This window comes from Mesoplodon mirus (assembly GCF_964341445.2).
Source record: "Mesoplodon mirus genome assembly, chromosome: 3".
Taxonomy (NCBI): Eukaryota; Metazoa; Chordata; class Mammalia; order Artiodactyla; family Ziphiidae; genus Mesoplodon; species Mesoplodon mirus.
This window is the reverse complement of record NC_138978.1, coordinates 101982206-102126384: the sequence shown is the minus strand read 5'-3', so window position 1 is coordinate 102126384 and position 144179 is coordinate 101982206. Positions and strand designations below refer to the sequence as shown.

Below are 144179 nucleotides of genomic sequence, written 5' to 3'. Positions count from 1 at the left end.
CCACATCTTCTTTGTATATTCATCTGTTGATGAGCATTTAGCTTGTTTCCATATCTTGGCTATTGTCAATAGTGCTACAATAAACATAGAAGTGCATATATCTCTTTGAAATCCTGTTTTCATTTCCTTTGGGCATTATACCCAGAAGTGGAAGTGCTGGATCATAGGATAGATCTACTTTTAATTTTCTGAGGAACCTCCAACTTGTTTTCCAAAGTGGTTGCATCAATTCTCTTTTGGGTTCCTTATCTGAGTCATAGCACAATAGCTGTGGCTACACTATTATGTAATTTGGACAAAAAGAAGACAGAGCTGGACTCAGATACTCTCTCTTCCTGCAAAGTTAAATTCAGAAATTTGGTAAAAGCATTTAAGCACTGTATTTGTAACATACTAGTATGCAAAAGTAAAATATTCCAGGGAACAGTAGGAAAATGACAGTAGGTATACTGTCATTGAAAAATCAGTTTGACCTAAGATTGTTTTCTCCTTTTAACTCTGTAACAATGGATGAGTTCTGTAGCTCACAATTTATGGAACTGCCTTGGGTTGGATAAGCTGATCAATGACCCTATAACATTCTTTCATATTCAGGTTTTAAAAACTAATTTGGCTGTAAGTAAAACTGGACAGTATTCTGGGTTATTGGATTGTGCCAGGAAGATCTGGAAGCTTGAAAAGGTAACAGGCTTTTACAAAGGCTATATTCCTAGTCTTCTGTCATACTGTATGCAGGCGTAGATACCACTCTCTATGAGGTGAGTTTGTTTCCATGATGGGCTTACAACAGATTTATTAGATCTGAAAATATAATACAACTGAAAAAATTTTAAATAAAAGATATATTTAAAACTGAGTGAATAGAAAACACTTTTTTTTTTTAAAGCAGTCTGTTTTGCTGGCTTCTCTTCCTCAGGATTGCAAGCTCATTTCCTATAAATATTGACCTCGACCTTCCCTCTTCTCTCCCTGCATACAGCCCACTCTCGCTTGGTGACTCCATCTGTTGCTGGGTTTCATTATAGCTGGTATATCAGTAACTTGGAGATCTGTTTTTAAAACCTCTTTCCTGATCTTCAGACCACCAAGAAGACTGAATGATATTCTTTTGCTTCCCATTTTTTCCCTAGTGTCAGAAGTCTGATTTGGCTCATGTTACTTTTGTTCTGGGGTTTCTTGTGAATAATCCCTGGTTATAATAATGATCTACTCCAAATCAATTATAGTCACTTGATTCAGAAAAAAGGAAGGGAAAATTATAAGTTTTTTGGGGGATGGGGTGAGAGTGCAAAATAATAATGACCTATTTTCTGTGTTAGTAGTGTCCAGTTTTACTTTGGTCATTCTCTGCAGCTGATTCTGACAGACCATCAAGCATGACATTCCTTGTCCAACTCCCTTCCTTTTTGGTAATCCTGAGCACCTTCCACCCCAGAAGACTTCTTAATTCTTGTCAATGGTTAGAATGGCAGTTAGGATCATGGACTCAGACTGCTTGAGTACAAACTATGGCTTCACAATTTGTTTTACCTCTCTGTGCCTGAATCCTCTCACCTTAAAAATGGGCATTTACTCATTTAATAAATAATTATTGAGTTGCATGTACCAGGCTCTGTTCTTGGTGCACCAAACAAAAGAGACAGAAAGTCCCATCTTTAGGGAGTTCAACGTTCTTTCACTGGGAGATAAACAATAAACAATTGAAGTGTTAATGATAGGGTTGTGGAGAAAAACAAAGCAGGGGAGGAGAGTAGATAGTGTTAGGGACTGGAAGGCCTTCCTGAAAAGATACCTTTTGAGTAAAGACAAGAGGAAGTGAGGGCTTGAGCCATGCATACAGCTACAGGGAGAACATTTAGGGTAGATGCATGCCTGTGCAGCTGGAGCAGGGTGAGCCAGAAGAGATTAGTAGGAGATGAGGTCAGAGAGCGAGTGGGGGGCCAGTTTTTTAGGGCCTTGCAGATCATAGAAGGGACTTTAATTTTTGCTCTGCGTGAAATGGGAAACTCTTGGAGGGCTCTGAGCAGAGGAATGCCATATCTGACAAGATTTTTTTATCATAAAAATTTTTGTTGAGATATAATTCATATACCATATAATTTACCATTTTAAAGTGTACAGTTCAGTATATTCACAGGGTTGTACAACCATCTCTACTGTGTGATTCAAGAACATTTTCACCACTCCAAAAACAAGCCCTGTACTCATTAGCAGTCACTCCCCATTCCCAACTCCTCCACTTCCTGGAAACCACTAATTTACTTTCTGTCTCTATAGATTTGTCTAGTCAGGACATTTCATATAAATGTAATTATACAGTATGTGGTCTTTTATGACTGGCTTCTTTTCACTGAGCAAAATTGTTTCAAGTTTCATCCATCTTGTAGCATGTATCAGTATTTCATTCTTTTTTTTCCTGAATATTGTTCCATTATATGGATATACAATCTTTTGTTTGCCCATTCGCCAGTTAATGGACAATTGGGCTGTTTCCATCTTTTGACTATTATTAATAATGCTACTATGAAACTGAGTATAAGTTTTTTTAAAACATCTTTATTGGAGTATAATTGCTTTACAATGGTGTGTTAGTTTCTGCTTTATAACAAAGTGAATCAGCTATACATATAGAGTATAAGTTTTTGTGTGGACATATGTTTTCATTCTCTTGGGTATATATGTAGGAGTGGAATTGCTGGGTCATTAGATAACTCTATGTTTAACCTCTTGAAGAACTGCCAAACTGTTTTCCAAAGTGGCTACACCATTTTATTTCCACCAGCAGTGAATGAGGGTTCTGAGTTCTCCACATCCTTGCCAATACTTGTTAGCACCTGTCTTCTCGATCTTGTCATCCTTGTAGATAGAAAGTGGTACTATTGTTTATTATTAATTGGTTTATTTGCCTTTTTATTGTCGGGTTGTAGGAGTTCTTTGCATATAATAGATACAAGTCCCTTAGATATTTGATTTGCAAATATTTTCTCACATTTCATGGGTTGTCTTTTACACAAGTTTTAAATTTTGAGGAAGTACAATATATTTATTTTTTCTTTTGTTACTATTGTATTTGGTGTCATATATAAGAAACCATTGCCTAATCCAAGAACATAGAAGGTTTACATCTATGCTTTCTACTAAGGGTTTTATAGTTTTAGCTCTTATTTTAGGTCTACTATGCATTTTGAATTAATTCTTGAATATGGTGTTAGGCAGGGGTTTAACTTCATTCTTTTGCATGTGGATATCCAGTTGTATCAATACCATTTGTTGAAAAGACTGTTTTCTCCACTGGATGGTCTTGACACCATTGTTGAAATTAACCATACATGTTAAGAGTTTATTTCTGGACTCTCAAATTCTATTTCATTGATCAGTATGTCTGTCCTTATGCCAGTACCACAACTGTCTTGATTGTTGTGGTTCTGTAATAAGCTTGAAATTAGAAAATGTGACTCCTCTGGCTTTTTTCTTTTTTTCCTCTCAGCATTGTTTTGCCTATCCTGAGTCCCTTGCATTTCCATATGAATTTTAGGATCATCTAGTGTTAGAAGTTTTAGGACAGTGGACAAAGTATGAAAAAATGGTCTTTGGTATGTTGGGAGAGTAAATGGTCATGGGAAATACGGTATTCTAGGGGATAATTAAAGGCCCACTTAAGATTTTATGATCATGAATTTAAAATGAGACGAGTCAGTATGGGTGTGTTCTCTTCAGCCATGTTTAGCTGCATGGCAGCAGACATGGAGTAGGCCGAGTTGGCTTTAGGAAGGTTGGTTCTGTCATACTAACATGATGAAGGGAGAAAAAATAAACATCAGAATTGTAAGATAATAGTAGGACCTACCTCATGGGGTTTTAATGAGTATTAAATTAATATATGTGAAATAGTTAGATCTGCCCCAGCACATGGAAAGTGCTATATAAGTGTGAGATATCATCATTATTATCATTTATGTCCCAGAGATAGTGTCTTTCTTTCTTACTGTGGCTGAGTGTTCTACCTTGGCTCTTGATCCAGGTCCTTAATCTATCAGTACTCCTCTTGGACATTGGAATCACTTTCAAGTCTCTTTTTCAAAATAGAACAAACACCTAAACCAAAAAAATACAAATTTTCTCTCTAACTCTTCCTCCTTCACTATGACTGCTATCAATTTCTCATTCCTTTACTTCCAAAGGATGTGAAGTCTCATCTATACTTTATTTCCTCATTGTTTATTTTTTCCTTAACCTACTGTAATTTGCTTTCTGACCCTTGATCTGCAGTTGAAAAATTAAGTAAAAATCTTAAGTGAATATATTCTGAGAATTATAAAACATTAATAAAGGAAATTAAAGATAATTCAAAGAAATGGAACAATATCCCATGCTCTTCAACTGGAAGAATTAATGTTGTTAAAATGGCAGTACTATCCAAAGCAATCTATAGATTTCATGTGATTCCTATCAAATTACCCATGACATTTTTCACAGAACTAGAACAAATAATCCTAAATTTTATATGGAGACATAAGAGACCCAGAATTGCCAAAGCGATCCTTAGAATAAAGAAAAAAGCAGGAGGATAACCGTCCCAGACTTCAGACAATACTACAAAGCTGCAGTAATCAAAACAGTGTGGTGTTGGCACAAAAACAGACAAACAGATCAATGGAACAGAATAGAGAGCCCAGAAATAAACCCATACAACTACAGTCAATTAATTTTCAACAAAGGAGACAAGCATATAAAATGGGAAAAAGACAGTCTCTTCAGCAAGTGGTGCTGGGAAAGTTGGACAGCTGTATGCAAATCAGTGAAGTTAGAACACACCTTCACACCATGCACAAAAATAAACTCAGAATGGCTTAAATAATTAAGCATAAGATATGACACCATAAAACTCCTAGAAGAGATCATAGGCAAAACATTCTCTGACATAAATCGTACCAATGTTTTCTTAGGTCAGTCTCCCAAGGCAATAGAAATAAAAGCAAAACAAATGGGACCTAATCAGAGTTACAAGTTTTGCACAGCAAAGGAAACCATAAACAAAGCGAAAAGACAACTTACAGAATGGGAGAAAGTATTTGCAAATGATGCGACTGACAAGTGCTTAATTTCCAAAATATACAAACAGCTCATACAACTGAACAACAAAAAAACCAAACAATCCAATCAAAAAATGAGTAGAAGACCTAAATAGACATTTCTCCAAAGAAGACATACAGATGGCCAAGAAGCACATGAAAAGATGCTCAATATCACTAATTATTAGAGAAATGCAAATCAAAATGATGAGGTATCACCTCACACCAGTCAGAATGGCCATCATTAAAAAGTCTACAAATAATAAATGCAGGAAAGTGTGTGGACAAAAGGGAATCCACCTACACTGTTGGTGGGAATGTAAGCTGGTGCAGCCACTATGGAGAACAGTAGGGAGGTTCCTCAGAAAACTAAAAACAGAATGACCATATGATCTAGCAATCCCACTCCTGGGCATATATCTGGACAAAATTATAACTAAAAATATACATACACCCCTATGTTCATAGCAGCACTATTTACAATAGCCAAGACATGCAAACAACCTCAATGTCCATCAACAGATGAGTAGATAAAGAAGATGTGGTACATATATACAATGGAATACTACTCAGCCATAAAAAAGAATGATTTGCAGCCATTTGTAGCAACATGGATGCAACTAGAGATTATCATACTAAGTGAAGTAAGCCAGAAAGAGAAAGACAAATACCATATGATATCACTTATATGTGGAATCTAAAATATGGCACAAATGAACCTATCTATGAAACAGAAACAGACTCACAGACATAGAGAATAGACCTGTGGTTGCCAAGGGGGAGGGAGGATGGGGGAGAGTTGGACTGGGAATTTGGGGTTAGTATATGCAAACTATTACATATAGAATGGATAAACAACAAGGTCCTACTGTATAGTACTGGAAACTATATTCAATATCCTGGGATAAACCATAGTGGAAAAGAATATAAAAAAGAATGTATATATGTGTATAACTGAGTCACTTTGCTGTACAGCAGAAATTAACACAACATTGTAAATCAACTATACTTCAATAAAAAAATTTTTTTTAAATCCTAAGTAAACCTGATAATTAGTCAAGTTTGGGAATCATTAAATGAGGAAAGGCCTTAAAAGCAGTGCACTAGTTTGTTAGGGTTGCCATAACAAAATAACACAGACTAGGTGGCTTAAACAAGAGAAGTTACTTTCTTGTAGTTCTGGAGGCTAGAAATCCAAGTCAAGGTGTCAGCAGTTTGGTTTCTCTGAGACCTCTCTCCTTGGCTTGTAGATGGCTACCTTCTCCTTCTGCCCTCACATGGTTTCCTCTGTGCACAGGCACAACTGTATCCAAACTTCTTTTACTTACAAGAACACCAGACTTATTGGAATAGGGTCCACTCTGAATACCTCATTAAGTTAACTTAATTACCTCTTTAGAGACCTTATCCAAATATGGTTACATTCTGAAGTCCTGGCGGTTAGGGCTTTAGCAAAAGAATTTTGGTGGTGGTGGGACACAATTCAGCCCATTACAAGAAGTCAGTGGCATTGTCTATTATCTTTAGATTAAAATAATTATTTTGATATTTAAAAACCATTTAATCATTCATCTAAAGCATGATCTGGAGACTCTGGGGGTGGGTTCCTGAGACCCTTTCTGAGGGTCCTTGAGGTCTAAATGATTTTCATAATATGAAGATGTTATTTACCTTTGTCACTTGCATTCTCATGATGAAAGTTTTTCAGATTTGTGATGACATCATTGCTCTGCTGGTTAATAAGAACGTATTCTTGTTTTAAAAATTTTTCTGCTTTAATGTCTAATATTATAGAAAATATTGATAGATATTTATAACCCACATAAACAAGAGCTTTCTGGTGTCCTCAAGAATATTTAAGAGTGTGAAGAAGTGCTGAAATAAAAATATTGCTGTTAGAAGAAATGCAATTTGACATAATAAGCTTCCTGAAAGATTAGGCAATCAGGGCTCTTCTACTTAAAGAACTTCCTTTAGAAGGTCTTTTAGACCTTTTAGAAGGTCTTTTAGTGGAGGTCTGCTAGCAACAGATTCTTTCAGCTTTTGTTTTGTCTCTTTTTATGGCACATTAAAAGAATATTATTCTAGGGCTTCCCTGGTGGCGCAGTGGTTGAGAGTCCACCTGCTGATGCAGGGGACACGGGTTCGTGCCCTGGTCCGGGAGGATCCCACGTGCCGTGGAGCGGCTAGGCCCATGAGCCACAGCCGCTGAGCCTGTGCGTCTGGGGCCTGTGCTCCGCAACGGGAGAGGCCACAACAGTGATAGGCCTGCGTACCACAAAAAAAAAAAAAAAAAAAAGTAAAAGAATATTATTCCAATGTCTTGTGAGCTCCGTAATTTTTGTTGAAAAGTTAGCCATCAGTTTTATTGTTGCTCTTTTAAGATACTGTATTTTCTTTCTCTTTTTTCCTCTAGATGCTTTTTAAGATTTTTCTCTGCCTCTGGTCTTCAACAGTTCGACTATTATGTGCCTAAAATGTCATTTGCTTTATATTTACCCTCCCCTTGGTTTTAAAATATGTGTTTTGATGGCTTTTGTCAGTTTGGGGAAAATTCTGAGCCAAAATTGCTTCAAATATTGCTCTATCCCATTGTCTTTTTCTGACATTCCAATTACATGTATGTTAGATTTTGTTCCCCATGTCCCATATATCTATTATGTTCTTTTCTGTATTTTCTGTTCTTTATTTCCCCCTCTCTGTGCTTCAATCTGCATTTTTTTCTCTTACTGAACCTATCTTCTAGAGTTCACTAACCCTATGTTTTGCTGTGTCTAATCTGCTATTAAATTCATACATTGAAGTCTTTAGTATTTGTTTTCAATTTTAGACTTTCCATTTTTTATTCTTAAAAAAATAGATTCCAGTTTTCTTGTGAACTCCTCCATCTTTTTAAAAAATTTCTTAAACATATTAATCACAATTATTTTAAATTTAACATATGAATATTTTTTAGTGTCTGTTTTTCTTTCTGGGTTTTCAGTTATTTGATCTTTTTTTTTTTAAATATCATGTCTCATTATTTTGAATTGAATGATGGGCATTTTGTATGAAAAATCGTAGACTCTGGATGATATTTTTCTCCTAACAGGGTTAAGCTTACTTCTGGTAGGTAGCTACAGTATAGGTGGATCATCTAAAACCTGTTTAGACTTGGTGAGGAATGACCTATTTCAGCTTTGCCTTTTCTCCAAGGAACTCTCAGAGTATGGTCCTTACCCCTAGACAGTGACTCTTCCTGGGCATTATCTGAAAGACTAGAGTGGTTACCACAGCCCCCCACCTTGTTGGGCTTGAAATCCAACCTCTGTTATCTAGCACTGTGTTACTGCTAAAATCTTTTCCTACACCTTTAGCCTTCCAAATGCTCTTTTCTGCTGGCTTTATTGAAACCTCATTTTGCACAGCTTTAGAGTTGGCAATGCTCCAAGGGAAAATTGCACAGAGATTTTTGGACTCACTTCACTAGTACTAACTCTGTTTCATGATTTTGCTCCTCAAGTATCTGGCACTTCTGTCCTCAGTTCAGTAACATTGCTGTTTTTGCTTGAACACTGTGCTGTAATGCTGAAAATGGCCAAATGGGCTAAGGGAAAACATCAGATTGAATGTAATGCTTACTTGTATACTTTCCTTCTCTCAGTGATCTTGTCTTGCTTGCACTGATTGCTCTCAAACAGTGATTTTGTGTATTTGGTTCATCTTTTAATAGTTATTTTTATTTGGAGGGTTAGTGGACACAAACTACTCTTACAATTGGAACTGAAAATCTGCCTTTGTTTTTTGGACATGTCCACATTCATTTCTGGGCTCTTCTGTGTTTTTTTTGGAAAATTACGCTTCCTGATCACTTGTATTGATACTTTCCCTGCCCTCAAACCTGTAATCAACTATTTTTCTTTTTAGTATACAGAGTAATGATATTTCAAAATCAATATATGAATCATAGGATCATCAAGGAATGTTAAAACTATTAAGTTAAATGGTATTGGGGAATAGTATAGTCACATAATGCCTAAGTATCATCCATTAGATTTCTTGCTAATTGCAAAAAGGAGAACATACCTTGACAATGGAGAGAATGGGTAGTCATCACCCTAACCAAGTGATCAAACTTGGCATTGGTAACAGTAAAACAACCTGACATATATGCCTCCTGATGTAATATGAAGTTCATGACTTCTGCTGTGAAGTACCCTTGCCAAAGAATGCTTTACTGGCATTTGGGTATGCTTTCAGACCTAAAGTACATACAGGGGATTGAGAACTAACTTAAATGATACTATTAAGAATCAATCAGGGCCTCCCTGGTGGCGCAGTGGTTGAGAGTCCGCCTGCCGATGCAGGGGATATGGGTTCGTGCCCCGGTCTGGGAGGATCCCATATGCCGCGGAGCGGCTGGGCCCGTGAGCCATGGCCGCTGGGCCTGCGCATCCGGAGCCTGTGCTCCGCAACGGGAGAGGCCACAACAGTGAGAGGCCCACATACCGCAAAAAAAAGAAAAAAAAAAAAAGAATCAATCAGACAAATCTAGAATGTGAAATATTCTACAAGACAATTGGCTTGGGCTCTTCAGAAAGTCATTGTCATAGAAAAAATGGTGGTGGTGGGAGACTGGTACTAGTCTCGATTAAGAAACTAAAGAAGCATAACAACCAAGTGCGATGAGTGAATTTTGTTTAGATTTTAGTTTGGAGAAAAAAACAACCTATAAGTGACATTTTTGGGATAATTGGGAAAATTTGAATAAGGAGGTATTTGGTAACACAGGGAATTATTTTTAATTTTCTAAGGCATAATCATGGTATTGTGGTTACGTGGACTAATGTCCTTGTTTTTAGGAGATGTTGCAGTATTTAAGGAAGAAGTGTCATAGTGTCTGTAACTTACTTTCAAATGGCATACACTCATACACACACACATATTTATACCTATGTACAGAGAAAAGAAAAAAGAGAGGCAAAAAATAAATATGGCAAAATGTCAAATTTTGAAACTAGGTGGTGAGCATACAAATGTTCATCGTACTACTCTTTTTGTAGTTTACAATTTTTACAATAATCAGTTGGGGGAAAATCAATGGGGAAAATAGGCTTAACATTGGGAAAAAAAACTAAGCATGTTCTACAAATGGATAACAGGCACATGAAAAGATGCTCAACATCGCTAATTATTAGAGAAATGCAAATCAAAACTACAGTGAGATACCACCTCACACTGGTCAGAATGGCCATCATTAAAAAGTCTACAGGGGCTTCCCTGGTGGTGCAGTGGTTAGGAATCCGCCTGCCAATGCAGGGGACACGGGTTCAAGCCCTGGTCCGGGAAGATCCCACATACCGCGGAGCAACTAAGCCTGTGCGCCACAACTACTGAAGCTCGCATGCCTAGAGCCCATGCTCTGCAACAAAAGAAGCCACTGCAATGAGAAGCCAGCACACCACAACCAAGAGTAGCCCCCGCTCACTGCAACTAGAGAAAGCCCGCGCGCAGCAACGAAGACCCAACGCAGCCAAAAATAAATAAATAAACAAATTTAAAAAAAAGTCTACAAATAACAAATTCTGGAGAGGGTGTAGAGAAAAGGGAACCCTCCTACACTGCTGGTGGGAATGTAAGTTGGTGCAGCAACTATGGAGGTTCCTCAAAAAACTAAAAATAGAGTTGCCATATGATCCAGCAATTTGACTCCTGGGCATACATCTGGACAAAACTATAATTCAAAAAGATACATGTGGCATTATTCACAATAGCCAAGACATAGAAACAACCTAAATGTCCATCAACAGATGAATGGATAAAGAAGATGTGGTACATATATACAATGGTATACTACTCAGCCATAAAAAGGAATGAAATAATGCCATTTTAAGCAACATGGATCAACCTAGAGATGATCATACTAAGTCAGAAAGAGAAAGACAAATACCGTATGATATCACTTACATGTGGAATCTAAAATATGACACAATGAACTTATCTACAAAACAGAAACAGACTCACAGACATAGAGAACAGACTTGTGGTTGTCAAGGAGCGGGTGGGGGCGAGATGGAGTGGGAGTTTGGGGTTGGCAGATGCAAACTAGTATATATAGAATGGATAAACAACAAGGTCCTACTGTATAGCACATGGAACTATATTCAATATCCTGTGATAAACCATAATGGAAAAGAATATAAAAAGAATTTATACATATGTGTAACTGAATCACCTTGCTGTACAGCAGAAATTAACACAACATTGTAAATCAGCTATACTTCAATTAAAAAAAATAAAGTATAAAACCACAGATGGAAAAAAAGTAAGCATGTTTTCCATATTCCTTTATAAAATTATATAAACTGGGAGAAATGTTGTTAGCTTCTATTAAAAAAAAACACACATACACAAAATGCTTCTAGTAATAGAACATTCTCCAAGAATTCCATGGCGAGTAAATATTTTCTAAAAGTTCAAGGGACTTTCTCTAGATTTCAAAGGAATTATATTTTGGGGGGTGGGTGGAGAGAGGAAATGCTTAGACTAAAACAAATAGAGAAAGACATACTTTTCTCTACTGCTTTTTAAAACTCAATTCAGCTATGCCAATGTTGGGAAAATGATATAATGATTAGGGAGAAAAATGCTAGCTAAGGAGTTTGAGAATGTTGCCAGGTACTGTGCAATGTGCCAGGCACATGGGGTTTGAGAAGAAAAAAATATATTGGTCCCTGCTCTCATGGAATTGATAGCCTCGTAGGGAAGATACTATTAATTACAAATTTACACAAATATGTAAACTTTGATAAGAGCTACAAAAGAAAAGTGAAGTTCTCTAAAGACTATAATGGGGGGAATCTAAAGGCAGTTCTGGAAAACTTTCTTTGGGAAGTGTTGCCTGGATCGTGAACTGAAGGCTGAGGAGGGGTTAAATAGATAAAAGTAGGGGGAGTTACTTTCAATCAAAGGGAAAAGCCTGTGCAACTAGCTTGAAGAGGGAGGAAGCAAAAAGACATTGGAGAAACTGAAAAGTAGGGTGTAAGGCTGGAGTGCAGAAAGCAAGGGAGTGGTACAAGTTAGGTGGGAGGAGGAAACAGAGGCCAGAACATACTGTATATAAGCATAATGGAAAATTACTGAAGCAGGACAGTAACATAATCAGACTTGCATAATTAAAAGTTCTCTCTGGTTAAAGTATGGAGAAAAAAATGACAGAGGTGATAATATGGTAAAAGGCTGTTAGAATAGTCTAGGCAAGAAATGATGGTAGTTTGAAGGCTGGAGGCATGGCAGTGGACATGGAAGTAAATGGATGTACCTGAGAGATATTTAGAGGGTAGCACTGATGGGCATGGTTTGGATATGTAAGATGAGGGAAATGCCATGGATGCCTTTCAGGTTTCCAGTTTCAACAGCTAGATGAGTGGTGGAGCCATTCCCTGAGAAAAGAAATATCGAATGAGAAACACATTTGAGTTTGTTTCTGAGTTTGAGATGTTGATTACGGTATCACTATATGTCTGGATAGTCTTTTAAAATTATAAGTCTACAATAATTATAAGTAAATTTCACCATCAGTGCACAGAATTTGTTCCTAAAATGAAAGAAAGTTAAATAGAGATGAGCATCAAATCGTTCCATTAGAGTCCCTGATTATGTACATAATATGATCAATCACAGATGTTCCCTTGGGGCTGCTTGTAAAATAATTTAATTAATTGTATTTTATTATCTGTTTTAGCATATGTTTTACCTTAGTCGATGTTTGAAAGAAAGCTAAAATATCAAATTAACTTGAATTTTCCCTTCCCTTTCATTTTCTAGGAGTTCCACATCTAAATATGATTAGTGTCTTCTGCAAAATTTATAAAAGAGGTGGAGTGACAGGATTTTTCAGAGGCAGGACTCCGAATTTCTTAAAGTTGTTTCCTTCAGTATTCATAAGCCATATGGTTTGAGTCAGTAAAACCACCCTTGGGAATAGCATAAAAAGGAAATCTTGAACTATCATTTTATGTACCTTTATAAGCATGAGAATGTCTTGGCTTTCTCGCTAAATTTCAAGAGGTCTGTATGAAAATATGCTATAGCCATTCTCTATAAAGATAAACATATAAATTAGACTTAAATATTGAATTTTAATTTTACGTAAGCCAGAATTACAGTTTATTAAGATATTTATGAATTAAGATTTTAATATTCATAAAATCTATTTAAGCTTCTCTACATTTTAATGAACACTCAGAAATTTGCATTTAAATGGATTAAAATGCAGTTTATGTTACCAAATATAACCTAATTATATAATTAATATAATTTTATGTTATAGAACAAAATTGGAATATTTTGGAGTTTTGCAGCATTTTCTACTTTATAGTTTAAAAAGCTAACATTGCTTTACATATATATTTTAAATCTGAGAGCATTAGAGAAAACCAATGCATTAAAAATTATAATTAATAGGAAAACAGTGGTGTTTGAGCTTCATTTCTTTCTTTAGACTGAATAAAACAAAATAGAAAGTCCTAAACAGAATTACATGGCATCAGAATGCCTCAGTGTTCTAATGGAATACTTGTGACCTATTGCTCCCTTACTGAGCACTCTTACTTGTGGATACAGACATTTTTAGTTTACTCTTGGTTCTTAGCATTGCCAAATATTACAGGAAAGTTACCAGTGTGAACAAAGTAAATCAGAAAAACTTGAGAGCTCTCGTACTTAAATCTGTATTTTTTAAAAAAGGCAAGAGGATCCCGGAATGAGTTAATATATATTTACTATCCTTTATACTGCGTTTTTAAATTCATATCAAGAATAAAGAAAGCTTGGTGCAGTATGAAGGTTTCTTAAAAAAGTAAAAATGGAGTTGCCATATGATCCAGCAATCCCACTCCTGGGCATATATTCGGAGAAAACTCTAATTCGAAAAGATACGTGCACTCCAATGTTCACAGCAGCACTATTTACGGTAGCCAAGACATGGAAGCAACCTAAATGTCCATCGACAGATGAATGGATAAAGATGATGTGGTATATATATATATATATATATATATACATATATACACACACACACACACAGTGGAATAAAAAAGAATGCAATAATGAAAAAAGAATGAAAAAATGCCATTTGCAGCAACATGGATGGACCTAGAGATTATCATGCTAAGTGAAGTAAATCAGACAAATATCATATGATATCACTTATATGTGGAATCTAAAAAAATGATACAAATGAACTTATTTACAAAATAGAAACAGACTCACAGACATAGAAAACAAATTTATGATTACCAAAGGGGTGGAGGGATAAATTAGGAGTTTGGGATTAACAGAAACACACTACTATATAGAAAACAGATAAAAAAGGACCTACTGTATAGCACAGGGAACTACATTCAATATCCTGTAATAACCCATAAAGGAAAAGAATATGAAAGACTATATATATATATATATATATATATATATATATATATATATATATATAACTGAATCACTTTGCTGTACACCAGAAACTAATCCAACATTGTAAATCAACTATACTTTAATTGAAAAAAAAAAGAAAAAAGAATAAAGGAAGGCTGACTGGAACCCCCCCCTTTGAAATTTTAAACTTATGTGAAAGATGAATAGTATTCTTATTTTCCCTTTGGTTCTTTTGTATTTTGCTTCTTTTTAATTTCTACTGAAAGAGTATAGTATATATATATATATGAGTATATATATATATAAAAGAGTATATATATGAGTATATATATATATATATATATGAGTATATATATAATAAGTATATACATGAGTATATATATAAGTATATATATATGAGTATATATATATAAGTATATATATATGAGTATATATATATGAGTATATATATAATTTCTACTGAAAGATATTTCAAGATTTGTATATATATTTTAAAGACAGTATTGACTCTAAAATTGTGATTTAATGAGATATAATTATAAATTATAAATTTAATGAGATATAATTATAAATTACACAGTATAATTTATATTACAGCCAGTAACTAGTAACTGTATTGGACCAATTCTCAAGTGTTCTTTAGGACAAAGATATTTCTGCCATTTTATAGCAGATTTTATTACAGATTTCCAGTTACTCTAATCTTTGAAGTTGTGTCTTATTTCTCAAGGTTATTAAAATTTAGTTAAAATTTGCTCTTAGTGGGAAGAGTGTTAAAATTCAAAAGAATGATTGATACAGTTTTTTCTCTCTTGTTAAATGGCGTGATTTAATTTTCTGTGAAATTAGAGCAATTTTATTTCCTTATTATAGGAGAAGGATGGGATCCTTGAGACAGGGAACTAATAAACTAGTAATGATTGAATTAAACTGTTAAGTTAAATTTCCTAAAAATTAAAATTAATATAAATACACAATGAACATAAGTTTAAGAAAAGCAAGCCAGTTTTTTAGTCATATTCTCATTTTTTCTTAATAGAATTTATTAATAGGATTCTAATCAATAATTCAGCTTCTAAAGTTCACATAAATAAGATTAAAATAAAGCAAGTGCCTCATGTGAAACTAATATGGTACCATGCTTTATAATTAAAAACTATTAGAAATTAAGTTTTTTTGGTGAACTTTTAAAATATAAGGGAAAAAATAAATGGCAAGTTGGATCCCTCAGTAACACTACAGATTATAAAGATCAGGTATTGATTTAAAATAATGGCATATGGCAAAATACTTTAAATGCTTCAGTGGATCAGATCCACTGAAGCATTTAAAGTATTTTGCCATTTATTTTTTCCTCTATTTTAGAATAAGATTTATGAATAGCAACATAGCATATAAATTGGAACTGTTGTTATGTGCATTCTATATTCCTGGATTTGGAGAAATGTTCTGATTTTAACCTGTGAGTTTATGTATCTTCCCTTTATTTTATTGATACAGCCAGAAGTATTTCTATATACAACCCAATTAATATATATTGGGTTGGCCAAAAAGTGCCTTCGGTTTTTAAGTAAAAATAAAAGACACATTTTTTATTTTCACCAAGAACTTTATTGAACAATGTATTCACCATTTTGTTCCACTACATTCTGCCATTTTTTCAGGCAACTTCATAATTCCATCTTCCCAAAACTTTTTATCTTTTTGAGCAAAGAACTGTTCCAGGTACTTTTTACAGTCTTCCAGGGAATTGAAATTTGTTCCATTTAGAGAATTTTGTAAAGACCGAAATAATGGAAATCTGAAGGTGCAATGCCTGGTGAATATGGCGGATGAATCAGAACTTCCCAGCCAAGCTGTAACAGTTTTTGCCTGGTCATCAAAGAAACATGTGGTCTTGCATTATCCTGATGGAAGATTATGCATTTTCTGTTGACTAATTCTGGATGCTTTTCATTGAGTGCTGCTTTCAGTTGGTCTAATTGGGAGCAGTACTTGTTGGAATTAATTGTTTGGTTTTCCAGAAGGAGCTCATAATAGAGGACTCCCTTGCAATCACACCATATACACAACATCACCTTCTTTGGATGAAGACCGGTCTTTGGTGTGGTTGGTGGTTCATTTTGCTTGCCCCATTTTGCTTGCCCCATTACACATTATTGTACAGTATCCACTATTCATTACCCATCACAATTTGTTTTAAAAATGGAATGTTTTCGTTACATTTAAGTAGAGGATCTCATGCAGAAATACAGTCAAGAAGGTTTTTTTCGCTTAACTTATGCGGAACCCAAACATCAAAGCAATTAATATAACCAAGCTGGTGCAAATTATTTTCAATGCTTGATTTGGATATTTTGAGTATGTCAAAATATCTCCCATGTGGTATAACGTTGATTGTTTTCAATTAATGTCTTGATTTGATTTTATCAACGTAAACTGGTCTACCCAACCGTGGAGCATAGTCCAGTGAGAAGTCTCCAGCACGAAACTTTGCAAACCACTTTTGACATATTCAATCAGTCACAGCACCTTCTCCATACACTACACAAATCTTTTTTGTGTGTTTCAGTTGTGTTTTTACCTTTCTTGAAGTAACAAAGCATAAAATGCCAAAAATGTTGCTTTTTTCTTCCATCTTCTATATTAAAATAGCTACACAAAAATTCATCAGGTTATTGTCTTTTTTTTAATGCACACTGATATGATAGCTGTCACATACAATCTAACAAAATTGTTTCGAATGAAGTTAAAGACAACTAAGTGCTACTAGAGTATCTTACAGAAAAAAATGAAGGAACATTTTGGCCAAACTAATAAAAGATTATATATGACTATAGCCAACATTTTAATAACTATAAATGGAATATAACTTTAAAAATGTGAATCACTCTGTTGTACACCTGAAACTAATATAATGTTGTGAATTAACTATACCTCAATTTTTAAAAAAAGGCTACATATGGACATGAAAAGTCTAATCCCAGGCTGGCCAAAGTAGGTTTAATCCCACTAGGTTGCCTATAAAGGACAAGGAACAAAAGGAGAAGAGTGCCTGCGAATTAGATGTGTGGATCTACTCTTCCAAGGATTCAACAAATCATTGAATTGGCTTCTGAAGAGCTTTCGGAGTAAAGGAAAAAAATGTAATAAATGCTCTATAGGCAGTCATGTGTTTTATTCCACTTAACCATAAAGTAAGACAATAAATATTTACATGTATGTATACATATGGATGCCAATATGTTATATATATATACACACACATACATGCATAAATATGATGCACACAATATATACACATATGTATACAAAGTCACAATTTTTTCATGCATCAAAGTTGAAGGAGAGGGATAGATAGAGATGTAAAATGTTGATAGTAGTTAAACATTTGGGTACCCACAATGTGATAGGTGTTATACGCTGTCTTCCTATTTAATATACAGAAGACAAAGAACTCCTCCTTCTCTTGTTACTAATAAAATAAATTAGAAACATTTCCAAAACTGCCATTTAATTCAAGATTGCCACAGCTACAAATTCCCTCAGAAATCTTGACTTGTGTCTCTGAATTTCCTTGATTATCAGGACTAGGTCTTTGTTAAATAGTAGAAATTTTGTTTATGTTCTCTGTCCTGGATACAAATAGTCAAACATCATTTAAAATTGTGGGCTATTTGTGAAAGTAACATTATTGAAACATGACTATCTGAGATGGGAACAATTATTATTCAATTAATATCTTTCATTTATTGAATGCTTTCATGATCAGTTTTCGCCAGTCTGAGTAAAAAAAGAGTAAATTGGTTCCACCTTTAAGCATGTGTGTGTGTGTGTGTGTGTGTGTGTGTGTGTGCTTAAAAATTAAATATGTAGCATTTCATGAAGAAAATAATCAATGTCAAGTAATCACCATACTATTATATTTGACTTTCTCTCATTTCTGCTTCAAACACCACCTTTCCTTTTCTCCTCTCCTGAGAAGTAATCCTTATCCTCAAGTTGGTGTGTTTCATTCCCATGCACATTTTAATATTTTTTCTATATATGAATGTATCCATAAATATATATCATAATATTTTATACATCTTCTAAAACTTGCTTTTTCACTGAACATTGTTAGATTTATCTATGCTGATACATGTAACTTTATTTCATTCATTTCTACACCTACATGGCATTCCATCATATACATAAATGTGAGTATATTTATCTAATCTTCTACTGATGGGCAGTTGTGTTAATTCAAATGAAAAACAGATTCTCAAACTATTTTAATAAAAATTCAACCACGTTAGAGGTTTTTATACCTTTATGAACAAAGGATGGAGGAAATTCCAAAGGTCTCTTCTGAATTACTGAAGAAACAAAGAAACTTGAACAAGTACTTTTACATTTCAGAAAACAGAGAAGTCAATTTAAATATTATTACCAGAGCGATAAATTACTGTTTAAGACTTATAATTGCAGACTTTGAGGGCTTAAAAACATAGTGTAGCCTCTGGAATTCACCTTTGATTATCTTTAAAAAAACACCTTTGTTTAGAAGCCATTGGAATATGGTTACCAAGGGGGAAAGGGGGGGGAGGGATAAATTGGGAAATTGGGATTGACATATACACACTACTATATATAAAATAGATAACTAATAAGAGCCTACTGTATAGCACAGGGAACTCTGCTCAATACTCTGTAATGACCTATATGGGAATAGAATCTAAAAAAGAGTGGATATATGTATAACTGATTCACTTTGCTGTACAACAGAAACTGACACAACACTGTAAATCAACTATACTCCAATAAAAATTAATTAAAAATAAAATAAAATCATAGAAAAGAAACCATTGGATAGTCTTTCTTTGAAGTGCCTGTACACGTTTTAAAATTTTTTTTCTAGATATTTAATTGGATTGTTTGCCTTTTTCTTACTGCCTTATAGTTCTTCAAACTTCTGCATAGGAGTCATTTGTTAGCAATATGTATTGTGAATAACTCTTTTTCAGTTTGTGACTTGAATATCAACTTTTTTTTTGCTGCGTCAGTTCTTAGTTGCGGCACGCGGGGTCTTCGTTGAGGTGTGTGGGATCTTTCATTGTGGTGCGGGCTCTTTGTTGTAGCGTGTGGGCTTCTATTTGTGGCATGTGGGTTTTCTCTCTCTAGTTGTGGCACGTGGGCTCTGTAGTTGTGGTATGTGGGGTCCAGAGCGCGTGGGCTCTGTAGTTTGCAGCACGTGGGCTCTCTCGTTGAGGCACGCGAACTCAGTAGTTCTGACACGTGGGCTTATTTGCCCCGCGGCATGTGGAATCTTAGTTCCATGACCAGGGATCGAACCCATGTCCCCTGCATTGGAAGGCAGATTCTTTACCACTGGTCCACCAGGGAAGTCCCGAATATCAACTTTCTTAATTGTGTCTTTTGATGAACAGATATTCTAAATGTTGATGAAGTCTAATTTCTCAATTTTCCTTTCATGGTTTGTAGTAAAAACAAAGAATAATGAGACTGTATGTGGCCTACAGAGCCTAAAGTATTTACTATCTAGTTCTTTTTTTTTTTTTTTTTGCGGTACGTGGGCCTCTCACTGTTGTGGCCTCTTCCGTTGCGGAGCACAGGCTCTGGATGTGCAGGCTCAGAGGCCATGGCTCACGGGCCGAGTCGCTCCACGTAATGTGGGATCTTCCCGGACCGGGGCACGAACCCGTGTCCCCTGCATCGGCAGGCGGACTCTCAACCACTGCGCCACCAGGGAAGCCCTACTATCTAGTTCTTTATAGAAAAAAATAAAGATAATCCCTGAACTACACTGAGTTGAACATAGCTGCAATTCAGAGGTCAGAAATTTGTTGTAGCTGCCATCACCACTGTCAGATCTGCTTCAAGATATCCATGAAATTGGTGAATAAACATTGGAATGCTGAGTCCTGGCAGCAAAACTTATCTAAACTCTAATATTCATGACCTTGCTTGCGTGCTGAAACAACAGGAGGAAGCAGTCTTACTTACTCTTTCCAAATTCTGTGTAAGGTTTTTGGAGGAATCTAATTTTCATACAGAACCCTCTCTTCAAAGGAGTTTAGAAATGCAGTTTTGAGCATGCCACAGTCTCCAAAGAGCAATGCAGAATGAAGGTTGGATTGGAAGAGCCAGTCCAAAGTATCTGCCATAGCCCTAGGAATTTTTTAAACAACTGATACTATTACACCAAAATAGCCCACTGAGAAAATTTTCATACTGCTTGTTGTAAGGATATGGTTTCTAACAACGAAAGTAGTAACAGCAAACTTTTAAATGCTCACCATGGGCCAGTTGTAAACACTCTATATCATTTTTTTCACTTTGATAATGATCTTATGAGTCAAGTATAATTGTTACAGATGAGAAAATGGAGTCTTTGAGGATTTAAGTAGTTTGCCTAAGGGTGCATAAGTGGTAAGCGGTAGAGGTGGGATTCAAGCTCAAGTGTGTCTTCTAGTGCTTTTAATCTTATGGTTGAAAGAAGTTAATAAAGGAATAGAGAGATGGGAAAGAAAACAACAACAACAAACTATGGAGAGATTTTAAGTCCCACGCCAAACACTAGATACTAGAAAAAGTTAGGTTTACAGGTCAATGGAATTAAAACCCCTCTGGAGAGTCTAACCTTGTTTACAGATTTAATAATTCCATACTTTAAACAAATATGGAAGTCTTTTTCTGTGTAGAACTCTGTTACATTCTGGGGAGATTGAGTAAGACTGTTCCTGTCATCAGATAGAAACATAACTAGCCATAATATGATAAATGTAATTTTTTTCCTGGTGAGCAGTTTGATTACATTCCTACTATAGTTTCCTACTATAGTGGATGGAGGAGAAGTGGGAGGTGAGGAGGAGACGGGTTCTTGGAAACAACCCCAGGTTCCCAGGGAAGGGAAGACAGAGACCGAGACTGACGGCTGGGGCACTGGACGCTCTCGTTAGAAGTGCTCGTCAGGGCAAGTCACTTGCCTGCTGCCGCAGGCCCGCTGCGTTTGCCCGGAGAGATCCTCGACGCCCGAGCGCTCTCTCGACGCTGGGGTAGGCGTTCCTCTCCCCAAACTCCCCTCAGCTCCCGGGTCCACCGTAGGCTGGAACGGTCCTGGCCGTCGCGTTTGGAGCCACAGCTTCCAACTTCCGGGAGGGCCGACTCCAGCGCGGCGCCTGGGCCACGGCCTCCCACGTGGCGGGCCTCCCGAGGCTCCCCTGGTTCCGCCCCACAGGCGCGGGGCCCCTCGCCTTAGGCGGCTCGAAACCGCGGCGGCTCGCGTCCAGCCGCGGCCGCATTCACGCTGACTGCGCGGACCCGCCGCCCTGCGCGAGCGCGGCGTCGAGAAGGCAGCAGGTGGCGCGGCCGCCGGCGGGACGCCCTCGCTGGGACCAGAAGGAGAGGCGGCCTGCGATCCCCGCCGCCGCGGCCCAGCGCCGGCAGGGCCATGCTGCGCTGGCTGCGGGGCTTCGTGCTGCCCGCGGCGACCTGCCATACCGACGACGACGACTACTTCCGCTACAGGATTCTCTTCCAAGACCTGGACCACAATGGCGACGGGCTGGTGTACATCGTGGAGCTCCAAGAGGGCCTGAAAAACTGGAGCTCCTCTTTTGGCCTGCACTCAGAGAAGGTGAGTGGCCGGGAGAATGTGGCCCCGCCAGCCCAGAGAGATTCCCCACCAGGGTTCTTGGCCTTCCTTAATCGATAAAAATTGACAGGAGGCCAGACAAGAAATTCAGGAAAGGCTTTCTTGGGGCCCTTGCTGCAACAGGAGGTAGTGAAAACAAGCAACAGCTTCCCTTGCTTGCTCCCTGGGGGTGGGAGGGGAGCTGGCTCCTAATATGGGATGAGGGCAGGGGTGTGTCCAGACATGAGGCGGGAGGCGTGGCTTAGGTGATTTGCCCACCCCTTGGGAGGTGTTGCGTTCTGGGGGCATGCGCAGTACCCTGCTTTTGCTCCCAACCTCCTGCTTTTGCTCTGGGCTCTTTAGAAGTGGCAGTTGGGTTCTTGGTCTTTTTGTACCTTGTTGTTCATAATTTGCCCCAACTGTGCATGTAAGCAGTTAGTTTTAGTCCCTTATAGTTTTTTTGTATTTTGTTGCTGGAGGAGATGATTGTCCAGGTGCAAGCACTGCAGCAAAGTGTCCCAGGTCCCAGCCTGTCTCAAATCCAGACTCACCCTTTCCAGAGCTGCTCCCAAGGACCCTGAGTGGGCTTCTCTTCCATGAACCCCTCACGAGGGATAAGGCAGCCCAGCAAAACACCTTCTCCAGCTTTTCAAAACGGTCACTTTCCACAAACACCGCAGCCTTCTCTCGGGCTTTTTGGGAGATGCTGAGTAGGTTTCTGGTGACTCGTTCACCATTTACTGAACTGGCACAGAATTTCAGGGGCTGCATTAGCCTTTGTGAATGCAGGGGTCAAATACCTTATCTTTTCTCTAAAGGTTCACGGCCCAGGAGTCACACTTCAGGGCCTTCTTCAAACGACAGGCACACATGTGTACCCAGAGCTGCTCTCCCACATGAAAGACGGAGGGGGAGTCACACCTTGATCCATGTGTTTACACTTTAGCTGATTGTTTTAGTACCTTGCCTAAATTAGGGATGTCTTTCTTCTTAGATGAGTCTTGATTATTTAAAAACTGTTTAGATGGAAGTTTCAGAATACCAAGAGAAAACAATTATTCTATTTCCACTTTATCAGTGCAAAACAGTCTTCTGATATTATTATACTTGTTCAGCTGTATCAGTGAGGGTGTGTGTGTGTTAGAGATCCAAACGGTTCCCATGGCTCAGGAAATTCCTTAAGAGTTCTGTGCTCCAAAATGTATTGCTCTGATTTGATTTTTATCTCATTATCTCAAATCCTATATCCTCCCACTCTGCTTAGTACCTTCAGATTGATGACTTAATGAAACCATCTGCATGGCTTTATTTTTCTTTTGTCCCTGTCCCGTCTCTTAGGACAGTCTCTGGTTATACATCCTTCTTTTAGGTCAGAATTCCAGGACACTACACCTCAGTGTGTATCTTAGGCTTCTGCTTACGTGAGAAGGAATATCAGAGAATAAACCTGACAGAGAGGTAGGAATCAGAGAGGAATGGTAGGGATATAGGAACATTAGCATGAATACTGATTTAGCGTGTATACTGTGTCTTCGAGAATGGTATTCCATTCATGAAGGGTATTATCTTTAAGCTGTCACTTGGAAGAAAACCACTTGTTTGTTCTGTCACTATGGCAAACCAGCAGCTTCTGGGTAGTGCTTTATGTGATAGGACTGGTGGGTCCTGTCGTCATTATATGGCCCATTTGCAGTATAATAGGACTTTTGGTCCAATACAATGTACTGTATATACACATGTTGTAAGATCAAACACTCTTTTGGATTGTTCTGCTAGCTGAGGCTCTGCAGGCAAATAAGGCAAACACATGCTTAGAATATGTGTCAGTTCCAGTCAAGATGAAACACTGTATCTTTCAGAGTAGAGTAGCTTCAGAGTAATCAACTTGCTGCTCAGTGGCTGGTAAATTCCCTGAAAGGATGGTGTTGTGTCAGTGGCTCAGTATTAGTCTCTGATGGTACTAGGTTGGGCATTTGGTAGCAGCAGTAGCTATATTAGGCTTGGTAAGTGGGACCCATACTGGTTGGTCCATGGATAGCATCTATCTCCACTACCATGGCTGCTCCATTCCAGAGCCCGTTGTGTCAGCACTGCTGTTCATTATGTCAGCTGATGAGACAGTCTGGCTGACTTCAGCTGGCTGGGTCACTCTGTCTACTTGGTTGTTTTGTACCTCTTCCATGGTACCAGCTATACAATATGAAAATATTTTTACTTTGTGTTCACTCCCATATATCCATCCTCATGCATATTCCCCAGACCTCTGTGTCTCTGATCTTCTAATCTTTTTCTTTCCAGGCTACTGATCATCCAACCAAACTACTCACCACTGCCCATGAGTCTCTATATATTGTTATTTCTGGTCACTTCTCTTCCTACATAAAGTGAATGATCAGGTACACCACTTGACATTCTTCTCTCCCCTTATTGCTGTCTTTCTGGACTATTCCTGAGTGGTGTTGTAGTGCATATCAGGCTGTTTTCAGTTTGCATTCACATACTCAGAAACCCATCCATGGACCAAGCTTATCCTTCTTCCTTTTTCCTCCTGTGTTGGCTGGTCATAATGAACTTCCAAATCGTTGTAGGAGTGAGTTTAAGGAGAGGTGATGGTATAACAGTGGTGGGGCCTGGAGATCTGAGCCATTCTTTGTTTTGTTTGTTTGTGCTCTGATTCTGCTTGTGCTTGATCTCAGATGTACTCTTCCATCATATGGATTGCTGCTTGGCTCACCAAAACTTATGACTTGGTGGGTCTGACAGAACCCAATTCATGATAGTCAACCCTGGCTGTAAGGTCATTTGATGTCCCATACTTAAGCAATCTGTTTCTACCAGGGCCCCATAGCATGTCAGGAACTGTTACAGTTTTCTGCTGCAGACTCTCCTTTTGGGGCTTGTTATAAACTCCACACAATATCTTTTCATACCTCTGATACTTCCAGTACCATAGAGTTTGCTGAGTTAGGTGGCCCAAGAGGCAGGGCTGCTTGCTCTATGACTAGGACATGTCGAAGAGCACTTTCCCACTGTGGTCCCCATTGAAGGCTATCAGCCTTGCCTGTTTCTCAGAAATGGGTCAGAGCAGTGTACATATAAAGTGCTTAGAAGTAAGTGATCAATAAATATTAGCTGTTATTATTATCATTATTATTGTTTTTTCTAACTAACATATGTTCTGCCTGCTTACAGATACTGTCACATATTCTTGGAATGCCCTGTCCCATTTGTCTGCCCAGCTAACGCCAGTTTTTCTCTGCAATTCTCAATTCAAGTCCTCTCCCTCTGTGAAGACTTTCCTGAATCCCCCCAAACTCCACTGTACCTTGAATACATTCCCATCACATCACCTAACAAATTCTCTTTGGTTATGTGAATGGTCTCTACTAGTCTGTAACTTCCTTCAGGGCAGGGACTGCATCTGCTTTTCTTTTAATCCCTACCACCTAGTCCATTGCCCAGTTCACAGTATTTATTAATTCAACAAATACAGATTAAGGACCTTTGAATGTCATACTTTATGCTAGCCATTGATGGTACAAGGATGAACAAGACATGGTCTCTGCCTTTGAGGTAGGAGTCTGCTAGAAATATATATGATGTGCATCTAAAAGTTATGATTTTTAATTTTTTATTTAAAAAAGCAGACCACCCCAGTGAGTTACTTCATAAGGCTAGGTCTCAAATCATTGATTGTGGGTCATACTAGAATTTCACATATTTTCTATCATTTAGTTAATAGAGTGTGAGGTCTCTGATGGCAAAGACTATGTACCTTCATATCTTTATTCCCTCAAGCTACTTGGCATTCATTGTTTACCTCAGGTAAATACTTACTTACATATAAGACTCATAATTATTTGGAATGACATGATGCCTTTTGACTCCAGTATTCCACAAATTAAAAATCACCTAATGTGCTTAGCTTTGTAGCTGTGATTGAAAAACTAGGACAATGGATGCTGGTAGAAATCATAATCAGCATGAGTGAAATGTGCCAATGTTAGCATGGTATAGTAGCTTTACTTGCAATACATCTCTGTAATGAGTTTCTTCTTTCTTGTAGGATATTTTTAAAGCTGTAGATGCCAATGCTGATTCTGGATTGGACTTTGAAGAATTTATGCCTTAAAGGCCATGAGAGAAAAATGAGGCTGGCATTTAATAGTCTGAACAAAAATAATGGTGGTGTGTGTGTGTGTTTTAGTTTCTAATTTATCCACAATTAGATGAATATGAATAATAACTATGAGTACTAAAGGATATTTTTACTGGCTTTTAACTTACTCCTACTATCAAAGATTCAATTATGTCTATTGTCTAGCAGTAATTTTTTAATTTCTAAGAATAATATATAAACTATACTTATTAGTATTAAAATTTCTGTGTGTTTAACCACATTTTTTAACATCTTTATTGGAGTATAATTGCTTTACAATGGTGTGTTAGTTTCTGCTTTATAGCAAAGTGAATCAGTTATACATATACATATATCCCCATATCTCTCCCCTCTTGCGTCTTCCTCCCTCCCACCCTCCCAATCCCACCCCTCTAGGTGGTCACAAAGAACCAAGCTGATCTCCCCGTGCTACGTGGCTGCTTCCCACTAGCTATCTATTTTACATTTGGTAGTGTATATATGTCCATGCCACTTTCTCACTTTGTCCCAGCTTACCCTTCCCCCTCCCCATATCCTCAAGTCCATTCTCTAGTAGGTCTGCATCTTTATTCCTGTCTTGCCCCTACGTTCTTCATAACCATTTTTGTTTTGTTTTTTAGATTCCATATATATGTGTTAGCATACGGTATTTGTTTTTCTCTTTCTCACTTACTTCACTCTGTATGACAGACTCTAGGTCCATCCACCTCAATACAAATAACTCAATTTTGTTTCTTTTTATGGCTGAGTAATATTCCATTGTATATATGTGCCACATCTTTATCCATTCATTGGATGATGGACACTTAGGTTGCTACCATGTCCTGGCTATTGTAAATAGAGCTGCAATGAACATTGTGGTACATGACTCTTTTTGAATTATGGTTTTCTCAGGGTATATGCCCAGTAGTGGGATTGCTGGGTCATGTGGTAGTTCTATTTTTAGTTTTTTAAGGAATCTCCATACTGTTCTCCATAGTGACTGTATCAATTTACATTCCCACCAACAATGCATGATGGTTTCCTTTTCTCCACACTCTCTCCAGCATTTATTGTTTGTAGACTTTTTGATGATGGCCATTCTGACTGGTGTGAGGTGATACCTCATTGTGGTTTTGATTTGCATTTCTCTAATAATTAGTGATGTTGAGCATCTTTTCATGTGAGTTTTGGCCATCTGTTTGTCTACTTAGATCTTCTGCCCATTTTTTGATTAGGTTGTTTGTTTTTTTTGACATTGAGCTGCCTGAGCTGTTTGTATATTTTGGAGATTAATCCCTTGTCGGTTGCTTTGTTTGCAAATATTATCTCCCATTCTGTGGGTTGTCTTTTTGTTTTGTTTATGGTTTCCTTTGTTGTGCAAAAGCTTTTAAGTTTAATTAGGTCCCATTTGTTTATTTTTGTTCTTATTTTCATTACTCTAGTAGGTGGATCAAGAAAGATATCGCTGCAGTTTATGTCAGAGAATGTTCTGCCTGTGTTTTCCTCTAAGAGTTTTATAATATCCAGTCTTATATTTAGGTCTTTAATCCATTTTGAGTATATTTTTGTGTATGGTGTCAGAAAATGTTCTAATTTCATTCTTTTTACAGGTAGCTGTCCAGTTTTCCCAGCACCACTTATTGAAGGGAATATCTTTGGTTCCTTGTATATTCTTGCCTCCTTTGTCATAGATAAATGGACCATAGGTGCATGGGTTTATATCTGGGTTTCTATCCTGTTCCATTGATCTATATTTTTGTTTTTGTTCCACTACCATACTGTTTTGATGCCGGTAGCTTTGTAGTATAGTTTGAAGTCAGGGAGCCTAATTCCTCCAGCTCCATTTTTCTTTCTCAGAATTGCTTTGGCTATTTGCGGTCTTTCTTGTTTCCATACAAATTAAATTTTTTTTTTACTCTACTTTTGTGAAAAATGTCATTGGTAATTTGATAGGGATTGCATTGAATCTGTAGATTGCCTTGGATAGTACAGTCATTTTGACAACATGGATTCTTCCAACCCAAGAACATGGTATATCTTTCCAACTGTTTCTGTCATCTTCAGTTTCTTTCATCAGTGTCTTGTAGTTTTCAGAGTACAGGTCTTTTGTCTCCTTAGGTAGGTTTATTCCTAGGTATTTTATTTTTTTTGTTGAGATGGTAAATGGGATTGTTTCTTTAATTGCTCTTTCTGATCTTTTGTCGTTAGTGTAGAGAAATGCAAGGGATTTCTGGATATTAATTTTGTATCCTACAACCTTACTGAATTCATTGATGAGCTCTAGTAGTTTTCTGGTGGCATCTTTAGGATTTTCTATGTATAGTATCATGTCATCACAAACAGTGACAGTTTTGCTTCTTCTTTTCCAATTTGGATTCCTTTTATTTCTTGTTCTTCTCTGATTACCATGACTAGGACTTCCAAAACTATGTTGAATAAAAGTGGCAAGAGTGGACATCGTTGTCTTATAGCTGATCTTTCAGCTTTTCACTGTTGAGTATGATGTTAGATGTGGGTTTGTCATATATGGCCTTTATTATGTTGAGGTAGGTTCCCGCTATAAACTTCCTGGAGAGTTTTTATCATAAATCATTGTTGAATTTTGTCAAAAGCTTTTTCTACATCTATTGACATGATCATATGGTTTTTATTCTTCAGTTTGTTAATGTGGTGTATCACATGATTGGTTTGTGGATATTGAAAAGTCCTTGCATCCCTGGGATAAATCCCACTTGATCATGGTGTATGATCCTTTTGGATTCAGTTTGCTAGTATTTTATTGAGTATTTTTACGTCTAAGTTCATCAGTGCTATTGGCCTGTAATTTTCCTTTTTTGGGGTATCTTCTTCTGGTTTTGGTATCAGGGTGATGGTGGCCTCATAGCATGAGCTTGGGGATATTCCTTCTTCTGCAATTTTGTGGAAAAGTTTCAGGAGGATAGGTGTTAACTCTTCTCTAAATGTTTGCTAGAATTCACCTGTGAAGCCATCTAGTCCTGAACTTCTGTTTATTGGGAGGTTTTTAATCACAGTTTCAATTTTAATACTTGTGATTGGTCTGTTCATATTTTCTATTTCTTCCTGGTTCAGTCTTGGAAGATTGCACCTTTCTAAGAATTTGTCCATTTCTTCTAGGTGGTCCATTTTATTGGCCTATAGTTGTTTGTAGTAGTCTCTTATGACCCTTTGTGTTTCTCTGGTGTCAGTTGTAATTTCTCCTTTTTCATTTCTAATTTTATTGATTTGAGTCCTCTCCCTTTTTTTCTTGATGAGTCTGACTAAAGGTTTATCAATTTTGTTTATCTTTTCAAAGAACCAGCTTTTAGTTTCACTGATCTTTTCCATTGTTTTCTTTGTCTCTATTCCACTTATTTCTGCTCTGATCTTTATGATTTCTTTCCTTCTACTTACTTTGGGTTTTGTTCATTCTTCTTCCTCTAGTTGCTTCAGGTGTAAGGTTAGATTGTTTAATTGTGATGTTTGTTGTTTCTTGAGGTAGGATTGTATTCCTATAAAATTCCCTCTTAGAACTGCTTTTGATGCATCCCAAAGGTTTTGGATCATTGTGTTTTTGTTTTCCTTTGTCTCTAGGTAGTTTTGATTTCCTCTGTGATTTCTTTGGTGATCCATTGGTTATTTAGTAGCATATTGTTTAGCCTCCACATATTTGTGTTTTTTACACTTTTTTTCTTGTAGTTGATTTATAATCTCATAGTTTTGTGGTAGGAAAAGATGCTTGATATGATTTCAGTTTTATTAAATTTACCAAGGTTTGCTGTGTGGCCCAGCATGTGATCTATTCTGGAGAATGTTCCATGTGCACTTGAGAAGAATGTATATTTTATTGCTTTTGGATGGAATTTTCTGTAAATATCAATTAAGCCCATCTGTATAATGTGTCATTTAAGGCCTGTGTTTTCTTATTGATTTTCTGTCTGGATATCTGTCCATTGATGTAAGTGGGGTGTTAAAGTCCCCCACTATTATTGTGCTACTGTCAATTTATCCTTTTATTTAGCATTTGCCTTATATATTGAGGTACTCCTATGTTGGATGCATGTATATTTATGATTGTTATATCTTCTTCTTGGATTGATTCCTTGATCAATGTGTAGTGTTCTTCTTTGTCTCTTGTAACAAAGAGACAAAAATAAATAGACTTTATTTTAAAGTCTATTTTGTCTGACAGGAGTATTGCTACTCCAGCTTTCTTTTGATTTCCATTTTCATGGAATACCCTTTTCCATCTTCTCACTTTCGGTCTGTATGTGTCCCTAGGTCTGAACTGGGTCTCTTGTAGACAGCATATAAACACATTTTGTTTTTGTTTCCATTCAGCCAGTCTATGTCTTTTGGTTGGAGCCTTTAATCCATTTACATTTAAAGTAATTATTGATATGTATGTTCTTATTGCCATTTTGTTAATTGTTTTAGACTTGTTTTGTAAGTCTTTTTTCCTCCCTTCCTCTTTTTTTCTTTTCTCGTGATTTGATGATTAGCTTTAGTGTTGTGTTTTGGATTGCTTTTTCTCTTTTGTGTGTGTGTCTATTGTAGATTTTCAGTTTGAAGTTACCATGAGATTTTGATATGGCAGTCTATATATGTACAAGATGGTTTTAAGTTGCTGGTTTTTTAATTGCAAATGCATTTCCAATATCTTGCATTTGTACTCTCCTCTTCTCATGATTGCTGGTTTTGAGATCATATTTGTGTGTGGATGATTTCCTACCTTTACTGTATGTTTGCCTTTACCAGTGAGCTTCCCCATTCATAATTTTCTTGTTTCTAGTTTTGGCCTTTTCTTTTCCTCCTAGAGAAGTTCCCATAGCATTTGTTGTAAAGTGGTTTGGTGGCACTGAATTCTCTTAGCTTTTGTTTATCTGTAAAGCTTTTGATTTCTCCATCAACTCTGAATGAGAGCCTTGCTGGGTGGAGTTGTAGGTTTTTCCATTTCATTACTTTAAATATATCATGCCCCTCTCTTCTGGCCTGCAGAGTTTCTGCTGAGAAATCAGCTGATAACCTTATGGAGATTCCCTTGTATGTTATTTTTTGCTCTTCCCTTGTTGCTTTTCATTTTTTCTCTTTGTCTTTAATTTTTGTTAATTTGATTAATATGTGTCTCAGTGTTTTCCTCCTTGCATTTATCCAGTTTGGGACTCTCTGTGCTTCCTGGACGTGAGTGTTTCCTTTCCTGTGTTAGGGAAGTTTTTGGCTATTATCTCTTCAAATATTTTCTCAGGCCCTTTCTCTCTTCTCCTTCTGGGACCCCTATAATGTGAATTGTTCCATTTAGTGTTGTCCAAGAGGTTTCTGAGGCTGTCCTCATTTCTTTTCATTCTTTTTTTCTTTATTCTGTACCACAGCAGTGATTTCCACCATTCTGTCTTCCAGCTCAGTTATTCGTTCTTCTGCCTCATTTATTCCGCTATTGATTTCTTTTAGTGTATTTTTCATTTCAGTTATTGTATTGTCCATCTCTGTTTGTTCGTTATATCTTCTAGCTCTTTGTTGACCATTTCTTGTATCTTCTTGGTCTGTGCCTCCATTCTTTTTCTGAGATCTTGTGTCATTGTTACTATCATTACTATGAATTCTTTTTCAGGCATATTTCCTATCTCCACTTCACCTAGTTGTTCTTCTGGGGTTTTATCTCGTTTCTTTGTCTGAAACATATTTCTCTGTCAACTCATTTTGTCTAACTTTCTGTGTTTGTGATTTCCTTTCCACAGGCTGCAGGATCATTGTTCCTCTCGCTTCTGGTGTCTGCTCCCGGGTGGGTGAGATTCGTCCAGGGGTTTGTGCAGGCTTCTTGCTTGGAGGGACTTGTGCTTGCCCACTGGTGGGTGGAGCTGGTCTTGTCCCTCTGGTGCTCAGAGATGTGTCAAAGTGTGTGTTTAGAGGCAGCTGTACATTCAGGACTTTAGGCAGCCTGTCTGCTGATGGGTGGGCCTGTGTTCCCACCCTGTTGGTTGTTTGGCCTGAGGTGTCCCAGCACTGGAGCTCACAGGCTGTTGGGTGGGGCCAGGTCTCAGTGCCAAAATGGTGACCTCTAGGAGAGCTCACGCCAATGAATATTCCCAGGGGACTCCACCACCAGGGTGTTTGCCCCCACAGTGAGCCACAGCTAACACATGCCTCCCCAGGAGACCCTCCAAGGCCCATGGGTAGGTCTGGCCCGGGTTCCTATAGAGTCACTTCTTTTCCCTGAGCTCCAGTGCACGTGAAACCTTGTGTGCACCCTCCGAGAGTGGAGTCTCTGTTTCCCTGAGTCCTCTGGAGGAGCTCATGCACTCAAGCCCCACTGGCCTTCAAAGCCAGATGCTCTGCAAGCTCCTCCTCCTGATGCCAGACTCCCAGGCTGGGGAGCCTGATATGGGGCTCAGAACTCTCATTCCTGTGGGAGAACCTCTGTGATATAATTATTTTCTAGTTTGTGGCTTGCCCAACTGGTGGGTATGGTATCTGATTATATTGTGAAGGCTTCTTGTTTGTCTTTAGATGTAGAATATCTTTTTTGGTAGGTCCACTCTTTTCCATCAATGGTTTTTCAGCAGTCGGCTGAGATTTTGATGTTTTTATGAGAGGAGGTGAGCTCAAGCCCTTCTACTCTGCCATCTTGTCTCCTCCGGCCCTCAAGTTTTATTCTTTAAGAGGTACATTTCATAAAGTTATAGCTGCCATAGATGGTGATTCCTCTGATGGATCTGAGAAAAGTAAATTGAAAACCTTCTGGAAAGTATTCACCATTCTAGATGCCATTAAGAACATTTGTGATTCATGGAAAGAGGGCAAAATATCAATATTAAGGAGAATTTGGAAGAAGTTCATTCCAATACTCATGGATAACTTTGAGAGGTCCAAAACTTCAGTGGAGGAAATGACTGCAGATGTGGTGGAAATAGCAAGAGAACTAGAATTAGAAATGGACCCTGAAGGTGTGACTGAACTGCTGCAATCTCATGATAAAACTTGAACAGATGAGGAGTTGCTTCCTATGGATGAGCAAAGAAAGTGGTTTCTTGAGAAGGAATCTACTCCTGGTGAAGATGCTGTGAAGATTGTTGAAGTGACAACAAAGGATTTAGAATATTATATAAATTTAGTTGTTAAAACAGCAACAGGGGGCCTCCCTGGTGGCGCAGTGGTTGAGAGTTCGCCTGCCGATGCAGGGGATACGGGTTCGTGCCCCGGTCTGGGAGGACCCCATATGCCGCGGAGCGGCTGGGCCCGTGAGCCATGGCCGCTGGGCCTGCGCGTCCGGAGCCTGTGCTCCGCAACGGGAGAGGCCACAACAGTGAGAGGCCCGCGTACCGCAAAAAGAAAAAAAAAAAAAAAAAAAAAAAAAAAAAACAGCAACAGGTATGAGAGGATTGACTCCAATTTTGAAAAAAGTCCTATTGTGGGTAAGATGGTATCAAACAGGCTTGCATGCTACAGAGTAATTGTTCATGAAAGGTGGAGTCAATCTATGTGGCAAACTTCTTTGTTGTCTTATTTTAAGAAATTGTGACAGCCACCTCAGCCTTCAACAAACACCACCCTGATAAGTCAGAAGCCATTAAGATAGAGGCAAGACCATCCACCAGCAAAAATATTATGACTTGCTGAAGGCACAGACGATGGTTAACATTTTTTTAAGCAGTAAAGTAGTTTTAATTAAGATCTGTACATTTTTAAAGAAATAATGCTACTGCATACTTAATAGACTACAGTATAGTGTAAACATAACTTTTATATGCACTGGAAAACCAAAAGACTTCTGTGACTTGCTTTATTTCAATACTTGTTTTATCATGGTTGTCTGGAACTGAACCCACAATATCTCCAAGGTATGCCTGTAATACCTTAGTCTAAATGCTGAGCATATTCATCTTTGTTAACCATAGTTGAAGGAGATGGAAATTTCTGGATTAGAAGTCCCAGTGGGGTTGGTAGGGGAGGCCAAGGTAACTTTCCAAGCTTCATAGCTCAGGGGAACAACTTAAAATACCTGCCTTTGTATAGGCATATCTCCTCTTGCTCTCAGAAGCCAGCTTAGTTTAGGACCCCTGGGCTTCCACACATTCTTTATAGGTTTCCATCACCAGGAAACAAAGTAATCACCTTCCAAGATGCTGCACTCACTTTTAGAAATTTTGGTGTGTGGGAACTTTGTGAGATCTGCCCCTTCAGAGCCTCAGTCCACCAGCATTTCCTGAGCATTCTCTCTTCGCCTCTCCCCCTGGTGTCCTATCTAGTTTCAGTCTTGCTCACAATAGTTTCTTCTACACATAGGGCCCTCTCTTAGAATACAACATTTTGTGGAGATTTCTGATATCTCCTACTGCTGAGTCCTCTCTTCTTCCCTAGGACATGTGTTACAAACACCTACGCCAACTTCTTAGGGAGCTTAAGGCAGCACTCATGCCCGTTTTTGAGTTTTCAGATTTTTGCTGTCTCCTATTTCACTGAAATGTATTTAAGGGATTTTATTTCCTCTTCCTTCTCCTCGGGTTTCTAGGAGAAGTAGGACAACTAAAAACTTAGTATCTACCTCATTCCAATGGAACCCAGAACTCCAAGTAAGACAAAATATATTCAGTTGAACATTTAGACAAATTTTCCTTGTATTTGGCATTTGAAATAAAGGAAAAATAAGCATATTTGTATACATACATAGAATCCCTCTCCCTCCTGTGCAAATGTGATAACAACAGATGCACAGTAACACAGAGATGTTGCTTTGGCAGCTCAAATACCACAAGCAGTGCTACCATCAGTGACATTATTTTCCAAAATGGTAAACATTGCTTGGTAACATTCTGAACAAAAGAAGTATAATTTTTCCTTAATTTACATGATAGTTACATTCTTGAAATGTTTAATGAAAATTATAACTGTAAAAATAGATAATAAACAGGTTTTACTTGAATAGATGGTCAGTGGGACATTTAAAAGTCATATATGCAATATTTTGTGAGAATTGTGCATTGCATTTCAGGACATTTAGCATTCCTGAGTCCTTCCTTGTAAATGTCAGAGCCACCCTTACAAACATTATGACAATCAAAAGTGCCACCACAAGTCTGTTAAGACTAAAGGAAAAAGGAACTGCACATGAGCACAATATTATAGTTGATGACAGTTGCTTCCCACAGGGGTACAGTTTAACAATTCTGAAACCACTATACCTGTATACTGAAATTTAACAGTTAAGTAAATGATGGCAGATGGTGGGAGCCATCTTTGTCACTGTTGGAGTGAGAGGTTACAGATAAACAAGGGCAGAAGGCCTTGTACTGTGCAGTAAGGACTACTGCTGGAGACATCAGTAAGAACTCATGTTTATCTTAATATAGATAGAGATAGTTACATATAGGGAACATTTGTAGTTAGGTGTATTTACACAGGTCAGCATACACATGTATATTTCTTTGCATTGTCAGCTGAAATGGCCTCAAAGAAACAACACCTCAGTAGCAATCAGCACACCTTATGCCCAAATCTTGGTTTCTAATACCATTCTCCAATAAAGGAAGCAGGACTCCTTGTGGAATTAACTGATACTAGGACTGGAGAAGTAAATACCTATGATGAGCCTGAAGTGTCTTGTAGTGCCAGAAAGTAAAGTGCCCACAAATCCAAATAAAACAACCCCCCCCACACACGCACATTGAACGAGATACGTCAAAGGGGCACAAGAGCCCATAGAAAGTGTTCCAAATCACCAAAGCTGGAAAAATTTGAGCAACAAAATGAAGTAGTATTGGATTCTAACCCAATATAAGATATTCATGAGTCCATACTAATGTAAATTAATGATTGAATAAATCAATAAATGGAGGAGAATAGACAAATCTCCTTTGCAGAAGAATTCCACATAATTTATGTAGATACTTCTCCCTCAACTCCCCACTCATTAAGTGTGGGCTATGCATAGTGTGTTCCAAGGAGAGTAATATGGAAAGGGGGAAAAAGTTACTTAGCTTTTATTGGAGAACTCTGACAAACATTGCCTCAGCCAGGTAATCAAAGTCAACATAGACTAAGTTATATTAATACGATGTACTACTGATACCATGTGATGAGAATGGCACTTTACCTCTGTGTCTTCCTTCCAAAAATCCCATAATTATGAGAAAAACATCAGAGAAATCCCAATTGAGAGGCAGTTTGCAAAATTCTTGTTTAGTACTCCACAAAACTGTCAAGGTCATCAAAAACATGGAAAGTCTGAGAACTCTCACAGCTAAGCCAAGAGAAAGTTAAGGAGACATGATGACTGAATAGAATGTGGTATCTTGGCTGGGATCCTGGAAACTAAAAAGGACAGCAGGTTAAAAACTAAAGAAATGTGAATAAAGTATGGGTTTTAGTTGATAGTAATTTATCAGTATTTCTTCTCTGTGACACATGTACCTTACTAATTGCAAATGCTAATAATAGGGGGAAACTGGGCATGGGGTACCTGGGTATTCTCTGTATTATCTTCACAACTTTCCTGTAAATGAAATACTATTCTAAAGTTAATATTTTATTAAAAAATAATTTAAAAATTATCTCACAAATTTCCAAGTTGCTTCCTAGGAGCTGGTATTACTCTTATTGAACACCTACTGAGTTAGTCCCATACTTTAAGCTCTGATGTCTTCCCTCTCTGTGCTCACTTAGAAAAATTGAAGGTAAGATGGAATGCATACACATTTTTTAAAGGAATATCTAAGGACACTGTTTCACTTGCCATGGGGTTTGTGTGAAATATTTTTACTAGATAATTTGATTTTCTGCCCAGTACATAATTGTAGTGATGATGATACTAATTATATTAATAATATTGATGATGGGATATTAATAACAAACTACAGAGTGAGGTAGGGAGCAACTCCTGAATAGTTGAGAGTAATACACTTGGGGTAGGATTCTCAGACCTATTACTGGAAAGACAAGGGAAAACTGTCATTGGTGTGATTTTCCTGTAAGCAATTAGTGTAGTTGACTTTCCTTGCTGTCTAGAGTAGAAACTGAGCTTTAAGAAAAGTAAAATTGTTCTGTTAGAGTACATACTGATGCCAGCCCCAGCAGAGTTTTTTTTCTTAGCAAAGGTAGTTGATCTATAATCAGAGAGGAAAAGCCTTAAGAGGAAGGAATGAATTTCTGACCTGACATCTGCTATATCTCCTTTAAAATAACTATAATCACTGAAAATATCAGGAAGGAAAGGATAGAAGAAAGTCCCTTCTATAAAAGCTATAGGTTCTGTGAATGACTTAAAAAAGTCTGGTTAAGGAAGACACAGGGCTGTTTGAAAATGTCAAATTTCACCTTATCACTGGAAAAGTCAAACCAATAGAACACTGGCATAAGAAAGTAGAAGATTATGTCAAGGGAAGGACCATATGAGTGTGATAACCTCATAGTACAGTAGCCACACCAGGGAAGGATAGAATAAGCATACCAAGAAGTAGTGGTGCAGCAGGCTCATACAGGTGATCCTAGAAAGAAAAGCTTACTCTAAATTTTGTGGGTCTCTAAAGTTTTTTTCTTTTTTTTTGCTTTACGCGGGCCTCTCACTGTTGTGGCCTCTCCCGTTGTGGAGCACAGGCTCTGGACGCGCAGGCTCAGCGGCCATGGCTCACGGGCCCAGCCGCTCCACGGTATGTGGGATCTTCCCGGACCAGGGCACGAACCCGTGTCCCCTGCATCGGCAGGCGGACTCTCAACCACTGCGCCACCAGGGAAGCTCATTCTTGCCTTTTTGATAATAGCCATTCTAACAGGTGTGAGGTGATATTGTAGCTGAGTAGTTTATGTATGGAAACAAGCATAACTTGTGGGATGTAATTACTAGGGCTTTGTAACTGTTTCCCAGAGTCACTCTGAACTCATTTTGTGAGGCTGGTTCTTCCCTTGTTCTAGATGAAATTCAGGGCAGATTGCACAACTTATCACTTTCAGTTAATGAAAGGTTCTTCAAGGAAGTAATTAGTATGTTTGGCCCAGTGTAGTCATCAAAACTTCAATCTCTATTTAAAGCTAAAATTTCTTCCTCCACCTCTGCTCAGGCCTGTTGCAGACAAAAGGCCTGTGAGGAAAGAGATGGGCATTTTTGGCTTTTCTTTTTTTCCTTCTAGGATTCATTTTCTCTAGTTTGCTAATCCCATCAGAGTCACAATAGAATAGAAAGGAGAGGAAAGGGCCAGTGGGCCAGTTCTTACCTAATACCGTTGTGAGCAACACTGAGTTTTCTGCCTTGACATCTTGTGAAACTCTTTCTTTCTCTTATCAGGTCTTTTGCAGGTTCTTTGGAGACCCAGCCAGTTACTAGGAAACTCTTTTCTGTAGTTTCTTGGTGGGTATCATGTATTCTCCCTGGTTGGTCACTTATGTCTCCTTCTTCAATCTCTAGACATCTGTTGGTGCCTCCACCATTTTTTCTGCTGAAGTTCATTTATCTCTTCAGACAGCCCTTTAACCCTTTTAGACAGGATCTAAGACAACTCCACCTTGGCATTTTTTTCACAGCCCACATCTTTTCACAGGGGAAATATTCACATATTCTTTGTTTCAACAAACTCTGAGAGTGTAACTTGCCTAAGGCAGCAGCTTCTCTTTCACTTTACTGTGAGAATGGTTAGCACACATTTCCTAAGCATGAATCAGATACCAGTTCACTGTGTCTTCAAAACTGATGAGATTTATATCAAACTTTTCAGGTAGTCTCACTAAAGTTCCTTGCCCTAGGCTGCAGGTGAGGGACAGGTACCCTTTTCCCTGGGTGGGATGTGGGGCTGAGTCGAAGGGGCACTCAGTACAGCAGCAGCTGTCTCTAAAAATCCTCTTCTAATTGAACCCCTTTTACCCTCAATGTGCGTGAGAGGGGTTCAAGGGCCACAAAACTGACTTCTACTACTACTTCCTTTGAAAATTCTGCTTTATGGCCTTGCATTTCATTTTGTCTTAGGATATATGCTGTCTTGGTATCTTAGTTAAATTTCTATTTAACAGCCTGTTAATTCTGCATTACTTTATATAAAATGTATGTTCCTACAAAGTTGCTTATAAATTTGGTTTTTAATTGAATCCCATTTTGCCATTGACTTAAATAAGTCAGTTTCAGAGATGCTTTATTTTTCTGATTTGTTTTCAAGTGGAACTGAATTTTTTTTTTTTTTTTTTTTTTTGCTGTACACGGGCGTCTCACTGTTGTGGCCTCTCCCGTTGCGGAGCACAGGCTCCGGACGTGCAGGCTCAGAGGCCATGGCTCACGGGCCCAGCCACTCTGCGGCATGTGGGATCTTCCCAGACCGGGGCACGAACCCGTATCCCCTGCATTGGCAGGCGGACTCTCAACCACTGCGCCACCAGGGAAGCCCTGGAACTGACTTTTGAACATTTGACAAATTATATATAATCTGATACACTGAAACCTAAGTCAATTAAATTTAATAAGACAAATCTATTTGTACATCTAGATCCTCTTCCAGAAAATGCACTTCTCTACTTTCTTATTTGTATTCACTGGGAACTGCAATGCATTGACATAATCCTGGGCCCACGGACATTGTTAATTTCTCCAGTGGTGAGCACCTAACCTAACATAAGTCAAGGAGTCCCTCATGAGGATTTAGAGAACTTAGTACCAGAAAGAGCATTACAAAAGGCTGTCTCTGGTGCCTGAGGTAGTAAGATATAAAACTGGGAGCTGTTAGTTACAATCATGTTTCCTACTATGTGAGGAAAACTGATCTGCATTGTGGGAGAAGACAGAAGCAGGAGCACAGATGGGAGCAGAGACACAACATTCAGAATCTTGAGGCTGTTCCAGTTCATGCTTCTTGTTTTACCTGAGTTCTAGCTGTAGTCCTTCTCTTCTTGCATAAGTTAGCTCAGACTGGGCTTCTGGTAGTTGGAGTCTCCAAACACTTTCTCTTTAGAGCCTACTGAGTTTCCTCAAAAAAATTTTTTTGAAAATAGAAAATATGAAATTAGGGTATAATATGACTAAATTCATGTACACACACATAATATAATGACTTATACAGAGTCAACATCTAGAAGACATTTGAAGACATTAAAGGGGAAGGTTAATTAAAATGAACAACAATAACAAAGAAGAATCAACACTACAACAACTTTAAAAAGCAGTACATTTTGACAACAGAAGGTTTCAAGGTTTACAAAATGAACTTTAACCATCACTTGCCCTTTTTTTTTTGTAGTACCAAGTTACATTATATACTTCAGGGCTTAGATAGATGATTGAGTCACTGAGAAATCATTCACAGGGATTATAAAGTTCCTGACTCCATATGAAACTTTGATTTTGTTATTGATAGTAGGTTGCTGATGCAATAGATTGTGTGTGCAACATATAAAATAATTTTTAAGATAAATATATTACATTTTTTCTGTTGATTTACTTTAGTTTTATTGGAGAGCATAGTGAGTGAATATGGACAGAGAATATTTTTTAAAAAGGAAAAAATATGCTGCGTTATACCCAGGTTTTAAATAATACTTTAGTTCTGTATTTTTTTGTGAGTATATTTTAGGAATCCATAACTATTATATTGATTACTAAAAAAATAAAGACCCACTAATCTTCCTTCTTTCCTTTGATCTCCTCCTGCCTACATTTCCCTCTCCGTTTTTACTAGTATTTATCCTAAAGCTATTCTTCATCTTTAAGTTGCAGCACCCTCTACTGAGTTGGTAGCAACATTACATTGTGGCTATTTTTCCAATAGTGGATCCTTTTCCTTCGAAAGGAAAAATAACACTTTGAAAATGTACTAAAAAGATGGACTTTCTGCAAATTGAATTTCTTGCAGACTATTTCAAACTTATTAAAAAGATACAAGTACAGTCACATTACTACAAAGAAACAAGTGATCATGAGTTTGAAGGTATTATGAAGACACAAGGAAACAATGTAAAAGACATTTAATTTTTGAGTATATATAGCAATAAGGTATGAATGAAATAAAAAAAGCAAAAAATTCCCCCCCATTTTAAATATGAGTTATGAACACTTTAAAATGAAAAATGTGCATTTGAAATTTCTCTCTGCACAGTAAAACTGTTAAAATGAATGTTAGAGGAGCAAATTTTTATTGTTCTATAGATTCTTAGTTTTATTGTTATTTACATGGCCCAAATTTCTTCCAGTTACAGTATCCTGGAGGTATAGTTAAGTTATTTTGTCTCCTCTGACTAAATTGTACGCTCCATGAGTACAGACACCCCTCTATATTTCTGTATCTAAAAATATTTAAAACCATGAATTCACACCAATACCACTAATTCAAATCCGACACTATAGGGTTCATTCTAGCTTTCCTCTTGGCATATTTGTAACTCACTTCCCTGACAACAAGAAGCCTAGCTGTCATTATCCTCAGTATATTTATTTATTTGCTCTATCCTCTTGTATGTAACTAGTCTCCCAACCATTAGACTGCTGCCCTGCTCAGCTTCCTTTTTTCCTTAAGCTTTGATCCATGCTGGGCAGCTTTCCTCAAGCCTGCCTAATAGCTTTTAACTGGTGATTCCAGGAGGAAGAGAGGGAGGGAGGGAGGGAAGTAGGGAGGGAGATGGAGGCTTTACATACAAAAACATAAGTATAGAATATTGATACAATTTCCATGATTATTGATTCTTCAATAGATGTGCAATTTTTTTTCCCTGCACTTTCAATCTATTTGTCTTTAGGACAAAATTTACACAAATGTTCACAAACTGAAGATGGTGTGAACACAGTCTTTCACATAATTATTTTCAAAGTGATGAGGTATGTGGTTTTGAATCCAGTTTGAATTTGACACAACTGGTTTGAAATGGGAATTATTTACATGATTCAATAATAATGGCAGTTTTTCAGTAATTAAGTGCCATGTTTTGTGATTGAGAGTTGTCTGCATTTACCTTTTGGTGGATTGGAGATAGTGGATAGGCTGAGCAAGAGACAGAATTCACCTTCTTATCTGGATTTCTGTCTCCTAAATGCCTTGGAAAACCTGGGGAGAATATCCACTTATCTTAATGTTATAAATGAGTCAAAACTTAAAATGATTATTGTTCCCCTAAAGACTACAAGAACATTCAAATTTAAAACTCATTGTATGATAAAATTGTCTTTCCAGTGATGGTTTTACAGTGAGCCAATCAAACTCTTAGCCCACTTTGTGGTCACTTAAATTTGAGACAGCAATGACCAGGATTTTGAAATAGGATCAGGTCTTTGTGGACCAGCTGAGACTTTGGTCTTATTGGAACTAAGTGTTCCAGTAAATAAAAAGGGTAAACTTGTTTACCAGCTAAAACTCTGAAAATCTAGAACGATTATTCAAGCAGATCCCCCTAACTATATGGTATTCAAAGTAGGTGTTTGAAAGAGGTCTTTGAAGACCAAAGTAGATGAAATTAAGCTCAAAAGTTGTTCCAGTGGAAGACTTCTCAAGTAGTACTTGAGAAGGCTAGATGCTGGGAAAAATGGAAGCAAGCTGAACCCCAGACTTCTCTCCTGACATGGAAATAAATTGGGCTAAGGAAGAGAATGAGTTCAGGGTTTCTGCCCTTGACCTCTGTAGGAACACTGGTCTTTGAGAATTACCAGCATACAAGTGGGTAGGGATGCCCTCTCTCATGCAGATGTTTAAATATCTATGTAACATTTTCTTTTCTCATGCTTGAAGTTGCTATTGTTAATTATACCTTTATTAGGTGTGGTAACAGTGTTTTCTTAACTCATTGCAGACAGATACTTTTATTTGAAAAATTAAAAATGAATTATTCGAAAATTGGAATAAAAAGACAAGCCTTGAGGTTTTCTTTTTAGGTACTAGATTCAACAAATAGGAAATTACTCTATCACACTGCTGTAAAGTTTCTAAATGCTTCCTCTTAATCTCTGATTTACCTTGTTGTGAACAGGTAACAGCCTACAGTCTGGCACCAGTGTGCAAATTACACTTTGAGTGGTAGCAGAGCTTCTTAAACCTGAATGTGTGAAAGATCACCTGAGGCTCTTGTGTAAGTGCAACTCTTATTTAGTAGACCTGGGGTGGTGGTGCTGAGATTCTGTATTCCTAAGAAGCTCTCAAGTGATACTGATGCTGCTGGTCTGCAACCACGATTTTCTGTAGCTAGTCTTGAAGTTTAGGTACTTCATAAGCTACTTTGATTTTCACAGTGATCTTTTGAGCTAAGAATTCTTATTCCATTTTACTTATGTTTAAGTCAGATTTATTGAGGTATATTTCCAGAGAGTGCACAGTGCTGTGCATTTTAACAAGCTCATACAGTTGCATAAACACCACCATAATCAAAACACAGAACAGCTCCAACACTCCCTCCCTGTCCCTCAGCACCTGACAACCACTGATCTGTTTTCTGTCTCTATAGTTTTGCCTTTTCTAGAATGTCATGTATTGTATGGTTGCATGCATCAGTTCATTCCTTTTTATTGCTGAGTAGTATTCCACTGTATGAATGTAACACAGGTTGCTTATCTGTTCACCCATTCAAGAAATTTTGCTTATTCCTGGATTTTGGCAACTATGAAGAAAACTGCTGTAAACACTCTTGTACAAGTTTTTGTGTGAACATAAGTTTTCTCAGTCAAAATTTTGATAGATAATTCCTCTATTTACTCCAAAGAAAGAAAAGAAAGAAAAGACAAAGAAGAAGAAAAACATTTAAGTCTGAGGTGACCATTTCAAGCAGCTTCTCTTCAAGTACCGAGTGTTCATCACAGGGATTGAAAGAGGTTTTTAAAGACGGATAGAAAATTTGATGATGTTTGAAAGCCTTTCCAAAGGAAGAGGATAATTCTTAACAAAACTGGAAATTGTAAGTAAAATAAGCAAACAAATTGGTTTCAAAATGATTTTACTAAACAAGCAGTCCTCAGTTTACAAACTGTAGATTTGCATATGTCTTAAATATATAAAATAGTATGAGGGGAAATAAATTCAAGGTCTGAGTTCCTGGATTTTGTTGGAACTAGTTTTTGTTTAGTGTTTCAGAAAACGTGGGCAGATCCTTATTTATAGTAGAAATACAGATCTGTATCTCCTGCAGGTAACAGGAACACTGTGATAGTTTCTATAAGCAGCTGTGGATGAACAGAGAATTATTACAATTAATGTCTCATCTGATTGGCACTTGAGAGTGTTAAGATCTTTCACATACAATATACAACCTTGTTGTTATGAGGCAGATATTCATACTCTCATTTTACTGAGGAGAGAGGCTACCCAGGGAGGTTATGCCACATCTCCACGTTTACACAGCTGAAGGATTAGGACCCTGTCTGGTATTTTCTTTGGAGATCCACTGTTCTTTGCTTATCCCATGTTATGCAGTAAGAAGTTCTGTCTTTCCTGGGCAGTAAACCCCAAGCCTTGTAACTGCATCCGTCTTGAGAGGGAGGGGCCTGAGGTTTTCCTAATAAGTGCTGATGGCAGATGCTCCCTTAGATTTATCGGGGCAGATCACACTAACTAAGCTGTAGAGCAAAGTAATCCCTCTTTTTACTGCCGCCCACCTGGATGGATGTTGACAGTTTCTGCAAAAGACCCTTGAGTGCCCCCCAACCCCGTGCCCAGTTTTGTGGAGCTATAATTATATGATACCGTATTAGTTTTAAGTGTTCCTTTTTGTTTCTTAATTGCTTTCAGATTTAACTCCTCTGCTTCTTAAAGCTTAATTCCCATCCCAGGTGAGCAGCCACCCAACTCTCTCATTTTTTGTGAATAGAAAACAGTCCCACATATACACACTACCAAACGTAAAATAGATAGCTAGTGGGAAGCAGCCATATAGCACCGGGAGATCAGCTCGGTGCTTTGTGACCACCTAGAGGGGTGGGAATAGGGAGGGTGGGAGGGAAGGAGACGCAAGAGGGAAGAGATATGGGAACATGTGTATATGTAAAACTGATTCACTTTGTTATAAAGCAGAAAATAACACACCATTGTAAAGCAATTATACTCCAATAAAGCTGTTAAAAAAAAAAAGAAAAGAAAACAGTCCCAGAGATGTGTAGTGTCCGTGGAGTTGCACGAAAAAGTGCGAGATCTGTGCGAGACAAAGCCCGAGAAGGCCCAGTGTCCCTGCAGAGAGGACTGTTTCTGGGCAGTTCGCCAGGGTTCCAAGCCCGAAGGGAAGGGAGCTTGAAGTTAAGTAACCTGAGCTTCCAGCTGCTCCCTCAGTCCTCCAGTTCACAGCACCCACCCCCCCACCTCCGTCCCCCGCTCCACCTTTAATACGCTGATGCAGAATCCCACAACCTCCCGGGACTGGCTCCTCGGGCCGCACCCCTGACAGCTCCACTAGGGACGCCGCAGAGCTCACCCACCAGGTCCCACAGCCCCTCCCGGGCCGCACCCTGCAGCCCTTTCACTTCCTGCCCGCTCCAGGCAGCGTCTGGCCCGTCCCCCGCGCCTCTCGGGGAGGCCGGCGCCGGGCGAGCTCCTCCCCAGGCAGCAGCGGGAGCGGCCACTCCCCGTGCACCGAGCCGAGCTCGGGTGGAGACTTGGCTCTTTTCAGCTTGTGCGCCGCGGTCCCCTTACAGCCAGGCCTCGCGCCCGAGCAGCCCTCGGCCCCCGTGACCTCCCTCGGCTGGGCCGGCCCGCGCCTCGGGGACCATGCTGCGCTGGCTGCGGGGCGTCGTGCTGCCCGCGGCGGCCTGCCAGGACGCGGAGCCGCCGACGCGCTACGAGACCCTCTTCCGCAAGCTGGACCGCAACGAGGACGGCGTAGTGGACATCTGCGAGCTGCAGGAGGGGCTCAAGAGCCTGGGCATCCCCCTGGGCCAGGACGCCGAGGAGGTGGGTCGCTGCGGGGCCCGAGGGCCGGGAAGGCTGCGGGGACTCCGGGCGCTGCCAGGACGGAGGGCGGCTGCCTGCGGCTCTGCAGGAAGTAGCTGGAACTGTGGCTTCCAGCCCGCGAGTGGGTTCAGAAGCTCGGAAATGGGGCCAGGTAACCCGGAACGGATGCGCGTCAGGATCTGAAAGGCTACCGGTACTTTTTCAGAAAAATTAGTGCAGTGGACCCTCTGACTCACTCTAAGAATTTAAAATCCTGTCCCCAGTACTTTTGGTCTGAATACATCCAGGCCTTTTTAAGCCTATGCAAAAATTTAGCCACTTTTGGTTTTTTTTTTTTTTTTTTTTTTTAGCTCTCACACTTCAGTGGGCCCCAAGTTCTGTAAAAAGTCTCACATTTTGTATCTCTTCGAAGCTGCTTTCTTACACCAGCTAGTTTGTCTACTGTTTCAAAACTGTTTGAAAACCAGTGGTATGTTTCCCCCAACCTCCCGTTGAGGAGGAGAGGCGACATTCCATTGTTTAAGACATTCTTAATGCCCTAAGTACATAAGTTGATCTGAAGGGTTGGCCCATCGTATGAGCAATTTCAGCTTCTCTGAGTCATTTTTATTGTGTCCCTGAAGTGCAGCCCCTATCAGCAGAGATATTTAGAACCTCTCCAACCCTACTGAAACGTAGGAGGACACTTTGGCATTCCCTATCCCAAGAGGGAAAGTGATTAATCTATAAGAGCCAAAAACTGTTTTATAGTAGTTATATTTTAAGCTACTCATTCAATGTCTTTAGTAGTTACAGGCCTCTTCAGGTTACTATTTCTTCTTGAGTCAGATTTAGTAAGTTACAACTTTTAGGAAACTGCCCTTTCTGTCCAAGGCTCATAATATTTATATTCACCTGTGATTTTTTAAAAGTTCTGACTGTATCTGTAGTTATGTTCTCTGTTTTATTCCTGATATCTCCCCGCCACCCCTGCTTCCTCTTCAATCTTGCCAAATCTTTTTTTCTTGCCAATCTTTTTTTTTTCCCCTTCAACCTTTGTCCTTTTTCTTCATACACTGAAAGAACCAACTTTTGGTACTTTTTGAAGATTGTCTCCGTTTTTAAAATTTTCTTCCATTAACTTTTGTTTATTTCCTTTTACTTCCTTTGGGTTTACTCATTTGTCCCTTTTCTAATTTCTTGAGTTATTAATAATTGCTTGATTTATTAATTTTGAGCCACAATATCACTTTAATCACTTCTTTAGTTGCATCCCATAAGTTTGTACTTTTGTTGTAACTTAGTTCTAAGTATTTTCTAATTTCCAATATGATTTCATCTTTGACCCATGAATTATTTAAATGTGTGCTTTAAATTTACAACTATATGCTTTTTTGGTTGGTTCTTTGAAAATATGAACAAAATAGACAAATCTCTGGCAAGACTGATTAATAAAAAGAGAGAGGAACTCAGGAATAAAAAATGTCTTTAATTTTCCAAAATTTATATAAGAACAAATTATAAAATAAGTTGTATAAAACTGTGTGTATGCAAACATATAGAAAAGGATGGCGTATATCTGTCACACACACAATATATGTATTCTATACATATACATAAAATATATTTTATACCTACATACATATACATATACATAGTATCACTCTGTGCTCATGCCAGATATTATTAACTGTTCCCAGCACTCTTTTTTGATGGGTATATTCTTCAGTTAAAGGTTAATAATGATTACTTGTGGATGGTAGGAGTTAAATTACCTTGTTACTTTTTCACAATTTTTGTATTTCAGTTTTTTTAAATGATCATACATTATTATTTTTATGATTAGGAAAAAATAGAGTTTTTTTTTTTTAAATAAATATCACCTCCTCTGTGATGAGCTTTTCTGGATCACCCTCTATAGGAGAGTTGGTCTCACCCTACTATTTGTAGATCTTTGGCTCCTATATCACTACTGCTATAATTTTCAAAAGGTACTATTTTTATTTATTGACTGTGCCCTCCACTAAGACCAAACATCTTGAAGATGAGGGTCATTGTCTCAGTGATCTAAGCACAGTGGTACAAAAAGATTTAAGGCTGTGATTTGAAATACCCTAAACAAGACAGTAGATCATTTGAAATAATTAAAAGAAAAAAAAATTAACTGTAAAGCAGTTGTTAGTGCTTTTAATTCCAGCATATGTAGGACAAGAAAACCAAAAATTCTCCTGTTGCTAGATACCTAGAAATGTTGGTTAAAATAAGATAAATATATAAAAGACTATTTTTTAGAGCAGTTTTTTGTTTACAACAAAATTGAGGGGAAGGTACAGAGATTTCTCATACACCCTCTGCCTCTAAACATCACGTACATAGCCTCCCCCATTGTCAACATCACTCATCAGAATGGTACATTTTTTTACCAAAGGTGAACCTACATTGACACCTCATTATCACTTTAAGTCCATAGTTTACCTTAGGGTTAACTCTTGGTGTTGTATGTTCTATGGGTTTGGACAAATGTATAATGACATGTATCCATTATTATAATATCATATAGAGTATTATTACTGCCCTAAAAGTCCTCTGTGCTCTGCCTATTCATTCCCACACCCCCGACCACTGATCTTTTTATTGATTCTATAGTTTTTACAGATAAACATCTTTTTACATACATAGATGAGCTTGTAAGAAAATAAGAAATATCTAGTCAAACCACCTGGGTTTAGATCTTGGTTCTGCTACTTACTAGTTAACTTTGGGCCATTAAAAATATCTTTTTAGCTTCAGTTTCCTCATCTGTGACAGAGTAACATGAGTACTTATCTCATAGGGTTATTGTGAAGAATAGATGAAGTAAAATATGTAAAGTATTTAGAATAATTCATGGTACCTAATAAGCAATCAATTAGCCTTTAAATTATCTAAAACTGTTACTACCATCACTTTTGAAAAAGGGGTGTCAAAATTTCCTCTATGATTGTACATTTGCTAACTTTCCTTTATAATTCTCTTGATTTTCCCTTTTATTTTAAAAACAGACTATATAATGGACTATACTGCTGGTGTATTCAAATTTAGCATCGTTTTAGCTTCCTGGTGAATTGCTCCTTTCATCATTATGCTTTCTTGCCTACCCTTATAACATGGTTCCCCCCATATTTTACAAATGCCTGAGTCATTGTACTAGCCAGGGTGTTCCCCTCAAACAGGTTGTTTTTCCAGGTCACCGCTGGGAAATCTTCAGCTTTGGGCTCCCACCTTGTACAAGGCATCATCCTTGCCCCATGTTCCACTCAGGGCTCTTTGCCTGCTGGGCAGTGAATGAGCCAGTTCCCAAATCCCATGTTCTCATCTCTTGTCTTGGGCTACTGCTGGTGCTAACTGCGTCATTTCTGGTTCTCCTAGGAGCAGAAACCAAGATGGGATTGGGTGTGCAAAAGAAGGGTAAGGGAGAGGAAACAGGAGTGTTCGCCTTTAGAGCGATCTGACCTGGCCTCCACAGGCCACTCCATGGCACCCACAGATGTGCTTCTCAGCATAGGTTTGGGAAGTGCTCCCTTATTGTTCTCAGCCTCTCTTCCTCAGGGAGGACAGTGGGACAAACTACCGTCCCCATTGCTTCACTTGGTCACAACTGGTACTCATGATTTCCCTTCTTGACTGTCTATTTTAAATTCCACTCACATTCAGCTAGACTCTCTGCAGGTCTTTGTGACTTACCTGGTGGTGTGACCCAAACTCTCCTTTCTGCAGTGTCTGAGCTTCTCAGGCCAATGTTGCTGCATGTGCCCATTCACAGTTATAACTGGGCATCCCTGGAGTCCACATGGATCATCTGAGTTCCGTAAGTATTCCTCTCTGTTTCGGTGGTGTAGAAGCAGCCCTGCTTCCTGCTGATTGGGGCCAATTTACACCTACTAAGAGGGTGACTTCTTTTCTTGCCTGTTGGTCCCTGGACACAAGGAGTTACAAATGTCCAGGTGGAAGCTATAGCTTGTAATTCAATGGGACCCTCATTGTGTTCCCTGACAAGAGTATATCTATCCTGCTTGGGGACCAGAAGCTAGCCCCGCAGAACCCAGAGTTGTGGGGACGGGAAGCAAAAAGTCCCCATTGGGTCATTGGGAGTGATAGTAAGTGTATTCTTCCTTTTGGGGGCACAGAGCTACATGGTAGGTCTCTGATTTAGTGAATATAACGGCATCCCGAAGGGTGGCAACCCATTTTTGCCAAATATCGTCTCCTAGGTGGTTCTTCGGCTGTGCTTTCAGTAGGACATTCCAGCATTCTGTGAGGTTGGCTGCTTCCCGATGGTGTGGGGTGTGAAATGGCCAGTGGATCCAGTGGTCTTGGGCCCATGTCCACACCTCTTACACTATGAAGGGATTCCCTGGTCAGATGCTGTGTTCTGTAGGGATTTCATGCCTGTGGATCAGGCATTCCACAAGCCCCCAGATAGTGGTGCTATCTGAACCTTTGTGGACAGGAAAGGGAAGCCCCTACCTTCCTTTGAGGAAGACCCAGTGCCCCTTACACCACAGGAGGCACCCAATATAACTGACTTTCCACCGAGTGACCAGTTGGCCTTCTTGAGGAATAGTGTCATGTCAGGGCCAGGCAAGGGCCAGATCATGAAAGGCATTGAGGACCTGCCAGGTGGTTTGGACTTTTATCATTTGAGTGATGGGAGCACTTGGGAGATTTTAAGCAAGAGGGGACACAGACAGACTTATGACTTAGGAAGATCACTCTGGTGGTTGTGCAAAAACAGGAGGAAGAGAGGGTGTGGAGGGGAGCCTGAGTGACAGTAGCCAATCACATACTTGGAATTAGGGTTACATGGTCAGTCTTTATGGGGGAGAATTTCAGAGGCATAGGTCAAGGGTTTGTATAATGTCAAGGATTGGGGAGATTACCCACTTGAGTATCTAGAAATGAGAACTATGGGGTGATTCTTCAAGAGAAGGTTTCAAGATAATTTGCATCTAAAACAAATACTCAACCTAAAGTGAAATCTCTATAAATTTCCGTCTGACTTGATCTCATCTCCACGTTGCCAAGCTTTTGTAACGAATTTAGCATGTAGAAGAGAGCAGATTTCTGTTTAAGTTCCTTTAGGCCTTAAATGGAAAGAATGTGGAACATAATAAGGAATACAATAACTACTAAGTGTTCCAAAAGTATACATGGAAGGGAAAAGACATCAAGGCAAGTCCTGAGACAAAATTAAGAACTAGCTAGAGACGAACTCACTCTGGTTTCTTCTGATATGAGTGACCCTGCTTTTCTATGTGTTTCCAAATCTCCTCATTATGAAATTAGTGTTTTAGGAGAGATAAAATTCACATTAAGTTCTCCTATGACTCAGGAATTGAGAGTAGAAGGTAGTATGAGGGACAAGGAGATACAGTAGTTATTACTAATTTTCCCACAAGAATCTAGTAATTCTGTCTGCTTTTTGGAGTATTTTCCATCGTTTCCTCCCTCCTCCCTCTTTGCCTACCCCTCCTCCTCCTCCTTGTTTTTCATCAAAGACCACGTTAGAACATTTTTAAAAAGCAATCCCAATGTTTGGATGTCATTTGAGGTACTCTGAGGAAAAAAATTTCAGAACATCAAAGAGCAGAAGAAATAATCTGAATTTTAATTTACTGAAATGGAAATCAGAAAAATAAACTGATGATGAAGAGTCAGCAGTTTTAGCTGGAAGTATGCTTATTTTGGTTCAATTTAGGCTTGGAAGACTTCAGAATAGTATAGAACCAAAAAAAAAAAAATCTGGATTTAGAGTTAAGGCAATAAAATGATGAGATGATCAAGTCTATGTTTTGCTCTATTCTATCAGTTGTATAAAATGCTGTTAGTCTGTTTTCTTTATTCAGAAGTCTGGCTGTGACTTCTATCTTTTCTACTTGGTCTTTAGATTCTTGCGCCTTCCTGGATGTCTGTCTTCTATGACTCTTTGTGACTACTTGCATTCTCTGCAATGCCCAGGGAAGGATCATTCCCTGTGGACTGTAAAATTCTCTTTTGTTGGAGAATTCCTTGTTGATTGGGCCACAGCACATCTTGTGAAACAACATTAGATGTTTGTCACTGCTCAACAGCTCTGGGGAGAAACGTTTATTGCGAAGCTTGCAGTAGTACTTATGACTAACCATGGCATAATCTCTTCCTGGCAAACCCGTGGGTAGTTCAAGGACATGGGATGGTCCTCTTTGTGTTTTCGGTACTTGACATGATGAGTAAATAGAGCAAAAACTGACAGATAATGGCTTGATTAGATTATCTTTATGAATTAAAAAAAATTTATTTTGGGGGAGCAGTTTTATGTTCACAGCAAAATTAAGAGGAAGGTCTAGAGATTTCCCATATCTCACCTGCCCCCACGCATGCATAGCCTCCCCCTTGATCAACATCTGACACCGAGTGGTAACATTTGTTACAGTTGATGAACCTACATTGACATATCACCCCAAGTCCATAGTTTACCTTAGGTGTTGTATATTCTATCGGTTTGGACAAATGTATGATGATGTGTATCCATCTTTACAGAATCATACAGGGTATTTTTCACTGCACTAAAAATCCTCTCTGCTCTGCCTATTCATCCTTCCACCCATTTCTCCAACCGTCTGGCAACCACTGATCTTTTTAATGTCTCTGTAGTTTTGCCTTTTCCGGAATATGATATTGCTAGAATCATACAGTATGTAACCTTTTCAGATTGGCTTCTTTCACTTAGTAATATGCACTTAAGATTTCTCCATGTCTTTTCATGGCTTGATAGCTTTTTTCTTTCTAGCACTGAATAATGGTCCATTGTCTGGATGTACCACAGTTTACTTACCCGTTCACCTACATCTTGGTTGATTCCAATTTTGGCAATTATGAATAAAGCTGCTACAAACATTTGTGTTTAGATTTTCACGTGGACATACATTTTCAGCTCCTTTGGGTAGATACCAAGGAGCATGATTGCTGGATTATATGGTAAAAGTGTGTTTAGTTTTGTAAGAAATTGCCAAACTGTCTTCTAAAGTGTACCATTTTGCATTCCCACCAGCATGAGAGTTCTTGTTACTCCATCTGAATTTTAACATTCAAGTTTTTAAAGAGTACTCCATATTTTTATAAGTAACTTATGTAAAAAGTGGAATTTTGACTGTGAAGCTACACTTCCACACTTCCAGTGGCGCCAGATGAGGGACCACAGGTATGTGTACAGGGAAGCCAGAGCTCTCAGTGGTTACGGAAAGTGGCGATTAAGAAGATGCCATAAACGTTGTTTATGAGTATCTCCTGGACCCCAGTTGACTTAACTTCTGCCCATTTTGAGATTATCCTCCCAAGTGTGCTGCCACAATCTGTGTAGATGGAGATGGGACTCCTTCTGTTCAGCAGCCTTGCTCTGGAGCCACTGCAGATACTGAGTGAAGATAAGGAACTGGGGGAGAGGATCACAGAAGGAAAGGCCCACATAATCAGATTTTCATTCTGGTCCCAAGCTTCATTACAATAATTCCCAAGTGCCTTAACCTTAGAAGAAGAAGTCTTAGGTGTGACCAGACAACTTAAAAAAAAAATGTTGGACCAACACCACCAGTCATTATGGCCTCATAGTCCATGTCTCAAAACTCCCCTACCCACTTTTCTCTAAAAAGAAGTTCTACCTTTAGAGAAAGACCTGTGCGGAGGTCTCTCAGGAAGCTTCTGGAGAAAAGGCTCTTCCTGGAGTGAGGTGGGAAACAGGGAGTCTGATTGGCTGATCTGGGAGTGAGGCCAGAACTCCATGGCCTCACACTCCAGGCCTGGCCTCAAGCACCAACCGCTCCGAGGCTCCCAGCGCATCTCGTGCTTCTGCTCTGGAGCTGTGGCGATGAACCGTCCCCTTTCCGTTCTGTACCTGGCCCAGGGGCTTTGGCTTTGGTAGCAGAGAGGCGGCTGCTACCTTAGGTCTTTTCCAACTCGGCCTGTGGTGGGCAGAGATCATCATCCTCCCTCTCACTTCCACCTCGGAGAGACTAACGGGGGTCACAGTGTGGACCACCCGAAGCACTTCTGCTGCCAGAGACACCCCAGGTGGACACCTTCTATGAAGAACTGTTTTCGTACCTAGACCATAATGAAGATGGGACCCTGGACATCCTTGAACTTCAGGAAGGCCTGCAGGATATAGGGGTCATTCAGGATGAAAGGATGAAAGGAAGGTGGGCTTCAGTGGGGCTGTGGTCGGAGAGATGTTGGGTCTGAGAATTCTGGAGGGGCCTTGGGCAGAGAAGGGTAAAGCCAAATTTACACGTTCCCAAGCTTGATGCTGGGCCCCACTATAGTTTTCAGGTCTATTACCAACGTTACTGTATGAAGAATAACAACGTTACTAATACTCCTCTCAGGCATTTTTCTCAATTTTCTCCCTGGCTTTAATAACACTTCTAAATTCAAATTGCTGTCAAGATGTTGGCTGAAACCTTGTTTTTGGAGTCACCTTGTTCAGTGTACTCATCTGTTATTAGTAGCCTAGATGTGCATTTAGGCCAAAGATGCTCTCTTCCCACTTTGGGGAACTGGCATAATCACTGTGTGTTTTGGGAGTTGTGTGGTAGTTGGAAATTCTCTAATAGTGTATTTTGGTTTCTGTTCTTGGAAGGAGGGCAATCAGTCTGAGTGGCTTGTACTCTTGGGGTTTCTCCCATGCTAATGTTTCCTCATAAGGTGCCTTTATCATCAGACTTCGGAAGAATGAGCTTGGGCATTGTTTCCTTTGCAAATCTTTTCCCCAGCAACCTAGATGAGAGGATCCTTCTCAGTATGCAGTGCCTAATGCATATTTCTATCAGTGTATTTCCAAGTTATCTTCTGTTCAGAAGTTATTATTGAGTATAATTATTACTTTCCAATGATCTTTGCTCTTTGGATGTTTAACCCAATAGATGGAGAGCCATGAGAGTTAAAGACTGGCAAATTCATTTAAGATAATTGGCACTTCATGCTCAGAAAACTGTCAAATGAGTTCTGTCATGTTAAGATTTGGTAAAACTCTTCCTATTAGCCATGTGAACTTTGGGAGTCTTTATTTTGATCATTCACTTAGTCATTGATCAGTTGTATTTTGAGCACATTCTATATGCCAAGCACTGTATCCTGGTTTCCTCATTTGTAACACCAGAGGCCTGGACTGGATGTTGTCCATGGACCAGACCAGTCCAAAATATTATCTCTGTAAAGTTTACTTGGATTTTTAAATTGTGTTTTTCCTTTTAAACCTAAATGTCCTCCATGCTTTTTTAAACCTACTCTTGTACTTAGATTTTCACATGTGACTTGTATTGATATTTGTTTATTTGATACAAACTAACCTTTCATAAGAAATTCAGGATTATGCCATAAACAAGTTTAACCCTTTAAAACATATTTCTTCTTTATCAAAACAAATTTTTTTGCATATTTGTCTTTTGTTTTTGGTAAGAGGTGGTGTGAGCCATATAAAGGCTTTTTATGACTGATGATGTCTCACATATCAAAACTCTGGGAGTCTCTGCACCAGCCGCATAAAACCTTATATTTCAGGGAAACTGATGTGGCTTTTCCTCAGGTGATGGTGACATCTCTAGGAATTTTTTTTTTTTTTTTTTTTTTTTTGCGGTACGCGGGCCTCTCACTGTTGTGGCCTCTCCCGTTGTGGAGCACAGGCTCTAGACGCACAGGCTCAGCGGCCATGGCTCACGGGCCTAGCCGCTCTGCGGCATGTGGGATCTTCCCAGACCGGGGCACGAACCCATGTCCCTTGCATCGGCAGGCGGACTCTCAATCACTGCGCCACCAGGGAAGCCCTCTAGAAAGTTTTAATGTGAGTTTTCTTCCCCATGTCTCCAGCTTCTGTAGTAGAAGTTTATTTATATAGATTGAGAATTCAATTGATTTTTTAAATATAGAAATGGTACTTACATACTGCTAAGAAAGAAAAGATACAACTTTTTATTCTGATAACAGATTTTTTGAATGATGTTTGATTTGGTTTGGTTTTTTGCTGTGAAAGGTGAGAGACTGAATATGCAAATAGACAGTTGTTAGACCATATTTAAAATTGAACTTTGAATTTCATAATGTGTGCAAATGTCAAATCACTATGTAGTACACCTGAAACTAACTTAATACTGTATGTCAACTATATTTCAATTTAAAAAAAATTGAACTTTGACCTAAGACCTACCCAGAAAACTACCCCTTGTCTATAATAAACAATCCAGGAAGCCAACCCGCTGTAAATCAGACTTACTGGAAGCCAGAATGCTATCTCTAGTGACAGTCCAGGAAGCTAAACAATAACTTGTGTAACCATCAGCCCCAGATGGCCAGAAATTAATTGATAACTGACATTTTCCCCAATTTTTGTCCCTGCTTCCAACTTAGGACCAACCAGAAAGAGCCAAATGTGCCCCCCTAACCAATCACACAGGATGCCCCACTTTTGCTTTAGCCCGCCTACAGTTTTCCCAGGCCAACAGTCTCCAATCAGGGCGCACCCCAAAACTCCTTTTTTTCCTACTATAAAGCTTTCCCACTCTTCTTCCTGCCTTTGAGCCAAAATACAAGTGACAGTGGTTGACTTCCTTGCTATAGTAATCTCAGAATAAACAGCCTTTCCTTTTCTCCTTTGACTGGTCTTTATTTCCACAGAGGAATAGTCAAGAAAGCTCAAAAGTCAGAGTCGTTAGGGCTTCCCTGGTGGCGCAGTGGTTGAGAGTCTGCCTGCCGATGCAGGGGACACGGGTTCGTGCCCCGGTCCGGGAAAATCCCACATGCCGCGGAGCGGCTGGGCCTGTGAGCCATGGCCGCTGGGCCTGCACGTCTGGAGCCTGTGCTCCGCAACGGGAGAGGCCACAACAGTGAGAGGCCCGCGTACCGCAAAAAAAAAAAAAAAAAAAAAGTCAGAGTCATTAGACAGTTGTAACTCTGGGAATCTTTATTTACCGTAACAAAGGCTAATGAAATATGGATAAAAAAATCAGGCTGTTCAAAGATAGCGTTAGAGATGTCCTTTAACTTGTAATTTCTAAAAGGATAGTTGTTCACTGTTACTTTCATTGACCAAAATATAAACTTCTTAAATGAAACTTCAGTACGTAAGTGGGGCCCCAGAACGCTGTGACATTTTCTCTTGGATTATACAAATCTCAGTGTATGTGTTGAGTAATCAGAAAATAATTTCCAGATGAAAATCATCCTCAATCTAATTTGTAAAAGTAATTAAATAGCAATAATTATTTTTCAGTGACACTACAAATGTATTTGCTTTTAAAACTGTAAGTAATAATTGATGGCATTTAGGTTGCAGATAAGAGAATCCTAGTCATACTAGTTTAAACAAAAAAGGCTAGAATTCTTTGTAGATACCCTTTATTAGTTTGAGGAAGCACCATTCCTAGTTTGCTCAGAGTTTTTAGTCACAAATGATATTTAATCCATCAAATGTTTTTCCGCATTTATTAAGGTAACCACATGACTTTTCTTTTTTATTCTGTTACTGTGGTAAATTACAAGTTAAAAAAAAATATGTTAACCTAACCTGGGATTACTGTAATACATTTATCTTGTGTATGTATGTGTGTCCATATATAGTGTTATGTATATACGTATTATGTACATAGGTATATATAATATATAGTATTATACATGTACATATGTGTATGTATAATACATATAGTATTATATGTGTATATATATAGTATCCGTTTATATATTGTTGTATTCATATAATTATATATATAGTATTATCAATTTTATATATTGTATCCATATATATTATGTATATATATATTATGTGTGTGTATATATTAATACATATATTTGTGTGAAATAATATTATTTCTTTCTCAAAAGGAATGATTTTTCTTAATAGAGATAGTTTGATATGACAGCTTTTTATAAGAATCATCTTTAGGAAAAGATTATTTAATTTTGGAAATTAAAGGGAAAAATACTCTTTTAAACATTTAAATTTAGGTCAAGATTTTGTCTTATATCTTGGGATTTATAAAATACAAGTCTTAATAGGAAAACAGCCAATCTGCTTGACGTGTTTGTACAAAAAAATCTAGTATTTTTAACCCATATAAAAATATCTCTAATATTTTTCTTTTTTGTAGAAAATTTTTACTACTGGTGATGTCAACAGAGACGGAAAGCTGGATTTTGAAGAATTTATGAAGTACCTTAAAGACCATGAGAAACAAATGAAATTGGCATTTAAGAGTTTGGACAAAAATAATGATGGTGTGTCTTTCTTTTCTATTTATCACCAGCTATGAAGAAGCACATTTCATGCTTCCAAAAGTCTAAAACAATGTATATTTAGTCAGTCTATTTTTAGATGATAATTATTACTTGTGTTAATACTTGTTTTTCTTAGTAATGTGATTTTTGTATAGAATGTTTTTAGTGAAGAAAAGTTATATGTAGCTTTGCCCAATGAATCATAAATTGTGAGTAGGGCCTTTGTAAAATATTAATTATGGAACCTTATACTGATTTGACTTAAAGCTATGGGTTAAAAATAATAATTATGTTTTTTTGCTCTCTGGGCAAGAGAGTTATTTTTATTCATACTAAGCATGAGTATTATATATTCTAAAATTTAAACAACTTTCAGATTATCTTATATTTGATAGTTTTTTTGAAAGAATTACATGTGATCAAAGAAGATGCTCTGATTCTGAAAGTTAGAAAAGAAAATAGCAGATAGACCTTTAAATATATACCTTCTGATTGGGATTATAGTTTTTCTATTTAGATTAATAGCTTGGAGTTAGAGTCCCAGTCATGTGGAGCAAGAAGTAAGGGCCACCGTAAGAGAAAGGGAAGAGCTATCAAACCCTTATCACCAGAGGCAACCTTTGATAGGAAGAGGGCATTTATTTAAAAAATGTATAATGCAGCCTCAGACCCCTCCCCACGCATGAGTGGTCAAGGCCATTTCATTCAAGATTTGTTATTCAAGAAACAAGTTAAACAAATAAACTGAGAGAAAATATGGTTCATATCAAGGATAGGCAAACTTTTTTTTTTGGTAAAAGTCCAGATAGTATTTTAGCTTAGTGGGCCGTGTAATCTCAGTTGCAGGTACTCATTTCTGCTGTCACAGTGCAGAAACAGTCATAGATAATATGTAAATGAGTAGGCATGGCTGTGTTCCAATAAAACTTTATTTACAAAAGCAGGCAACTGGCCTTATTCGGCCAGAGGGTTATAGTTTGCTGATCCCTGATTTTTACTGAACATTAACTTCAGTTAGACTCAAGGCAAGTTCAAGAAACAACTAAACCCTTTGAACGGTTTTGATGATCGTTCAAATCTGAGACTTGGCTAGGAAGAGCTGAGTTTGTGGTGGAAAGTAGTACTGTTAGAATATTTGTTACCACCCATAAACCTTACATTGTATGTTTCAAGTCTACCTTAGTCCAACCCTGTAGCAAAATTCAATTCTTACAATCAAATTTATTTCTTCCCACAAACTTTCATCCCACCTGAACCCTCTAAAGTTCAGCTGCAGAGAAGGGACTGTCTATATAGTGTTAGGGCAGGCAGTAGCGGGAGATGAAGCTACCTCAGTACCATAAGTAGAGGCTAAGTAGATAAGTAGAGGCTGATCGTTCAGTACGTCCAGTATGCACGTATCAATGGTCCATTTCAGAAAATTCTAAATGAACCAGAAGAAATAATTAAAGGTGAAATATTTTTATTTTTTATTGAGGTATAGTTGATTTATAATGTGTTAAAGATGAAATTTGTAGTAAATACAAACAGTTTCCCCTCAGTTTATCTTGTTTTTGTATTTAAAAACACTTTTTCATTATAGGTTCATACTTTTGTTTATTAGACTTTCTTAAAGCAAAGCATATACAGTCTATCCTCATTATTCATGAATTCTGTATTTGAGAATTTTTCTACTTGCTAAAATTTAACTCCATAAATAACCCCCAGATCAATACTCACAGTGCTTTTGCAGTCATTCATGGATTTACACTGAGCAGCCACAAATTTCATTTTCTTGGTGAGCACATTTCTAAAGCTGAGATAGAAAGAGGCGATGCGCTGCATTCTTGTTTTAGCTTTTTTATTGTAAACAAGTCCTTCTGCAGTCTACTTGGTGCTATGTTTTTTGCATTTTTGTGTTTTATTGGTGATTTCACTATTTGCAATGGCTCCCAAGAACAGTGCTGAAATGCTGTCGAGTGTTCTTAAATGTGGGAAGGCTGTGATGTGCCTTTGGAAGAAAATACGTGTGTCAGAAAAGCTTCACTCAGGCATGAGTTATAGTGCTGTTGACCATGAGTTCAATGTTTATGAGTCAATAATATATATTAAGCAAGGTGTCTTTAAACAGAAACACACAGAAAACAAGGTTTTGTATTGATTGGTTGATGAGAATATTGTGACCAGAGGCACAGGAGCCTAACCCTGTATTTCCCTTAGGAACAGTGGTTCGGTTCTTTAGTTCTGTGTTCATGGTGACCTTATAGAAAGTAACTACAGTGAATAATGAGAATCAACTGTACTTCTTTGAGAGTGCAATCATAAAGGAGATTATTCAGAGCGATATTTGAAAAATTTCATCGTTAACAGGGTGACACCTCCAACTGCTCTTACATTGTCCAGATTCTCATGCTGCTCTTTTCTTCCCCCTGGGAGAAGTCTCTCCAAATCCTGTCATTCCTTCAAAGTCCTTCCCTTAAAGGGAGTCTTTCCTTTCACCACTAACAGTAATTTTTGTCTTCCCCTTTTCCTGGAGAACTTTGCTGTTAATCCTGGTTTGGCATCAGACCCTTTGGTTTGTTTACCTGTTCCATGCATCTTAGTCTTAGAATCCTCATGGGTCTGTGGGATGCTTGAGGGAAATGCAATCTTACATTTATTGCTTATGTTTTCTCTTTCTTCTTCTCTTCTGATTCTTCTCCTTTCTACAACATGCTCTAATTGCTCTTATAATAATAATTTTCCTACTTCCATCATCCTACTATCCCGCTTTATTTTTATTGCCAGATTTCTCAAAAGAATATTCCAGACTCTTTGGCTTCATTTAGTCATTTTCTACTTTCTTTTAACTCAGTGCCTTACATCTTTATGTATAATAAATGCTTAATCATTTATTAAAATGTAGAAATGCATGCTTTAAAATTAATAGATCCTAGCTTAATTGAATTTACCTCAAAGTCAGAGTATCTTGATTTGAATCTCAGTTCTGCTGCTTCTTAATGTCATTTCTTGGTAAGGCCATGTAAGCTCTCAGTCTTTTCTTTAGATGGAATGTCATTATTTACCTACAAGGCTGTTATGATTTTTGAATGAAGTAATGTGTGTATATTTGTTTAATGTATTTGTTGAAATTTGAGTTGGTGTTGCAATATGTACTTAAGCAAATCTATAGCTCATCTAAATTCACAATTTTTTTAGTTTTTATTTATTTTTTTACATCTTTATTAGAGTATAATTGCTTAACAATGGTGTGTTAGTTTCTGCTTTATAACAAAATGAATCAGTTATACATATACATATGTTCCCATATCCCCTCCCTCTTGCGTCTCCCTCCCACCCTCCCTATCCCACCCCTCCAGGCGGTCACAAAGCACCGAGCTGATCTCCCTGTGCTATGCGGCTGCTTGCCACTAGCTATCTACCTTACGTTTGGTAGTGTATATATGTCCATGCCTCTCTTTCGCTTTGTCACAGCTTACCCTTCCCCCTCCCCATATCCTCAAGTCCATTCTCTAGTAGGTCTGTGTCTTTATTCCTGTCTTACCCCTAGGTTCTTCATGACATTTTTTTTTTCTTCTTAAGTTCCATATATATGTGTTAGCATACGGTATTAGTCTGTCTCTTTCTGACTTACTTCACTCTGTATGACAGACTCTAGGTCTATCCACCTCATGACAAATAGCTCAGTTTCGTTTCTTTTTATGGCTGAGTAATATTCCATTGTATATATGTGCCACATCTTCTTTATCCATTCATCTGATGATGGACACTTAGGTTGTTTCCATCTCCGGACTATTGTAAATAGGGCTGCTATGAACATTTTGGTACATGACTCTTTTTGAATTATGGTTTTGTCAGGGTATATGCCCAGTAGTGGGATTGCTGGGTCATATGGTAGTTCTATTTTTAGTTTTTTAAGGAACCTCCATACTGTTCTCCATAGTGGCTGTACCAATTCACATTCCCACCAGCAGTGTAAGAGTGTTCTCTTTTTTCCATACCCTCTCCAGCATTTATTGTTTCTAGATTTTTTGATGATGGCCATTCTGACTGGTGTGAGATGATATCTCATTGTAGTTTTGATTTGTATTTCTCTAATGATTAAAGATTAAATTCACAATTTTACCTTAATCAGTTCAAGGCTCTCCCTTATAAAGTGAGGGATTTGAAATTCATGATTTCTAAGGTCCTTATCAGTTCTGAGTTTATAATTTTTATTTTAATTATTTTTATTTTAATTTTTTTTAATTTTATTTTTTAAAGGAAAAATTGAGGCTTCTGAAATTGTCCAGTCTCTCCAGATACTAGGTCTAACTATTTCTAAACAACAAGCAGAGTTGATTCTTCAAAGGTAAGCTCTTCCTCTATTGACAGTTTTTTTTGGTTTTTTTTTTTACTTTTAGTATCCTGTATTAGAGATCTGCCTTTGTAAGTGTGGCTTAGAACAAATCCTTGTACCTTACCATTCCTCACTATGTGCTTTCAATATCTTTCTCCCCTTTTTCTCGCTTTTCATTTTGTGTGTACACGTATACCTAAAGTGTAGGAATGGGAAGACTCTTTCAAGGCCTCCAGGGCTGGTGCAGTAGAAGAAGCTCTGTTTTCCCTTTTACATGACTCCTTTACCACTCACACAAAACACTTCACTTCTGAAACTTCTGGTCACTGAATATGTGGGGGTTTTTCCCCACAACAAGCAATTCTAGCTGACACTAGCTGGGTGTCCTACAATGTAACTCAGTTCTAACATTGTCTACCTGGAGGTAGTGTCAGATCCCAAAGGTTAAGGACTCAGTTTCACAAGACTGCTCTCCACTTCAGATGCCAATCTCAAGTAGTAGGTACCCAGATTACCCACATCTGCCTGACTTGACTATACATCAGAGGTTCCCGTGACGTTCTCCCCCTTGGGTTCAGTTACTTGCTAGAGGAGCTCACAGAACTCAGGGAAACATTTACTTATGCTTACCAGTTTATTACAGGATATTATAAAGGATACAGATGAACAGGCAGACAAAAAGATACGTAAGGAGAGGCCTGGGAGGGTCCTGAGCACAGGTGTCTTTGTGGAGTTAGGTGTTTCACTCTGCCAGTGTATGGATGTGTTTGCTAACCAGAAGCTCCCTAAATCCCATGCTATTGAGATTTTTATGGAGGCTTCTTCATGTAGGCATGCTCAATTATTAACTCCATTTTCAGTCCCTCTCCCCCTCTGGAGAATTGGGGTGGGATGGGGGTGGGAAGGGGGCTGAAAATTCCAAGCTTCTAATCATGGCTTGGTTTTTCTGGTGACCAGCCCTCATCCAGGAGCCATCCAGGAGCCCACCCAGAGTTGCCTCATTAGAACAAAAGATGCCCTAGTGCTCTTATCACTTAGGAAATTACAAGGGCTTTAGGGGCTCTTGCCAGGAATAGGGAACAGAGACCAAATTATATATTTTCTATTATCTCACAGTGTTTTAAAAGGCAGAATCTGATTGTGTTTTCAGTAGTGGAAATCACAGACCTTCCCTTGAGTGCTCGGCCGTCAGTGTGACTCATAATATCTCCAAATGTCAGCTTCATTTCTGCCATTTCACTGTCTCTTAGTATACTCAAAACTGAATTCATGGGAGAGAAGTCTGAAAGGTGCTGATTGAAACAGCTGAGGCTGAGTCATCAGAGTATGAGAATAGGAATCAGTTGGTTGAAATAAAGCCTCCTAGTTCTACTTTTTCAGTAGAAGATATGGGTGGGGAGTAGCTGAAATAGGTAAGCAGTTGCTCCCAAACATGTGTGTTTCATTTATCTTTATCTTCCGCTCTCAAGTAAAATCCATTTTCCATTTAGGCTTTCATCTCCACCCCTCTTTCCTCTAATTTTCTTATCTCTAGTTCCCTCTCCACATTTATTGAGGACCTTGGCACTTGTCAAATAGTCATTTTCTCTTTAAGTCCTAGGAAACTTCAGTATTCATGCTGGTGACTCCTCTTTATAGCGTCAGTGTTTCCTGCCTTCCTCAACACACCTGAGACTTTTATTCCATTTTGCTTCAGCAGCCCACTCCCTCTCAGGATTGTATCATAACTTGAAGCCACTCCTCATCTGAAGTCTTAAAAACCTGTATCCTACCTTTTGACCCTTCTTCCTCCAGATTCTACACTGTCTTGCTCCTATGGTACTTGCATTTTGACTTACAGATCTCTGGCCCCTTCATTTCCACCAGTCCGTCAATCTCCTCTTGATCGATTCCTTCCACCACTCCTACTTACTTTCCCCCAATCCTGAACCACCCTCTCAGTTGTTCTCTTTTCCCCAGCATTTGGGCTATGAAACATTTCTAGAGAAAAATGAAACCATACAGGCCCAAGAATAACCAAGACATTCTCGGAGGACCCTAAGGAGCTGGGGGCCTGCCCTATCAGATATCAAAGAGTTGTTATAAGCTATAATTAAGACTTAGTGGTATTGCCACACAGATAGACAAGTTGACAAGTGGAACATACCATCCCAGAAACAGACCCATCCATATTTGGGATTTGTCACATGAGAGAAGTAGCTTTGCAAATCCCTGGGAAAAGGAGAGACTATGCAATAAATGGTTCTGCTGCACCTGGTTATCCATGCAGACGGAAATACAGTTGGGTACCTGCCTCACGCCATGCACAGAAATCACAGACATAGAAAACAAACTTATGGTTACCAAAAGGGAAAGGGAGGGTAGGAAGGATAAATTAGGAGTATAGGATTAACAGATACAAACTACTATACATAAAATAGATAAGCAACAAGGATTTACTGTATAGCACAGGGAAGTATATTCAATATCTTGTAATAACCTATAATGGAAAATAATCTGAAAAAATTATACATATAACTGAGTCACTTTGCTGTACATCTGAAACTAACATAATATTGTAAGTCAACCTTACTTCAATTTTAAAAAATCAAACTAAATGTGAAAGTTACACTGCAGTACCTTTAGAGGGAAAAGAAGCAAATGTCTGTATCTCAGTATAGGGAAGAATTTATTTAAAAAAAATACAGAAGTCAGTAACCATATATGAAAAGATTGATAAATTCAGCTGTATTATAATTAAGAGCATCTATTCATGGACACTATAAATAAAATGAAAAGACAAAGAGAAGGTACTTGCTAATTTATAACTTGAAGGATTAAATCAACTATATAAAGAACTATACATATTTAAGAAAAAGACACAACCCATTAGAAAAATGGGCAAAATATATGAACAAGCATTTCACAAGGGAAAAAACATGAATAGCAGATGAATATGATGAGATGCTCAACTTCGTTAGTAAGTTGAAGAGAAACGCAATTTAAACCCACAGTGAGACTATCTTATTTAAGAAGTTTGTCAGCACTAAGTGTTCTGTGGCTTTAAGCTGCAGAGTTTGTAATTCATTTATTCATTCAACAAATATTTGCTCTGCGCCAGGCACTGTTCTAGACACTTTGGTCATATCAGTGAATAAAATAAAAAATCCTTGCCTTGTGGAGGATGCTTGCATGCGTGGGGGGGGGGTTGAGGGGTAGGGTCAGACAATAAACAGTTGCATTAAAATAGAAAATAGTGATTAAAATATAGAGCTATAGGGCTTCCCTGGTGGCGCAGTGGTTGAGAGTCCGCCTGCCGATGCAGGGGACATGGGTTTGTGCCCTGGTCCGGGAAGATCCCACCGCGGCTGGGCCCGTGAGCCATGGCCGCTGAGCCTGCGCGTCCGGAGCCTGTGCTCCGCAATGGGAGAGGCCACAACAGTGAGAGGGCTGCGTACTGCAAAAAAAAAAAAAAAAAATAGAGCTCTAAATATTTTAATCCAGAAGAATAGTGTCATAAACATCAGTAGTAACTAGGACTCTTATGCAAATATGGAATGTTAACACCTGTGTGCTGGGACAATTGAAAGTTTAAGTGTAATTTCATGTATGCAATCAAAGTTAAAAGTGGCACTGGAAAATATAATCATAAATATCTGAAAATAGCATTTTATCTGACTGCCATCTTTATGCATCACTTTCGCACAAGTCATAGAATAAATATAAAATTCAGAGGAGACACCAAAACTTTTTTTTCAGATATATTCATTAATTCAATAAATAAATGAGCACTTTCTTTGTACTGCCCACTTTAGATGCTGGGTCTACAGTAGTGAACAAAACTATCAAAATCCTGGGCAGTTTAAAGTTGCTTTTAGGAAAATAAACAGGTACAAATGACATTATTGCCAAGAACCTACTACAATAAGCAAAAAGTTAATGAAAAATATCCAAGGCTACAATATGTTAATTTTAAATGTTGAAGATAAGGTACCAGGATTTCTTAAGACTCAGAAGGCCAATCACCAAGTTTGATTTTATTTTTTACAATCATTGGTAATTTTCTTAGCTTAGAGAAAATTGGAGAAGGAAATTGATAGTGTATTTTGAGTATATTCTGAAGTCACATCCAAATGTTACAATAGAACATTAAGAACTATCTTTTTGAGCCAGTGTGAGAAAAAATGGATCATAAATTCATTCATTGCTACCCCCCAATTTTATCTTCCAGCATTAGTGTTTGATAGCTCATTGACTTGGAGTTTGACAGAGCACCAAAAGTAGCCTTTAGTGAGACCTGTAATTTGGGGGTCTATTTTTATCTAAACGATTAAAACAGATCATCAAATGCTTGTTGCCATTTCCAAAAACCTTTTAAGAATATTAAGTTGGAAGAGAAAGTTGTTGTTCTGCAACATGGCCAATAATGTTAGTTTTATTTACACATTTTATTTTGTTCTTTAATTAGCTTCTTTTTATTTTCAGCATCGATGCTGATGGGACGATGACAGTGGACTGGAATGAATGGAGAGACTACTTCTTATTTAACCCTGTTACAGACATTGAGGAAATTATCCGTTTCTGGAAACATTCTACTGTGAGTATGCTTTATGTATTAATTTATACTTATTTGGAGCTGTAAGCAATTAGTATGGTTATCATCCAAGAGCACTCTATAACACTTATGGGCCATGGTACCCATCTCAATAGCTCTTTAACTTGTAGAGTTCTACGTAGTCTGTTAGGTGTATACTCGGAGTATAATAAAGCTTTTTTTAAAAAATTAATTAATTTAATTTTATTTATTTTTGGCTGCGTTGGGTCTTCGTTGCTGTGGGTGGGCTTTCTCTAGTTGCAGCGAGCGGGGGCTACTCTTTGTTGAGGTGCGTGGGCTTCTCATTGCAGTGGCTTCTCTCGTTGTGGAGCATGGGCTCCAGGCACGTGGGCTTCAGTAGTTGTGGCACATGGGCTCAGTAGTTGTGGCTTGTGGGCTCTAGAGCACAGGCTCAGTAGTTGTGGTGCACGGGCTTAGTTGCTCCGCTGCATGTGGGATCTTCGCAGACCAGGGATCAAACCCATGTCCCCTGCATTGGCGGGAGGATTCTTAACCACTGTGCCACCAGAGAAGTCCCGGGGCTTTTACTTGTATAGATAATATATTGCCTAAATAATCTCAGTACCTCGTGGTTGATAATGACCAAAGATCCCTTCTGAAACTTGCTTGTTCAGTCAACCACCTACATTTATCTCTGGCTTAAGGCACCTATAATAATAGTCATGGAAGGTTAAAAAATCTTTGGCTCGGGCATCCCTGGTGGCACAGTGGTTGAGAGTCTGCCTGTTGATGCAGGGGACACGGGTTCGTGCCCCGGTCTGGGAGGTCCCACATGCCGCGGAGTGGCTGGGCCTGTGGGCCATGGCCACTGAACCTGCGTGTCCGGAGCCTGTGCTCCGCAATGGGAAAGGCCACGGCAGTGAGAGGCCCACATACCACAAAAAAAAAAAAAAAATCTTTGGCTCATCTGCTTAGTATTGCACACCTATCCATCTGTATTCTTCTAAACTTTCAAATTTTAATTAAATTTCATTAATATCCTACTGAAATATCCTGGGGTAAATGAAATTCATTTCATTCTGCAATCTGTTCCTGAAAACAATGGGAACTCTTTGAGGGAATTTTTATTTTTCTAATGGGCTTGACTTCTATACGTATTCCTGGATTTCAGTACATTTTATATGCACTAAATGAAGCCTGGGGTTCACATTGTTACTAGTAACAATGCCTAAACTTACCTAGAGCATTGTAGAATTATTGGTGACTAATGCCTTTTCAACTATGAGTATAAAATAATACTATATTTGTAGTTCAGTTGCCTTGATAAATTTTATACTTATGTAAAATCATATTTACATAATCAAATTCTTATTGTATCTTTGGAGATAGTAATAGTTGAGGCTACAATCATGTATCCATTTTATTGATAGTAAAATGAAGAAATAGAGGGTTACTACTATAGCAAAGCTCCTTACCCTGACACTCTTACCTATAAAATCTTTTACATTAGAATCATTTAGATAATAAAGTTGTAAAAATACTACTATAGAATTTTGTTTCTGTCAAGCTATGTTTGTAACCTATAGTAATATTTAGAGAAGATTGGAAGGTAGATCATTTTAAACAATACCTCTCTGTAAGCTAAATTTTATATAGAATCTGTTGCATGTTTTAAATGACAAGTCAGATTTATAAAAATATTTACAGACAATCTATATAGGAAATGAGTTTAGGGGTACTCAAATTACAGTTTTAATTTAATTTTTATTTACATATTTAGAGCACATATCATGTTATAAAGTATAATGTGGATATAATTTTGAGATAAAGTGTGTATCTTTGAAGAACTGACAAATTATTTTCTTTCTGTAGCTAAGGATTCACTACCTCTGATCAAATGCTGCTCTTTCATTCTGACTTAGGCCTAGAAGAGAAAAGTTATTCTGAATCTATTAAGAAAAATGTTGTAATTGTTGGTTTTGTAAATTTGTAATTACTGTTAATTTTCATTTCTTGCGGACTGATACTGTACTTCATTTAGCGTGAATAGGCTACTTATAATTGCCTATATGCTCAGATTGGTTCAGTATAGTACTTTCTAAGGATTGAAGCTGATCTTAATTATAAAATAATATGTAATTCTTCTTTCAAAGAAGCAAACCTTCTGGAATGATCTGCCTTTAATTGATGGAGCCTGGGGCTCTTTCTTCCATTTTAACAGGGTATTGACATAGGAGATAGTTTAACTATTCCAGATGAATTCACGGAAGATGAAAAGAAGTCGGGGCAGTGGTGGAGGCAGCTTTTGGCAGGAGGTGTTGCTGGTGCCGTCTCTCGAACAAGCACTGCCCCTTTGGATCGTCTGAAAGTCATGATGCAGGTGAGCTTTGCGATCTTCTAAGTTTGTCCAAAATATTCTGAAACAATGAGAAATACGGTGCTTTGAAAAAAGTTTTAAAATTTCGCAGTGATAGTCATACCTTTAAAAAGAAATCTCTCAATTTTATTGCTATTAATCCTAAATTCAGTCCGTGTTAAGTATATCAGTGTTTGACCAAACCTTAAATTGTTGGCACATGTGTGTGGTGAACTTTTAATCTTGGCTTTCTGTGACTATTCAAATGTTTAATTAGAAAAGGAAATCTCTAGCCATTATTGTAGGGTTCTCTTTAAATTACTTATATTTTCCTTATATTTTATGTTCTTTCTCAAAAGAAGGTTTTTCTGAAATCTAGAATCTTGGAACAAGGATGTAACTTAAAAAATTATTCTAAAGCTGAGGTTGGCAGGCAAGACCTGGGTTTATAAGCTGACTTTCCTATTTACTAGCAGTGTAGGCTTGGCTGGTCACAGTGAAAAGAAAGAGGGAAAGGAATGGATTAATATTTATTTGGTGCTCATTATGGTAACCCATTTAATCTTCTAGTAACCCAGCATGAGAGGATTTTATCCTCATATTATCTGTGGGGAACACAGGGCTCAGAGAGTTAAATAACTTTTCCTTTACAACAAATTAGACAAGGAATGGAGTATTTCTGCCTCTAAAGCTCATGGTTCTCACACTGCATGAAACCCCTGAGGCCTCATTTTCCTTCATTCTAGAATGGGAATAGGAATATCTAACAAGGGTGGTTGTAAGAATTAAATAGTGTAAGGTATGTGAAAATGCTTGGTAGGCTGGAGCACCCTGCTAGAATATACTAGCTGCTTAAAAAAGGTTTTTAAAAGTTGTGTTGTTATACCTGTGGTCAGCACTTTTTATATTTGCCATTAGATTTCTGTACAAAATGATTTCTGACAATATTTTAAACTAGCATCCATTGAGAATGTACCTGCATCTCAAAACATGTTTAGGGGTAAAGATACTGCTTTAAAAAAAAAGAAGAGGGAATTGGGCTGTATGTTTTTCTTTAGGAACAATAGTAAATTGACGTTGAGAGAGCTTGAATAAGCATTCATCTTTTCCTTTGTCATATTTTATTGTGAAGTTTATTTAAAATAAAATGGATATATTTAGACTTTAGTTCCTGAAAGTTCAGGGGTTTCCCCAAACTACCTTCAGATTCATTAATTCACAGAACTCACTGGAAGCTTTTATACTCATGGTTATGGTTTATTACAGTGAAAGATATACATTAAAATCAGTCAAGGAAAGAAGAGCATAGGGCTTCCAGGGAAGTACCAAATGCAGAGTTTCTGTTGTTTTCTCCCCAGAGAGTCAGAATATATTATTTCCTGACATTGGCATGTGACAATATGCACAGAGTTGCACACCAACCAAGGAGGCTCACCTGAGTCTTTGGTGTCCAGAGTTTTTATTGTGACTAGATCATATACTGCCCTCATGGCTGACCTTTAGTCTTCAGCCTCTCTCTTCCTCCCTTCTTGGTTTTTTTTTTTAATAGTAGTCACTCATTTTGTGTAAGCAGAAACAATCAGAAGAATAGCTGACTTCTTTAATTACTTTTGGTTTATTAGATTTAATCAGTTTTATATAGAGGCAAGCATAAGGTCTAGTTTATTTAAACAACTATCACGTCGGAAGTATGAGCCAGGTAATTCATCAGTATTCACTGGGTTAGGCAGTTGGTACATGAAACTTCGAGATAAGCTGTAGAAGTTACAATTTTTATTTTTGGTGTCAGGCTGTGTGTATTCTATTCTCTATAGCTCTGATAAACATAACATCCAGATTGTTTTGAGTCCCATTTATATTTCATGTCAGTATTACTTCTCAGGGGGAGGGATAATATATTACATTCAGTATATTTTTCTAATTTTTCTTATACTGAACTTGCTCATGTTCCAAAGCGTGTTCCATAGCCTAATAAATAATAAGTTGGTTCATTTTATCTTATGAACGTTGTTCATAATTTTACTTTTGATCATGCCTTCTCTGTTTGCTTTCCCACACTGAGGGTTACAATTTTTCTTAGTTTTAGATTCAGAGTCAGTCTTCTAAAATGATGGTAATAGTTCTTCCCATTATATATTTTCTCAACCTTCTATATTCTATTTTCAAATCCATCTTCATGCAGTAATAAATAATACTGAAGAAAAGAGAGTGGATTGTGTGGTTACTTTAGAAATAGTAATAATAACATCCCACCAGTATTTAATATTGTTTTGCTTTTGTTTTTAGGTCCATGGTTCAAAATCAGAGAAAATGAACATATATGGTGGCTTTCGACAGATGGTGAAAGAGGGAGGTATCCGCTCACTTTGGAGAGGAAATGGTGCAAATGTCATTAAAATTGCTCCTGAGACAGCTGTTAAGTTCTGGGCATATGAACAGGTAATAGTTATCACCTGTGGAATTTGTTAACAAAGGGGAGTTAAAAAACTGATTCAATAACAATTATCATACAATGCTTTTTAGATTATTATTTTAATACATGATAACTTTTCACATATACTCCATGAGGAATTTCTCTTATAGGAGATTAGACCAGATAACCTCAGAGATCCATCATGACTCAATTCTAGGATTCTGAATTTCATATTACTTAAAAAGACTTCTGTGTTCTTTTCTAAGTAGCTCTTTTTTTTTTTGTAGATAAAACTGCTTTTTATTTTTTATTTTTATTTATTTATTTATTTTTATTAGTTTCTGCTTTATAACAAAGTGAATCAGTCTTACATATACATCTGTTCCCACATCCCTTCCCTCATGCATCTCCCTCCCTCCCACCCTCCCCATCCCACCCCTCCAGGCGGTCACAAAGAACCGAGCTGATCTCCCTGTGCTCTGTGGCTGCTTCCCACTATCTATCTACCTTACGTTTGATAGTGTATATATGTCCATGCCTCTCTTTCGCTTTGTCATAGCTTACCCTTCCCCCTCCCCATATCCTCAAGTCCATTCTCAAGTAGGTCTGTGTCTTTATTCCTGTTTTACCCCTAGGTTCTTCATGACATTTTTTTTTAATTCCATACATATGTGTTAGCATATGGTATTTGTCTTTCTCTTTCTGACTTACTTCACTCTGTATGACAGACTCTAGGTCTATCCACCTCATTACAAATAGCTCAGTTTCATTTCTTTTTATGACTGAGTAATACTCCATTGTATATATGTGCCACATCTTCTTTATCCATTCATCTGATGATGGACACTTAGGTTGTTTCCATCTCCGGGCTATTGTGAATAGAGCTGCAATGAACATTTTGGTACATGTCTCTTTTTGAATTATGGTTTTCTCAGGGTATATGCCTAGTAGTGGGATTGCTGGATCATATGGTAGTTCTATTTTTAGTTTTTTAAGGAACCTCCATACTGTTCTCCATAGTGGCTGTACCAATTCACATTCCCACCAGCAGTGCAAGAGTGTTCCCTTTTCTCCACACCCTCTCCAGCATTTATTGTTTCTAGATTTCTTGATGATGGCCATTCTGACTGGTGTGAGATGATATCTCATTGTAGTTTTGATTTGAATTTCTCTAATGATTAATGATGTTGAGCATTCTTTCATGTGTTTGTTGGCAGTCTGTATATCTTCTTTGGAGAAATGCCTATTTAAGTCTTCTGCCCAGTTTTGGATTGGGTTGTTTGTTTTTTTGCTATTGAGCTGCATGAGCTGTTTATAAATTTTGGAGATTAATCCTTTGTCAGTTGCTTCATTTGCAAATATTTTCTCCCATTCTGAGGGTTGTCTTTTGGTCTTGTTTATGGTTTCCTTTGCTGTGCAAAAGCTTTGAAGTTTCATTAGGTCCCATTTGTTTATCTTTGTTTTTATTTCCATTTCTCTAGGTCTAAGTAGCTCTTAAAGGAAACGTAAGATTTTAGCTTATTCATTTTGAATTCAGAATAGAAGCTGCACACTCACATAAGTTTTTGTGAAAGTATCCCCATCCAGCATCTGGAAGGAAAACTTTTAAGTTGAAGTCCTTTGTGTAATTTGACATTGCAATAAAATTGAGTTGAATTTAGAGTGAAAGCTCCATGAAGGCAGGGGCTTGGCTTCTTCTCCGTGCACTCCAGCATTTAGACAGAGCCTGGCGTGTGATAAGTGCTCAGTAAGTGTAGAATGAGTGAGTGAATGAGTAAATGAATGAATGCATTTACCTCTGAATCAATTTCTCTGTTGACTTAGATTGTTTAGGATGCTTAGATATAAGGATGCTGCTTCAGCGTAACTTGATGTTAAGAGGAAATACAGTAGTGGATTTTAGAGTTTGGCTTCTCTTTGTCATTAGCAGAATTGTCTAATTAAGCATGCACAAAATTATTCTTTCCACTATTTCTTCCATCATTGTTAACCATAGACGATAAGAACCTTGAAATTGAACCCCACCTTATATTTTGTATTATTTCAAATAGAGTTTTGATAATTTTGGAGAACATTTTGTTCTTGAGCAGCAGAATACTCTTGAGAAGATTACAAAGTCTAGTGGTGTTTTTTTCTTGGCTTAGGAAATAGAGAAGCAAAGAAAACAATGAAGAAAATCTAGCCTCCATGACTTTAATTACAGCTTATCTTTGGGAAGTATATTTTCCTTCTGTGAATGTTTGAGGATACATATCACGACTAGTAAGGGCCAGCATTTTAGATACCTATAGGTTATTCTGATCACAGACTTGGATTTTATGATAGGAAAACCAGACCCTAAAATAAATAAGTATTCAAGTATAAAACCATTATTCCATATGCAGGAAGTCAGTATTTTTGAAAGTCTGTATTATTGCAAGCAAATGTATGTATTATACTTTATGCTACTTAGCAGATTCTTACCTTGAACACTACCAACAGGCATCCAGCTAGGCTCCTTTCTCAGGCCTCTTCACAATATTTAATTACTGCATGCTAACTTTTCTTAGAGATCAAGAGAAAGCGCTCTACACAGTGTGGTATAGTGTTCTTGTGGTCTCTGGGACCTATTATGCCTGTCCATTTTCTGCCCCCTGCTGAAGGTCCTTTCATCCCTCGGGGCTCTCTTAAGCCCAAAGCCCAGCTTCCTATGAGAAGCATTTCCTAAGCATCCCAACCAAAACTGATGCCTCTCCTGCCTGGTTTCCTTATAGTACTATTTTACAGAATATCCAATTTTCCATCGGATAATGGAAAATCCATTGTTTTTCCCAGTGAGTTGTAAACTACCTTGGCATAAATGTTATGCTATATATATTCTCAAATTTCCCAGAGTACCTAACTAGCTCACTTCTGTATTCAGGTAGGTCTTGTTCATTGAATAACTAATAGCTTAGAAAACGAAGAAAAGAATATTTTCAGCCTGGTACGTAGCTCTCTTAAACACATCAACATGGGATAAAGCTGCAGTCCATTTGGGTCCTCACTGCCATAGCAGTTCAATTATATCAGGAACAGGGTGGCAGTACGGTGTTGTGTTCTCATGGTTTCAGCTGCCATCTGCATTCTAACTGCTTTCCATTCTAACATTTTTCTCTTCATCTCTATACCTGCACATCCACCTGAACACTGCATATCTGTGCATCTCCACTTACATATCCCAAGGGTACTTTACAGTCATCCCTCCCCCACCCCTCACTCCAGTGACACACACACCATTCCTCTTCCTATAGGTCATATCGTGGTGAACATCTTTCAAGACTTTGCTCGGGAGTTATTTCCTCCAGGACACCTTCCCTTTGTTTCCCTCTGTTAACACTCTCACGCTGAATTCTGGTGATCTCAGTACTTATCTCTCTTCTTAAGGAAACTGTGAGCTTTCTTAGGCAGGATCTGTTTTCAGGTGTGTGTTCCCAGCACCTTCCCCAGTGCCAGTAAATCCTCACTAAATGAGTGTGAGTCTTAAGTCCATTAAGATGAAGGGGAAGACGGGTATTTGAGCAGAAGCAGCAGCCTGTGGACAGAAATGTTGGCACAGGAGAGCATCACTCACTAAGGAAGCTGAAGGTGGTTCACTAGGCTTAAGTGTAGTGGAGTGTGTGTCCAGGAAGATGATGATGAAAGCAGGCTGGACAGATAGGCAGGAGCCAAATGTGATAGGAGTCTAGATTTTATCCTGAATGTGGTGAGGGGGTTATTGAAGCATCTTACGTAGGGAAGTGGAATAAGTATATTTACATTTAAGAAAGATCAATGTGGAAAAGAGTGAAGAGGTATTGGAAGAGAGTGAGGCTGTACTTGAGGCAGGGAGACTATTTAAGGAAATATTTCAGGAATTCAGGTAAGAAATGATGAGTACCAGTATAAGGAGACGGCTGTAGTGATTGAAGAAAAACTGAAATGAACTGAAAACTATTTTGGGAAATAGAAACAACAGAACTCACAGAGTGAGTGTAGAGATGAGAAAGAGGAATCAAGGGTGATACTCTGGTTTCTAACTTGAGCAACTAAGTATGTAGAGAATACAATAAGAGAAACAAGAGGAACTGATTTTGAGGTAAAATGACAGGTTGCATTTTGGATATGCTGGGTTTGAGCTATTTCTGTAACACGTACAAGGAGCTGTCCAGTAGGACAGGGAGGTTGTGACTGAGGTGAAGCCTTTGGAATGGAGCCCTCAAGAAGGCTTATAGAATAACAGTTCTGGGGATATGCCCAGGGAGAAGTAGGAGAAAGTTGTAGAGGAGACTGAGAAGGAGCAGCCAAAGAGACAGGAGTAAATCCAGAGAAAGCGATGGCCTAGAAGTCAGAGGAAGAAGAGGGTTCCATGAAGGGTCAAATACTGCAGGGTACTAAATACAATAAACAGTTTATCTTTCAGAATTTACCAGCTCCGAGATAGGAAAGCTTGGTATAAATGTTTCAGTGAAGTAATGAGATGAGAAACCAATTGAAATGAACTAAAGTGAACAGGAGGTGAAGAAAACTGGACAGTAGACACCTTTGTCAGGAGCTTGACTTCAGTGAAGGGAAGGAGAAAAGAAGAGGGAGAGAGTGATAGGTTAGAAGGATGTTGGGTTTTGATATGTTTCATTTTAATGACATGCCTATGGCTGAAGGAAGCATGTCAATACAAAGAAGGAGGTTAAAAAATATAAGTGAGAGAGACTGACGACAAGTGCAGCAGGTATTCAGAGGAAGTATGTGTGTGGAGTAGGGAGTGGAGGTGGAGGGGCTGGGGGAGAAGTGGGTACTAACCGGTCTGCTGGCAGGTTTAGCCTTTGACTGTGTGGAGGACTCTTCTCATGTCAGCTCGGGAAGAAAAAGATATAAGTGGATGCGGGTGATTTTGTGGGAAGTGGGCAGGAATACCAAGATATCCTTGCCTGGTCGCCTCTCTGTTCTTCCTTGAGTTCCCAAGAAAGGACTTTTTTTGAGAATGAGGGAGGAAGTGGTATTGGAAGCTGGAGGAGAATGGAGAAGGTTGAAATAGGTATTCTAACAAATGGAGAGAGAGTTGAGATAGATAGGATGGATGGAAAGAAAGAAAAAGAAGCAAAGAAAATAGAAAGAAAGGGAGGGAGGAAGGAAGGAAGAGAAGGAAAGAAAAGAAAAGAAAAGAAGGAAGAAAGAAAGAGAGAAAGAAAGAAAGGAAGGAAGAAAATTGAAATCCTGGAAAGGATTCCAGGCTGGCTTTGAGAGCACAGCTTAGTCATCTTTGAGAAAGTCAAGTTCTATGGCCTTGAGCAAGCCACTTAAAGTCTCTGTGACTGTTATCTCCTTTCTGGGGTAGGAATTAAGCTTGGTGACATAGTGTTAAGCACCTGTCCCTTTGCCTAACCCTGTACAGGCTCTCTGTCCTCAACTCTTACCTTTGTGCATTGTATGTTCTGGGGTTCAGGAGCCCCAAACCCCTACACTTTAAATATTTATTCACCAATCACTAAAGAATACTTTTGATGGGTGCTTTTGGGATGGGGGTACACGATGTAAACGATGTCTCCGAGGTTCCTGTTCATATGCAGGAAGGTTTTCAATAAATTATATTTAATGATTGTGATAATCTGACATGCAGGAAAGTTAATAGGGCCTACACAGAAGGGAGTTTTGGTTAACATTCTGGTGCAGTTCAGGAAATAGAGCCTGTGGAAACATTGATCTTTGGGGGTAAGCAGATATCTGCTATTTGGGGAACTTTGTGAAATTATGATATATTTAATTTTTATCATGAGCAGAGAAACACAGTTTTACTAGGAGAAAGTATTCCTGTGTTTTTGCATTGGGCTCTTTGGATCTGAAGGAACAGAGACTGGCTGGCTCAGGGAAGCAGGCTGGAGGTGGGGGTCACTGTGGAAGTGCCTGCGGCATTAAGGGGAGGAGCCTCAGGAAGTGCAGAAAGTGGAACCTCACTGACCTGTCCCTTCTCCATGTGTCTGCTTCTCTATTGCTTTATGTATTTCTCCCTCAGGTGTCAGTGCCTAATTATACCTGTAGACCCACCTCACAGTTCTAGGAGAAGGAATCTGGTTTGCCTGGCTTATAACCACAGTCTGTGTTCAGACAGAGATTTTCTCTCCGAGTTGTAGAAAGAAATATTGAATATATTAGTAATAATAATAATAACAACAATAACATTTACTGAACATTTGCCATTTGCCCAGCACTGTGCTGTGTTACGTGTATTATCTTATCAAATTCTTTCAACAACCCCGTGAAGCTGGTGTTATCACAGATGAGGAAATCGCATGTGGACATGTTCATAAACTTGCTCAGGGCCACATAGACCTAGGGTTCAAGCCCAGGTCTGCCTGACTGTAGAGCCCATGATGTTAACACCCTGCCCTATCGGTATTTTGGCTGCATTTGTGCCAGATTTCCCCCTTTGGCCAGATCAGCCATGTCGGTTGCTTTAGTACTGGTGGGCCAGGCAGGCTCTGGGGTCGACATGTTAGTATAGTTAAATGTATTACCTACAAAAACTGTTTTTCTAAGTTGTTTTGTTAATATTTGTCACTTATTTATTAGTTTTACTTATACTGGTGAAAATAAACTCATCTTAAAAAAAGGAAAACTGTGGGGAAAATATCTAAAAACTGTGAACACTTTATTAACCTGTGCATCTGAGGAAGAATGTTGTGATGAATCTGTTTTAGCAAAGGAGCTACCGGGTCCCCTCTGTGGATCATCTGTGTTTTGTGGAATTCTAACTTGAAAATCACTGTCCAGTAAACTGAATGTATTAGCATTCAAACCTTGCTTTTCTGTTAGATATTGTTAATGCAGTGTGTGCATTTTGAGAAACATCATATTGTCAGTTGATTTCTAGGAGCTGATTTGTATTTTTGTGTTGTCTTAGCTTGGCCTGCCATAACAAAATACCATACGCTGGATTGTTTAAACAACAGAAGTTTATTTCTCACAGTTCTTGAGCTGGGGAGTCTGTAATCACGGTGCTGACCAATTCAGTTTCCAGTAAGGGCTCTCTCTCCCTGGCTTGCAGATGGCCACCCTCTCACTGTGTGCTCACATGGCCTTTCCTTGATGCATACATGCTGGGGGGAGAGAGAGAGAGAGGGGTGAGGGGTAGGGAAGGAAGGAGGGAGGGAGTGAACGTGTGTGTGAAAGAAAGAGAGAAAGAGAGAGAGGCCCCACCTCATGATCAAACCATAATTACCTCCCAAAGGCCCCAGCTCCAAATACTATCGCATTGGAGGTTACAGTTTCAACATATGAATTTGTGGCGGGGGGAGGGGGGGGGAAAGAACACAGTTCATTCTGTAGCAGGTATTAATGTGCATTTAAAACTTTATTTACACAGTACAAGAAGTTGCTTACTGAGGAAGGACAAAAAGTAGGAACCTTTGAGAGATTTGTTTCTGGTTCCATGGCTGGAGCAACTGCACAGACATTTATTTATCCTATGGAGGTAAGTGCCATTGTGAAGTCTGATTGCATTAATGGTGTTTGTATTATTATCTATTACTGTGTAACAAGTTATCCCAAGATTAACAGTTTAAAACAACAAGTATTTATAATCTCATGGTTTCTGTGGATCAGGAATCTGGGTGTAGCTTAGCTGGGTTCCTCTGGCTCAGGGTTTCTCACAGCCTATAGCACGGTGTCAGCCAGGGCTGCAGTCACTGCAGGGTTCAACTGGGGATGGATCTGTTTTCAAGCGTATTCACGTGTTTGTTGCCAGGTTTTCCTGGCTATTGGTTGAAGATATCAGTTCCTTATTGCAGGGTCCTCTCCATAGGATGCTTGAGTATCCTCACAACATGGTAGCTGGTTTTTCCAAATCAGTTATCAAAGAGAGCACCCAAGATAGAAGCTGCAATCTTTGGTCACATCTGCTCTATTCTGTTGGTCACAAAGACCACCCCTGGTAGAGTGTGGAAGGGGACTACACATGGTGTGAATACCAGGAGGCAGGGATGGTTGGGGGCCATCTTGGAGGCTGGCTCCCATAGTGTTGATAAGAATTATAGCACCCATTCCTCTCCAAAGAGTTTCTGTACCATAAAGTTCATAATGGAACCTTAGAATTTGATTAGGTGATGGTAATCCTAACTGGACATCCTTTTATTAGAGCATAGGTTAGCAAACCATGGACCTGTGGACTGTTTTGTACAACCCTTGAGCTAAGGATGGTTTTTATATTTTTACCTTTTTAAGGTGGTTTAAAAACAACAACAAAAAAAAACAGTACCAAAGAATATGCAACAGAGACCTGGTATTTCAGTCCTGCAAAGATGAAAATATTTACTTTATAGAAAGAGTTTGCCAACTCCTGCTTTAGAGCAAGAATAATATTGTAGATGTAGATATGTTTATTGATATGACAAAGCGTTTTTCAATAACTGATAAGACTTAAGAAATACTGTTAGTTTTCACCTTTGTGGTATGCATATTAATATAGCTTTCCTTGCAGGCGTCTTAATATGATTGTTCAATTACTCCACACACCCCTCAAAAAATATCCTAATTCAATAGCTAGGCTTCCTCTTATATCCTCCATCTCAGTAAATAGCATCACCTTCCCTCTTCTCTGCTGGCCCCATCCCGAGTTCCAAGCTAGAAACACTGGGATCATCCTTTACACTACCATTTTCCCCACCCTCCATATCTAATACGTCACAATTTTGTTAAGATGTCAATAGATTATCTTCTCTATATTTCCTCTGCCACTGCCCTAATTCAGATCATCTTTACAGCAAAAGGGATCTTGTTGGCTCTGGTCTTAGACCCTTAAGAGAGATAATATGTGAGAGAGAACACATCAACAAACTGGACAGTCATTTGAGTGACAATATATGCTAGATATTTGTTCTTTGCAAAGTTACTTCTTTTGAATTCTGTGATGATAGCGTTGATGTGAATAATAATATTCATTATATTCTTTCATAACCAGGTTCTGAAAACCAGGCTGGCTGTAGGCAAAACTGGACAATACTCTGGGATGTTTGATTGTGCCAAGAAGATTTTGAAACATGAAGGCATGGGAGCTTTTTACAAAGGTTATGTTCCCAATTTATTAGGCATCATACCTTATGCAGGTATAGATCTTGCTGTGTATGAGGTGAGTTTGTAGCAATCTTTTGAATCTGAAAATGTAGTTAAATAGTTCTCATTGTTAGAATTTGACTTTATATAGAGAGGTACATATGTACCAGGAAACAGTTTGTAACCAAAAGTAGATTCAAAGGTGTGTTCTTTTATCTTTCTTTTCAAATTCCTTGAATGTGACACCCCATATGCCTGTGGTCACTTTTGTATTAGATTTCACTGTTAATTATTTTTATTAATGAAGAGAATACTTTCACATTCATATATAGTTGTTCACTTCTCTAGCACCATATACACAAATAAAATCAAAATAGATTAAAGACCTAAATGTATACCTGGATGCTATAAAACTCCTAGAGGAAAACATAGGCAGAACACTCTTTCACATAAATCACAGCAATATTTTTTTGGACCTGTTTCCGAGAGTAATGGAAATAAAAACAAAAATAAACAAGTGGGACCTAATTAAACTTAAAATCTTTTGCACAACAAAGGAAACCATAAACAAAACAAAAAGACAACCTACAGACTGGGATAAAATATTTGCAAACCATGCTACCAACAAGGGATTAATTTCCAAAATACACAAATAGCTTAATATCAAAAGAACAACCCAATCAAAAAATGGGTAGAAGTCCTAAATAGACATTTCTCCAAAGAAGACGTACAGATGGCCAACAGGCACATGAAAAGATGCTCGATATCGCTAACTACTAGAGAAATGCACATCAAAATTATAATGAGGTATCACCTCACACCAGTCAGAATGGCCATCATTAAAAAGTCTACAAATAATAATTGCTGTGGAGAAAAGGAATAATAATGGTGTGGAGAAAAGGGAACCCTTCTGCACTGTTGGTGGGAATGTAAATTGGCACAGCTACTATGGAGAACAGTAGTGAGGTTCCTTGCCAAATTAAAATAGAACTGCCATATGATCCAGAAATCCCACTCCTGGGTGTATATCTGGAGCAAACTCTAATTTGAAAAGATACATGCACCCCAGTGTTCATAGCAGCACTGTTTGCCATAGCTAAGACATGGAAGTTAACCTAAGTGGCCATCAACAGATGAATGGATAAAGAAGATGTATTTATACACAATGGAATATTATTCAGACATAAAAAAGAATGAAATAATGCTATTTGCAGCAACATGGATAGAACTAGAGATTATCATATTATGTGAAAGACAGAAAGATAAATATATGATATCACTTATATGTGGAACCTAAAAAAATGATATAAATGAACTTATTTACAAAACAGAAATAGACTCACAGACATAGAAAACAAACTTATAGTTGCCAGAGGGGATAGTGGGAGTGGGAGGGATAAATTAGGAGTTTGGGGTTAATATATACATACCACTATGTATAAAATAGTTAACAACAAGGACCTACTGTATAGCACAGGGAACTATATTCAATGTCTTTTAATAACCTATAATGGAAAAGAATCTGAAAACAAGAATGTATAACTGAATCACTTTGCTGTATACCTGAAGCTAATAAAACATTATAAATTAACTGTATAGTTCAATTTTAAAAAAAAGGTTATTACAGATACAGTTGTTCAGCTTAGCAGATGATACTAGGGATTTTTTTGAGGAGAGAGAAATAAGCAAAAATGGCACATTTTCTTTGGTTTGTTAAAATTTAACATTGATAAAACCAAGACACTGATGTGGGTAGTATAGATTCATTCCTTGTACTTGTCAACCTGAAGAAACCTAGGAGGCAATAATCAAACACAACGCATTTATTTGGGATCAAATAATTGCAATTCGGTACACACAGATTTGGGTATCAATCTGAACAGTGTCTGCTAGGGAGTAAAAGTCAGGGTTTTTCGTTTGTTTGTTTTTTGCGGTATGCGGGCCTCTCACTGCTGTGGCCTCTCCCGTTGTGGAGCACAGGCTCCGGACGCGCAGGCTCAGTGGCCCTGGCTCACGGGCCCAGCCACTCTGCGGCATGTAGGGATCCTCCCAGACCTGGGCACGAACCCGTGTCCCCTGCATCGGCAGGCGGACTCTCAACCACTGCGCCACCAGGGAAGCCCAAGTCAGGGGTTTTTAATGGCAAAGAAGGGAGGTTTGCATTACAAAGAATTTTAGTTGGAGCTGAAGGCAGAACCTAGTTGGCTAAACATGATTGATTGCTAAGGCTATCATTAGAGGGAGGTAAGAGTTCGTTACTGTGACAAGTTGCAGGTGTTCTTGCAGAGTCCTTGGACTATCTGTGGTGTGGCCCAGTTCATATGTTTATGGTTCCACCTGGTGAGACAGGCATAAGGTCCACCTCTTGAGTGGCCTTCCAGCTTCATTTTAAAACCCCTTGACATAAGTGACTCCATCTTATGTCACATATCCCCCTTTTGATCAAGATCATTCTCTAAAAGCATTGCCAATCAACTTACAGATTTGCTTTGTCTCACATTGCTGGGATGGACCTGTCCCAGAAAGTCATGTCCCATGTTGGGGGGAATTTTTAATTTCCAGTGGTTATTTCAAGGAGTCAGTGTCATAGGGTTAGACCATTGGGCAACAGGGAGGCACAGGAAATGACTCCTAGGAGATTTGGTGGCTTGTAAGGCAGTTGTCCTTGTGGCCTGATTAGTCAAGTTATTTCTTTTGGTTTCATCTGAATTTAATTTTGGATGCCCAGGTACCCTAATGATGGCTAGGACAGATGGAAATTGGATCGATTCCAACAACTTATTGACCCAATTTTCATTCTTAATCTGGCTTCCCCCTGAGGTTAAGAATCCTCTTGGTTTCTAAAGCATGCCAAAGTCATCAACTACCCTAAAGGCAAAGCGACAATCTGTATAGGTATTCACAGTTTTACCTTCTGCTAGGGTGCAATCTCTAGTTAAACCATGGAGTTCTGCCTGCTGGGCTGAAGTAGCAGTCAGCAGTGGAGCTGCCTCAGTTACTTCAAAGGAGCAGCTGATTGCATACCCATCACTGAAACATTTATACCAATATTTTCCTTTGCCATTTTTCAAACAAGAACCATCAGTAAGCCATGAAATCTCAATGTTAGCAACAGGGGTTTCTTGTAAGTGAGCTCTAAGGGTTAATAACTGATCAGTCAGGGTCAGACAGTCACGAGGAGTTTTGTCACTAAGTAAAGGGAGAAGGGTTGCAGGGTTGAAGTTGTTGTAGCGGGAAAGGGTTATGTGAGAAGTTAGTAATGATATTTCATGTGGGGTAAGACAGCTTGCAGGAGGGTGTTGAGAGTGATGAGAGTTGTGCAAGCCTCCTACCACATGGGGGAACATAGATGGTGAGTGGAGAGCCCATAACTATTTCCTCAGTTGATGCTTTAAGGGCTGTTGCTGCTGAAATAGCTCTCATGCTGGAGGAAGGCCTCTGGCTACAGGTCTGATTGTTGAGTGTAATATCCAAGGGGTTGGTGTTGACCTCTGTGCCTTTGAGTAAGCGCTCCTAAGCCATTTCTCTTCTTTCGTACATGAAGTGGAAAAGGGGAAGCTAATAATTAGTATGTCCTAAAGCAGGGGACTGCAAAGTCCACTTTTCAGGCTCTGGAGCCCTAAAGACGTTTTCTTCCCACTCTAAAGGATCTGATCTTTAAGCTTTGAGAGGCTGGGCAACTAAAAAATTAAGTATCCAGTTTCTGTAGTATCCAGTCAGCCCAAAATATCTTTAAAGTTGTCTTTTGGTCTGTGGCTAAGGGAAATTTAAGACACTTTGAATCCTATTAGGGTCTTAAAGGAGTCCTTAATCCGAGATCAAGGGTCCTAGGTATTTGACCTGTGTTTGAACAAGTTGTAACTTCTCTTTAGAGACCTTTATGACCTTTAGTTGCTAACAGCTTGGGGAGATGGATGCTATCTTGCTCACTTGCCCCATTGGAAGAGGAACAAAGAAGGTCATCAACCTATTGAAAAGGATGAACACTTACAGAAAAATGACACCTGCTAAATCTGCTTTTAGGATCTGTAAAAAGTAGGAAGGGCTTTTAGTCTAGACTTGCGGCATGACAGTCCAGGTGTATTGTCCTTCCCACATGAAAGCAAATAAAATTTGACTTTCACAATCCACAGAGATGCTGAAAAAGATGCTACAGAGGTCAGTTATAGTGAAAAATTTATTCTCTGTAGGTATTGCCATTAAAAGAGTATGAGGGTTAAGGGCAACTGGATGATGATTGATGACAATGTTATTAATAGCCCTCAAATCTTGGACAAATCTCCATCCTCCTCTGTGGGGTTTCTTAATGAGGAGAATGGGTGTATTACAGAGACTAGTGTAGGGGACTATGAGGTGTTGTGTTTTGTATTCCTCTATGATTGGTTTAATTCCTGCTAAGGTCTCAAGATTTAAAGAATATTGTTTAATGTTAGGAAGAGGCTGACCGCGGTCAATTTGAATTTTAATTGAGGGAGCCAAATGAACCTGCCCAACGTGGGTTGTGGATTTTGCTGAGTCTCTCAGGGACTTTTTTGAGTTTTAAGTTTATGTTACCTTCCAAGCTTGTCTTAAGGGCAAAAACTGCTGATAGGGTTGAGGAGCTTGGAATGCCATCAGTTGTTGAGGGGTTGAATTAATTTCAAGGATACTTTCCCCTCTTGGGAAAAAGGGATACAAGTATTGATCTCTCTTCAAGTCTCTGCTTTCTGTTCCTTTGGGTGTATACCTATCAGTATACAAAATTGCTGGGTCATATGGTAATTCTGTGTTGAGCTTTTTGAGGAACAAACTATTTTCTATAGAAGCTGCACCATTTTTCATTCCTACTAACTGTGTTTTTCTGCATCCTTGTTAATATTTGTTCGTTTCTGGTTTTTGTTTTTTGATAGTGCCCATCCTAACAGGTGTGAGACAATATCTCATTGTGCTTTTGACTTGCATTTCTCTGATGATAAGTGATGTTGAGCATCTTTTCATATGCTTGTCCATTTATTTATCTTCTTTGGAGAAATGTCTATTCAAGTCCTTTGCCCATTTTTTAATTAGGTTATTTTTTATTGTTGTTTAATTGTAGGAGTTATTTACATATTTTGGATATTAAATCCTTATCAGATATATGGTTTACAAATATATTCTCCTATTCCATAGGTTACCTTTTCACTCTGTTGGTTGTTTTCTTTGCTTCACAGAAGTTTTTAAGGTGATGAAATCCATTTGTCTATTTTTGCTTTTTTGCCTCTGCTTTTAGTATCATATCCAAGAAATTGTTGCCAAAGCCAAGGTCCTAAATCTTTTATCCTGTGTTTTCTCCTAGGAATTTTATAGTATTAGGTCTTATGTTTCGGCCCTGGATTTATTTTGAGTTAGTTCTTTGTATATCTTGTAAGATAAGGATCCAACTTTATTCTTTTGCGTGTGGGTATCCAGTTTTCCCAGCACCATTTTTTTTTTTTTAATTTTTGGCCCCACTGCACAGCATGTGGGATCTTAGTTCCCCAACCAGGGATCGAACCCATGCCCCCTGCAGTGGAAGCACGGAGTCTTAACCACTGGACTGCCAGGGAAGTCCCCCCAGCACCATTTGTTGAACAGACTGTCCTTTGCCCAGTGTGGGGTCTTGGCACCTTTGCTGAAGATCATGAGCCCATGTATTCAAGAATTTACTTCTGAGCTCTCTATTTTGTTCCATTATTCTATGTATCTGTCTTTATGCTAGCACCACATTATCTTGATCACTGTTGCTTTGTAATATACATTGAAATCAGGAAGTGTGAGGTCTCTAACTTTGTTCTTTTTCAAGGTTATTTTGGTTAGGTGGGGTCCCTTAAGATTCTATTTGAATTTTTTTTCTATTTCTTCAAACAATGTCATTGAAATTTGAATAGGGATTACAGTGAATATGCAGTTTGCTTTGGGTAGTGTATTAGTATGTTTGGGCTACCATAACAAAATACCAGAGACCGGGAGGGTTAAACAAAAGAAATTTACTTTTTCACAGTTCTGGAGGCTAGAAGTCCAAGATCAGGGTTCTGGCTGATTTGGTTTGTGGTGTGGCTCTCTTACTGGCTTACAGACAGCTGCCTTCTTGCTATGTTCCCAGAGGGAGAGGGAGAGAGAGTTGAGTGAATGAATTCTCTGGTATTTCTTCTTATAAAGACACTAATCCTATTGGATCAGGACCCCACTGTTATGACCTTGATGTTACCAGAGAACCTTCATAAGGTGATAGAATTTTGAGAATATCTATAAATTGAGGGGTACAAAGCCAATAAAGAGGGGGAGACAAAAATAAATAAAATAAATAAGTAAAAAAAATATATAGTGAGATCTGAGAGGCAAGGAATAATAATGGATCCTAGGCTGTAGAAGAAAATGATTATGGGACACACAGAGAGGACTTACAAGATCATGTATATTTTATAGGATTTTAAATTAATTGTTTTAAAAGTGCATTTTCCTAGCCCCCCCCCCATTCTGGTGTTAATAGTGTAAATAGTTGCTTAGTTTCTAGTGAATCACTTCTCTTTTCTTACTTTTGTAGTTCAGACATGGTTGTCTTTAGCCTTATTGACTTTATTTCTTGTCATATTACAGTACTAAATGGACCTTAAATAAGACACTTAAATATAATCTTTGTTTTCAAATTTATAGAGATATTCTCGTTATATAATTGTAAGGTCCAAGTATGCAGTTAAATTTTATCTTAAAATATTTAAACTAGTATATAATTTCCCCCACATATTAGCATATATTTTAATACTTCAGATATTTTTTATTTAAAAAGTACATTATACATTTCTCTCAATTAATTGCCTTCTAATGGAACTACAAAGACCTAGGATAATAGGGAAGAAGCATGGCCTGAGGATCCATTTACTTGATTCAGCACCCTTGTTTAGAAAACCCCACTGAGACTAATTTTCCTCATTTCTAAAATGAGAAGAATAGCTCCACCTCAGAGCTTTTGTAGAGGGACTGAATGAAATAACATATGTGTAAAGTACAAAATGAGATGCAGTTTGTAGTATTATATTATTTTTATTGATAAGCACCATAGGAAATGTTTAGATCCTAGTCTGGTGTGCTGTTGATCTTCACATTTAGTTAGAAGAAGATGAGCACCCAGTCACACCTCTCATGTTTTGAATCCCCTGTGGCTTCCCCACCTCTCTACAGAGCTGCTGCTTCCTACAGTGGCTGTGCCACCCAATCTTGCAGAAATGTGTCCTGTCTCATAAGGATGAGAGTAGCAGTGAGAACGTTCACGTTGAGTGAAAGCAGTTGTAAAGTTAGTTGTTTATTATTTTTCTTCTTTTCTGTTTCTCTGGCAGCTCTTGAAGTCCCATTGGCTAGATAATTTTGCCAAAGACTCTGTAAACCCTGGAGTCATGGTGCTGCTGGGATGTGGTGCCTTATCCAGCACCTGTGGTCAGCTGGCCAGCTACCCCTTGGCTTTGGTGAGAACACGCATGCAGGCTCAAGGTGAGTTTTGGCTAAAAGGATGACACTGATAAAGTACTGCATCAGTAGCATGCTTTTGGAACTTCAGGTTCCACTGAGACAGCAGAGTGTGGTTTTAAGACAGTATTTCTCAACCTTTTTTGCATTATTGCCTCCTTAAGGAAGCTTTTTAGAAATTCTTTTCCAAATCAGTTCCTCTTCATGAAATTTTAATACCACGGATACTCTGTGCATATATTGTATGTATATCTGTGGTTTATGCACAGAGTAAGATTTTCATGCTCCCGTTGAGAGTGCATGTTTTAAGAGTACAGTTGGCCCTTCATATTCGTGGGCTCTGCATCCGTGGATTCAACCAACTGTCGATCGAAAATATTCAGGAAAAAGACTCCCAAACTCCAGAAAGTTCCAAAAAGTAAAACTTGCATTTGCCATGCAGTCCACTCTTTACATTTTTTTTTCACTCTTTACATTTGTATTTACAGATCATCTACATTGGAAGTACTGGTTAATTAATGATTGACTGCTTGGTTGCGGGAGGGAGGTTGGTACTTGGAAGAGAGATGGGGATAGAGGCGTCTCGATGCTCAGGGAGTACTGTTTAAAGAAATGGTAGTGGGTGAGATTGGCCAGGGATAAAGCAGAAAGTGAAAGAAAGGCACAGAATGAATACTACTTTAGCATAGCAATAAAAGCCAGCAAATCATAAGAAAAGAGAATACTCAATCAGACGGCAGGAGAGCCAGGAGGGCGCTGTGTAATCAAAGTCGAGGAGACAGTGTCACAGTGGGGAGGAATCACAGTTCAGAAGTTGTAGGTCCCATAATAACAAACAACTCCAGCCACCATTTACTGAGAATTTGACAGATGCCAACTGCTTTACATATGTTGCTACTGATTCTTTCAATGCTGTACAGTTTTCATTCCATTTACGGAGGAGAAAGACCATCAGCTTTTAGCTCTCCCACTTGGCTAGCTAAGTGTGTTGGGACAAGTTTCTCTATCTTTCTAAACCTCCGATTCCTTACTTATTAAATGGGTATAATAACACTTACCTTAGAGGATTGGTATATAAAGTAATTAACTCAATATCTAACACAGAGTAACCACTCATATTTGTTATAATCAGGGCATTCACTGTTAGGTGCCATAGAGGGAGAATTATATAAAGGGTCACTTTCTTGGGCCCCTTGGAATAAATTTTATCCTTTTATTCTGTTCGTTCTAGAAAATCATTCTGAATCGTAATTGCATAGTCATAATAAAACATACATGAATATTAAATTAGCCTGGTTTCTTTTTTAATTTTCTAGCCATGGTAGAAGGAGCCCCACAGCTGAACATGGTTGGGCTCTTTCGACGAATCATTTCTAAAGAAGGAATACCAGGACTTTACAGAGGCATCACCCCAAACTTTATGAAGGTGCTCCCTGCTGTAGGCATCAGTTATGTGGTTTATGAAAATATGAGACAAACTTTAGGAGTAACTCAGAAGTGACATGATGAATTTTTTGCTTTAGCATGATTATTGAAACTTTCAGCCATCTCCAGAGTGACCTTTTCTCCTAGAACTGCAACAAGTCCATGGCAAAAAGAAGCTGTATTTTTTTTTCACAAAAGGGAAGAGCATATCAATGGTAACTTCAAACATTTGGACTCAATTTTATACATTCAGAAATGCTAAAAATCATTGTTTTGATAAACTCATACAGTTTTGAAAAGGCAATAAAATTATATTTTTTCTTATTAGTCCTTTCTACAAATCTCTGCCTGGAATCCTAAATCTGAAAAAATGTACTTGCTTGAACTAAATTTGCTTTGTGTGAATTATAAATCTTTGATCTTTATTTTGGTTGGTTCAAGATTATGCCAATTCCTTTATACTTAAATGTCTTCTTCTTAAAAACAAAATGATTGGAAAACCTAGAAACTTAAATTGTTTATATATTTTGAATGTCTTTATAAACTTCTTAAAATTTCCTTGTAGAACCATTCATGGAGAATCATTGCATGAAAACATAATCTTACAGCAGCCAAATAGGTATAAGGTCTATATTCTTTTTTTAAGCTGAATAAGAATGAACATAAGCAACAGAACTTCAAGACATGTGAATACCCTAGTCCACTTATATGATTTTTGTGTAAGAGTGATAAAATAATATTTATTTCAGTGAACACTTCTCCATTTTTCTTGTACTGTTATTTGGTTCCCAGGATGACACACTGATTGTCAGTATATTACTGTTAAATTATCAACACAAGTCAACTTACTTGAAAAATTCTGTTTATTGTCATTGCTTTGAAAAGCACCAGGAAACAAAACCCTTTTACTTGTATCAGTTTCTGAAGAGCATCTCTCTTCTCTTTGTCCTTTGTTTCCTACTTGAATCAGACTTCCATTTTAATCAGGAAGGCTTCTGGGGACCATTCTTGGTTATCTGAAATTTCTTAATTACATGAAGTAGGTTGATCATGGGTAGATGGCATTCTCATTTCCCCCTCACTTTTAATTTATTTGACCCTGTAATTCTCAATTTGGGCACCACAAAGCTAGGAGAATAGTGTATATTAATAGTAGTATATATTAATTTTATATATTTGGTACTATAAATGAAAGGCCCAATTTACAAACATGTACATTCATATTTTCTCTTGCCCCCAGCTTAGAAACACATTATGATATAGAAAATTTGATTTATAATATTGATGGCATGTTTTTATTTTACCGAAGCCATTTTTTGTAATCAACTATCTTTTCTGATTTGTGTGATTAGGACTTAGAAAAATATTTATTAGTTGAAGTTATTCTTATCATTTTTCAATTTAGTTCTTTTTTTTAACATCTTTATTGGAGTATAATTGCTTTACAATGGTGTGTTTGTTTCTGTTTCATAACAAAGTGAATCAGCTATACATATACTCATATCCCCATATTCAATTTAGTTCTTAAACTCAAGTTTTATTTCTAGTAATTTGTATAAATTACCAACATTTTAATGGAAATCTAGTGACATAATAGGCATTTACTTTATTTGAACCTACCTCTCATATTTTCTGAACCAGAGAGAAATGTTGGACTTGTGTTTGTGAAACATATCCTAACATATAGTTTTTATTATATTAATTATACCTGATAAATGTCTCAGTATTTTTATAATACATATGATAAGAATGGGACTCTATCTTCAGGGTGTTTGTACTTTTGAGTAATACATAAATGACAATATTAAGGTACATGATTAGCTCTTTTTTCACTTGTAAAATTATGGAATGAGTAAAATTTCAGCTACTGAAAAATATTCATTGTTCATTATGAATTTAAATTGTTTGCTCTTTAACATTTGTAAGGAATGAATGTGGTTTATCTGTGTATCTTGTATCTTTTGAAAAGAGCCTGGAGTTGAAGATAGTTTATTTCTGGCATTACTGCATATTTACTTTCTGTTTATATTAAAAATACATATATGTTTGTTTTTGAAATGTCTTGTTTCCTCATTTAAAAAAAATAGTGTAACTAAGGCAAAAAATGGCTGTCATGCAGTTTATATCTTTGGCAGCAGTTTGAATAGTCTGTATAATATTACTGAATAAGACTCACTGTAGTCTTTCCAAATATTTTGGCCTTTTCTGAACAGCCATAACAGTTATTACCTCTGTCATATATTTTGGTATAAGATGATGTTTTTCGTGATGTCCAAATTCCACATTTACCATTTAGGGTGATACCCCCGGGCTCATAGTGCCAAAGAGAGTCCGAAGTCACAGGGCTCCTTGGCACATCTTCGTGGAGTACCAGTTTGTCTTTTTTTTTTTTTTTGCGGTACGCGGGCCTCTCACTGCTGTTGCCTCTCCGGTTGTGGAGCACAGGCTCTGGACGCGCAGGCTCAGCGGCCATGGCTCACGGGCCCAGCCGCTCCACGGCATGTGGGATCTTCCCGGACCAGGGCACAAACCCGTGTCCCCTGTATCGGCAGGCAGACTCTCAACCACTGCACCACCAGGGAAGCCCCCAGGGAAGCCCCCAGTTTGTCTTGAAGTTGTGGGAAACAAAAGCTAAGTAAGTTTACTAGTAGGTAATTAAATTAAATTTTATAATGTAGATTTTACAACTATAAAGATTATAAAATTTGATTTTAAAAAATAAAACATAAGACTGCAAAGAAATTCTGCTTTCCAACTTGAATGCTACCCGGCCTCCAGGAAAAATGTATTTGCCCTCCTTGGCTCTCAAGGACCCTTTATTAGAAAAATGTCACCATTTTGTTTCTTACACATTTGTCTTGTATCCCCATCCAGAGGGTAAGCTTCATGGGAACAGGCATTGCATTTTATACTATTTTGTTTTTTGAGCTTTATATCAGGTCACATGTATAAAAGTATGGCATAGGTTTCCTATGCCCAAATAAGAATTTTCCCAGCTCTTTTGTTCTCATGGAATTTCTTTGTTTTGAGAAGAGCACAAAACGAGTAATGATATGTGTGAAGAGGAGCAACCAATAACCCTCCTTTTCCTCCTTTGCCATATTCCCTGCTTGGGAGAAACACAGAGCAGACTGAGCTCATCAAATCGCTCTCCGGGAGAGCATGCCCTGCAAAATTCCATCTGCCCTCCTGCTTCCATGTAGGACAGAGCTGTGCTGAGGTCCAAGCTGCCTGGGCCTGGACCTGGACCTGCTGCAGCCCTCTGACCACAGTGCAATTGAAGACACCTGTTCACAGCCTCCTGGTTTTTTTGTTTTTGTTTTTTGCTTGTTTTGTTTGTTTGCAAATTGGGCTCCACAAGCCTATACTCAGATGCTCGGGCATGGCCACTGCAGCATTGTTTGCTGTGAAAGCAGAAGTGCCCCAAGCCTGGGCCACTTGGCATTTATTCTGTAAACATTCACTTGCTCATTGGTTCTTTCAGTGAGAATTTATTAAACACCTACTGTGTGTCAGATACTTTTAGGGGCTGAGGACACAGCACTGAACAGGACTCCATACTTTTCCTAATGGAGATTATCTAGTGGAGACAGACAACAAACGAAGTAAAATATGTAATAGGTCAGATGGTGATAAGTGCAGAAAGCAATGCTGGGGCCGAGGTGGCAATTTTAGGCAGAGAAGACCTTGCTGAGAAGGTGCTGTCTGAATAAAGGGCTGAAAGGGGCACAGGAATAGGCCACACTGGTGTCTGGGAAGGGCATTCCAGGCAGAGGGAATGCAGGTAAAGGCCGTGGGTGGAGGGAACATAGGGGCGGTCAGTGTGCCTGGAGTGGGGTGAGCAAAAAGGAAGGTATTAGGCGATGAAGCCACAGAGGGCTGGAGGGAGGCCTGTCTGCTGAGCACTTCCGGTACTGCAATAGCCACAGTTCCTTGGTAATGTTTCCTAACCAAGATTCAGATGTCTCTCCTCTGTGGGTGGGAGTCTCATTATTGGAAACATCATTGGAAAACCTTGCAGTTTCTGTAACTGTCGTGTCCATCACACACACAATGGTTTTCCCTGAAACTGCTGTCCCAACGTAGTGGCCCTTTCCCCAGGTGGCATGTCTATAGGCTACTCTTTGCCTTTCCTTCTCTGGGGAGGATTTTAATTTTCAAAAAGACGAATTAACTTAGAGACCTTAAAATCTTTCTAGATATTTTCCTAAGAATTAGAGAACTTGAATCTTAGCAAACCAACAAAGCTGTCATTGTGCTCACTTCCTTCTCTGACCACCTTGTAACTGCCCAGGATTTATTTGTTTGTTTATAATTTATACAAATTGTACAATATTGAAAACAATCCTTTTATTTATTTTTTGTTAGTTGATATTGTCTTGCTTTGAATTTACTTCCACCAAGTCAAGATAATAGTAACCGAAGAAGTGATTTGTATTTTGTTACTTTTAAAAGAGGGCCAGGGGGCTTCCCTGGTGACGCAGTGGTTGAGAGTCCGCCTGCTGATGCAGAGGACACGGGTTCGTGCTCCGGTCCGGGAAGATCCCACATGCTGCGGAGCAGCTGGGCCCGTGAGCCATGGCCGCTGGGCCTGCATGTCCAGAGCCTGTGCTCCGCAACGGGAGAGGCCACAACAGTGAGAGGCCCGCATACCGCAAAAAAAAAAAAAAAAGAGGGCCAGGGATTTTAAAGCATTATGAATTACTCTTTCAAACCGAACCTTATCGCAGATCCTTGGTATTTGCTAATCAGGTGTGTTTTCCAAGAGTTTACACTCATCTTTTTACACAGCTTTCTACAATACAGTCATGACCATGGGTTCAGGATGAATTAGCTTAAATTCCAGCACCTGTAATCAATGTCAGCTGCAGATATTCATCACTCAACCCCCAGGGGAGGTCTCCACATGAATCTTAGTGTGCCAACTGGGACGTGCAAAAAATGTGACATTTCTGAATTTTCTTTAAATTAGCTTAAATCCAGCTGGAAGCTCCTATACCACTCAGTGTTGTGCCAGTGACCTGGGATCTTGGCCCCTATGGACACTGGTCATGGTCTACCAGTTGCTGCTAAGGGGCCCTTTGTTGCAGCCTGTATGGTCCCTTGGACCCCATGGCTGTGCTGTGCTTGGCATGGGGGTAGTTGGTAAGACATGGGGCATCTGTACCTGGGATCTGGCCTTTCCATTCTGCAAGGGTTAGGAGTTGAATATGAATCTCTCCTTACCTTGGGACCCACCAACCTATGTCTCCTTTCCAGGCCCTGGGTTTGTCCCTTTTTCTTTTTGCTCTTAAAGGCACCCATCTGCTCATCCCCTGGGACTCCTGACATCCTCTCTGCAGGTAGCTTAGATGCTTGCAAAAGACAGAAGAGCCTCTGATTGAAAGTGACTTCTGTTTTCCACTTTTAAAAATCACTGAGGGAAGGAGATATTAAAGCCCTGCCTCCTTGTCTGAAATGAGATGAAAGGGAACATATAAGGGGAATAAATACAAATTAGTCTTTCACTCAGTTATCTTGCTGTAGGCTCTCAAAACACCTCCTTCCCCTTGTACTCTGTGTCTCAGAAATGAGCATTATTGTGCTGCAGAGTGGTGTTCTCTGCTCACGTGAAACAACACATCGTTCAGCCTACAGAATCTCTAAATGCCCAGAACGTTACTGATATGTGGCAATGTAGCCTCACCACCAGATGGTTCGGTAAGTAGTGTCCTGAGTGAAAAGTCAACAGTATCATTGAGAGCTGACACTTTTCAAGGAGATGGAAGGAGATGGGAAGAAGAGGGTAAAATTAATTGTAATGTGGAAAAGGATGATAAGATTCCTCAGAGTTAGAACTGTTTCTAAATCTGTTTTGTTTTTGGATGATTTAGGGAATATGAGTGTAAGCCCTCAGAAGACATGGGTGATAAGGTGCAAGTGTAGACTTACAGGTAATAATGACTTGGGTGCTTGAGGCTTTTACAGTAGAAGAAACTTCAGGCAAACTAAAGGTGAGGAGAAGTTTGTTTGTTTGTTTTTTTTTCGGTACGCGGGCCTCTCACTGTTGTGGCCTCTCCCGTTGCGGAGCACAGGCTCCAGACGCGCAGGCTCAGCGCCCATGGCTCACGGGCCCAGCTGCTCCGCGGCATGTGGGATCCTCCCGGACCGGGGCACGAACCCGTGTCTCCTGCATCGGCAGGCGGACTCTCAACCACTGCGCCACCAGGGAAGCCCGAGGAGAAGTTTTAAAGTCCATCCGTTTGTGATTTGTTCCTCCTCAGATTTTGTTCCCTTCCCTCTTTACTCTTTATAAAGATGTCCCTTCTGGAGAAAAACGAGAAAATCTTTCATAAGGTAATAAAACTATATCAAGCAGAGGAAAAAGTCAGTAAACAACTGAAGAATTTTGCTATAGTTTGAAAATTTTGCTATTTCATATGTTTGTTTTCTTTAACTAGTATATGGTTATTGTTTTAGGGAATTCTGACCAGATTAAGAGAGATGCTCCTCTCTTTGCCAAGCCTTAATAATTCACTTATTTTTCTTATAAGGCAATGAGCACAAAGATTGAGAACATCAAGAGCCATACATTGGCCAAGATGATGTTATTCAGCAAAGTTCTTTCTATGTTTTTATGGTACTATTAACTTACAAGCAGATGGTGACTCCTGGTGAGGTATTTACCTCCCCTTTTCAGAATTCCCAGCAGTGGAGTTCCCCTTGGTCAGGAGGGGCAGGAAGAAGGACCTGGAGAAGAAGGTTCAGTACAGCGCTGTGGACATGCCCTCAAGGTGAGAAATGGACCGACAGCCTTATTTATCACCATGATAATTGCTCATGATGTTATTCAACTATAGATTTGCCCATTTGGGGCACCACGGGCCATAAATATGGTTCTCTAGTCACTAAATAGACTTTCCAAGTATCAAGCGTGCCTAATTTCTGAGAGAGAGAGGGGGAATTGACTGATGAGTTTTGCAGCCCACTTCATGCCTTCCCTTGTTGAGCTTGTATAAATTCTCTCTTTAAAAACAAACAGCACAGCCTTTGGGAACACTCGTACAATCAAGCTCTTCCTTTCCCAGGTGGTTGGATAGTCATATAGCAAATGCCTAGGAGCCTCAGCCCAAAGGAACAGTATTTTCCAAGGATTTCTTGCCATAATTTACCTTTTGTCTTACTGACTGGGAACAGAGGAGTTACAAAACTCTTTAAGTAGATCCTTGTATTTGTTCCATCATCCAATCAATGCAAAGTGAAATGGGAAGGCTGGTTTTTACCTGTGGTGGTGATAGCACAGGACCAGTAAAGTAGTGACACCTGGCCCACAGAGCAAGGCTTCGAGGGTGCTGGTCATGGGAGCTTTACCCACAGCAGCCCAAAGACCACCATTCCCAAAGTATAAACTGTTAGTGCCTAGTTATTGATTTAATTTTTAAATTTTAACACTATGGCCTATCTTTTTTTTTGCGGTACACAGGCCTCTCACTGTTGTGGCCTCTCCCGTTGCAGAGCACAGGCTCCGGACGCGCAGGCTCAGCGGCCATGGCTTACGGGCCCAGCTGCTCCGCGGCATGTGGGATCTTCCTGGACCAGGGCACGAACCCGTGTCCCCTGCATCGGCAGGTGGACTCTCAACCACTGTGCCACCAGGGAAGCCCACTATGGCCTATCTTGCCTTAGCTTTTCACTTAGGGCCAGATACGCTTGTTCAGTTTCAGATGATTCAAATTAAGATGATCTACAAAGTGAGTTAAGACCAAGTTTACTTCAGCCTGTTGGGTCCAAAGTTTATACTCTTGACTCTCATAAAGTGTAATCCAAATCGTATATGCTCCTTCTGAGGGGCATCATTTTTTGCCAGGCAATAGAATGGTGACTTTAACTGGGGTGGGGGATGGTCTCTGTATCCTTGTTGATTGCGGCCCTCATGAGGATACTGACAGCTTTGGCTGGGTAAATTAAGTGGACACATGTACATAATTGCCAATTTAATGTTAAAATGAACTGTCCAGGCTTTTCCCTGCTGTGGGAGGAGTCATCTATTGCAGTGCATATTTCTTAGAGCAAAGCCAGGTATTTTTATGGAAACTCCAGGATTTCCAAAGTGAGCCAACAAGTATGTACCTCATACCAATTACATATATAATATGTACAAAGTAGTACAGATTAAGGAGGAAGTTACAAATTTAATAAACTTGTTTGGAAGAACAAAAGTAAACTAATTTTTAGTAAGGAGACATTGTAACTTCTCAAGCAGATCTTCTTAGACATAAGTTGTCTTCAAAAGTCATATTTTTTTTTACATCTTTATTGGAGTATAATTGCTTTACAATGGTGAAAGTCGTATTTTTTACATAGCCTTCTTGACGTATAACTGACATTCGATAAACTACTCATATTTAAAGTGTATAATTTGATGTGTTGACATATCTATTTACCCATAAACACAATCAAGATGATGAACATACCATCACCCCTAAAAGTTTCCTGTTGCACAGGAAATCACTTGTTATCACTATAGACTAGCTTGCATTTTATAGAATTTCATATAAATGTCTGGCTTCTTTGACTCTGCATACTGGCTCCTTTGTGTTGTTTTATGTATCAATAGTCCATTCCTTTTTATTGCTGAGTAGTGTTCCATTATAGGGATATTCTACTACTTGCTTATGGACACTGACCTATTGATGAGCATTAGCATTGTTTCCAGTTTTTGGCTATTACATATAAGCCGCTATGAACATTTATGTACAAGCTGTATATGGGCATATGTTTTTAATTTCTCTTGGGTAAATACCTAGGAGTGGCATGATTGTCCCACTTGTTCCACATCCTTGCCTTTGTGGATATTTCTCAATTTTAGCCACTCTAATAGGAGTTATGGTATCTTATTGTGGTTTTAATGTACATTTCCCTCAAGATATGTGCTTTTTTTTGCTACCAGTTTTGGTAAAAACTGTGTTTATGAGTGTATACATATGTCAAGGCTTATCAAATTATAAGTTTCATCATGGTTAAGTGTCTTTTCAGATATTTTGACCATTCTGGGGGGTTGTTTGCCTTATTTTGGAGTAGTGAAAGTTCTCTCTCTATATTGTGTATGAAAGTCCTTTTTCAGGTATATCCCAATCTGGTGATTGTCTCTCCGCTCTCTTAGCTATGTCTTTGAAGAGCAGTTTTTAATTTTGATGTAGTCCAATTTATCAATTTGTTCTTTTTGAATCATAGTATTATATCTAAGGAAAATTTCTTAGCTTTTAAAATTTTCTTAAAATTTTAAGAACATTTTCTCCTGTGTTTTCTTCTAGAAATTTTTTAGTTTAAAGGCCTTGAATTTAGGTCTATCATCTGTTTGGAATTAATTTTTGTGTATGGTGCAAGGTATGGATTGAAGTTCTAGCTTTTGTATATGAATATTCAATTGTTCTGGTACCATTTGTTAGAAGGACTATTCTTTCTCTACTGAACCACCTTTGTACCTTTGTTGAAAATCAGTTGTCCATATATATGTGGGTCAATTGTTGGACCCTATTCTGTTCTGTTGATCTATTTGTGTATTTTAATACCACACTGTCTTCATTACCGTGGCTTCATAAGTCTTGAAATCAAGTACTGTAAATTATCCAAACTTGTTCCTCTTTTTCAAAGTTGTTTTGGCTATTCTAGATCCTTTGCATTTCCATATGAATTTTGGAATCAGCTTGTCAATGTCTACAGTGAAGCCTGCTGGAAATTTGATTGGGATTACATTGAATCTATAGATTAATTTGGGGAGAAATGACATCTTTCTTAAGATGTCAGAAGAGAAGGTATCTCTCTCCATTTATGAATTAAAAAAATTTTTCTTGATAATATTTTGTAGTTTCATAGCAATATGCGTGAATCTAACAAAAAGTCAAATATTGAGTAAAAATTGAAAGTTGTATAAGAATACTTATGATATGTCACCTTTCATATAAGTTTAAAAAACCCACCACAATTAGTTACCAGTATAGTATTTAAAAATAACATATAGTTTAAAATATAGTTTTAAGAAAAGCAACATTCAAATTAGTGGTTGTTGTTGGGTGGGAGGGGGTTATAATTTAATGGGCCTTTCTGGATACTTCAGCAATACTGTTACATCTTAGGCTGAGTAATGGAGACACATCATATTTTATATATACATATATATTTTTATATAGAATATTTCATTGAACTATTTGAGTCAAAACTGTAAAATAGCTGTATAATTTCTAATCTACTTAAAGAAGAGAAAGGAAACATGAGAACTTAATCAGCCTGACAGAATTGAGCAAAGGGGATGTAAAAGAAACAGTGAGAATGTGTTATGTACATATCACATGTGCCTGTGTCTATAAAGCTTGTAAATGCACAGATAGGATCTCTACTGAAACCCACAGTGTTATTCTCTGGGGCAGGAAGTATCATGGGTGGGCTGTGCATGAGGACTTTCACTTTTTAATGGAGACCTACATATTGTTTGAATTTGTACAACTAGTATGTTTTACCTTTATAACCTTTAAAACCATAAAAAGCAAAGTGAGATTGTATTCTATATGACATTTTGTCATCTTAATTGCCCTGGTCCTGGGCTTGTCTGCCTTCAGATTTATCCCTTGCCCTTCCCCTGCCCTGCTCTGTATTCCTAGGTGTGACTCCTCCAGGTAATGTTTCCCAGGCTCTCAGGTCTGCTGCTCCAAGGGGGAGCTGGCCAGTGGGGGCACTGGCAAGAGGCTGGAGGGCAGAGGAAGAGAGAAGCCAGGGTATTTCTCCCCGTGCCTCTGCCTTTGGAAGCACCTCTGGCAGCACACACATCTAGACCCACCATTGCAAAGTTCAGAACACCAAGGGTAAAGAGAAAAGATCTGAAAAGCTTCCAAAATGGAGGAGGAAACACAGACCATCTGCAAAGGAATAAGAATCAAAATGCATCAGATTTTGCAGCTGTATCCCTAGAAAGTAGAAAAGTGATAATCTAGAGTCAAAATCAATGCAACTGTTTACTAAGCTGAAGATGAGAACAATAAATTTCCAAAGTGAAAGGAAGTTTACTTCCCACACATTATTTCTTAGGATATATTCAAGTAAAACTAGGGAGTAAATATACCAAGAAAAAATGGAGAATGGGATATAGGCAACAGTGGATCCAACCAGGGAAAGCAGTGTCAGGAAGTCTGATGCTGACAATAGGTGCAGAGAGAGTCCCGACTGGAGCAGCACCATGGAGGGCACTGGAAAGAAACTCTACAGAGAAAAGGGGTTCAACAGAACACCTGATCCCTGATGGGTAGAAGAGGTTAAGGAAAAATGTCATTATGAAACAAAGGCAAAAAGTGCAAGAACATTAAAAGACAGAAACTTCAGGAAAAATGGAAAAGACTGAATACAAAAGAAATGTAATTATAGTGAACACCAGCTCTGCAGTGAAAAATACTGTGTAGTCACATAAATGCACTTTTTTTTTGCTTTAAAATATGCTGTTTATTTTCCTCTCCAATTATAAAAATAATACATTATCCAAACAGATAGTTTAGGAAGCACAAAAATCCACCCAGGAAAATGACAACAAAAGCCCCTCCATCCCACTAGCCAGAGATAAGCGCTGCTGGTGTCTGTGACGAAGGCGCATCTGAGGCCGTGCGGTATGTACAGATGATGCCTTTTAAGTCCAGCAGAAGACAGAAGAACTCACACTAAAAGGAAGGCTGCAGTAAGGCCCCTAAGTTTCTGCACATAGAAAAGTGGCCTTAAAGTCTCCTCCTCTTGACCATTTTTGATGCTGCAGAGCCCCACCCACCTGGGGACACAGGAAGAGCACGTCCTGGCTCCCTGGGGACAGGGCTGGCCTCTCCTCTCAACCAGATGCCCACGTCCATGGCCACAGGGGATGACGCCCCAGGACTCCACGGGGCACAGCAGGGACCTGCAAGCAGGGACCCCAAGCCTGTGGGTTTGACTGTGCGTTCCAGAGCAGGCACCAGGAGACAGGGCTGGAGTACCAGCTCTACTGCCCAGTGCCCTTGGACCAGGCAGTCTCTTGGGCCTTGGTTTCCTCATCTATAAGGGGAATAACGCCCACCTCATGGGTTCCTGAAGGGACTAAATAAAACATGAGAAGCAGGTCACAGCACTGGCACATCTCAAGGGTCAATAAGTGTCACAGAACCCATCACTCCTTCCCATTAACCTGCTTCGTGTCAACCCTGTGGCTCTCATTTTTAAAAAAACTGTCCCTCTGAGCAGTGACCAAAGCCCAGGGGGTAAAGGGGAGGTTTATCCTATCCAGAGCCAACCCGAGTCTAGATCCAGCCAGGCCTGCCAGGTGATGAGAACCTGTGAGCCGGCAGCCTGGACCCTGGACCAGAGAAGAGCAGCCCTGCGAGGGCTCTGTCAGGGCCATGTTCACACTGCAGAGCAGACAGGGCCAAACAAAGGATGGGTTTGTGTGGAGGGGCCCCATGGGGGGCACCGAGGCGATCCGGCAGACCTCGGGGGAAGGAAGCCTGTTCACAGGCCAAGCTGGAACCCTCCCTACAAAACAATGAATCCCCCATCATTGTTTTGCCTTTAATCACATTTTTCAACACTTAACATACGAACATCTTGATGTTCCTTGATGTTTTCATCTTTGTGCATCTGTCATCCTCAACATGAAAGTCTGGAACCTTCTGCACTAATTTTAAAGTCGGATGAACATTTAGTAATGAACAAAGGTGCTTAAATTTCCCTCTAATTCTGTCTAAGTCTTCGTGAAGTTTATCATAAGTAGGGTCATCATAAGGGAATTTCTGAATCATTCCAATCAACGATTCTAAGACCTTCATCTTTTTGCTGTCTTTCTCAGTGGCAGAACCGTGCAGGAGACATCTCCGAGCAAAAGCAAAACCTTGGTAGCACCCGATCTCAGATCCGATTTTAGCTCCATGTAACATGCCATACTGTCTTCCTTCAATCATACCCAAATTACTTCCTTCTTCATAGCCTTCCTGATACCCTTCCCCACGAAAACTCTCATCCGCCATTATGATGGCGTCGAACATGTCCTGACTCCCGGGCCGGCAGCTGGCCCGACCCCAAACCCCACCCCTCGAGCTCCGGTACCTCGCGCTGCGGCCGCAGACCCCGCGAGGCTTGGGCACGGACGCCTAAATGCACTTTTAAAATTAAACTATAGACTGAACTCCCAGGACTTAGTATAGCTATAGAACAATGCAACTGAGAAAGAAAATATAATCAGAAGTTGAGAGGTGGGAGGCTGGGCGGTGGGGTGATGTCTGCAAGTCTTCATCTTAGAGGATGAGATGCTGCCTATTGTGGATGGAACAAAAGAGAAAGCTGTTAGTATATACTGAAAGTTGCAAGGATTTCCAAAGAAGGATTAAAAAATGGTGGTATTGGGAGGATGGGAAGGGGAAGTAGGGTGTGTGCTAGGGACTTGCTCATCTAGGTACGATGGCTGTAGTGGGTGCAACCAATGCCCTGCCCAGACAACCTGGTCCTGACCATGGCAGCACACAGCGGCTCTGTGTCCAGTTGCCAGCTTCTGCATTTCTTTGCTCCAGGGTTTTGCCTGCCAGAACTCACTTTGCTGACAGGAGCAGCCCTAAACCAGTGATCCTGGGCTCCGTTGTCCACTGGCTCCATTTTGCCCTGGGGTCTGGCTCCAGGTGCCCACAGTGGCAGCTGGTTTGGTGGTGTACCCTTTCCTGGCTGCCTTCCCCACCTCATCTTACTTCCCCATCCTGTCCTTGAATCCTTGTCTCATGATCTACTTCTGAGGGAACCCAAACTAAGGCAGTCTGCCCCCCACAGATCTGAAAATAGCAGAAGCATTTTATTCAGAGAAACAGCTGACAGACGTATGGGGAGTTACCGATACCTGGACCAGGACTGGAGGTGGGAAGGGGTGGAACTGATGCCTTCAAATAGATGCCTGTATGTGTACCTGAAAAACAATCATTTAAAACATAAAGCAAACTGGAATAATGTGACAAAAGAAGAGAGCACAAATATATGTGGGTGGCCTGGCCTGGGCTCTAGGTCCAGATCCCTTAACTTTTTTTTTGTTTTTTACATCTTTATTGGAGTATAATTGCTTTACAATGGTGTGTTAGTTTCTGCTGTATAACAGAGTGAATCAGATATACATATACATATATCCCATATCTCCTCCCTCTTGCGTCTCTCTCCCACCCTCCCTATCCCACCCTTCTAGGTGGTCACAAAGCACCGAGCTGATCTCCCTGTGCTATGTGGCTGCTTCCCACTAGCTAGCTGTTTTACATTTGGTAGTGTATATATGTCCATGCCACTCTCTCACTTCGTCCCAGTTTACCCTTCCCACTCCCCGTGTCCTCAAGTCCATTCTCTACGTCTGCGTCTTTATTCCTGTCCTGCCCCTAGGTTCTTCAGAACCTTCTTTTTTTTTTTTTTTTAGATTCCATATATATATGTGTTAGCATACGGTATTTGTTTTTCTCTTTCTGACTTACTTCACTCCGTATGACAGACTCTAGGACCAACCAGCTCACTACAAATAACTCAATTTCGTTTATTTTTATGCCTGAGTAATATTCATTGTATATATGTGCCACATCTTCTTTATCCATTCATCTGTCGATGGACACTTAGGTTGCTTCCATGTCCTGGCTATTGTAAATAGGGCTGCAGTGAACATTGTGGTACATGACTCTTTTTGAATTATGGTTTTCTCAGGGTATATGGCCAGTAGTGGGATTGCTGGGTCATATGGTAGTTCTATTTTTAGTTTTTTAAGGAACCTCCATACTGTTCTCCATAGTGGCTGTATCAATTTACATTCCCACCAACAGTGCAAGAGGGTTCCCTTTTCTCCACACCCTCTCCAGCATTTATTGTTTGTAGACTTTTTGATGATGGCCATTCTGACTGGTGTGAGGTGATACCTCATTGTAGTTTTGATTTGCATTTCTGTAATGATTAGGGACGTTGAGCATCCTTTCATGTGTTTGTTGGCAATCTGTATATCTTCTGTGGATAAATGTCTATTTAGGTCTTCTGCCCATTTTTGCCACTCCCTTAACTTTGCTTGAACATGTCAGTCACTTTTGAAAGAGAGCCATAAACTGAGGTACATTATTGCATGGATCTGAACAGATGAAAAATATTCTCTGCAGATACTGAAAAAGTACAACTTTAATCATAGTAATGGGGGATAAATATCCTTCCCACCTTGTTTTTGCTATTGAGTAGGAAAAGACACACAGAATACATTGGTAATCACTGTAGAAATGAGACAGGATTTGTTAAACACTCAGTACTTTATGTGGCACTACTTTATGCTCTTTTATAGGGCACTATTGCATAGTTGTCATTTATAGAACATTTTGTGTCTTGGGTTTAAATATGGCTGCTTGTTGTTGGCATTTTCCCGATAGTACACCATGTCTCGAATGGAAGCTATGACCCAGGACTCTGTAGAAGAGTTCTTGATGCCCCAAAAGACCTGCACCAAACTATTACAAGTAACCGTCATGGCCTCCATCCTCCACTGGGTGGCCGACTTCTCCCAGCTCTGCGGACTGCAGATACCCGGAGCTTCTCAGCTTTCTCCCTTTGCCTCCTTCTGGAAAATCACTGGGCTGCCTCCGGCCAGATTTGAATTTCCTGCATGAACCATCATTGCCTTGTTTAGAGGAGGGAAGGTAGGGTTGGCTTGTTACCATTCCAGGAGAGAAGGTGACAAAGAAGGTCCTTTATGTGTAACATTGAAGAGAAAGGCTTGTTCTTATTTTTTAAGACAATTTTTCAAAAATAGAAAAATTCTGTGTTTTACAAGTCAAATTAGAAATGATTGAAAAAAAACAAGCATACTGGTCAAACACAGAGTTATATTTAAATGTTCAGATATGAAAACTGTGACCATAGAAGATATTTTGGGGTATTTGTTTTAATAGTGTGATGAATATTTTTTCATTTGCTTAAAATATTTCGAGAAGTGTAGTCATAATTCAAGCTTGGAAGTACAAGGAGGGGTAAAATAAGTGTAAAAATAAAATAAAACAAACAAGTAAAATACACCACAGAATTGTTTACTCACAAAATTGAGTTTACTCTATTCTCCTTTGTTTTTTGTTTTGCTTTTTTTTTTAAACAAAAAGTTGTTTTCCTTGATTACACTCTGGTTGACATGTTTTAAAAGAAATACAGTTTAGGTTTCAGATTAAGACAAGCTTGCTCTGGTATATCCCTGGAATAATTAGCATCATGGGAAAAATTTAATATTACTATTAGGCAAATCAATCTGTATTTTTGGATTAATCTAAAGTATCCTTCAATGCTAGTAAACAGGGTTTTTTTTTAATGCTAAATTCTTGTTTCAATGTTATGCAACTGCATAAGTATAAATATTTTTTCGGTGTACAATTGTGACATCCATAGGGAATTTCTCAGGGGAAATAAGACTGCAAACACTTTATTGCACAGATTCTAACAAACATAAATTTGAATCAGAGGAAAATAGAAATTAGGATGCGGAGGAGAAATGGTAGGTTCTGATGTAATGATGCCCCCCCACCACCACCACCCCACCCCCGTCACAGGGTCCACCAGCTGCTCACCTGTTTTCCCAACTTCCTCTGATAGCAGGAACTGAGAAGTGCCAGCCTTCACCTCCTTTGCCTCTTTTTTTCTCCTTCCTCTCGCCCACCACTCTTTGAGTTGTTTTTCCCTATCATTTTTTAACTTCTCAATTGTCTATTTCCCCTTGTTTGTTAACTTATCATTAAAAAACTGCACACTGGTCACCCCAGAGCCTGATGCCTTCAGAGGGAAATGCTTGAGAACTGAAAAAGAAAATCAAGGTAATAAAACTGGCCTTCTTAAATTGTTATAGTCCTTCAACTGCCTAATATTGGGATAAGCTTTTCAGCTCATTTCCCTCAAGATTCAGAGAAATGTCAGTGCTTGAAAAGAAAACACAGAGAGGATCCAGAGCTGAGATCTGGTGATAATCTGGCCAATTTTTAGCCGGGAGTACAATTTTCTCATCAAATGATCAGTATATAGAACTAATAAAAAAGATTCTTATAAAAATTAGAAAGAAAAGATTATGAAAGTAAAGATTGAAATTATAAGGCCTATTCAAAAAGAATAGAACATATTGGTATAGATTTCCAGTTTTAATTATTATTATTGTTTATTTTAATTTGGGAGATATTGTTTTTAGTGTGTGATACTGATTCTGAAATCTACTTGACATTTAAACACTATTTAATCCTAATGATTTTCAACAGGTCTCTCTGGGTCTCCCTCTTTAAGCCCTAAAACTTGACTGCACATTAGAATCACCTGGGTGGGGGCCAGGAGCGGTATGCCATTCCCCAGACCAATTAAATGAGAATCTCTGCAGGTGGGATACAGGCACTGCCTCACCCCCACCCCCACCCCCCGCAATGATTCCAGTGTGCAGCCAAGGTTGAGAACCACAGCAAACTTGTTTCCTTCTGACCACTGCATTTAAATGATGTCATTAATGGTTGAGATGAAAGGACTATAATAAAGGGTAATGTTCTCCGGCCTCCTACATAGAGGAGAGCAGGATAGAGAGCTGATAGGATTAGATGACAGATTAGACAGAGGTTTAAAGGAAATTGTTGAGTCAAGGATGACTAAGTTTTTGACTTAAGAAAGATAGAACGATGAAGTTGCCTTTTATCGAGATGGAAAGACTATGTTAATACCAAAAAAGGTGGGGCTGAGTGGGCAGGTAGAGAACTGGGTTTGAAGCATTTGAAATTTGAGATGCCTCTGAGATATCTAAGGCAAAATTCAAAAAGGCCTATCTGGAATTCAGGGGAGAGGTAGACATAGACATTGAGAGTCAACAGCATCCAGGTGGTATTTAAAGCCAGAAGCTAATTATCAGAGAAGTGAGTAGAGATAAGGAGGAGATGACAAGGGATGAAGACTGAAGCTGGGTGCTCCCGTCTAGTAAAAGGTCGGAGAGAAGAGGAGGAAGCAGTCCAGATGATTAGAAGGAGTAACAGTGAGGTTAGAGGAAAATCTGAAACACGGGCTGTGTTAGAAGCCAAATAAGGTAAGTACTGAGGATGGACTGTTAGCTTTCCCTTCATGAAGGTCACCTGGACAATGAGAGGAAGAAGATAAGTGGGTGACAGAAAAGAAAATCCTGCCCTCCCACACGTGATTTTCTCCAGTATTTATGTTCCTAATGTAAGCACCAAGAAAGCACATAGCTTGATTCACCACGTAGGGTTTAACTGGGCAGGTGCTGTGAAAGTGCAGACCAGAAAGGAAATTGCAAATACTGGAGAGGGAATTGTTGATGTCAGGAACGTGGAGTCAAAGCAGAGAAAGGGGAAAGGAGGAGATGGATGCATAGCAGTGTGTGGGTTGTTGGACCAGAGGTCCTAATGAATTTTCAAAACAAAGGTGGTGGAAATGATTGGCATATAAATTGAGAGGAGAGAGGGTGGGTCAGACAGAGATTTTGAGTTATAAATCTGAGAGAGAAACAGTTTGGAGAGCTGACAATTTCTCATGATCCAGCTACCTAAAGTCTTTAATGAATGAGAGCTAGTGAATAAGTTGTCAGATGGCAGGGCCTTCGGTGGGATGGGGTTTAACAAGAGGTGGATGTGGGAGAGAACTTCAAGATGGCGGAGGAGTAAGACGTGATCACCTTCCTCCCCACAAATACATCAGAAAAATATCTATATGTGGAACTACTCCTACAGAACACCCACTGAATGCTGGCAGAAGACCTCAGACTTCCCAAAAGATAAATATATTTTTTCTCTTTCTCTCTTTTTGTGAGTGTGTATACGTATGCTTCTTTGTGTGATTTTGTCTGAATAGCTTTGCTTTTACCATTCGTCCTAGGGTTCTGTCTGTCTGTTTTGTTTTTTTTTTTTTTTTTTAGTATAGTTTTTAGCACTTGTTATCATTGGTGGATTTATTTTTTGGTTTGGTTACGTGGTGTCCTCATGGGAGAGAGAGGCTGGAGTAGGAGAGGGGAGGATGGGAGAGGCTGGGGGAGGTAGACTTTTATGAGGCTACGGTTTGCAAGAAGGTGATGAGGGGGGAGTTTAAAAAGTGTGCAGGTAGGACTGTGCTCAGCAATGACACCTGTCAATCTTCCTCCCCTGTTGGGGTGGGAGAGGTGCTCCTTGAAGCTTGTGCTTCCAAGGGTGCTTCTCTGTGACCTGAGGCAGGGCACTGCTGGGGGCTATCATGGGGGGGAGGGACAGCTGGTCCAAACAGAATCATCGATTCATGGTTGGTAAGAAAGTATGAGGCCATGGTACAAACCCCAAATGTGGGAGTGTGAAGGAACCTAAACACTGAGTGGGAGAAATAATGGGATGCACAAGGGGGCAGGGGAGGGGACAGCGTCCTGGAGGCAGAGCAATGACCTGCTTTCTTTTTCTTTTTTTTTTTTTCTTTTTGCGATATGCGGGCCTCTCACTGCTGCGGCCTCTCCCGTTGCGGAGCACAGGCTCCGGATGCGCAGGCCCAGCGGCCATGGCTCACGGGCCCAGCCGCTCCGCGGCATATGGGATCCTCCCAGACCGGGGCACGAACCCGTATCCCCTGCATCGGCAGGCGGACTCTCAACCACTGCGCCACCAGGGAGGCCCTGACCTGCTTTCTTGTGCAGTGACTTTTTAATTCAATCCCAGTGAGGTCTAGTGTGTGGGCGTGGTTCGTTTACAAGAGCAGGAATAGGATGAGCAGAAGGCACGATTTTCAAAGAGGGGTATGTAGTAATTACTACACAATGACAAAACTAGAAAGAATGAAAGGAAATTAAACATTGTGAACTATAGAGGCTCTGCTTTTTAAATCAAGAATAGCCAATTAAGCTGTTTTGTTATATAATATCTCACTCATTAGTCATTGCATTTCCTCTGGTTGTATGTACCATTTCCATGAAGTTGATCTTTATTCCATTATGAAGGAATAAATCAAATCCAGTGAAAGGAAATCTGTCCTCATTGCTATCTACAGGAGGAGGGGCTTGAACCAAAAGTCTTTTGTGGTTTAAGAAGTTTGGTTTCAATTTAATAAAGAAGAGGAGCCTGAGGGATAAGAAAAGATGTCAGGTTTTGTCTTTTCCTCTTGAAGTACATAAATAGAACAAAAAGAAGTAGTGAGATGTAGACAATGGTAAAGAACATGAAATCAACCCAAGACATATTAAATGTTGATGGGATGCACAAGTACCGAGGATTTGTGGTACCACTGAAAATAGAGTAATTAATTCAACATGTTTTTGTTGGTGTCTGTGTTAATAACTGTCTACCAGGGACTTTGCTAGGCATTAGGCATGTGTGAAAATAAATAATATGTAGTTTTTGTTCTCAGAGCTCACAGTCTATTGAAAAGGCTGACATGAAAAAACAATTTCAATTTAAAGTGATAAGTGATTTAACGACTTTGTACAATGGGAACAACAGATGGGGTGTTGACAAGGCATCATAGGGGAGATGACATTTTTGCTCAGTGTTGAAGGATGAAGTGAATTTTGCCACACAAAGAAGATAAGTAAGGGTGTTCTAGAGAGAGAGAGAGAGAGAGAGAGAGAGAGGCAGAGTATATAAAGGCAAAGAGGCATGAAAGGGTGTGTGTGTTTGGGAAATTGTGAGTTGTTCTGTGTGATTGGAGTGTTCGCTGTGGAGAACGGCTAGACAGATAGATTAAAACCAGATATATGTCATGCTGAGGAGCTGGGCTTCAAAAAAGAGCCAGCCATTGGAGTGATTTCATCAGAAGGGAGTGACAGGACCTGCCAGATCTTTCCAGAAGATGGATGGGTTGGAGGGGAGTGAATTGGAGGCCGGTACAAACTGGAGGCAGAGAAACTACACTCTCATCTTTCATAGCTGCATCCCCAGGGTCAAGTACAGTATTTGGCATATGGTTGGTGCTTGACAAATACTTGTTGAGTGAATCAATGAAGGAAGGAAAGGCAGGACTACTGAGTTGGGGTGGTGGCTGCAGGATGTCGAGAGGAGCTGTATCTGAGGATGGTTGTGTCTCCCTTCCGCTCCTTGCCAGGTCCACTCACCCATGCCTCACAGCCCTGCCTACTCATAAAAGCAGAGCGCCCATGAGGGAGACTGAGAAGGAAGGAAGGAAGCACCGAAAAGCTGGCATCACAGAGCCCAGGATGAGACAGTTTTTCACAAAGGAAGACATGGCCAACACCGTCACGTGCAGCAGGGACGTCCAGCAAGGACAGGTCCTTGGGCATTGCCAGGTGTGAGATCCTGAGTGACTGCAGTGAGAAGAGTTTCTGGGAGTAGCAGCAGCAGGCTCCAGATGGCAGTGGGCTGAGGAATGAATGGGGGGAAGGAAGAGGAGAGCGTGAGTGTGGACCTTCGCTCAGAAAGCTGGGTTGTGAAGGGAGGAGGGGGAGGAGGGAGCTTGAGGGGGAGGCAGGATCAGAGGCATGCTCTCTCATTTTTAAGGGTGATAAGTTTATGAACTTTAGAAAAACCAGTGGAAAGCAAAGGTTAAAGCCAGTGGGTAGAGATATTATAGAATAAGGGAGATGGGTTTGGCTAACTAGGGATAATGAAAACTTTTTAGTTTCAAAATTGAAACCTGCATTTTGAAAGAATGAATAGTTGTCAGTAATGGAAATAGGATGAGGTGGAGAAGAGAATGCTAGATGGATGATAGAAAACCTGGAAAGTAGTCCTTTCTTTGCTACAACTCAACTGTGTGAACTTCACTAAGCTATTTATCTGCTCTGAGCCTTTGTTTCACCTTTAAAACAAGTGATGCTCTCTGGAATGGTCTATTTCAGCTGCAGAACTCTATAATTCAGTGTTATAAGTTTGGTAATATACACATATAAAAATAAGACTTTTCCCCAAATGCAGTTTGCCTCACGTATAACTTAGCTATATTGTTTTTGGAATTTTTGCTTTATATTATCTTTAAGAATAAATGAGATAGTGTGTGAGAAGGAACTTTAGAGTTTTAAGAAGTAAAACAGCTAAATTTCTACTCATTAATAATCATACTAGTATTCTTGACCCAGAGACCTCACATGTTTTCCCTTTTTTGTATATATTATCCCAGAGTATGAAATCTTAGCAGAAGGGGGACTAAAATTAAATTAGCTCCTTATCTAAAGATTTAGATGCCCTGGTACAAGCCTCTTAAGGATAATAAGCTAATAATTTCCCTGTGGATGGCAAAATTATGGTTTGCATAACTATTTCCTCATGATTTAATTGAAAATATTAAACATTAGGCACTCGGATACCAGGGACTCTAATACAGGATAACCCATTTCCATCTTCTGTCTCTGCAACCCTGGCAGCTGATGAGGTTTAAATGAAAACAGAAATGCTCATGAATGACAGAGCTGCATTTAGACGTGAGTTGGGCCATTCTCGGACATATTTAAGCACTTGGTCATGGGCCATGAGGTAGATGCCATTTCCAGGGTTCAGTGGAGAGCAGAGGCCAGTAGCTGCCTTGTCCAGCATCACGCTCCAGTATCTGGTGATGCCACCCAAGCATGCACACCCTCAGACCTGGCAGCGCAGCAATCGGCTGGCTTGTCCTTATGCCGAACTTATAAATAGACCTGCTGCACGGCTCTCTCCTCCACCTCCTGAGCTCTGTGTTTTAGAAATACAACCAGTCATGCTGGCTAGAAACCGGACGGCCATCCTCAGCTTCTTCCTTTTTCTTTTCCCCCATGTCCAATGCATCAATTACTTCGTATTTTGCTGCTTCTATAGCCTCTCTTCTGGGTCCCTTTTGCTCTTACTGTGTTCATTGCTCTAATTTCAGCAGTAGCTCCCTCCTTTTTGTCCTGCTTCCCAGCTTTGCTCCTTTCATATCCACCCTCCATCCTGCTGCTAGATCTTAAAGACGGCATTCAAGGCCTCCCTGTTTGGGCCTCTGATACCTCTAGAGTCTTCTTTCTCACCCCTGCTACTACTTTCATGTCTAGATTCCAGCAAACGGTGGTGGTGCCCTGTTTCATCTGTTTGCACATGGCTTCTGCTTGCCCATACTGCCTTGTCCTGACTTTTTCTGCCTCTGAAACTTCTATTCATGTTTTCTATTATCTTCCCTTTGAAAGCCCTCCTATTCCAGTCTCTCCAATGAACTATAGAAGGCACGGCCAATTTCTCTTTTTGCGTAGATTAGAGGTTCTAAATCATATTTACAGGTTTAGTTTCATCTGTCTCCACAACTAGACTCTGAGCTTCTTAGGGGCAGGAGACTAGGTCGTACTCCTCTAGCACATAATAGGTGCTCAACACATGCACGTGAATGGAACTAAATTTTGTTTCTGTCCTTCATTGCCAGCTATATAACCCTTTCATTTTTATTTTCACAAATATGTTTCTAGTAAATCAGAGAGCTCTTCTTTTGCTTTTCACACATATCCTAATAATAATAATAGCTTCGATTTATTGAATGCTTTCCAAATGACAGGCAGCGTTCTAAGAATTTTACATACTTTATCTCCTTTATTCCTCACAACAGCCATGTGAGGGAAGCAGTATTGTCCTTGTTTTGTGCCTGAAGAAACTTAGTCTCAGAGATGAAGCAACTTGACCAAGGTCCGGCAGCAGACTTTGGAACGTGACTGCAGACCTGGCTCTCCTGAGAACAAGGTGTATACTCTCAGTTACCTTGTACCTGCCTCTTACCAACAGTAGTTACCATTTGTTGAATGGGTTTTGGCAACATAATCTTGGTCACTTCTTTTAAAAAGATATCTTTAAAAATGCACAGTGTGTGAATACCTTCTCTTATTTAAAATAGAAACATCGCAGAAAGAGTTCTTTGACCATTGATCTCAAGCCCATCCCCCAGCCCAGAGGAAACTACTATGAGCTTTGTGTGTAGTCTTCCAGATCTTTCTCTGTGCTTTTACACACACTGCACACACCTACATTGTACAGTTGACCCTTGAGCAACCTGGGTTTGAACCACACGGGTCTACTTATATGTGGATTTTTCCACTAAACATGTACCAGAAAATATGTAAATAAGTACATGAATCCCTGGATGTGGAACTATGGATGTGAGATCCTGCAGGGGGGTTGGCCCCCTTAACCCTCATGTTGGTCAAGGGTCAACTGTGTTAGTTGGGTAAAAGCAAACTACTTCAGCAAAGAGGACCCCAAATACAGCTGATTAAAGAAAATAGACATTTATATTCTCTCACATAATAGTTGCAAGGTGAACAGTTCAGGTAGAAAGATGGCTTTATCCACATGGCCAATCACATGCCTTCCTTCTGTTTTATTCTTGTCTGCATGGTTGAAGTTAAGCTAAAGAGAGCTCCAAATCCCGTCATCAGGAAGATGCCAAGAGGCGCTCACACCTGTGTTCTCAGGAATGGATCTAATAAAGGCACACCTCACATTTGCTGACGTTCCATTAGTGGGATATCAACATTTCAAATCTGAAAAATATTCCGTCAAATAACTTGCTGTACTGGACAGCTGTTTACATGGTTGCCAGCTGTATATGAGAGTCTTCCTAAATTCTCATTATCACTTGATATTGTTAGATTTTTAAAACTTTTACCAATTGAAAGGATGAGGAATATCTCATTTTTCTGTTGACTTTTTTTTCTTATTGATTTGTAAGTCTCTCTCCATAGTAGACTCTAATCTTTTATTGGGGACATATATGCCAAACAGCTTTTCTCTGTCTTTAACTTGTCTATTAACCTTTTTTATGGTTGGGTTTCTCAGCCTTGGCACTACTGACAGACTGGGCTGGATAAGTCTCTGTTGTGAGGGCTGTCCTGGACATTGTAGGACGTGTAGCAGCATCCCTGGTTTCAGGGCGTTAGATGCCAATGGTATCCCACCTCACTTCCCCAGTTTGGGCAGGGAAAATATATCACCAAATGTCCCCCGAGAGGCAAAATTACCCCCAGTTGAGAACCACTGTTTATAAAAAGCTTAATTCTTAGTACAACTGATAATGATTTTTCTTATGATTTTTCTTTTTTCATCTTGTTTAAGCAAGGCTTTCCTACTCCCAGATAATACAGCTATGCTCTTTTATTTTCCTCTAGTATTTTTGTAGTTTATTGTTCTTTGAAGAATAGTTAAGTCTTTAATGCCCTGGGAATTACTTTTGTGTAAAATGGGAGGCGAAGATTTGTAGCAGAGCCAGTTTATGTGCCATCTCAAATCTCCTTGGCTCTGCCTGGATCTGGCTACCTGCCCTGTTTCCTGGCCAGAGTTACCCTGGCAATGGTTCTCTTTGCTCTCATGGTTATAAAGCCATGGCCACTGAGGCCATAGATTAAGGAGCTGTTGTGTGGCACTGACTGAGAAGGAGAGTCCATCATACCTGCACCCTGAGTAGATGGGACCTGGGGAGGCTTGGAACTTCTGCAGAGGCTGCCTGGAGGGACACACAACCAGGGAGTGTGAGGGAGTCAAAGCCCCAGCAGGTGGACTTCTACCAAGAAAGAGAAGAGGGGAAGGAGAAAACCAGCCTTTATATTGCTTGTCCGTGCTCCTCTGTGGAGTTCCAAGACACAGTGCTTTCATGTCACCTTTTTGGAGACATCCTGCGAGACCAAGCAGTGAGCTGTTTTGGTTGCAGGGCGGTGGCTCAGTAACTCACCTCCATGCATTTGCTCTCCCTCCTTCCTGCAGTGCAGGTTTAGCACGTAGGTATTTACCCAGGCCTGTCTAAAGTTAGAACTTCACTTCAACATTTACCTCGTATGGATAACCAACTTCCTTAACAGCTTTTATCAAATTCTGCCCCCCACTTTTTTCATTCTGATGATGATTTTTGCTGTGAGTAACAAAAGTTACAACAAAAAGTAGCAGGGCCAGGACTAGGGTAAAGTAACTGAGGGACTCGCCTTGGGTGCAAATTTGGGGGAGGACACCAAAAAAGTCAGTAATAAAGACTAATACCATTTAAATGCAATGTTTAAAAAAGTCAACATTAATGCAAAAAATTCACAATGAGCAAAATATTGAAATTTTAAATAAAGCCAGAATCTGATCTTACATTTGCTTGATTTACACACTCCCCCTAATCCTGGGGGAATTTAGTAATAAGTAATACAGTAATAAGAAATTACTGTATTACATGACAAGAAATCTATAGGAAGATAAGGGCAGGCAGGCTCCAGGCATGTCACAATCATCAACTCAATTATGTCATCGAGGACCCAGATTCCTTTCTTCTTCTATTCTGCTATCATCAGTGTCAGCTTCAGTGCAAGATTAGTGTCCCATGGGATTGCAACTTGCTGCAACATCCCAGAAATTACACTCAGAGGTGATCACATGCAGAGGCAAAGAGGGGACACACCTGCGGGTGAAATTCTACTAAATTGTGTTTTGGACCAAAAAAGGGGAAACTTTGTGTAAATTAACTCGATGATATGTTTTCTTCCTAATATCTAGTGTAACTTCCTTGAGGGAGATTGAATTTTGGGAATGGGAATAATTATGGGAAAAGCGGAGACTTAATTTTGTGATTTTTGGGGATACTTCAGGGAGGGCAGGTCTGGGTGGGCTCTGGGAAGCCAGAGGTACAAGAGCACTGGGAAATTTAGGCAGAGAGATGAGGTACCAGAAGGAAGGGAGGGGAACGAGGGGCATTAGAGAAGGAGGCTGAGGACTGGCTTGCTGAGGACTGACTGAGTGTGTAGGCCCTGCCTGCTCCCTGCTCCCTCCATACCCTTCAGGACCTTGGAAAAGGGTCTCATTTCCAGACAAGCCTGAGCAGTCATTTGACCTTCAGGCTGTGGCCACTCTCTCACCTGCTCCAGTGAGTGGCTCCACTGACATTTACACGGGAACCTGGGGACATTTCCCAAGCTGGCTAGGCAGTGCCCTAGGAGCTGTGTGTGTGTGTGTGTGTGTGTGGCCTTTCTGTCTCCAGTGGCACTGTGGAGGCCATCAGCCTGGTTCACAGCATGAAGACATCTTCCCTGTCTCCTGATGTGGCAGCTCAGGCCAGGTCTGGAGGACCCTCTCTTGGTCACCTGTCACATTGAGCTGGGCTGGCCCTTTGTAGGCTCAGCATCATGACCCCAGCCTGGGGCTCACCAGACCCTTGGCTAACTGATTGCTGATCTGCTGGAGGTGGGTCTTTCCAGGATGAAATGATGCATCTGACCTGTACTTAATCCACTGCTCAGCTCATTCCTCCCCACGTGAGGGGAGTGGGAGAAAGCAACTTATTTGATTGACTTTGGGAGGACCTGAACACGTGTGGCTCAGCCAGCCTGCCTCCACTTTTTTTTTTTTAAAGAAGAGGTTGGGGTAGGAGTTTATTAATTAATTAATTTATTTTTGTTATGTTGCATCTTCGTTTCTGTGCGAGTGCTTTCTCTAGTTGTGGCAAGCGGGGGCCACTCTTCATCGTGGTGCGCGGGCCTCTCACTATCGCGGCCTATCTTGTTGCGGAGCACAGGCTACAGACGCGCAGGCTCAGTAGTTGTGGCTCACGGGCCTAGTTGCTCTGCGGTATGTGGGGTCCTCCCAGACCAGGGCTCGAACCCGTGTCCCCTGCATTAGCAGGCAGATTCTCAACAACTGCACCACCAGGGAAGCCCACTCCCTCCACTTTACTCCTTTTGGAGTTGCCTGTCCATAGAACAGGCTTATTTTGATCTGATTTCTGCCATACATGATGTGGCCTGACCTGGTCAGGGAGGCCTCTGATTATTCAGCTGGGGATAAGGGGTGGGTGCTGGTAAGTCTCTTCAGTCTGGGAACGTTAGGAAGTCCATGTAGTTACACATCCAGGCCACATGCTCTAATCCAATTACATCAGAAATAAAGCTGTCTGATGCCTTCCCCTTCACCTCAATGGCCCCTAAAATCCTACCCCAAAAATGGAATTTATTCCAAAGGAGAGAGAGGGACATAGAGAATCTTCTTCCACAGGAAACTTTAAATTTGCTCATTTATTCAACAGATACTTATTAAGTGCACACCGGGTGCTAGATGCTGGATATGTTGCAGTGACCAAATCCAGCATCATGGAGGTAATATCCAGTGTGTGCGTGTTGGGTGCAGGAAGGGGGGAAGGTCAGTAAACAGAATCCGCAAATTAGTTAATGACAAATGTTAAGGAATTTTACTATGAAGGAAAAGTGCCGTAAGAGTCACTTGCTCTCATCCAGATCAGCCTGCCCCAGCTTCAAAGTCACCCTCCCACACCCCGTTTCCCACAAGGCATGGGGCACCGGGCAGAGTGAACCTTGGAAATACCCTTATGTGTCCCCAGGGTAGATATGCAAGTTACACTCATAGGAGTTCTGGCTTACAGAAGTATCTTTAACTAGAGATGTTAAATTGCCAAATTAAAAGAAGAGGGAACAACTGCCAAAAAGGAAAAAGTTGAAAAAGGCATTGTATCAAGGAAATAATTGCTTAATCACCCCCACGCTGTTCTACTCCTTTAAGAATATGAATAAGAACAGTCTTTTGGTCTTGGAGGGTTCAGAGCAGGCATCAGACTCCACTTAGAAGTCAGGGGCAGTTCTTAAGCTGTGCTCTAAAGTGTGTGGGTATGAAAAGAGGGCCCAGAAAGGCAGGGAGATCCTCCTGCTCAAAAGTATCTCTCCAGTATTCCCACTAATGAGAAATTTTTCTTGATTTATGAATAACTGATTCTGAGGGTTAAATCTGTTAATAATCTTTTTCTTTTGTATAAATTAAGATAATCTGTATTGGGATACTAGCAATTTGAGTTGAGAAATTGAGGAAGTAATAATAATGACTATTGTTTACCGATAATTGAACTGACTGATTTCCGTGAATTATCTGATAAGGATTTTTTGAGTTTGGTACTATTATTCCAACGGGTTTTGAAAAGGTAAGTGACTTGCTGAAAGTTGTGCCTCTATCAATTGGCAGAGTTGTGATTGGAACCCAGGACATTCTGACTCAGAGTCAATGTTTTAGTCTATGGAGCATTTCTGGGAAGGAAGGGAGACAGTATCTCTGGGAGGCCAGGAGGCAATGTGAGAGGGAGATGGAATAATAATGATAATATTGAGTCAGGTAGCTGCAGTTTATTGGTTTACTCCATGCAAACCATCTCATATATGTCATAGCATTTACCCTCTCAACAACCCTAGAAGGACAGCATGTGGTCCTCATTTTACAGATAAGAAAAGGGAGGCTGAGAAAGGTAGCACAACATGCTCCAAGTTATACATCTTCAGGGTCCAGAAGGCAGCTTGGATTGCCAGACAAAATGATACCATTTCAGTCCATCCCCAAGGCCATAAACTGCTGGTGCTGCTTAGAGATGGACATGCTGTTAGCAGCAGGAAGTACCCTCAACTCCATGATTCTGGGCATAAACTACCTTGGGAAGCAATTGAGACCCAAGAACTAGAATTCTATTAAGTTTATTTTCCTACTCTGAATTCGTTATATTTATATATCTAATTAGCTCAGAATCACACGTAGAGTTTAATCTGCATGTCTTCCTTCAGGAGCTTTGGGCCTATTGCAGGAACTCTGTTTACATCAAGAGTCCTGGACCCTGGAGGTTAAGTGTAGGGAGGAGGAGCCGGAGGAGGAGCCTCTGATAGACTCAGGTGGTCTCTGTGGCTGCCTGAGAGTGGGCTAGTCTGGATGTGTGTCAGCTTTGCCTCACATTCCCCGGGCCCCCAGTTTCTCCCAAAATGGCATGGAAACCCCCAAGTTGCTTGGTGTTACTTTGTCAAGGTCATCAGAAGACACCCCATCCCAGAGCCAGTCATGAGCATGAGCCCCTGGGAAGTATGGAGGGGACCATCAGTCTCTTTTTAAAAATGCAATAACCTTCTGGGGAGAACTAATCTGTGTTATGGCAGCTTTTCATGGGGACTGAGCCCAGAACCCTGAGTCAAGGTGGGCTCAGGAGTTTGTTGCCAGAGACTGGAGCAGATGGGCTCCTGTCACTATTGCTGCCAAGAGCTGAGCCTAATCTACGGTGTTCCAACTACCACCTCAATTCCTTCTTTGTGGACTCCCCACAAAGCCCCAGGTGCTCTTGCCATGCTACTCAAGTCCCAGGAAATGAAGTATGTTCCCCAATTTCCTTTGGTGTGTAAATGCAAACTAAATGTGATGCAGGGCTACATTCACAGATTTGGCAGGTTAATTAACTGTGTTTTCAGGAAGTAGAATTAGGCATGCTAATAAGACCTTAAGTGAAACACAAGCCAGGCTGTCTAATGAAAAAGGGCTTTGCTGACAACTTCATTAAACATATATGAGGAAGTGAGTCACGCATTTCAGCAGAGCAAATCCAGTAGACAGTGGGTAGGAAATAATAGGAACACCAGCAAAGCTTAGAGATACGTGAACACAAAGCATAGTTCTTAGGAAAAGAGTAAGTGGTGTTGGGATGGATGCATGCCATTACAGAGAATTAATGAGGCTTCATTTATTCACTCATTAAAAAAAAGTTCATAGAGCTATTTTTTTTTTATCCCAGGTACTGTACTAGACAAGGGAAAAGGTATGAAGAGCAAGATTTAGGGCCAACCCTCTTGGTACTTACAAAGTCTAATGGGTTAACATTATCAGGAGTGTTTTAGGGAACTATAGGCTAGTGGACAATTTGGGCAAATTATTTACTAGTATTCTTGCTTTTTTGAATTTTGAAACATAAGTCAAGTGTGTGTAAAATGCAAATGTACAGTTTAATGAAAAACAAGAAAACAAATACCTGTGTAGCTATGCCCCAGTTTAAGGAACCGAACATTATTAAAACCTCAGAAGGCTCCAGTGAATACCTTCCCAACTTAATGCTTTTCTCAGCGCCCCCCAAAAATAACTACCCTAAAATTTGTGTTAAGTATTCTCTTCCTAGTTGTTTTCCTTTTGTATGTTTCTCTGAACAATATTTTGGAAATCTGCAAAGTGTATAAGTGAATCTAAAGGTCACTTTGATAAGAATTATCTTCAGTATGATATTAAATCTTTCTCACCAAGAATAGGACATGTCTCTCCATTTGTTTAGGTCTTTCACACCCTTGCAATAAAGTTTTATATATTTTTTCTGTAAAAGGATGTACATCTTTTGTTAAGATTTTCCCTTAGCTAAATGTATTTTTTTTTTTTTTTTTTTTTTTTTTTTTTTTTTGCAGTACGTGGGCCTCTCACTGTTGTGGCCTCTCCCGTTGTGGAGCACAGGCTCCAGACACGCAGGCTCAGCAGCCATGGCTCATGGGCCCAGCCGCTCTGCAGCATGTGGCATCTTCCCGGACCAGGGTACGAACCCGTGTCCCCTGCATCGGCAGGCGGACTCTCAACCACTACGTGTATTTTTTTAAGTGCCTTAAAGTGTACCTATTAAAAAATTATTATCTCTGACTGGTTGTTGAGGGTGTAGAGCAATGCAAATGACATTTTTGTAGGGACTTTGTGAACAGCAACTTCTAAACTCTGATACTAACTCTAATGATTTGTAGCTGCTTTTGAATTTATATGTGGACCGTCATACAATATACAAATATTGGCATATTTATTACTTTCAAATCCTTTTTAAAAATATTTTTCTTGTCTTACTGTACAGGCTAAGATCTCTAGTACAATGTTAAGTAGAAGCTGAGGTAAATAGGCATCCATGTCTTGTGCCAGACAGTGACTGACAGTGAACTGCTGAAAGCACTAGGTTTTAAATTTTTATTTTTATTTATGTATTTATTTTTATTGACATATAATTGACTTACAGTATTGTATTAGGTGTACAACATAATAATTTGATATTCTTATACATTACAAAATGACCACCATGATAAGTTTAGTTACTATCTATTACCATACAAAGTTATTACAACATTATTGACTATATTCCCTATGCTGTATATTACATCCTCATGACTAATTTATTCTATAACTGGAAGTTTGTACATCTTAATCCCCTTCACTTGTTTCACCCATCCCTTTACCATCTCCCCTCTGGTGACTGTTCTCTATATCTATGAGTCTGTTCCTGTTTTGTTATGTTTGTTCATTTGTTTTATTTTTTAGATTTCACATATAAGTGAAACCATACAGTATTTGTCCTGAAAGCACTGTATTACGTATGGTTGGCTATTGGTTATTTTTAGATACCCTTCAATAAGTTAGGGACTTACTATTTCTAGTTTCTTAAGGTTTTTAAAAAATAACAAATGGATATTGAATTTTATTAAATTCTTTTCTTATATCTATTGAAATAATCATTTAGATTAATTAATGTTTAGTTTTAGGTCAAACTTTTATTCCTGAGAAGGAAAATAACTGATCATGTTATATTATCATTTTATAAATTTTGGGATTCAGGGTTATTTTATTTCCTTAGGATATTTCCATTTGTGTTCATGAGTAGAGCCTAACTTGGTGATCAGTTTCCTTTCTTGTAGTGTCTTTGTCTGGGTTAGGTATGAAATTATGGTAGCCTGAAAATATGAGTGTGTGGGGGGGATGATTCTTCTTTTTATGTTCTCTGGAAGAATTAATGTAAGATTAGAGTTATTTTTTACTAGAATGTTTGGTAGAATTTGACTGTGAAGCTCTCTGGGTCTAATTTTCTTTGTAGAAAGGTTTAAAAATATTGATTAAATTTATGTAATGGTTGTAGGAATATTCAGATTTTCTATTTCTTCAGTTATTGTTGATAAGGCGTTTTCTCCCCCAAAGGATTGGTATATTTCATCCGGTTTTCAAATTTACAAAAAGCTGTTTATCATATTCTCTTTTTAGTATCCGTGTTTAAAAAATAGCCCCAAATCCCAGTTAAACTTATTATCTTTTCCCTGAGCCATTTTTCCAGTGAGAGGATTTATTGGTTATTACACTACTAATTCAACCTCTACTCCCAGCCACCATTATCATTTTGAAGGTATTGATCACTAATTCAGGTATCTGCACCTTGACCAGATATTTTCCCCAAAGCTGAGTTTTAATTGGCCTTTTTTGTACCAAAACTTCCTCAATTGTTATATTACCCCAAGGTTGAGAGACACTGTACAAGTCCATCAATTTGTGGACTCTCTTCTTTCTCGCCCTTTTCTGCAAACGAGCCAGATCCTCTGTGAGCTCCTATCTTCCCCGTGGCAACTTGTTGAATGCAGCCAATTGTAACTAAAACATATAACTAACATTTTGCTTTCAGAACTCTTTCCCTAGGGTTATAAATTCACTAGATATATGATCTGCCTTCTGGGTTACTGTGGTGATAGTTCTACCAAATGCTTCCCACTGTATAAAACCAATTGCCATTCTAGCTTCTAATTAATTTCCCTGCTGCTGACCAGCTGACCATTAAGCCAGTGTCCCCTGTTGAGGGTTTTTGTTATTAGTAGAGTCCTCCTTCTAACTGGTAAAATACCAATTTCCATGTCTTTCAAGGTAAACCTGGGTTGTGCTGTAGTACTAAATGACTTCAAAAACCTCAGTGGCTTCACACAACTTTGCAAGGTAAGTGTAGATGGGCAGAGGCTCTGCCCTGCACAGTCACTCCTTGACAAAGCGCTGCCAGGATAACAGCAGTAAGGGAAGGGGTGGCTGTGCTGGCCGCTTGCTTGTTTGCTCATGACCCTATTCTTCGTCCCTCCCCTGTTTTGCTCTGTAATGTAGGAAGCTGACAATTAAGGCCCTGTTTGATGGGTTCCCATGTCAGCTGGCTTCCTCGTGGGTTTATCAATTGGGAGACTCTGGAGGGAAATTCCTGGGTATCTGAGATTCTGAAAGGCTGAGACTATTGTCCTTTCCCATCCCCATGTGTCGTTTTTGAACTGAGACTTGGAGCCTTTGAAGGCTTCTCTCAGTTACACGGGTTCTCAGACCTGCTTTCTAGCTTTCTACTTGGGTGGGGTCTCTTTCTGGTGGTGAGCATTTGCCAGCATCTTTAGGTTGTTCAGTTTGGTTTCATGATGAGTTGTGGAGATACAATAACTTCGAGCTATTGCCATCATTCTTTTTCAGGAAGTCCCCTGGGGCCACTTTAAATTCTGTTTGAGTTTTTGGACCACAGAATTGGTGTGAACTTAGAGTTTGAACCCGTGAGAGAGAGCCCTCTGGTTATGAGATCTTACGGGGAATATTTTTTCCCTTTCCACCCAGCATCCAGGTAGAGGTCGACTGCTCCTTTCAGCATAGAGGAGTTTTTCATTACTTTTTTCTGAGGGTGTAGCTCTTTGCTATCTGTTTGGTGCAGGGGTCTTCTATTCGAAGCCCTACCTTAGGTAGTATCTAGTATTTCCCCCATGCATCCTGCAGTTTAACTAAATGTTTCTCCAGGATTAACACAAACCCTCCATGCAGAGTTTTATACTTGCTTACCACTCAGAATTCCTGCTCTCATTTCATTTCTGGATTCTGTAGATTCCTTTGAATGCAGCTCAGTGATGCATTCAAAATATTTTAAGAAACATTTTATCCTGCATTTTAGTTGATTCAATTTTGAGGGTTGTTCAGAGTATCTAATCTGTGCATAATGCCAGAAAAGGAAGCCTACTTCTAGTCTTTACTTTTTATTCCTTCTGTAGCACAGAAAGCAAAAGTCATTGGGACAATAGTCCCCATTTTAAAGTACCATGACCACACTAAAAAGACATGAGAAATAGATGACTGGTTTAGTATGGATTACTAGCTAGTAACATGGTAAATGGATACATTTACATATTAGTCACTTGTCTGGAATTCCTCAGGTCCTCCTGTAGGCTGGAAGGTGGGGGAAAATGTTTAATCATCTCAACTTAAAAAGAAAAACACATACTTGCTACAATAGATCTAAAGATTCTTGGGTGGAGGAGGCTTGCATTTGGGATTGCTGGATTTAGCAAATAATACACTAATTTTTAAAATATAAGTATATTTCAGGCAGTCTTTGAGATATCCTTAGTCCAAAAACTGTTATCTGAAATTAAAATTTGACTGGGTATACTTTATTTTATCTAGCAACCCTGCTTGCATTTCTCTTAGTCACCTCTTGCTCACATTTTCTGCTCACAAATTCTTCTTCTCTCTGTTTCACCTTTCATGGATATTCCCTTCTCTTTGCTCTTGGTTAACCTGAAGGGAAGAGTTCTCTGATTTCTATGAAATATATTGTAGGCATTTATTCATGATTTGGAGGTTGATGTCATGTTTGTGTGATATTGCAGCAGAGCCTAGAAAGCAATTTAAAATAGAATATTAGCTATCCCTGTTCTTCAAGATCAACAGCTATGCCCACAACTTTGAATTTCTGCACAGACATCTATTGTCTGGTCTCTTGTTACTTTACTGGTCTTCTGTCTCTCCATGATGAAAGGAAAATAAAAATGAGGTTGGTGTTGCTAAGTGAGCTCTCTAAAATGGAGCAAGGTGCCATTAAGGAAGCATGACTTACACACATCTCAGCCTGGATGGAATCTGACCTTTGACCTGATGAAGTCATCAAAACCTCTGCCAGAAACTCAAGACACTTATCAGACCTAAAATAACTTGTGAAAGTCTATCAACTTATTGGACCCATACCCTAAAACAACTTGTGATTCCTTAAGGACAAATATTTTCTTTCTTTTTCTAAAATTCAAGTGTAGTTTTTACAGCATTGTGTTAGTTTCAGGTGTACAGCAAAGTGATAAAGATATACACATATTTCAGATTATTTTCCATTACAGGTTATTACAAGATATTGAATATAGTTCCCTGTGTTATACAGTAAATCTTTGTTGTTTATTTTATGTATAGTGGTGCGTATCTGTTAATCCCATACTCCTAATTTATCCCCCCCTTTCCCCTTTGGTAACCATAAGTTCATTTTCTATGTCTGTGAGTCTATTTCTGTTTTGTATGCAGATTTATTTGTATTATTATTATTATTATTGTTTTTTTTTTTTTTTTTTTTTTTGCGGTACGAGGGCCTCTCACTGCTGTGGCCTTTCCCGTTGTGGAGCACAGGCTCCGGACGCGCAGGCTCAGCGGCCATGGCTCATGGGCCCAGCCGCTCCGCGGCATGTGGGATCTTCCCAGACCGGGGCACGAACCCGTGTCCCCTGCATCGGCAGGTGGACTCTCAACCACTGCGCCACCGGGGAAGCCCCTGTATTATTTTTTAGATTACACATACAAGTGATATCATATATATTTGTCTTTTTCTACCTAACTTATTTCACTTAGTATAATATTCTCTAGGTCAATTCATGTTGCTGCAAATGGCAATATTTCTTTTTTTTTTATGTCTGAGTGATATTCCATTGTATAGGTATACCACATCTTCTTAAGCCAATTATCTCTTGATGGGCACTTGGGTTGTTTCCACGTCTTGGCTGTTATAAATAGTTCTGCTATGAACACTGGGGTTCATGTATCTTCTCAATTTAGAGTTTTTGTCTTTTCTGGATACATGCCCAGCAGTGGAATTGCTGAATCAAATGGTAGCTCTATTTTTAGTTTTTTAAGAAACCTCCATACTGTTTTCCATAGTGGCTACACCAGTTTATATTCCCACCAACAGTAGAGGAGAGTTCCCTTTCCTCACACCCTCTCCAGCATTTATTATTTGTAGACTTTTTGTTGATGGCCATTCTGACCCATATGACGTGATACCTCATTGTGGTTTTCATTTGCATTTCTCTGTTATTAGTGATGCTGAGCATCTTTTCATGTGCTTGTTAGCCATTTGTATATCTTCTTTGGAAAAATATCTATTTAAATCTTCTGCTCATTTTATGATTGAGTTGTTTATTTTTTTGCTATTGAGTTGTAAGAGCTGTTTGTGTATTTAGAAATTAATACCTTGTTGGTTGCATTGTTTACAAATATTTTCTCCCATTTGGTTGTCTTTTTGTTTTGTTGATGGTTTCCTTTGTTGTGCAAAAGCTTTTAAGTTTGATTAGGTCTCATTTATTTATGCTTGCTTTTATTTCTTTTGCTTTGGGAGACTGATCTAAGAAAATGTTGCTATAGTATATATCTGAGAATGTTTTGCCTATGTTCTCTTCTAGGAGTTTTATGGTATCATGTCTTATATTTAGGCCTTTAAGCCATTTTGAGTTTATTTTTTATATGGTATGAAGGAGTGTTCTAATTTAATTGATTTACATGTAGCTGTCCAGTTTATCCAATACCACTTGTTGAAGAGACTCTTTTTTCCATTGTATGTTCTTGCCTCCTTTGTCATAGATTAATTGAGCATAGGTGCGTGGGTTTATTTCTGGGCTCTATTCTGTTCCATTGATTCATATATCTGTTTTTGTGCCAATACCACACTTTTGATTACTGTAGTATTATTTGAAGTCTAGAGGTGTTATTCCTTCAGCTTTGTTCTTTTCCCTCAAGATTGCTTTGGCAATTCTGAGTTTTTCTGGTTCCATATAAATTTTAAGATTATTTGTTCTAGTTCTGTGAAAAATGTCATGGGTATTTTGACAGAGATAGCATTAAATCTGTAGATTGCTTTTGGTGGTATAGCCATTTAACAATATCAATTCTTCCTATCCAAGAGCATGGGATATCTTTTCATTTCTTTGAATCATCTTTGATTTCTTTTATCAGTGTTTTATAGTTTTCAGCATACAGGTCTTTCATCTCCTTGGTTAAGTTTATTCCTAGGTATTTTATTTTATTTTTTGACACAATTTTAAATGGAATTTTTTTTTTTTACTTTCTCTTTCTGATATTTCATTGTTACTGTAAAGAAATGCAACAGATTTCTGTATATTGATCTTGTATCCTACTACCTTGATGAATTAATTTATTAGCTCTAATAGTTTTTGTGTGGAGACTTTAGGGTTCTCTATACAGAGTATCACATCATCTACAAATAGTGGATACCTTTTATTTCGTTTTCTTGTCTGATTGCTGTGGCTAGGACTTCCAATACTATGTTGAAGAGAAGTGATGGAAGTGGGCATCCTTGTCTTGAACTTGAAAGCTTTCAACTTTTCACCATTGAGTATTATGTTGGCTGTGCATTTGTCATAAATAGATTTATTATGTTGAGATATGTTCCCTCTATACCCACTTTGATGAGAGATTTTATGATGAATGGATGTTGAATTTTGTCAAGTGCTTTTTCTGAGCCTACTGCAGGGATCCTGCAATAGAGGTGAGCGGTGGGTGAGTGAGCAAAGCTTCATCTGTATTTACAGCCACTCCCCATCACTGGCATTACTGCCTGAGCTCCACCTCCTGTCAGATCAGCGGCAGCATTAGATTCTCATAGGAGCACAAACCCTACTGTTAACTGAACATGCAAATGATCTAGGTTATGCACTCCTTATGAGAATCTAATGCCTGATGATCTGAGGTGGAGCTGAGGGGGTAATGCTAGCACTGGGGAGCAGCTGCAAATACAGATTATCATTAGCAGAGAAGTTTGACTGCACAGAGACCATAATAAATCAACTGCTTGCAGACTCATATCAAAACCCTATCAGCGGGCTTCCCTGGTGGCACAGTGGTTGAGAGTCTGCCTGCCAATGCAGGGGACACGGGTTCGTGCCCCGGTCCGGGAAGATCCCACATGCCGTGGAGCAGCTGGGCCTGTGAGCCATGGCCGCTGAGCCTGCACGTCCGGAGCCTGTGCTCCTGAATGGGAGAGGCCAAAACAGTGAGAGGCCCGTGTACCACACACACACACACAAAACCCTATCAGTGGGCTTCCTTGGTGGCACAGTGGTTGAGAGTCTGCCTGCCGATGCAGGGGACACGAGTTCGTGCCCTGGTCCAGGAAGATCCCACATGCCGCGGAGCAGCTGGGCCCATGAGCCATGGCTGCTGAGCCTGAGTGTCCAGAGCCTGTGCTCCGCAACCAGAGAGGCCACGGCAGTGAGAGGCCTGCGTACAGCCAAAAAAAAAAAAAAAAAACCCTATCAGTGAGTGGCAAGTGAAAATTAAGCTTCATCTGGTGGCAGGTTTTATAGTGGCAAGTGAGTTGATGTACTTCAGTTGTATAGCTGCATCTGGTGGCAGGCGTTAAGTCAGAATCCGATACTTATTTTAGTCTGCGCTTGGCCCGCCCATTATTTTTTTTTTTTTTTTTTTTTTTTTTTTTTTTCGGTACGCGGGCCTCTCACCGCTGTGGCCTCTCCCGTCGCGGAGCACAGGCTCCGGACGTGCAGGCTCAGCGGCCATGGCTCACGGGCCCAGCCGCTCCGTGGCATGTGGGATCCTCCCGGACCGGGGCACGAACCCGTGTCCCCTGCATCGGCAGGCGGACTCCCAACCACTGCGCCACCAGGGAAGCCCCGCCCATTATTTTATTTACTACTTCTGTCTGCACCTCTTTCCTGCACTGTGCACTTGCTCAGTCACAGTTTTGGTAAGCCCACAACCTAACCCTAACCAAAATGAGTAAAAAACAAATGTCTCTGGAGAGCTTCTTTGAAAAGGGGGAAAGACCCAATGATGAGACGGCAGAAGACTCTAAGACTGCCAGCAAAAAGAAAGCTGCATTTAAAAGAAAATACCAAGAGTCCTACTTAAATTACAGGTTCATTGCAACAGGTGATTCACATTCTCCAAGCCTGCTTTGTATAATATGTGGTGACCGGCTATCCAACGAAGGCATGAAACCTTCAAAACTGCTTTGCCACATGGAGACCAAGCACCCTGCTTTAAAAGACAAACCTTTGGAGTTTTTCAAAAGAAATAAACGTGAACATGAAGAACAGAGCAATTATTGAAGGCTACCACTTCGTCAAATGTGTCTGCACTGAGAGCATCGTTCTTAGTGGCTAACCGCATGGCTAAAGCTATGAAGCCCTTTACTATTGGTGAAGAGTTGATCCTGCCTGCTGCTAAGGACATCTGTTGTGAACTTTTAGGAGAGGCTGCAGTTCAAAAAGTGACACGTGTTCCTCTTTCGGCTAGCACTATAACTAGACAAATTGATGAAATAGCAGAGGATATTGAGGAGCAATTGTTAGAGAGGATTAATGAGTCACTGTGGTACACAATCCAGGTTGACGAGTCTACCGATGTTGACAACAAGGCAACAATGCTTGTTTTTGTGTGATATATTTTTCAGAAGGATGTGCATGAGGATATGTCATGTGCACTCTTGTTGCCAACCAACACCACAGCTGTAGAACTATTCAAGTCTTTGAATGATTACATATCAGGAAAACTGAATTGGTCATTTTGTGTCGGTATATGCACGGACGGAGCAGCTGCCATGATTAGACGGCTTTCTGGTTTCACTACTCGGGTCAGAGAGATCACTTCTGAATGTAAGTCTACATACTGTGTCATCCATAGAGAAATGCTGACTAGCCAAAAAATGTCACCTGAATTTAACAACGTTTTGCAGGAGGTGATTAAAATTATCAACCACATTAAAGTACATGCCCTTAACTCACATCTGTTCACGCAGCTCTGTGAGGAGATGGACGCAGAGCACACACATTTTCTCTTATACATAGAAGTGAGATGGCTTTCTAAAGGCAGATCACTGGCCAGAGTTTTTGAGTTATGAGAGCCACCCCAGAGATTTCTTTTAGAAAAACAGTCACCACTGGCGGCACATTTCAGTGACACAGAAGGGGGTCACAAAATTTGCTTACCTGTGTGACATATTCAACCTGCTCAACAAACTCAGTCTATCAATTTAGGGGAGAACAACAACTGTTGGTTCAGTCGGCAGATAAAGTGGCTGCACTCAAAGCCAAACTGGAATTATGGGGGCAATGAGTGAATATTGGGATTTTTGACATGCTTCAAACATTAGCAGAGATTTTGAAAGAGACTAAGCCAGGGCCTTCTTTCTCCCAGCTGGTGCATGATCACTTATCTCAGCTTTCAAAAGAGTTTGAGCATTACTTCCCAACCACAAAATACCCCCAAACTGGGAAGGAATGGATCTGTGACCCATTTGTGTATAAGCCAGGTGGATCGACTTTGTCCGTGCTGGAAGAGGATCCACAGCTTGAGATCACAAATGATGGTGGCCTTAAAAGTATGTTTGAGACAACTTCAAATCTCCATACGTTCTGGATTAAGGTCAAGGTGGAATATCCTGAGATTGCCACAAAAACACTGAAAAGCCTGCTTCCATTTCCAATATCCTATTTTTGTGAAGTATGGTTTTCTGCAGTGACAGCAACCAAAACGAGATTACGGAGTAGACTGTACATAAGCAACACACTTTAGGTGTCACTGTCTCCTATCAACCCCAGATGGGACCATCTAGTTGCAGGAAAACAGGCTCAGGGCTCCCACTGATTCTGCATTATGGTGAGTTGTATAATTATTTCACTATATATTACAATGTAATAATAATAGAAATAAAGTGCACAATAAATGTAATACGCTTGAATCAACCCCAAACCATCCCCCACTCCCGGTCCAGGGGAATATTGTCTTCCACGAAACTGGTCCCTGGTACCAAAAAGGTTGGAGACAGCTGGTCTTTTGAGATGATCATGTGGTTTGTCTTTCATTTTGGTAATATGGTGTATGGCTTTGATTTGCATATGTTGAACCATTCTGGAAACTCTGGAATGAATATTTTCTGACTCAGGTCAGATTCAATCACCATTCTCACTGGGCACCTTAACAACCTCGTGGCTTTTTGTCTTTATAAGCCCCTGGCTCTTTCTCTTCCTTGGAATGCTCTTCTGGGGTAAACCAAATGTGTGTCTCTGGAATTATAATTCTTAAGATCCAAAATGAATTCTATTCTTTTTTTTTTTTTTTTTTTTTTTTTGCGGTACGCGGGCCTCTCACTGTTGTGGCCTCTCCCGTTGCGGAGCATAGGCTCCGGACGCGCACGCTCAGCAGCCATGGCTCACGGGCCCAGCCGCTCTGCAGCATGTGGGATCTTCGCGGACCGGGGCACGAACCCGTGTCCCCTGCATCGCCAGGCGGACTCTTAACCACTGCGCCACCAGGGAAGCCCGTATTCTTATTTGCAGCTTCCTGCATTATTTTTTTGGTTGATACCATCTTCTTTTATCTCCTCCCTCGGTTTCTACCTTATTCTCAGACCGCCCCCCCCCGACTTCCCTTTCCACAAAAACTTCTTACTTATTACATAGGGAAATTTAATTCTCTTTTCTTCACTCTTCCCCTGTCCTGCACCCATCTTAAGGGATATCTTTCTACAACCAAGGGCCAATCAGGATGTTATAAGTAAAAGGTACTTTTCTCTTAGAAGGATTCTGCCACCTAGTTTTTTAAACCAATATCTTTTCTTACCTTCCTCCCCACCCTGCATGATTTTTAGTGTTTATAGATGTGAGCATAAAAGAAGAGAGAGGAAAGAAAAATCCTTAATGGAAGTATTGAGACTAAGCTGTGTTGAAAGGAATTAGGAACACCAAGTGTTGTGAAATTTAGTTTTATTGATAGAAAAATTATTCAAAGAGATTTATAGCTTTGGTGGATCCAACAACTGTACTCATATATTCTAACTGGTATCAAAACAGTGATTACAAATATAATATACAACATCAAATTATACAGTTGCTTTTCATGAAGATTTATAGTTAAAATGTCATGTTTTCATAATAATGTATGGTTAAAACATTTTTTGTTAGTAATTTTTTTCATTATAGCATCAAAAATTCCCCAAAATTTATAGCACCCTATGTACTCTAGTTACGTATTATTACCAGTAAGTTATATTTGCTTTTTTTTTTTTTTTTAATTTCAGATTTTTATTCTGGATGCAAAGGATGTCTTTAGGAGATTGGAGAATTCCCAGCAGGGGAGGGCCGTGATCCAATTTACATTATAAATATTCCACTTTGGCTCCTATATGGACAATGATTGTGGGGTTATTGTCCAGGTAGTTAATGGAAAGCAGAATCACAGGACCAAAAGGAAGTGATGCTGTCCATCCCCCCACCTGCAGGAAACTCTACCCACAAACCACTCCCAGATAGATGTGAATCCATCATGCTTCCAGAATTCTCAAAAGGCCAAGGATCCAGGGAGCCAGGGGCATCTCTGTCCATGGAAAAGTGACAGGTCTAAGGCAGGATGAACAACCAGTAAAGCGCCACTAGGCAGCCAGAGAATCAGGCTTCCCCAGAAGGCCCAGGGCTCAGTCACGGAGTGCCCAGAGATTTCTTAATCACAGTCTGAAAAGCAGTCATCTGGAAATATAGCCCAGATTGACTCCATGGAGGTGAAGGCATCAGGCATGGACAAGCTGCCTCTTCTAGAAGCACAAAGCACTTGAAATAATTCATTTTAATCCAGTTATTTTCAACCTCAGCTCTAAGAAGCAGTTAAGATTTGGCAGGAATATTAATATTAGTTAATATTTATTGAGCACTCACTAAGTGGCAAGAGCTAACCATTATTAACCCCAGTTTACAGATGAGGAAATTAAATCAGGGAGGCAAATCATATTTGTTGAGCCCCTCCAATGTGAAGTTCTGGCCAAGAACTTTCCCAACATCATCATTTGCAAGGTTCCACAATAGCCTTCCAAGATGGGCAACACTGTCCCCATTTCACAGGTGAAGAAGCCCAGACTCAGGGGCATTAAATTACTTGTCAAAGCCCAAGAAGCAAAAAATTGGAGGTGAAAGGGTTCTGCCTAGACTCACTGTACTCTGCTTGCCCCACTGCACACAAAATGGAAGCTGGGAGAATCAGGGCAAAAGACAGGTCCTCTGGCTCCTTGACTGTTCTACCCATTAGATGACTCTACTTGCAAGTAGCAAATAGGAAGTGTCACATGGTTTCTGCTTGCCAAAGTAATGGCCTGCATACAACCAAGCCATGCTAGGGCACAGGGACCCCGTGTTTCTCAGCAAGGTCCCATTTCCCTGCCATTAGCGTCACTGAACTTCTTGCTCATGATGACAAGCCCTATATGTCATGACTGTTTCATCTTCCAGGAATGCCCGCAGAGACCATCACAGCCATTTGCTCCATGATCATGGGTGGAGTGTTTGAGAAGTTTCCTAAGCTGAAAGTATGTTTTGCACATGGAGGTAAGACCCTATCTCTATTAGTCAGCTTGGGCTGCCATAACAGAATATGACCACAGATTGCACAGCTTAAATAACAGAAATGTATTTTCTCACAGTTCTGGAGTCCCCAGATCAAAATGCCAGCACAGATGGGTTTTGGTGAGGTCTCTCTTCCTGGATTACAGAAGGCCGCCTTCTTACTATGTCCTCACATGGCCTTTGTGTGTTCACAGGAAGAGAGAGAGAGAGTTCCTGTGTCTCTTCTTCTTCTTATTAGGACACCAGTCCTGTCAGATGAGGGTCCCAACTTATGACCTCATTTAACCTTCATTATCTCCTTAAAGGCCTTATCTACAAATACAATCACATTGGGGGTCAGGGACACAATTTTGGAGGGACACAATTTAGTCCTGGTAGTTGTTCTAGTTGTAAAGTATATGATGGTTCAAGGACCAAATTCCATTTCTGCAGACAAGTTTAGTTTGGTTGGCACAGTTTACTTGATTTTGTTTTGTTTTTCATTTAAATCTCTCATCAGACCACAAACTACCACAGGCTCTCCAGTTTGCAATAGTCCCTACAATTCACTATTGTTTACAAACTGGCCTGTTTCATTCATTTCCATTTCCTGCTTGGTTCCTGTAGGTAAGTGAGTTTGTGACTCTTGAATACACACACACAATATCAAACTATACACATTGTTCTCTAATCCACTTTTCCTTCTCAACAGCACGTGGAGACATCTTTCCACGTCAGTGAGTACAGAGCTTCATCATTTTTGATGGTTGTATGCATGATAATATATTTTATGGATATGCTGTCATTATTTAGATATTCCCCAACTGAAAGGCTGCCTCTGTATTTTTCTATTATAACCACGTTACATTTGAAAACCTTGATCACACATCTTTATATACTTGTCTTCTCTCTTTAGGATAACTTACTTAAATCTGAATTTCTAGATGAGTTAACTTTATTCTTTTTGCTGGGTCATCTCTCGCATTTGGAATCCAGTAGATCCTTTGTAAATACAGTTAACTAGCTGGGCTACAGTAACTTCTCTTTGCACACAACATGAGGGTTGAAAAGAATCCTTTTCAATTAACACTAACCCCTCAGGAATGGGCTTTACTTGAAGGTGGTTCCTTCCCCTTCACACAAGGAAGAATCTCCCATGGATTCAGCATGTGTCCAGATCTGTGTGCCCAGGACAATCCAACCAACCCAAAGAAATTCCTTGGTTCCTTTTACACTGACTCCTTGGTTCATGATCCTCTGGCCCTCAAGCTATTAACAGATGTCATAGGAAAGGTAAGCCAAGGCTGCCATTTGGATGACTTACGGGGAGCAGAGTGCAGGATCAGCAACCAGTTGCTTGGTCTCTTCTCAAAAGCCACATCACATCACTTCTGCTGCATTTTATTCATTAGAAGCGAGTCACTAAATCTGGCCCACATTCAAGGGGAGTGGAATTTGGCTCCACCTTTTTTTTTTTGTTTTTTGGGGGTTTTTTGGCTGAGTTGGGTCTTCATTGCTTCTTGTGGGTTTTCCCTAGTTGCAGCGAGTGGGGGCTACTCTTCATTGCAGTGAGCAGGCTTCTCATTGCAGTGGCTTCTCTTGTTGTGGAGCACAGGCTCTAGGCACGCGGGCTCAGTAGTTGTGGCGCGTGGGCTCAGTAGTTGTGGCTCACAGCCTTCAGTAGTTGTGACACATGGGCTCAATAGTTGTGGCTCACTCAGTAGTTGTGGCTCACGGGCTTCAGTAGTTGTGGCACATGGGCTCAGTAGTTGTGGCTCACGGGCTCTAGAGCTCAGGCTTAGTAGTTGTGGCGCATGGGCTTTGTTGCTCTGCAGCATGTGGGATCTTCCCGCACCAGGGCTTGAACCCGTGTCCCCCGCATTGGCAGGTGGATGCTTATCCACTGCACCCCCAGGGCAGCCCGGATCCACCTTTGGGCGCCTCCAAATGACAAGCGGAGCACAGCACTGTGGTTCCGGGCGCGAGAGGGAGGCCAGGGGCAGGAAAAAGAAAGCAAAAGACTAGGGCGAGCTGGTAGGGCGGCCCCCGCGCACACACATGGGTGGCGGTGGGGGTGAAAAGGGCTATTTGCTTTTTAAGATTATCAAAATGACAAATTTAAACATATTCCTTCATAAGTAGTACTGAGTAATAGAAGCAAATTGGTGCCTTTACATGAAAATGATTGTTGTCACATGCCTCTGATGTTATGATGAGTGACTTGCTGAGAACAAATAGAGCTGCTCCAAGTACACATGGCCCTTATCTTGGTCACTTTACTATGACCACCACTTGCTGCAGTTCTTTGTGCTGGTTTAGACTTCTAAGGATACCACTTCCTCAACCAGCAGATTTCATGCCCACTTCAATGCTCCTAAGCTCCTAATGTCAACCTGAACTTCTCTGTGGATCTCTATTCTTAATTGACAAGGACCAATGTCTTGCAATGTAAGGCAGGATTTTTCAGCAATGTTGGCAATGAAAGTTAGAGATTACACACAATTTTATTTTGAGATGATAACGATCCTTGATGAGGACCTGTGATAGTTTGCATTTTTATACCCAATTCTTCACCACTCCTTGCTTCCACACCCTTGCCATGGCCTTACTGTGGCTGAAAGGTGTTTCCTTACTCTTGACTTTGGGCTCAACTTAGTGATTTGTTCTTGCTAATGGCATGTGCACAGAAGTGGTAGTGTGCCAGTTCCAAACCTAGGCAGTGCGTTTCCACAGCCCCTCTTGCACCCTTGTCATTGACATGAGAAGAACATGCCTGGCTAGCCCACTGGTCCAAGGAGGATAAGGCACTTGGGGAGCAGAGCTGCCCCCACCATGCCTAATCTAGATCAGCCAACATGCAGATGCATTAACAATAATAAATGAGTGTTGCTTTAAACCTCTGAATTTCAGGGAGTTGTTTGTTCTGTTTTGTTTTGTTTTCATATCATTTTTGTGGCACTACATGATAGACCAGAGTTTCCTAAAATTTTTAAAGTAAAATGTTACGACAATAGAATGAAGGATGACAATTTTCAACTTGCCTGTTAATTCTGATTGATGTTACTAGCTGCCTGTTGCATTGTTCTGAAAAGGAATTTGAAATTGAGTCTAGGTTTAACACAAAAGTAATGGGATTGATTATTAATGTCTGCCACAGGAGTGGAAAGGGAAAATGAAAGAACATATGCTATACATCTTTTTTTTCCTTAATGAAATTACTATTTTTTTAAATTTATTATTTTTTTTACATCTTTATTGGAGTATAATTGCTTTACAATGGTGTGTTAGTTTCTGCTGTATAACAAAGTGAATCAGTTATACATATTGCTATACATCTTTTATCCTAACTCAGACTCAACTTAACTGTGACTGGCTATTAGTGATTGGTAGGGTAAATGGATCACCAGGAGCTTCCTGAAGTAGATTATAACTTGTCTTTGAACCCCACTCAACTCATTCTATTTTGTATTTTGTTTTCTTTCCAAAATACCTGTTTTCTGTAAGTATTGTATATGTGTGTGTGGGATACTGTGGTTTGTTTGGCCTTCTCCACACCCACTGTAATTTCCTTCTAGTGTGCCTTCTTGTACAGTAGAGGCTAGAAAGCTAAAAATCACATTTTTAAGACTCCCTAAGGTGATGGTTGTAATTTAGGTTTTGCCAATCAGATGTATTTGTGTAACTCAGAGCTGAGTTAGGTGGGAAGAGAGTCAGGGTCTGAAGCATCATTGGGCTGACAGGGATTGTGATAGAGTAGCAGTTTCTTCAGTCGGCAAAGAAATTATTTTTCTTAATTTCTTCCTGCCCTTCTTCCTGCCACTCATCTTTGGCTCTGAATGATTCCATTCCATGTAGCCTCTCTGGTAATTCTGGTGACAACAGGTATGTCCTCCTAACATGCCCTTAGACAGTGACTGGCTTTGTCCCCTTCCAGCCCTCCTTAAATTATTGATGACAGCATTCCTTTGAGACAGTAAAGTATTTGATTTTTATTTTCCCTGGAAAAAATCAGGAGTAGCTTAAGTTACACGAGTCTTGTAGATGCATTTCTGAAAGGAAGCCACACAATTGGGCATGGTATTGGAGCTGGGCAGCTCTCAGGGGTGGGGTGGGGGGAGGACTGGGTTTCTTGCCTAAGAGAGCTCTTGTAGTCTGATCCTGGGATTGAATGTAATTGACTTCAGAAGTAGTTTAATCTAACATCCCACTCAATGGAGAAATTTTCTTTTACATCATCCTTAAGAGGGCTAATCTCTCACAAAACATGCCAGCAAAGGGGGGATCACTAGCTCATTAGAAAATGCTAACTCACCTCAACACAGGGTGTTTTTTATTTTGGGAAGTGATAATTTGCAGGAAAGAGTTCTGAGGTCAAATACATTAGGGAAACATTTTATAAAATTGCCCCCTTTTCGAGAGTCATCATATAAATTAGCATAATAAGAGCTCTGCAAAAATCAGAATGGGGAAAACTTTCTATTTTGTTTAAGCCAGAATTTTGCAAACATTTGGCCATGGAACATCCCCCCCCTCTTCACAGAAGTGATATAAGGTCACATTTGGGGAAAACCTGCAATAATTTTAAAGCTCTTTCTAATGAGACAATTTTTTGTTTTTGTATCTTCTCTCACACTTATACCAATTTGTCTTAATTGTAACCTAGAACCATAGAGACAAATGATTAACCTCCTTCCCACACAAGAACCTGATGCATGGTGGTCGCCTCAGGACTGGGAGTGGATGAGGGGTGGAAGGTGTGGGTGGAAAGAGAGGGCATCATGAAGGACAGAAAAAAAGTCAGTCTATCAATTTGTCTTTCTGTCTGGCTTGTGACACACATATTCTTCCCCAATTCCTTCTTCACTTTACCCCATAGAGTGGCCTTTCTAATCTGATCATGTTCTTCCCTTTAAAACTTTAGTGCTTCCCATCATGGAATGGATAAATTTCAGCTTCCTTGACAAGGCATACAAAGTGCTGTAGGATCTGGTTCTTGCTTCTTGCATTTTTTTAGGTCAATATTTTCTCTCCTCATTTCACTTGCATTTGAAAGACAGCAGTAGTGAGCTACTTGCCGTTCTTGGAGCCACAATACCATTTCACACCATCTGGGCTTTGCACAGGCTGCTCCCTGTGCCTGGAAGAATATCCTCTTATTCCCCATCCCCACCTTGTTCAATGGCCTTCATATAGCCATTATCCACTCCCCAAACCAACATCACTGTATCTGTAAAGTTTTATCTGAATTCTCTCCAACATAGATTCCTAGTAGAGTTAACCACTACTTGTTACTACCCTTGAATGCTGTACATAATTTTATTTTTTGGTCTTATTACTCCATGGTGGAAATATTTGTATCTTTGTCTCTTATTAGATACAGGTTTCTGAAGATAAGGGTTGTGTTCATTTTCTAGGGCTGCAGTGGTAAAGTACTACAAACTGGGTGACCTGAAAACAACAGAAATTTACTGTCTTATAGTTCTGGAGGCTAGCAGTCCAAAATCAAGGTGCTGGCAGAGATGTACTCCCTCTGAAATCTCTGTAGGAATCTTTCCTTGCTTCTTCCAAGCTTCTGGTAGTGGCTGTCAGTCCTTGGTGTTCTTTGGTTTGCAGCTGCATCACTCCAGTCTCTGCCTCTGTGTTTACATGGCATTCTCTTTGTGTGTCTCTCTACTCTTTTTATAAAGACACCAGTCATTGGATTAGGGACCCAACCTAATCCAGTATGACCTCATCTTAACTAATTATATCTACAACCACCCTAGTTCCAAATAAGGTCACATTTTGAGGCACTGGAGTTTAGGATTTCAGTATGTTTTGGAGGAGGATACAATTGAATCCATAGCAGGGACTGTATCTCATTTATCTGTTGCTACTGTGTAGATGCTTAATAAATGTTTGCTCAATTGAGGTCCGTGTTTAAAGTTAAACATTTTGGTTGTCTGGTTACCTGCATTTTTCCTCTCTATTATTGAAAATATTGTTGTGAACATCTTTGTGTATCCATTTTTTTTCTTTGCCTCTGCTGTATTAGGCCTATCACATAAATTCCTGAAAGTCAAGTTCTCGAGTAGGGGCTGGGCATTGACTCAGGCCAACTAAAGAGATGACAACAAGGGTACAGTCAGGTGGGCAGTTGATTCATTAGTGGTTCATTGCTCCTTCATCAATGTGCCTACTAACTACCAGATGCTGGGTTACTGAAAAATGGTGCTATGATCCACTCCTTCCTGGAGTTTATAATCTAAGAGCCCTAAGCACTGTGTAAATTGTTGGGGATTAGATAAACTATGATCCTTACCCTCAAGGAACTCCCAGTCTAGTGGGGGAGATTGACACACTGAGTGATAATTACAACACAATTTTGAGTATAACACAAAACTATGTGCTGTGATGGCTTTAATGAGGGGCACCTGAGCCAGCCAGAGTGGAGAGTGGGGATCTAATGGGGGTTTCTGGAGATGGAGACAGCTCAGCTGAGTATAAATGATGAATAAGCTGGGTATGTTTTTGTGTCAGAGGACTTTGTGGCTCAGGGGATGAGAGGGTTTCCAGGCTCTAAAATCTGTTCCATTGAGCTATAGTCTATTCCTGTGCCAGTGCTACTCTGTTTAATTACTAGAGCTTTGGAGTATATTTACACATCTGAGATGACAAGTCTTCTTTCATTCATCTTTGTCAAACATTTCTTAGTTGTTCTTGTATATTCATCCTTCTTGTGCATGATACTGATTAGGGCCAAGTTCAGCTGAAAACCACAAGCCAACAGTGGCTTAAACTATATAAAAGTGTATTTCTCTATCAAACAAAACTTGGAGCAGGGCCACTATGGTGGGTCCATGGTTAATAGAACACCAGAATATTCTCTCCTGTTGTTTCACCATCTTCAACATTTGGCTTCTACCTCATGGTCTAAAATGGCTGCCCAAACTCCAGCCTTAACATCTGGAGGAAGAAGTAAGTGGGGATGAAGAGGCAAAGGAGGCATGCCAGCTGCCTTTTAAGAGGGGTTCCTAGTAACTGCCACACAACATTTATAGTTACATCTTATTGGCAAAACACAGTCCCAAGGCTATACCTAACTGTTATGAAGCCTAGAAATATATTCTTTGTTTTATGTGGCCAGGTGCCCAGCCTAAATTTTAAATTTTTATTACTAAGGAAGAGAGTTTAAAGAACATATATTGGGGTGGAAAACTAGCAGTCTCTACAATACTTCCTTCTTTCCCATTGGGATTTTGATGGAATTACATTAAACTTATAGATGAATTTGGGGGTAATTGCTATTGTTATGATATCACAGCTCTCTAACCAGGAGCATGGCTTGAATCTCGATTTATTTGGGTCTTCCTTTATATTTTTTAGCAAAAACAAAAAAAATTATTTTCCATAAAAATGATACACCTATCTTTTAAAAATTTTTTATTTCAGAAGATTTTTAAGATGGCCTTCACTCAATTCCCCCTCCTTCTACCCCCTTTGCCTATGGTAACCATAAATCTTATCTCTTTTTCTATGTTTGTTTGTTTTTGTTTTTGAAGTATAAGTGATCTATAATACTATGTTAGTTCCTGTTATACAACATGATTTGATATTTCTATACATATCAAAATGATCACCATGAGTCTAATTATGATATGTCACCATACAAAGATGTTATATAGTTATTGACTATATTCCTCATACTGTACATTTCATACCCATGACTCATTTATTTTGCAATTGGAAGTTTGTACTTCTTAATCTTCCTCACCTATTTCTTTCCTCTCCCTACTCCCTTCTCCTCTGGCCACCACCTGTTTGTTCTCTGTATCTATAACCCTGTTTCTCTCTTATTATGCTTGTTCATTTGTTTTTTAGATTCTACACATAAGTGAAATCATACACTATTTGTCTTTCTCTGTTTGACTTATCTCACATGGCATAATACCCTCTAGGTCTATCCGTGTTGTCACAAGTGGCAAGATTTCATTCTTTATCGTGGCTGAGTAATGGTCCAATATATATAAATCACATCTTCTTTATCCATTCATCTATTGATGGGCATTTGGGTTAATTCTATATCTTGCCTATTGTAAATAGTGTTGCAGTGAATATAGGGGTGCATATATGTTTTCTAATTAGTGTTTTAGTTTTCTTTGGATAAATAACCACGAGTGGAATTGCTAGATCATATGGTAGGTCTATTTTTAATTTTTAGATATGATTTTTAATTAAAAATATGCACCTATCTTTTAACATTTATTTCTAGATATCTATTTTGCTAGTGTGAATGGTGCCTCTTTTCCATTATTATTATTATTATTTCTATCTGGCTATTACTAGTATTCAAGAAAGCGATTAATTTCTTCACATGCTTATAACTGGTCACGTTTGTGACTTTTCTTATTAGTTGTAATATTGGGTTGGCCAAAAAGCTCGTTTGGTTTTTTCCATAAGATCTTCAGTTGATTCTATTTTCTTGGTAGACAATTATAACATCTGAAAATAATGATAACTTTTTCCTGCTATTACTTATGCTTCTTAATCCTTTTCCTCATCTTGGTGCAAGGATTAGGCTCCCTAGAACAACGCTGAAACAGGGAAGTGACATGGTCAGATTTACAATTCACATACACCATTCTCATGGCTAACTGGAGAACAGATTTGAGGAGAGAAGGTAGAGGTAGAAGACAAATTAGGAGATTGTTAAAATACTGTACGTGAACAGATAATGAGGTCTTAAATTGATTTAATGGAAGTAGGGATAGTAAATAAGGAAAACATTAAAGAAATATTTAGGAGGTAAAGCTAGCAGGACTTTGATCCTTGATTAAATTGTGTTGGTGAGAGGGAACAGTCTTCCTGAAGTGATTATTGATGCAGTTTAATGAAAGAGAGATTGTTGTTGAGGCCATGATCCTGACTCTTTGAATGATTATTCTGACAGCTTGTACCCTATTTGATTCCTGGAAAAGACAGGACAGAGATAGGCTAGAAGAGTTCACTTTATTTTTGCTAGAGCTTCAGAATCAAATGTTTATTTAGAGTAACCTTATTTTTCAGAGTGAGTTGCTGAAGTGGAATGTGAATGAAGTTTGTTACAATCAAGAATATTAATAAATTTTGAGTCTAAATTGTTGAATGGATGATCACATGGAGGTGAAAGTTGTTCATGAGGATAATAAGATTCTGAAGTCCTCAGTATAAGATAGGGGGTTGGTGATCCTGGCCATGAGTAAATAACAGCATGAGGGAGAATGTAGTGCAGCTCGCATGTATGTCCTCGGAGAAAAAGTTTGGGGAAGATGGTAGAGAGGAAATGGTATGAATATTGCAATGGAGAGCTAGAAATTGTCCCAAGGAATATGGATTGTGGGAGTTAAGTGACAAAGTAATAAAAAGAGTTTGAGTATGTGGGTAGGTGTGGAGGAGACTCAATGGAGTATGGGTACTCAGAATATGAGAAGTGAGAGCTGACTGGGGGTTGCCTGAGAACGGGATGGAAGTCATGGGTTATTTATACTATACAAGGTACCTATACAAGGTACATCTATGCTATGTGTACTATATCTAGACTAGACTAGATTAGACTAGGGGTTTGGTGTGGGCAACTGAGGTAAGGAGTAGCAGAGGCTTTGTGTTAGCAAAGAACAATCTTTATTGGTGAGAGTTTTCTTAGTTATCTCTTGAGGAGAATCTTCCCAGGTAGTTAAGGGGAAGCATTAGCTGGTCATCCATATACCTTATTTCTAATGGAAACATGAGGGCTGGATGTGGCTGGGAGACTTAGAGTGGGTTAGGGAAAGTAACTGTTTGTCAGTATTCTCCCCATTTATTTGGAGATGGGATTGATGGAATCTAGGATTCTTGTCTGGGTAGAGACAGATATGGGTAGAGGAGTCAGGGTAGCTAGTGGTATATTCAGGTCAGAACCCATTCCTGAGATTAGACTGAAGAGGGAAAGTTTTGTGGCCAAGAATACTGAGCCATAATATAGAGTCCTCCCTCCAAGTTGACATCAATCTTAACTTATGTGCCAACTGGGATTGAAAGAAGAAAAATAATAATAGGCTGGGGCATAAGGAGGAACAGGAAGAGAAAGAGGAGGAAGGGGAGGAGGAGGAGGAGGGGGAGGAGGAGGGGGAGGAGGAGGAAGAGAAGGAGGAGAGGAAGGAGGGAGAGGAGGAGGGGGGAAGAGGAGGAGGAGGTAGTGAGGGATTCCAACATTAGGATATCTGTCTCTTATTACTCTATTCCTACCTCTGGCTACCCACTTTAACATGTAGTTAGCTGGCTAAATGAATAGGAAAGGGTTCTCTTAACTTTCCACGTATTGGACTTTCACATTAAGGATGAAGAAAATGCATACTACTAGAAAACATTTTAAAGAAATACTCTGGCTGAAGTTTCAATAGCACTCATGTG

General features: G+C 39.4%; 1 protein-coding gene and 1 pseudogene across 2 annotated transcripts; one reads left to right on the top strand and one right to left on the bottom strand.

The window, feature by feature from the left end:
- Positions 1–45502: 45502 nt before the first annotated feature.
- On the top strand, positions 45503–91933 carry SLC25A24 (solute carrier family 25 member 24). Its single transcript, XM_082613123.1, has 10 exons — positions 45503–46077; positions 58209–58335; positions 62578–62665; positions 67118–67229; positions 69409–69567; positions 71830–71982; positions 79314–79421; positions 80907–81074; positions 88330–88480; positions 89773–91933. The coding sequence occupies exons 1-10, from the start codon at positions 45895–45897 to the stop codon at positions 89955–89957; spliced, it is 1434 nt and encodes a 477-aa protein (XP_082469249.1). The 5' UTR covers positions 45503–45894; the 3' UTR covers positions 89958–91933.
- A 10581-nt stretch (positions 91934–102514) lies between these two features.
- On the bottom strand, positions 102515–103597 carry LOC309799179 (protein LTO1 homolog; annotated as a pseudogene). Its single transcript has 2 exons — positions 103454–103597; positions 102515–103014 (listed from the first exon to the last, which is right to left on the bottom strand). The product of its transcript is annotated as a protein LTO1 homolog (transcript).
- Between the last annotated feature and the right edge of the window lie 40582 nt (positions 103598–144179).

What these genes read in the sequence shown, in the direction of transcription:
- SLC25A24 (XM_082613123.1), top strand. Translation starts at nt 45,895, where the DNA reads ATGCTGCGCTGGCTGCGGGGCGTCGTGCTGCCCGCGGCGGCCTGCCAG. An exon ending in GTTTCTGGAAACATTCTACT is followed by an intron (nt 67,230 to 69,408) that starts GTGAGTATGCTT and finishes CCATTTTAACAG; the next exon opens with GGTATTGACATAGGAGATAG. An exon ending in GTCTGAAAGTCATGATGCAG is followed by an intron (nt 69,568 to 71,829) that starts GTGAGCTTTGCG and finishes TTTTGTTTTTAG; the next exon opens with GTCCATGGTTCAAAATCAGA.